Source organism: Halichoerus grypus, chromosome X, assembly GCF_964656455.1.
Source record: "Halichoerus grypus chromosome X, mHalGry1.hap1.1, whole genome shotgun sequence".
NCBI lineage: Eukaryota > Metazoa > Chordata > Mammalia > Carnivora > Phocidae > Halichoerus > Halichoerus grypus.
This window is the reverse complement of record NC_135727.1, coordinates 46,803,199-46,925,094: the sequence shown is the minus strand read 5'-3', so window position 1 is coordinate 46,925,094 and position 121,896 is coordinate 46,803,199. Positions and strand designations below refer to the sequence as shown.

Below are 121,896 nucleotides of genomic sequence, written 5' to 3'. Positions count from 1 at the left end.
TTCCTTACCATAGTTCTCGGCCTTTTTTCCTCCACACCTTTTGAAATGTCCCTTGTGGTCTGTATCTGTTGCCCTTTGACTGGAGATCAATTAATCTGAACAATACTCTTACTCTTCCATGGAATAATGCAAGTTACCAGACTTTTCTGCATCTGCCTCTTTTGAGTCCAGAAGATGAAGCTAGAAGAGAGTATGAAGAGTCTTAAAAGAAGCACTACCGGGTGGTCTTTGAAATAAAATCGTCCTAGGCCAAGATTTTTTATTAAGGTACTGATAGGAGTGAGAAGTGGGGTTTTTTTTAATTTAAAAAAAATTAAAATAAAAATTTTTAAAAAAGGACCAATTGCTTTGCATGTGAATGTTATCTTACATGGGGTTAACTGACTTATATTTTTTTAAAGATTTTATTTATTTATTTGAGAGAGAGAGAGAACAAGCAGTGGGGAGGGGCAGAGGGAAAGAGAGAGAGAGAGAGAGAGAGAGAAGCAGACTTCCCACTGAGCAGGAAGACTGATGTGGGGCTCAAGCCCAGGACCCTGGGATCATGACCTGAGCTGAAGGCAGGCTCTTAACCAACTGAACCACCCAGGTGTCCTCTGGCTTGTTACATTTTTAAATCTAAACTCCGTCTGGAGATTTGTTACCATAAATAAATACAAAGTTCTTGCTTGACTTCCTTGTATCTGTTATCCTTAATGTTCATTCATAGACTCATGGGCAGGGGCCTGAGGGATAGTCTTGGTCCAGTTTTCACAGTATGTTTAGTAAAACCCTAGAGGTCCTAAGACAGTGCCTCAGGTACCACAGGAGTGGGTGAAGTGGGGGTGGGGGTGACAACAGTGGGCCTCTTTCCAAAACAGCTTTGCTTTTCTATTTTATATATTAGGCTTCCAAGTAAGATTTCATTTCAGGGAGAGTCTGCTAATTCAATCCTTTTGTTTCATACTTGGAGTCTTAGGCATTCTACCCTGAATACTAAAATGAGAACTTTGAGGGTTATTAGGGCTGACAGTACCACCTTTCTATCAAGATTCTGAAGTTTCTGAGATTGACAAAGCAAAAAGCTCAAATTGTTGCTCTGGTATACTTAACCTCCTTGATGATGGGGACAATGTTCTACCTTTTCTTTCTCCCATTATCTTGTACCTAGTAGTACTGAACATACACTTGGTGCTCAAGCATACTGTATAAATCCAACAGACCCTCTCTCTCATTATGTACATTAGCTGAGCAAGCAGTTAACATTGTAAAAAAAAAAAAGTTACGTTTGTCTAAATGTGACTAGAGTATTTTAATACTATATGAAGGGAGAGTAAGAAGGAATGATAGTTAATAATAAAACAGTAATATATACGAAAAAGGAGGAATAAGGAAGAATGAATAAGAAGGCAAAGATTAAAGGACCCTTCCTTTATGACTTGAGGTTTTCCATGAACACACTAAATTTTGTAGGAAAAAAAACAAACAAACAAAGGGGATATACAGATACAAAGTACATGCTAGACACCTACCTTAAGAGCCTGATTTTTCTTGGACTTTAAAATGCCATTATTCTTACTACTGTACATGTACAGGTTCTCCAAACAGCAGCCGGACCCTCCTAAAACTTAAGTTATATCACATCACTCATCTGCTAAAAACCCTCACATGGCTCCCCATCTTGCTTGCTAAAAGCCAAGTCCTTGCAATGGCCTACAACTCCCTACATGATCAGTGCACTTACCTGCCTCCCAGCCCCAATCCGTCTCATGCTTATGTCTCTGACTTTATTTCTTACCATTCTCCTTACTCATTTTACTCCAGCCCTACTGACCTTTTGACTGTTTTACCTTAGCGTCACGGCATGCTGCTCTGACCTTGGGGCCTTTGGACCTGCTGTCATCTCTGCCTGCAATGTTCTTCCCAGATACCAACATGGCTTGGTCATTTAATTCTTTCAGGTCTCAGCAAACTGCCACGTTCCCAAGGAGGCATTCTCTAACCATCGCATCTCAACAACAGCCCCACAAACATTCCCTAATATCCCAGACTCTGCTTTTTCTCCATGGCACTCATTAAACGGACATATTTATGGGTTTGTTGCCTGTCTCCCCTCTCCTAGAACATAAGCTCCACATGGGCAGGGACTTTGTTTTTTGTGCACTCGTGAAGCCCTGGCACCAAAAACAGTGTCTGGCACAGAAAAATCACTTAAACTTTCGTAAATTTTTTCACCAGGATTTAAAAAAAAACATTCCTTGTGGTACCTATATGGTGGAAAGCTAAAAGGACTTGAGGCTTCTAGAAATGTGTATTTCCCCAACCTTCAGGGATCAGAACTAGAGGCTCCCAACGCATAGTTCCATGTTAGGTCTACACTCCAGTCTACTAGCATCTGAAGTTGGGAGGGGAATCCAGTCATTATAACCTCATCCACTCCACTCAGGGAGCTGTCAGCACTGAATCCCTTCCCTCCCCATCTCATCTCAAGGTTCTCCTTTCTCACAAAAAGGTCAGACAAGACATCCCTGGAATACCGTGCTGTTCCCTGCACAGATCAAGTACCCAGACAGGCTACACTTCAGTCTTGGAACCAGCCTACACCAAATCTCTCCAGGGTGCAGGTGATAACCAGAATAGAAAGCCTTCTGAATCAGAGTTGAATTTTGTAGAAGCCTTTATTTCAGTGATCAAAAGAATGCAATAAATGGAGTCTACACTGATTAACATTAGGCATGCACCTCTACCTGAAACTGCTGTTAGTTTTTGCCTGGCCTAAATCTTTATAACCTATTTAGGCACATCTTTGAATTTTTCGGACCCTGATATACAGGGTAAGTAAGCTTCTTCCTTATGGCAGTTTAGTAATGAGAATTATGCTCACTGACTAGATTCCTTTGTAACTAAAGGCCTCTAGACACTCAGGCTACCTGTGCTACCTCAAGACCATACCTTATACATTAAAGAAAATCACAGCATAAGGGAGGGAGAGAATCTAGAAAGCTGAGTGTATTGTATGAACATCCCATAGATTTTTTTCCAGCACTGATAGTCAAAACACTAGTTAAGGAGGCCTATAGTTAAGTACCAAATTACTCTTCTCCCACTGCTTCCCTTTCTGAGAGACACAAAGATGTATATCCAATCTCCCCAGAAATCTGAAATGAATCCACACAAATGACAGATTTGTGTGGTCCCACAATCAAATTATAGAAAGCAGTTCCACTATCAAAATTATAGGAAGCAGTTAATGGGACTTTGAGAAAGCACAGTCCCACATACAGTAATATGCATCTAGTAGAGTTTTCCATTCATCTGTCAATTGTTTTCACAAGATTAGCATTAAAAAACACAATCAAGTACACATATGACCCTCAAAACCCACCCCCCCCCCACACACACACACACAAAAATGGTCTTTGTTCATTCTCAGATGACAGGATGTCCCAAGAGTGACAAAGGTGGGAGCCAATTCCCCCATAGCCTTTTCTTCTTCAACTATCCCATCAACCGCTCTTCATTCTTGAACTACCTTCCTTTTCCAAAGAGGTAATGCTGAGATCAGTCAGAAAGGCTTTCTGAGAAAACTGGCTTGGATTTCTGGGTCTGTTCCAGTCGATTCAAGATGAATTGGCTTGTATCAATGAAGCGCTCAACACAGTTCACAAAACAGGCCTCAGCCCGACTGTCCAACTTTGGCCCAGGCTTGTCCATGCACTTCTCCTGCTCAGGACAAGATACAGAAACACAAAGAGAACTTGAGAAAAAATTCGGGGTGGGGGAGGGAGGGAAAGCTAACTTCTTGTTATTTATAGGAAAAACTTGACCTAAAAACAGTATCTGATATGTTACTATTTCACATTGGCATGTGGCAAGCAGTTACATTAAATTCTCACAACAACCTTACAAAACAGACACTATCATTAATCCTCATTTTACAAAGAGGGAAACCGTGGCAGAGATATTTTGCCCAAAGTTATTGGAACAGACAATGGTGGAGCTATTATAGAGCAAAAAAAAAGGGGGGGGGGGCACCTGGGTAGCTCAGTCATTAAGCATCTGCCTTCGGCTCAGGTCATGATCCCAGGGTCCTGGGATCGAGCCGAGCGGGGAGTCCGCTTCTCCCTCTCCCACTCCCCCTGCTTGTGTTCCCTCTCTAGCTCTCTCTCTCTGTCAAATAAATAAATAAAATCTTTTTAAAAAAAGGGGGGGGGAGCAAAATACAAGTGGAGTAACCTTTCACCGAATCTGGTTATAACTCCACAATGTTGCCACCATTAAATGCCTTTAGAGTAACTGCAGGGAAAAAAGGGTGAAAGAATAAATCGCGTGACACCCTAAAACCTACCAAAGAAAAAAAGGAATTTATTACCCAGGATTCTATAACCTTGTCTACTTAAGCCAGAAGTTCTTGAATACTCTCAAGATGAATGGAAAATTGTATTAATTTTCCTAAAGGGCCCACGGCTTACAGATTCTTAAAGGAGTCCTTAACCACACCCGCTTCTGGCCAAAGAATCATAGATTTTTTTTTTTTTAAAGAATCAAAGCACCAAGGAGTACAGAGGTAAGCATCTGTTAGGGTCAGAGTCCAGGATACCATAGGTTTATGTGAAAGGGACTACGGAACTGATGACTGTATATAGTTCAAGTAAGTGGTTCAAATGAATTTTGTTCGTTATTCTCTGCTGTGTACACAAGCCTCAGACTCGCCACTTCCAAGGAAAATTATCCTTAGCCTCTAAATCCTGAGGGGTTTTTTTTTCTTTCACAAGGCATGGCGGTTATGCTGTCCTTGGCAGCCAGAGAACACTTTGATCCCCAGCTGCAAATGCTTCCGCCCTTTTGCCAAAGTCCCCTCACAGAGCATACTCAATTCCTCAACCTTCAAACCTGAAAGAGCTTGGTATTACACAACAATCCAACACGAAAGCAAGTGTGGGGGGGGGGGGGGGAGGGAGATTACGCCACTTTTACAGTTAGTGGGCTAGAGCCACTCATTTCTCACGGGCAACAGCAACTGGGTAATCCAGGTAAACCCTGAGAAGTCCAGGAACAGGAGACTCACTCCCTGGGAATCGGGGCTCAAAAAAAAAAAAAAAAAATTCTCAGTATTGGTGGCTCTCAACAGTCTTGGTGACCAGCACTAGGCAGCTTCAACCTCAGGTGCCTAAAGTGCTGCTTGGGACAGGGGCAAAAGTCGGCTGTGATCCCCAGTCCTCGGCACCAACAAAGCCAAGGTCTGGGGTGAGAGTCCCCCGAGAAGCGGAGTCACCTTTTCTACCTTCCGGCTTGATCTGAGAAACCTGAAGAAACCAAGGGGATGCTAACCGGTCCTCCCGCTCCCCGAATCCCGGACGTCCTGGGGAGTCCCGCCGGGCAAGGGCAGGGGGGGAAGCAGGTACAGTGGCCAGGTCCCAGCCCCAGGCTCCTTACCCAACAAAGTTCCGTCATCTGGTGCACCAGTTGCTGGAAGCGTTGCTTCTGAGTCTCCACCTCGATGAAATGTTGCAGCTGTGGGTCCACCGAGCCCAAACCCGCCGCGGACGAAGACGAGGAGGAATCCATCCCAGCGCCGCCACGCGTGCCGAGACGAACTCCGCACCAACTCACCGACCTTCACGTGTCTCCGCCACGGAACCGGAACCACAACCTGCCGTCTCTGGGCCCGCCCTGTGAGCGCACTGCGCCGGCGTGCGGCCCCGGGCGCGACCCCGCCCCCCCACTCCGCATCCCCTCCCGTCCCGCCCCCCCCGCCGCTCCTCCCAGCCGCCGGTGCGCCCCGCTCCCGCCAGCGACCCCGCAGCAGCGCCCCACGTGAGCCCTGAGGCCTCGGGGCTTGCAGCCCAGTGCTGCGGCGCTGACGAGACGTTATTCCCAAAAGAAAGGGAAAAAAGTAAAAAAGGAAGTTACTTAACACCACGTGGCCGGTTTCCGGCCGGCCCAACAGCCCCGCCCCTGCCCACTTCCAAATTGGCCCGCGCTTTTCCCGCTGCGATGCTGGTGCTTTCTTGGCCCAGACTGCTTGGCCCGTCTCTTAGCCATCCGGTTTTCTTTGAGGGTGTTTTGCCTCCTGATGGAGGAGAAAGAGGCTCCGATAGAATTTGTCCCCAACTTTCAGATTCATTCCGGTAATATTACATGCCCGCTGTGTGCCAGGCACTGGTGCTTTGCTTGTGAGTTTGTCTCTGACTCAGAGCCAGAATTTTCCAAGAGCCAGAGGGGTTAAATTGCTGAGGATCTTGAGTTCTCAAAGTAGGAATATGCCAAACCAATGCCACACAACAGTTTTCTGGAACACTGAGATAGGGCGCTCCAGGGAGGTTGCATGATTAATCGAGATAGCAAGAAAACTTCATGCTTTCCAGTAATTTTATTTGATCAAAACACCCTCCCCTCCCATTTTTATGACACCATTTTATTCTTGCCAAATTCTGCCTCCCTCCCCCCAAGCTCTAATGCCTACCCAAAGAGCTGTTGGACCCCTTGTCAGGCTATTTACACCCCTCCCTCCCCCAAACTTTCCATCCCAAATTCAGTCTGTCTTAATACTCCTGGAAAATTGTCTCTCTGAGGACAATACCAGGCACAGTAATTCCTTGGTTTTTGCTCAGAAGGTACTATCTCAGAGAATCAAAGAAGAGAGTCATTCCTAGATGTAGAGAGGGGCCTTTGTGTACTCATTGAGAGCACAAGGCTCCAGGGCCTGTAAGCCTGGGAATTCCTCCGAAGAAGTGAAATTGGGGCTTGTGGAGAAGAGGAATGGAACCAAGAAGCTTATTGGTGAGCTCAGGATTCTTCATCCATGACATCTAGGATGTTGCTCAGAAGAATTTTGAAAGTGGGACGTTCCTCTGCTTTCTAAAACCAAAGAAAAAGCAGGATGTTACAGTGGGCTAGAATCCAGAATTAAAGGGAAATGCAATGAGTAAGCAGAAATGTTTATTAAGTATATACTATATGCCCTGTAGCATACCCTGTCAATTACACACACACACACACACACACACACACAAGAAAGAAAAAGGAAAAGAAATTAAAGTGCTCCATGAAGTCCTTGTTCACTTTTCATCTTTAGTAACCCAGGTTATTAATGTGATGAGGACAATTTGCAAATTAAACTGGCAAACACTGATTAAAAACTGAGGGCGAATTCATTACAGACTTGTATACCAGTACATCATTATTTTGGATCCTCAAATGAAAAATGGCTAACTAAACAAGTTTAAATGTCTGCCAGAATTGAAATCTTGTAAACTTTCAAACACTGTTTTATCATACCGTAGCCAAAGTTTTACAGAGGAATTAACATCTCAAGACCATGGGCTGCATCACTGAACAGGGATCCCGAGCACCTGGGACATTTTATTACCACTGTCTGGCCTCTAGACTAAGGCCCTTTGTGACAGCCATGATCCATAAACCCCTAGGGTTTTACTAAACATACTGTGAAAACTGGACCAAGACTATCCCTCAGGCCCCTGCCCATGAGTCTATGAATGAACATTAGGGTAACAGATACAAGGAAGTCAAGCAAGAACTTTGTATTTATTTATGGTAACAAATCTCCAGACGGAGTTTAGATTTAAAAATGTAACAAGCCAGAGGACACCTGGGTGGTTCAGTTGGTTAAGAGCCTGCCTTCAGCTCAGGTCATGATCCCAGGGTCCTGGGCTTGAGCCCCACATCAGTCTTCCTGCTCAGTGGGAAGTCTGCTTCTCTCTCTCTCTCTCTCTCTCTCTCTTTCCCTCTGCCCCTCCCCACTGCTTGTTCTCTCTCTCTCTCAAATAAATAAAATCTTTAAAATAAAATCATCAATTTCTTGTTCCTTTGAATCAGTGGTTCTTAAACCTAGCTGAGTATCAGAATTTCTTGGGAAGTTTAAAAGGACATTTCTGGGTTCTGCTTCAGACATACCTAATTGGAATCTCTGAGGATAAGGCCCAGTCATTTGCAGTTTTAAGAGTTCCCCAGGGATTCTGATATGCACCCAGTTTCAAGAGTATTACTTTAGGGCGCCTGGGTGGCTCAGTTCGTTAAGCGACTGCCTTCGGCTCAGGTCATGATCCTGGAGTCCCGGGATCGAGTCCCGCATCGGGCTCCCTGCTCGGCAGGGAGTCTGCTTCTCCCTCTGACTCTCCTCCCTCTCATGCTCTCTGTCTCTCATTCTCTCTCTCTCAAATAAATAAATAAAATCTTTAAAAAAAAAAAAAAGAGTATTACTTTAAACGGGCTGTGGAAAAAGGGCCTGTCTGAAATAGTTAAACTAGCGGAGTGAGGGTGTCCTAGTTGGGAGGGAGCACAGTCAGTCCCCCTTAATCCTGCGTGGCACAGGCGAGAGAAGGGAAATGGTTGTCCCTTTCTCCACACTTCCTCTGTGACCTCAGTTATTTGTTGAAGGGAAAGGAGCCATGCTCTGATCCAAGTCCCCACTTTTCAGCCCCCCAAGAGGGCTCCAGATTCACATATGTGCTTGTTGGACACCATCCTGCCCTGTTTCTAGCACTGCAGCATTCATTTCCTACTAGAGATTTCGGTTGCCAAATTAAGGTTGCCAAGGACCTACCGAAAAGTGGAGAAAGCACCTCTGAAAGAACCCAAGGTGAGAGCAATAAAACATTTTAGTAATAGTGGGACAGGCTCCCTGTTTTCAAAATACCACATCTACCCACATAACCCGTGATGCACCCCATTTAAAAAAAAAAAAAATGACCACGACCTATTTTAGTTCCCTTTCAGGAGGGTTTTTTTTTTTTTTTTTTTAATTCCAGTTAGGATCACAGCCAAAAAAGATTGGCAGTTAGTTAGTCTAATAGAAGAAAGGGCTAATGACTTCCAAAGGAATGAACATACATTTTAATGGCTTTTCTTTTGAAGTGTCCATACATTTGGCCGAATGCCTCTAGCTGCCTGCTTATGCTAGGCGACACGGCCCCACCGCATCCCCTCCCCCTGAAGCTGAGTTGGTAATGGGGTCTGCTGAGGATACTCTAGTGGGAACTAGATGAGCCTGGGAAAGCCTCCGGCCATGAAAGGACTGGGGTACAGGTGGGGTCCCAGGATGTGTGTGGCTATCTGTGTGCCCAGCTGCCACACGGCCGGGGAGAGTGCGGCCTGGGGGCCTGGCTGGCTAAATGGGAAAGGAGGCTCAAGGAAATAATTTGAGAGGTCCCCCCAAAACACTTACCTCATGCCAGCAGCTGTACATGATGGTATATACCCTCTCTGAAGCTAGATGAGGTCTATAGAGACGTAGGCCTTGGGCAATGTGCTCAGCAGTTTCACTGTTAGTAAATCTTTCATATGGCATCTTCCCCAGAGAGTAAATCTCCCACATCAAAACCCCTAGGAAATGAAAAAAATGCAGTAAGTCGATTTGCAGTCTCTTTGGGTAGTTGGGCTCCTTGTCTTCCTAGATCAACCTCAAATACTAGATTTCAGCTGATTCCCCACTCTGTGAATTTTACATTTTTGTCCAAACTTCTGCTCTCGTACTGACCATGCTGGAGGGTAGTCAGGGTTGGACTGGACAATTAGCTCCTCTGGAGTGAGACAGCCTCTTATTTGTCTTTGTAATTAGAGGGTCTGGCAGCATCCCTTGGTACATAATCAGTATTCAGAAGCTGTGGAATACTGAACAAATTGTTTGTTCCTCTCAATATATTGTAAGTTCCAAGAAGGCAGGGATCATGTCTAGGTTACTCTTTTTATCCTCAGGAACCCCTGTGGTGCCTGACAATAGCAAGCACTTCCTAAGGGTTAGGGGAAGGAAAACAACACATCATAATCTCTCTGTGCAGGTTGCAAAGTGTCAATTTCCCCATTGCATTCCTCTTCCTTTGAGCTGTATAATCTGTGTAATTCCCTCCACTTACCAAAAGCCCAGATGTCAGATTTGCTGCTGAACTTGCTATACATAAGGACTTCGGGTGGAGACCACCGGACTGGAAACTTGGAGCCTACTGAGCTTGTATATTCATCATCCAGGACATACCTGCCGAGGGGTCAGGACTTGTTACTGTTACGATTTTGGAGAGCTTGACATTTACTTACATTTTCTTGACACAGTTGCAGGTGCCGAGGAAATACATGCTTGCAGGCCCCCCGGTGTCTTTTACAAATGTTACTTTTAGCGTATTCCTGTTTTCGTATCTGATTTAGCTTTCCTCATTGACGATATGGTTACGGCAAAGATGACGTGAAATAACATCTATTAGGTACTCCCCTCCTCTTCTCTGTCCCCCTCTCTGTTTTATCCTTCCTTCTGTGCTGCCCTTGCCAGTGGGAATTAGACTGATTAGGAAAGAAGGAGGCATGGGGGGGGGGTGGGCAAAGACAACAGGATTAACAGATCAAGATAAGGTATTGGGGAATCTTAGCTTTAAAAAGACGGAGGGAGAAAGGCGAGGAGAGGGATATTACAATAAAACAAAAGGAGGAAGAATTCAGAGAAAGAAAAGGGATAGAAAGAGAGTGGAAAAGACTAGAATGAGGGGGAAAACAGAAAGGGAGAGGATTCAAACCAATAATGCTGCCTCATGTTTGTACTGTGCTATTTTTACTTTTAGAGGGAAAGATGAAAAAGGCACACCCACCTGGAGAGGCCGAAGTCAGATACTTTAACAACTCCTTGATCATTTACCAAACAGTTTCGAGCCGCCTGTAATACAACAGTTACCAGTGAGACTCTGTCCCCAGCACACAGGTTAAAGGCACCAAGCTTCTGCCCACCAGGGGAATGAAGCCAGGGAAGCCTCATCTCTTTCAACTCAAGAGACACTTTCCCACCCAGCAGGAGTCAGGTGATGCCACTGAGAAACTCGGATGCATTTCCACTACATCTAAAGCGACCTGATGTATAGACAGAAGTAAAGCATCGGAGGGCATGCAGGATGATTTCATTCACACCGACGATTCCCTGACACCCCGTCCTCTACTGAATTGCTGAGAGAATGAGGGAGAACCCAAGGCAAGTGTGTTTTGTTTTGTTGTGTTTGCTTTCCTGCCAGTGGGGCTAAGACAATTTGAGCCTTGGCCTGGCTGCCATAGACAGGGGCACAAAACTCCGAGGCCTCTAGAGGCCAGGCAGCCAAACTGATAGAGGGAAGTGGGGTGGGTAGATTACAGGAAAATGCAGAGCATGCCCTTTGGTCCGAAGGAGGTGAGCTGCTCCCCAGCTCCAGGGGACCGTTAGCATGGCCTGTGAGAATGAGCCTGATGTTTCAGGGTGGCCAAGATTGTCAAGAGAGGCTGGAAATTCAGTTTTTTCAGATGTGTTTTTCAGTGTTTGCTAGCTAATATATAACATTGAAAAAAACAACAACAACAACGAATGTTACCCACAGACCCCCAGGATATGACTCTGATGTAACCAAGTGATGACTCTGTGCCAGGAGCAGCCCCATTGGGAGGCGGGGTTGCCCTTCTGTCCTGAGTGGGGGACCCCACCATTTCCTTGTTGCCGTAGGGGGCTAGGCATGAGTCACGGCTCCAGCTTCCATCATGGCGCGACTTGTAGCGTTGAGGCTGGAGATCCTCGACTGGCTGACCACTGGGGCACGGGCTCACCTAACTCTCAATGTTTTCTGGATAAAACTGAAATGATGGTCCCGGCCACCCTCCTCATCCAGGTATGATCTATCTTTCTTCCGCTGTTGCTTCTACCCCCTCAGTCCTCGGTCCCAGGCCAATCCTTCTGAGGTCCTACCAGGTCCCGGTGAAGGAATTGCTTTGACTCCAGGTATTCCATGGCTTCGCAGACATCCTTGCACATCTCCAGCAGCTGCTGAGTCTGGAAGCGGTTGCGCATTTCCCTCAGGTAGTTCAGGAGGCAGCCATTGGCCATGTACTCGGTGATGATGAAGATGGGGCGCTGTTTGGTGCAGACGCCATACAACTGTACCAGCTTCTCATGGGAAAGATTCCTATGGGAGAAGCAACAAACCAGTCCTCCCTCTCTGGCTCTCCATACCAATGAGAAGGGGCTGGAGAGGAAAGGGGTTGGTCTGGAAGTAGAGCATCAGATAAGGGCCCATGATAACAAGTTGAGCTTCCTCCTTCCCACCCTGAACCCCAAAAGTGCCTAATATGTGAGGGCGGGCAGGGATACGGAGCCCAAACAGAACAGAAAATAAGCTCAGGGCCGACTTAACACTAAGGTTAGTCAGAATCCGTCTTCCCTTTGAAAGTCCCATTTTTCATGTTTATCCCCAAATGCTACTGAGGTAGTACACACCCAAGACCAACACTGTTATCCACCAATATCTAAGGCAGAGAAATGGTTACCTTAGCAGTTAGTACTCCCGCCAATCAAAGATTGACCTCAGGCCCTGGTCCCAAATCTCTCTCACTCTAAGTCACCTTAAGCCACAGTGGAAACTGTCCTGGTAATTCCTAGACTCCAGCAACTGGGTTGAGGGTTGAGTTTGGGCTGTAACTCACATCATGACTTTGGCTTCTTCAATGAACTCATCCTCGGACATGGAGCCTTCTTTGATCATCTTGATGGCCACGTCGTACTGGCCTCTCCATTTCCCATACTTCACTACCCCAAACTGTCCAGTCCCCAGCTCCTTCAAGAAGGTCAGGTCCTTTGGATCGATTTCCCATGATCCTATAACAACAAAGCCTTGATATGATTTTTTGGGGAATCGTGTATGTGTAATTCCTACAATAGATAAGAATCCCTATTGGGGGTAGAAATAGGCAAGCTGTAAAAGGGAAATGCTCAGGAGTACTAATCTATCTTTGCTCAGGTAAATCTCAGGGACGGGGTGGTTACTGGTTGGAGGAATTGGCATTTTAGGTGCCAGGCAGCCATAAAGAAAGGAGAAACTAGACAACCCCTTAAAATCCCTTCATGATTATGTTTTTTTTTAATCACACAATTAAAAAATAATCCCTTTATGAATCTGTGTGTTTGCAGCCCCAGTAGGAGCCACCAGAGGGAGAAAAAGTACTAAATAACTTGTTTGGCCCTGACTTAATCTTCCTCGAGGCGGTTGGTGCGGAACAGTGTGCTGCAAGGTCTAGTTGGGTCTGCCAAAGTGGTCCTTGTCACTGGCCCATCCACCCTACCCTAGAGAAATAAGCAGTTACCGTAACCCAGGCCCGCAGTGGAAGGTGCATTCTTGTTTTGTTGAGACACTGGATATTTGAGCCTAGATATGAGCCCTGAAACATACAGAGGAGAGGGTCATGCTGCTGGAGCAGCGTAGGAGGTGGGCTGCTGCACACAGCCTCACGTAAAGCCTGACACTTCTCACAGTCATCTTTCCGATACAGTTTGAATCCCAGGGGATCTCCACGAACCCCAATGTTTCCGGAAGCTTCTCCTCTCACAAAAGAATTTTCAGAAGGAAAAAAAAGACAGAAAATACTCATTGAAATACACTCCCCAACTAAATATATCCCCACCTCCCAACCCAGGCTTAGCTCACATCCAACTTCTGCTTTTGACACTGCAGAGTGTCATTGGGACCCCCTAAAATGACGGCCTTGAGACTGCCTTGCGTGGAGGTAGCAGATAGCAGCAAGTCTTCTGAGTGAAGCTTATCCCATGTCTTCATGCCCTCACCAATCTCCAGGTTTTCAAATGTCCACCCTACTTAGACGCTGTCTTCGGGTATTGTCCAACCTGTGTGTTCTTTGAGGGCAAGGACCTTGACTGATAATTTCACTGTGTTCTCCTCCAGTACCAAGAAAATTGCTGTGTTTACAGTAGGACCTCAACGAGTACTTGCTCATTTGTTAATTACCAGGATCTTCTATGTCTTTCCTGAGCACTGAGCATCAGTCACCCGATAAGAAGTCACTCCCTACCGGCTGTAAAGTGGGCCTTTGACCGCCTCTTTACTTGATCTCGCCCTGGCATCATTGGGGTTCTCTTTCACCAAATTTGCCCTGCCCTATGAGGCTTTTTCTTCCCCTCACCGCCTTGTCCCAAATTGCCTCTCCTGGTTCTTGTCACATCCTTTTTCTCTGGTGCCCCTGATACTCACCGGCAGAGTTATGCTGATGGTAGTTGATGAGCTCAGGGATGGTGCTAAAAAGGTGCTTCTCTGCCAGGTAATACTGGCTCTGAGGTGTGGAGCAGACAACGTAATGGCGGATCACCCCTTGAGGGTCCCTGAAGAAGTGGAGGCTGAGTCAGTGACTTGGGAACAAGGGTCAGCAGGACGCAAGAAGTAAAGTGAGATGAATTTTGAGTGTTAAGGGGCAGAGACAGTAGGAGGGGCCCACCATGAAAATACCTCTGTCCGTTGTCCCCAGGGCCTTGAAACAGTAACACTCACCCTGTTGATTTAGCAAACACAGACACAGTGTATTTTCCAGCTTTGCTGGAGTCTCTGACAATGAAACCTCCTTCTTTCCCCTGAAACGATGAAAAAGAAGCCAACTTTAAGGAGGAAGTGGCACTCACACCTGCATTCCACCTGCCCAAACTTGAGAGAAAAATTGAAGCCCTAATTTTACTGCCCTTCCATAAAATGGCAGTCTTGACACCTCCTTGCCTTGAGGTGACAGAGAGCAGCAAGCCCTCGCTTGTGCAAGGAGAATGCCGTTTGCCTGTGGTCACACCCTTACCTCTTGCTTTAGCAGTTGCTCAGCTTGACTCCGGGTCATGTGTTTGGAATACCACCTGTAAAGGGAGAATGCTTCAGTGGCTCTTAGGCCGTGGTGTTAGCAGCTTAGAGGTCAGAGCGCCTTCCACAGTTCATCTATGCCAGTGGTTCAGTCAGCTCACTCAACTCCTTATTGAGTACCTATCGTATGCATAGCACCCTGCATCCCTTTCCCAGAGCCTGGTTGGAAATGAAGAGGAGAGGACAAAAGGCAGGTGGCAGAGGGGTGCTGGGACAGGATCAGGGACAGGGCACCCAAGGACAATCCATTTCCACGATTAGGGAGAAAGGACAGTGACAGAAGTTTGACATTTTCACCCTTGTAAATGTTTCCTATCCAGTTGTCAAATCCTTTTCTTTGAGTGGCTCTTCTGGATTTGGGGGGGAGGGCATGGTGACCTCTCCAGCTCTCATAAGCAAAGGGTGTTTGGTGTGAGGATAAGACAGAGCTACTAACTTAGGGTGGTAGCATCATCTGACCCCATTGGCACTGACTTTAGTAAATATCTTGAAATAAATGTATTGAAAGTATAAACATGTATACCCTATCTTCGGTTCCTCTGGGAAGACTGTGTGCTAGGCACATAAGCATACTCACTCATACATTTCTATGGAGTCTTCTGCTTCGGTGACATAGTTACTAGGGATGTAGCCTTCCTGTCTGTAGAGGAGACAATTTGTTAGATCATCCAGCACTTCTCATCCTTGGGGGTGGAGACAGATTCATAGGCCTGCATCTCTGAGCTCAGAACCAATCTCAAATGGAGATCTATAAGCCACGCCCCTCCCTCAAAGAAGACCATGTCACTGATGCATGGCTAGGCCAGTGAAGCGTGTAGCTTCTGCGCATGTGGCACTGATTACATGTGCATGACAACATATGGGCCAGACCCTACTGGCTCAGAGATGTGGCCACGAGGAGAGCACTCTGGGAAATATTTGGCAGGACAGCATATTCCCTTTGGGGTGGGAAAAACAATTGCTGATTGGGATACTGAGTAGGGGAATTACGCTGCATGCTTCTGCACACGTGTGGAGAGGGTGGGCAGAAAGTTCCAGAAGAGCTGGAGTGGACTCACCCATTTTTATCCCGCGCTCTCCACCAGGGTAAGTTGCTCTCCTCCAGGATAAAATACTCGTCACCCTTTCGTAGCTGCAGATCATTTGCATTCATTGGCATGTAATCATAAAGGGCTACAACCTTTTTCAGCTCACTCGCAGAGACAGGTGCTGCTGTTGGCTCAGGGGGCAGTGGCTTTTTCAAGATCTGTGTTGTTGGGGAAAAAAGTAGGGGTGTTTGGCTAGATATCAAGCACCCTCCTCTTCTCCCCCAACTCTCTGGCTTACTAGAGACACCAGTCTAACCTAAATCAGGCATTAAAAAAAAAAAAAGGTTTATTCAGCATTCATTCAACGATTCTCAAGTATCTATGCTGGGCTCTCAGCCTGGAGTGCACATCCGAATCATCTAGAGAGCGGTTAACAATCCCAGGCAGTTTCCTATACCAGTTATGTCAAAATCTCTGGGGGTGGGGCCCAAGCATCAATATTTTTAAAGCTTCCTGGACAAAAACCATGAACAGCCACGATCAGGAAACCTTGGCACTAAACTAGTACATGGATCTACTAAGTGGCTCTGAATCTTGGTTTCCTTGTTTTAAAATGAGCATAATAACGCCTGCTTACTTACAAAATATGAGAAAGTGCTCTTTAGACTTCAAAAAGTAACCAAAAAAAATCAATTTTTAAAATACTATATTAGTGGTAGAATCAAGTATTGGATATATGGGTGTTTACTGTGAAATTCTTACAACTTTGTATTTGAAAATATTTTTCATTTTAAAAAACCCGGTCTTTGTTTCATTTTAAACAGGTGATTGGATTAAATTGTTGCCAAGAACTTCCTAATAGCCCTCTATCTTACCGCTGAAGAGTGGTAAGATTTGTCCTTTTTAGGACAAATCCCATTTCTCCACAAGAACACCAATGAACACTGCCAAGTCCCATGGGAGTTCTGAGACTGGTGTGTTTTCAGGGTGTGACTGGAAGGTTCTTTCTTTTTTTTTTTAATTTCTATTTTTTTTAAGATTGTATTTATTTGACAGAGAGAGACACAGCAAGAGAGGGAACACAAGCAGGGGGAGTGGGAGAGGGAGACGCAGGCTTCCCGCAGAGCAGGGAGCCCGATGCGGGGCTCGATCCCAGGACCCTGGGATCGTGACCTGAGCCGAAGGCAGACGCTTAACAACTGAGCCACCCAGGCGCCCCTCTTTTTTTTTTTTAATTTAAATTTTATTTTTTAAGTAATCTCTCTGCCCAACATGGGGCTTGAACTCACAACCCCAAGATCAAGAGTCACACGCTCTACTGACTGAGCCAGCCAAGCACCCGTGTAAGTTTCTATTTAAGTAGTATCTGCACCAATTTTCCTGTATACCTGGTCCTCCTCCGGCGTGGGAGGAAGGGGCTTTTTTGTCTTTCTGTGCGAACTCCCAGGTTTTAAGCCTGCAAAGTAAGAAACCAGTGTTGATATAGAATGCATCTTAGGAAAGGGCCCAGGGACAGGTTTGATCAGGGGCTTAGCTTTTGTATACAGTGCCTTTAGGAAAGTTAGGAAAAGTCTGAGTGCATACAGCCCTGTGCCAAGTCACATGGTTTGGAGAGCAGAGCGCCAGTGGGATGTCAGCCCCAACCTATCCCCTTCCCCAGGCCCCTTTGTGCATTGGCCAACCCTTTAAAGAGTGACCGATAGAATCAAAAGAGGGAGAAATTATACTGATCAGATCTCTTACTTCCATTCCTGTTCTCCAAAATTTGGCAGCCCATCGCGTTTTTGGCTGTCTGAGAGCAGCAGAGATACTGCCCATCGATCCAGAAGCAAGGGTGGTATTTCTGTACCAGATCACTGTTGTACCGGATGACTGTAGCAGGGAGAAAAGAGAGAAAGAGATCACATCTGACATTCTGAAGAATCCACCATTTGCATGTTTTCCTCTTTGACTAAGGTTAGTGGTGAGCTTCGAACAACTGCCCCTTCCTCTCCCACCCGAAGAAAGCAGGCGACAGAACCAGTTAGCTCACATCCCTGGCCCTGGGAAGTTCTTGTGCAGTTCTCTGCAGTGGGCTGTCATGATGACTATCTCCTGACTACCAAGATAAGCATATCTGAGGGCGCCTGGGTGGCTCAGTTGGTTAAGCGACTGCCTTCGGCTCAGGTCATGATCCTGGAGTCCCTGGATCGAGTCCCGCATCGGGCTCCCTGCTCGGCGGGGAGTCTGCTTCTCCCTCTGACCCTCCCCCCTCTCATGTGCTTGCTCTCTCTCATTCTCTCTCTCTCAAATAAATAAATAAAAAATCTTTAAAAAAAAAAAAAAAAAAGATAAGCATATCTGATGTCGCCAGAGCCCAAGAGAAAAAAAAAAAAAAAAAAAAAAAAATATATATATATATATATATATATATATAGAATAGTCTGTTTTCCCAGTAACCATTTCAATCTTCTTGTAAGGCAAAGTGTTGATTATGGTGTTCTTTCCCAGATACAGGAAACAATGTGCCCAAGCCAAACTCTCACTCCAGTTCTCAGCACACCAATGTCCCAGCTACCTGAGTGATCTTTTAGAGATATTTGCTTTCGTGAGAATGTCTGCGTCAGGCTTTCAGTGTTGAGAGAATAGTCAACAGAATGGCACTCAGGAGCAAATGAAGTGATTCTGCTTCTAGCATAAACATGGTTCCATTCTTCCTAGGGCCTCTGAGGTGGGTTGAGCTCATTGTGGGAGATGAACACAGCACCTCCATTTCCTTCACAGAGTCATGAGGCTCAAACGGTCTCCCAGAAGCCAGAGTACTTTGTAAAGAATAGAGTGGTTTGCAGATAGGAGGAATTGGTATCACTTGTTTTAATACTGTGGCATCTCAAGAATCTTAGCACGAACTCAATTAGACAAGTCATCCTGGGATCGTGTTGTCAGATAACAGAGAAGCAAAGACAACTGAAATAACTGACAACAGCTAGCATTGGGGCAAAAAGACCTCAACCAGTCTAAGAATATGCACATTTGAGGGGCACCTGGGTGGCTCAATCCGTTACGCATCAGCCTTTTGGCTCAGATCATGATCCCAGAGTCCTGAGGTCGGGCTCCTTGCTCAGTGGGGAGTCTGCTTCTCCCTCTCTCTCTGCCCCTCCCCCCGCTCATGCTCCCTCTCTCTCTCTCTCTCTCAAATAAATAAATAAAAAATCTTTAAAAAAAAGGAATGTACCTACACATTTCAGTGTTTACTGTTAAGAGGAAGCCCACATAACTTTTTTAAAAGATAAAAACAAGGCACAACTTTCCTCTATAGAGACCAACTCAAGTTCTTAAGAGCTTGCTAGTCACACTCCATTCACTTAAGACTTTGGGGGAAGCCTAGAAGCTTCTGGTGGCCAGGTGCATTTTACAGGCAAATGAACAAAAGTGCTGTTTTTTTTTTTTAAAGTGCTATTTTGATGCTTTTCTAAACATGGATTTGAAGACTTCTAACCACTAGTCCCCTGCCCACCCTAACCCCTTACTTTCTCAGCATTCCCCTTCACCATCATACCAAGCACAGGGTGGTAGGAGCTATTCAGATGGAGGTACAAGCTATAAGGGGCTGCACTGTCTGTAGAGAATTTTATTTTATTTTATTTTAAAGATTTTAAAGATTTTTATTTATTTATTTGAGAGAGAGAGTGAGAGAGAGCATGAGGGGGGGAGGGGCAGTGGGAGAGGGAGAAGCAGACTCTCTGCTGAGCATGGAGCCTGATGACAAGGGGCTCCACATGGGGCTTGATCCCAGATTCCAGGAACCTGAAGGCAGACACTTAACCGACTGAGCCGTCTATAGAGGCGCCCATCTATAGAGGATTTTAAAACAATAATAAAACCAACCAAAAGTCTGTCTTTTATTATTACCAGGCACTGGCAATTCTGAACAATGTTCCAGATACCAGCCAGGACTGATTGCTCTCCCTACCTCCACTTTCTGCCCCTCCTTCCCCTCACCATTATTCTTCACCCAGGGAATTTGAAGACCCTCCGGTGCAGGCCTAGACCCTGGTAGACCTGCCAAGAATTTTTAATCAACACCCGACTGCTCTGCTAAACTAAGCTATGCTAATATGCTAACGGGGGCACATAGTGCTTTCTGCCCTCTCTACCTCCAGCGGATCCTAAGGAGCTCACCCAATGTTCCCAAATACTGCCTGCCTCTTAAAAGACCCCGTGAAGATGACCCCCTTTCTTTTGTTGGCCAATTTGGTATTTCCAGAGCTGGTATTTCCAGCTACTTAGGAGAGAATCGCAGAAGTAGAGTGTCTGTTATGGACTAAATGTTTGTGTGTCCCCCCCGCCCCAAAATGCATATGATAAAGCCCTCAAGGTAATAGTATTAGGAGATGGAGACTTAGGGAGGTGATTAGGTCACAAGAGCAGAGCCCTCATGATGGGAGTAGTGCCTTTATAAGAAGAGACTTGAGAGAGATTCTCTCTGTCTCTCTTTGCCATATGAGAAAGGAGCCATTCTGCAAGCCAGGCAGATAGTTCTCACCAGAAACCAAATCCACTGGCACATTCATCTTGAACGCCCTGCTTCCAGAACTGTGATAAATCAATAGTTGTTGTTTAAGCCACCTGCTCTATGGTATTTTTTTTATTATTATTACAGCCCGAGCTGACCCACACAGTGTCCAAGGGAGAGGACCAGGAAAGACTACTGCACCAATGCATAGGGCCAGTCCTGTCTGGGAGGCACTAATGGTTGGTGCACACTCTCCAAGTCCTGGATGGCTGCTCTCTCATATTCATATTTATCAGGATAATATCTAAAACTCTGTTTCAGGCACGCATGAAGTATTCCTCCCTATATTGGTTGTTGGAGTTTTGCCAATGCCCCCTCTTTCTTTTGTTGTTGGTGAGCTCAGGCCTTTTGCTTATTTTTGACATTGCAATTAGGAGATGATCTACAGAGCTTGACCAAAGATTCTAAAGCGAATGCAGACACGTATCGGTGGTGCTATACCATTAAAGTGTGCACTGCCGTGTTCGGGGACATGGAAGAAGAGAGCCCACCGCAAAGGCCTCGGGGTGCAACCGTTGCATAGAAAGTGCCACTGAAAAAAGATGGCGGCTGGATATGGGGTACCTGAGGCCCTACTTTTATTTATTTTTATTTTTATTTTTTAAAAAATTTTAAAGATTTTATTTATTTAATTGGACAGAGACAGAGAGAGCACAAGCGGGGGGAGCGGCAGGCAGAGGGAGAGGGAGAAGCAGACTCCCCGCTGAGCAGGGAGCCCGATGCCGGACTTGATCCCAGGACCCTGGGATCATGACCTGAGCTGAAAGCAGCCGCTTCAGCGACTGAGCCACCCAGGTGTCCCGGGGCCTTACTTTTAAATTGAGGTATAACTTAGGGGCGCCTGGGTGGCTCGGTCGTTAAGCGTCTGCCTTCGGCTCAGGTCATGATCCCAGGGTCCTGGGATCGAGCCCCGCATCGGGCTCCCTGCTCCGCGGGAAGCCTGCTTCTCCGAACTCTCCCACTCCCCCTGCTTGTGTTCCCTCTCTCGCTGTGTCTCTCTCTGTCAAATAAATAAATAAAATCTTTAAAAAAAATAAATTGAGGTATCACTTACATATAATAAAGTGCGCGATCTGAGGCATACAACTAGCCACGTTTGTCGACAACCGTTTGACCACCACTCGGATCCAGCACCAGAGAAGACTCCCTCATGTACTTTCATAGCCAGTACCCCTGCAGAGGTAGCCAGGACCCTGATGAAGTCCCCTTCTCGTGCTAGTGATTTTTAGTTGGTGCATTTCATCCTACAGCGGGGTAACTTATCCCTAGAGTAGGATTCTGTGCCTGCTAGATTATTTCACAATTCGCATTGCCAGCACCTGGGGCTGTTCTGGGATTGTTAGGACTTGCCCCTAAATCTCCCAGCAACTGTGGGTATCTGTTGCAAGGTGCTTCCTTTCTGGGTCATGTGTGAGCCCAAGCAGGTTCAACAAGACATACACCCAGGTCTAGAACAACTGGAAATGAAATGCCTTCAGTAAAATGCCAGAAGAGAAGGCAGAATTGCACCTTAACCCACACTATCCATCCGCACTAATAACCCACTTGAAATGGTGGTGTTTTCTATTTGTTTTGGCTTTATTTTTACTGTTGTAATTTTACTTGCCCAGTGAACTTTAATACTAGTGCATAACCAGCCTTATAAGTTTGCCATTTGAGTCAGTAAACCAAGTTTACAAGCTGGATATTCTTATCCTCTGTCACTGCTCATACCTTGAATGTAGTGGGCACTCTAGAAGTATTTGCTAGGCTAATCTATGACTGGTTTTGAAATCAGTCGTTTAAGTGCAAAGGAGTTACTAACTTGCACATGTCACATTTTTTTTTTCCTTTTCTGGTTCTCCCTCAGTATGTCCCACCTTCCCCTATTTCCAAACTAAATCCTAGCTGTCCATCAACATGGAGCCCAACCACCCTTGGTGGTTGTTTACCCTTACAGAAAAATCTGTTAACACAACTATTGGTCCCTTTCTGTGTGCAAGGCACTGCATGAGGCACTGTGGAGAGAACCAAGGAAGTGCAAATATACATGCCCTCTGTGTGCTCGTTTTGTCCCCCTAGGGCTAAAGCAAGCCTCTTACCTCAAAACATGCCAAGAACTGGCTTTGTGGTACAAGATATCACTGATTTGCAATCTCAACATGGCCTTACTCTAGAATAGCTTGCAGCCAACTACAGGTGTAATTTCTGGACTTGAGACCAAAGCAGCATGACACTATGCAATAAGCTTAGGCTCTGGAGTCCTACAGACATAGGGATCTGGCAAAGATCCAGGCTTCACCTCTCAGCGTGCCCATGAGTGTGACCATGAGCGGGTTACTGAACCTCTTGGAACCTCAGTTCCCTCATCTGTAAATAGGGGAATGATACATACTTCATAAGCTTATCGTGAGGATTAAAAACTGGTACATTCGAAACACTTGGCACAGAGCCTGGAACATACCGAGTGCTCATTCAGTGTTAGCTATTACCATTGTTTTTACCCCAAGGTTGCTGTGAGAATTAAATGAGATAATAAACATAAGGTATCTAGCTCGTTGTCTGGCACATAGCAAGAATTCAATAAATGACCCCTTTCTTCCTCTCTCCTCTCCTCTTTCAGCTTGAAAGATTTGGTGATTTTTATTTTGGCCAATCAGACTTGCACTCAAGGGAGTGAATAAGGGTGGTACAGTGAGCCACCGAATATCAGAATCTAAATGTTAAGACAAAGGGCTGTCATGCAATAACCCAACCATGCTGTTATCAGTCTGCCATCCTTCCTGTTTCTCTAGGCAGCCTTTCCTGATGTCAACTCAACCAGTTAATCTCTCAGTCACTTGACATGTGGCTATATATACACACAAATAGGTCTGCATGCATCCTGTGCTGCAAGCCTTTAGAGTTCAAGTTTATCTGAGCACATTGTATGGTCTATGTCAGCTGCTGAAACTGTTCAAGTTTAAGTCCTCACAAAACAGGGAACATGAACTAGTTCCTTAGAAAATATTTACCCATAATGAAAAGATGTACAGTGCTTTCCTGTACAGTGTTTCAGAGTTTTCTACGTGCTTTCACATACATTACCTCATTGGATCGTTAGGACAGCCCTGGAGGTAGGTGTGGCAGGCATCATTATTATTTCTATTTCAGAAGAAAACGCTAAGCCTCAGAAGAATCTTGTTAGCCTACTTGCCAGAGGTCACCCAGCTTATTTGTGGTAGAAGAGGGCTTGGAAGAAGCTTCTCCACACTGACTTCAAGCACTCTCATGATCATCTAATTTTTGGAACTAGGTATTTTATACTTACGAGTTGAAATATTGCAATGACCATTGAATAACCCAACACACCACCCTTGTAATTGGTGTAAAGAGTGGGACTGTTTTATAGATAGGGAAATAGAGGTGCCTACAATTGCAGAATTGCACCAGAGAGATCGTGGTGGAACTGGGTTGAAACTCTTAGTCTAGCACGTTATCTCTTATTCATATAATGGAATATGAAACTCAATCGTATCACTAACATTAGAGAAAATGCAATCTATCATCCTTCCTCCTTGTCGTCCTCCTCCCCGCCCTCCTCTCGTTCCTTCCTTCCCTTCTACCTCTGCTCTTTCTTCTCACCTCCCTCCTTCCATCCATTCTTCTTTTCCCTCTCCTTTTCTCCCTTCCTCCCTCCATCTCTCTCTCTCCTTCCTTTCTTCTCTCTCTCTTTTTCTCCCTCCCCACTTTCTTCCCTTCTTTCTTTGGAAACTAGTTTATTTTCCAAATAATTCTCACCATTTTTGAGTTGGTGAATCCAACGCTTTCTCAGTTCTTCAGTTGGGGAGAAGACATAAAGAGGTCCTTCATCATACACAACCTGAAGCAATGGACACACAGACTTCAGCAGTTAGGATTCAGAAAAAAGGAGAAAGTCTTCGAAGGAACTAATCTTCAGCTACAACGTTGTATATTCATAGTGGAAAACAAAGAAAGGTAGGGTCTTCCGTTGGCGGTGGAGCTGGGGTCATGTGAACTATCTGAAAAATTCCTGAACAATTCACATCCAGGGTTGTAGGACTTGGAAGCACTTAGCTTTTTAGATAGTCCTAGATCCTCTTGACTTGTGTTTCAATTTGTGTGTAAACTTAGTTCATAATATTTCCCCCAGCCTTGGTGGAGACAGGATTTGTGTTTATTCAACAAAGAATATTTTATGATCTTATTAAACCTTGAGTTTGTGTAGAAGAGAAACTGAAGTAATGATTTGTATAACTTAAGTCTTGTTTAGTACATATGGATTATTCACTTGGATAATATGAAGCAAAATTTTAACTCATGGCTAATTTTTCTCCTACTGCCTAGTGGCCTCCCCTTGCCAAAATTAACCAAGTTTGGAACCACGAAAGAGTAAAGTATATATTTACTTCAAAAAAAGTAAAGTATATTTTAAGCATTGTCATCAGATCAAACAGGCAGTATTTTTTGAACACTTTACATGTACAAGGCATTGTGTTAGGTGTTCCGGAGGTGCGTGAGACATGTGGTTCCAATCCTCACAGACTTAACAGACATTACATAGTGGATTCTGAAATCAAATGTAAACTAATTTGAATTATCTGTTATTTAGCATTACCCACTAGCCCAGCCAAACAACATCATCTGGTTGAAAGACAATAGTAAAAACTATGTCTAAAACACTCCTCCTTCACAGGTTTTGTGAACTTTGATACAGTCAGGGACATGAGCAAGATCCTTGCACATTTTTCTTTTTGCTTGTTAGTTTTGCTGTGCTCATAAATCCATGACAGAAAGCCCCCTCCCCTGAGACTTTCCACTTCCTTTTCTGGCTTTCACTGTTTGCAGAGGCTGCTATATTCACAACATGTGACCTACAGAGTTTTCAGGACACAAGCAAACCACGTTGAAGACTGAATCTGAAGCTCTTGCTCTCCTTCATGGATTACAATACATCTTTGAAACAGATGTCTATGTGGCTCTTCAGTTATTTCAGACTAGAATAGAATTTAGGTTTATGTGTAAGTCTAATAAGCCTTCCCCATACCGAACTTCCTAATAACTACTCCTTCCCTCCCCTTTTCTGTCTTTTCAACCCACATGACCACCATTAGACAGATAGGCAGAACCAGAAGGAAGTGAAATGGTCACTCAACAGAGCATCTTTCTCAATGCAGTTACTATAGACAAGACACACCATAATAGAGTTACTGCCATTATGGATTCGCTTTGAGGTGTAGGGACTAAAAGGTACTATGTTAAATTGGGAAAATAGAAAAGCTAACACTCTTAGCCCATGTCAGTCTCATTTCTCACTTCAGCTTCCTTGTCCACCTCAAATTCTGTTCACTGGGACCAAGTATTCTTCACTGTGCCCTGCACCCCAACTCTAATTATTACATTACAGGGACTTTTGAGAGCTGATGAGAGAAAATACCTTACCTGGAAGGGGTAAGGGAACCTTTCAATGATTGAAATCTGCTCCATTTCACTGGACTCTTCACCCCTTCTCTGCAATGAAAGATGAAAGCATATGCCGCTGTAGAAAACAGTGTGGAGATTCCTCAAAAAGTTACAAATAGAGCTACCTTACAACCCAGCAATCTCACTACTGGGTATTTACCCCAAAGAATACAAAAACACTAATTTGAAGGGATATGTGCACCCCAATATTTACAGGAACATTACTTACAATAGCCGAGATATGGAAGCAGCCCAAGTGTCCATCAATTAATGAATGGATAAAGAAGATGCGGTATATGTATACAATGGAATGTTATTTAGCCATTAAAAAGAATGAAATCTTGCCATTTGCGATGACATGGATGGAGCTAGAAAGTATCATGCTAAGCGAAGTAAGTCAGACAGAGAAAGACAAATACCATGTGATTTCACTCACATATGGAATTTAAGAAACAAAACAAACAAGCAAAGGAAAAAAATGAGAGAGTCAAAGCAAGAATCAGATTTTTGAGTATAGAGAACAAGCTGATGGTTACCAGAGGGGAGGTGGGTTGGGGATTGGGTGATGGGAATTAAGGAGTGCACTTGGGATGAGTGCTAGGTGATGTATGGAAGTGTTGAATTACTATATTGTACACCTGAAACTAATATAACACTGCATGTTAACAAACTAGAATTAAAATAAAAACTTAAAAAAAGAAAGCCTAGTTATTGGTTGATGCATTGTTCTTTTTTTGGATTTCCTTAGGTACTGGGAGTCTTTTGCAGTCACTCCAGAACAATTTCCTGCATAGACAATGCTAATGATTACAGATTGCTTCCTTTAACCCAGTAGGGACACATATCCATAGGATCCAGCACATACATGTTCAAAAAAACCTCAGGCATTTCAAACCATCGAGGAAAGGGAGGTTACTCAATCAGTGGTGGTGGGACAAATATTTAACCACTAATTTGGGTGTGGGGGGGACAGTTAGGTGGCTATTTCACGCCATACATCAAAGTAAATTCTGGATGGATTCAAAAGCTTAAAAAAAATGGAACTATGAGTTGACAGAGAAAAAACACAAGTGACTGTATATATAATCTTATGGGAGACAAGACTTCCCACTAAACGCTAGAAGTTAGACTCATTAAGAAAAAGATGAACTAATTTGATGACATAGCTTTTAAGACCCAGAATGGTAAAAATGAGCAAGTAAAAAAACACCATAAACAAAGTTCAAAGATAAACAAAAAACTGGGGAAAATATTTTCAACATGTATTACAGTTAAGGATTGATACTCATAATATATCAAGATCTCTTAAAAAGTACTAGCAGTAAGGTAAACATTTCAATGGAAAAAATGGGCAAAAAAATGAACAGGCAATTCAAAAACAGAAAAATGTAAATGAACCGTAAGACATATAAACGTTCAACCTTATGAGTAACAAAAAATTGAAAAATAAGTCAGCAATGAAATACCACTTTTCTTGGCTGTCAAATTAACAAACATTTAAAGTATCTGGTATTGGAAAGAATGTAGAGAAATAGAGATACTCTCATACATAGCTTGTAGGAGTATATGAAATTTAAATTACACTGCTAGAAAATAAAATAGAATAAAAAGATAAACATAACAAAATTGTGCAGATTTAATAAAGAGAAGAACAACATTTTACTTCTAGGAAGTTATTATAAGGAAAAGAATAGCAAAAGTTCATAAAGGTGTATGCAAGGATGTTCTCAACATAGTTATAATATCAAGTTGGAAACAAATGTGTAGTAATAGGAGATTGGTTGAACAAATTGGAATATATTCATAATAGAGACTACCACACAGCCATTAAAATCATGTTATTAAAGAGTATCTATTGTCATGGGAAAAGTTTCCATATATTGTTAAATTGAAAAATTAGATTACAAAGCAAGATGTGTAGTATGATTCTATGTTTTATTTTTTATTTTTTTTTAAGATTTTATTTATTTATTTGACAGAGAGATAGAGAGCACAAGCAGGCAGAGTGGCAGGCAGAGGGAGAGGGAGAAGCAGACTCCCTGCCGAGCAGGGAGCCCGATGGCGGGGCTCTATCCCAGAACTCTGGGACCATGACCTGAGCCGAAGGCAGACGCTTAACCGACTGAGCCACCCAGGCGCCCCTGATTCTATGTTTTAAATATATAACATAGGGGCGCCTGGCACACTCAGTCGGAAGAGCACATGACTCTTGATCTCAGGGTCCTGAGTTTGAGTCCTACACTGGGTGTAGAGATACTTAAATAAATAACATTTTTAAGGATTTATTTCTTTATTTTAGAGAGAGAGGAAGAGAGAGTGCGAGTGGGGGGAGGGGTAGAGGGAGAGAATCTTCAAGCAGACTCCCCGCTGGGCACACAGGGCTGGATCCCAGGACCCATGAGATCATGGCCAGAGCCAAAACCAAGAGTTGGATACTTAACCAACTGAGCCACCTAGGTGCCCCTTAAATAAATAAACTTTACAAAAATAAATATATAATATACATATTAGTGTGAATATATGTGTTGCTAGTGGAGAAAAACATCTATAAGTCTGTGTACCAACATATAATAGTTATTTTAGCTGAATAATAGGATTATGCATGATTTTATCTTCTTTATTGTGCTTTTTTGTATTTTCTAGAGTTTCTATAATAAGTACCCACTACTTTTGTAATTAGGACAAAAATAATAAATGATATTTAAAAAAAAAACTCAACTCAGAAATCCATAGGTGTTATGCCTTGGAGAGGCCCTGGGAAATGAGCGGAGAGAATAAAGAGTGAGTTGTTAAAGAATCTCACTACTCAGAGCCCTAGGATTCTGGCTTTCAGACTAACTCAAGCCTATAGATCTGATCCTGGTGTCTGAGAGAGTAAAACCAATCATCTCTGATCAGTTTGAAAATTTCATATATTGGGGCTCCTGGCTGGCTAAGGCAGTGGAGCATGCGACTCTTGAGCTCAGGGTTGTGAGGTTGAGCTCCACGTTGGTTGTAGAGATTCCTTTAAAAAAAATAATAAAATCCTTAAAAAAAAAAAGAAAATTTGATATGTCATCGTAAAATTCGTGTTAAGACGTTTTCAAGGTTAGGTGAGTTGTTCTGCATCTGGGGGAAGAATGCTGAGACTCAGTATAACCAATAACAGAGTGAAGAATTTTGTAAGGGAGCTCTAACACATTGCACAGCATTACTGATTTACAGAGAGTTGAAGTGTTCCAAGTTTCTTAACCACCCCATCCCTGCTCTGACAATGGTCTCTACTTACTAGAATCTGTCTTTCAGGGGGAGGATTTTTTTCAGGAACCACTGTTTCAACACAGGTGATCTTCTCAACATCTATCGAACCCTTCTTACTGCCTCTTCTCTGAGAAAGAGAATGAGGAAGAAAATGGAGAAAGATTAGGAGTGATTAAGCAACCAGATGATTAGATTTTGTTATCTAATCATTCAACATAGTGAGGTGACACCCACACTTTATCCATCAGGACCTGTCATTTTGAAAAACAAACAAAACAAACAACTTCCAGATCTATTAATTTAAACTTTTTTGACTACCAGATAGAGGGCAAATATTATAGAAGAGTGGATGACTGTGTGTGCCTTTACCATAAAAAATAAAGAATAATTTTCAAGACTTGGATTTCCTTCTCAACAACATTTAATGAATGACCACCTACTGCAAGATTCCATGGTAAGGCTCCCCCCATGGTTTCTTAGCACCTTTGAATTTTTGCGCCAGCATGGTTGCGGTTAGTTCTAGACTAGGAAACATCTTCCTGAGTTTGCAATATACCTAGGTCCCTACCACCTCCCTCCTCCGACCAAAAAAGTATCTACCTCCTCAAGGAAGATCTAAGGCCAAGTCCTTGATAGTCAGGTTTCACAGCAGAGAAACTTACCCCACGTTCAAAGTCATACTCATAGTAGGAAAGTTTGTGCGCAGTCAAGAGAAAGAGGCGCTTCTTGAAGTTTAAAGGCGATGTCTTCTTTTTCTGTTGGGATCGCTTCAGAAAGATGCTCTCCAGTATCACTGTAGCCATGGCTTCTTCTTTCCGGAGCTCACTGGTGTGCTATTGATAATGAGAGTTCTTGAGGACCCAGCACATTAATCCTCATCCCTCCTGGTTTCCCCTCAGCCTAGCCACCTAGTTTCAAATGGAACAGAATCGTGCAAAGCTAACGAAGAGCCTTCTTCCTACCTTGACATCCTCCTTCCACAGCCTCCATCTTCTGCCAGTTTTCAGGTGTAATGGATGCGCATTGAATAGGGAGGACGGGTTCAGCGTGAGTTCACATACACTGGTTTTTTGTATAAGGCCATGGAATGCTCTGGATGTCAAATGACATGTACCTGTGTGCTTGGTAATGTCTGGAGGCCACTTTATACTAACCACCCTTTTATGATACGTGCAGAATCTGTGAACAGCAGAAGTCTCTGTGCAGCTGTTGACTCTGATATCCCCAGAAGGGATAATGCAGGTGTCAGAACTCCACTGAGGCAGATATTGGACTTTCAGTTCCCAGTTTCCTAGACAGTGAGTGCAATTTTCTCAAACATTGTCCCTCTGGGGTCTGCTAACCAAGGGGTCTAATAAGGATATGGAGGCTGCACCTGCAGTTATGGACGTATACTAACTGCCGCCCAACCGATTTGGCCCATCAACCATTGGCTGAGCTACAAAGGATAGATGCTTTGTTCTGAAATTGCAAAAGTAATTTTGGGGGAGGGAGTTGTTGTTGTTGTTGTTTTTGGTTTTTCCCCTCCTTTTTTTCTTACATTGGTTCTCTTAGACATTGTCGTACAAAAGTGATGCAACTGTCTTACTCATGGATACCGTCTCTGGTTATTTACGAAAAGTCACTTGTTTACCCTCTCCAAATTTACAGTACTCTCGAAAGATTCAGTTTAGGTGACTGAAGTACAGAAATGCAAAGAGAGTTACGAAAAATCACCGTTGGCTTTTTTTATTCACGCAAAAACACACTTCATATTAGTTATTCACTGAAAGTTGATGCACAATTGCATATTACTAATTCCAAACCTTCCTTAGAAAGATGAAGTGAAAATATAAATACTGTCACAAAATGGGGAGCTAAATAAGTACTGAAAAAAAATCACCAGCTCCCCTCAAATTTTGTTACAGGTGGCTTTTTCTTAAGGGGGCATTGATGACATTTTGTAAAACTAAACTCCTTATGCTTTTGGTGGCACCGTGGATGCAGAATAAATAAAGTCAGCATCATTTTTCTACCTGCCAAGCACAGATTATTGCTCACACCAGGGACGCAAGGGAGCAATTTTTATCACAGTCTGAGGCTATCCGCACCGTTATTTTGCTCTTTCCTGTGGTGTAGAAAATTCTATTATCATACCGGGGAGACATTAAAAATAGGTTAAAGGAACACCAGGGATGTTCAGAATGATCACTTTGCCACTTATTCACCATGTCAATGCTACTCTCTTCTGGTGGTGGATTCATTCAGTGGTTTATAAATGATCTTTTGAGAAAAATTAGGCCAAGGAGCAAACCTTTTCCCACACCTTGCCACACAGTTCCCTGGCTCCCTGGTTTAAATGGTCTCTCACGGGAATGACAAACTGATAAGACTTTACAACCAGAGTACTTTCTAATGCTCAAACCCCACTGAGATTTCTGTCAACACTGAAATTATTCCATTATTCCGATGTAGTGGCAACCAAGTAATAATACTATATTCTCAAGAACTGTCAACTCATCAAGATCCTTGTAATAATATCACATTTTTTCCACAGTGAATTCCAATTAAGTACCTCTTCACAATCAAAAAGACTCAAATTAGAGGATAAAATAAAACCCTAATGAAAGTGAGTAGCATGAGCAGTAAATTGGATCAGAAGCCTCCCAACAAACTACATCCAGTTTTGCTTCTGTTAGCTGAATAAAGCATACCCATCATTTTACCTTTAGTTTTGTTGCAAGCTCTTGATGGACAGACACATTGCCTGCTCGGACCCAGCATCCGCTTCAGTCTTGGCCTCTGCTCTTACTTCCTATAAGATAGGTCCTTCTGGACACTGCCTCTGCTTTTTTTCTCCTTTAGAACAAATCCAGTTTGTACAAGAGGAAGCCTTCCTCCCTTTCAAGTGTCTGTTGGGTTAGGGTTCAGTGCTGGTCTAAGTATGAGGAAGTAAGCAAGCCTCTCACTAGCCATCACCCCTCTGAGCAAGGGGTGAAATGGCCTCTATTGCTAGATCATTGAGTTGGAGGATTACCAGGATTTCCAAGGTCTGGTTGCCCCTTCTTTGACTGCTTTCCCCTTAATTCCTTGTGATCCAGTCCAGACACACACAGCCTGAAAATGTGGTAGTTCTTCCTTAATCATCACTGATCCATCCAGCAATAATGTGAAAGGAGGTGCATCTGTCTTTATGTCTTCCTGAAGGTTGGCGTGTGATGGACACTCTGCGTTAGAGGGCAGTTGCAACTTCTTTGTGAAAGGTTCTAAATTTTTTTCTAACCATATCAGCAGCTGACAGTCAATTTGACCACAAAAGATGCACTGTGAGGGCTGACCCTCCACTTCACTCAGAGAGTGGGGGTGGGGGTGGAAACCGGAAGTGACATGAATGTTACACACACACACACACACACACACACTGTTGCTCATATAAAGAAAGAGGGGGAAAAATAATAGAAAAACACAGAGGTCTTCATTTAAAATACAGAATTCCAGCATTATAATGTTCTCTTTATTAAACTACAAATGCAAGGATTTTCATGTGGCCACCTTTTGCAGCCTCCCAGCTCCCTGTGGAGCAGCAGAATTCATAAAGAGGATGCTTGTGAGTAAGAGTTCAGCCATCTTACAAACTGCACTATGCCAAGGAATTGATACGAAAAGCACCTGCAGGATCAGTAAACTAGACCACCTTTGACCCTATCACTGCTCAAGCTAAGAGAAACACTATTAGGGACAACATCAGAGCAAAATTCAGAAAACTGCACAGCCTGCCTATGATTGGGAAGAGTCCCGGAGATGCTAGTTAGAAATAACCAGTCAGTCATAGTTCAAATAGCTACTTAGCCAGACTATCCAAGAAACATCATTCTCTCTTTATTTCTCCTTTAAAGCATTACTTAATTGCCCAGAAAGAGTCTGTCTATTCCCTTTTCTGCCCAGGGGAATGGAAGGAAACTCTTGTTTCTCTCAGTGCAGTCTACCCATCAGCCATTTTATACTCATTATTTCATTTATTTCTCTCAACACACAGCTGAGGAAAGTGAGACTCATGGAAGTTGTGTGACTTGCCCAACCTCATCCATCTGTGACTCGATAGCCCTTGCTTTTTCTGTGATACCTACCTCGTTGCCTCCCAGATATATATATATACATATACCCATCATTTTACCTTTAGTTTTTTATACCCTCCCAGATATATATATTTGCCTTCAATGAATTTTGATGCTATCCACCTCAGCATCCTGTCATCCCCCATGGCTATCATCAAAGAGCAGTTGGGACAGACCCCTCTGCATCTTCTAGGAACGTTTGGCAAAAGAGGAAATGGTGGTAAGCTCAGGGGATAAGAGAGAGTACAGGTACAGGATCCTGGAGCATTTTCCTCTGCAATAATCCTCCAAGCAAAAAAGGATGATTTAGTTCTGTTAATTGTCAACTGTGCTTGTTCCCACATGTGGACTCTTCCTAGTCCTGCCAGATTTTTTTACATTTTCCTTGAAATCTTCCACAAGGAGATCCCAACTGGTGTTACTTGCTGTTTTCTTTTCAGGATTTTTTCATTGTTGATGGGATAAAAGCACAAGATTAGATGGAATACCCACCCACTCTTATCCCTAGGGTTGTTATTGTATACTGTGAATACAAAGTTTTGATCGAATGTACTTTCTTTTACATTACAAAATGTTGAAAATAGTACAGAGAATAACACTACACTCAGGAACTCACCAAGCTCTATAAAATCCTAGCATTGTGCCATAATTGCTTCTGGTGTTTTTCAGAAATAAAATACTACCCATAGAGTCAAAACCTCCTTGTATACTCCTCTATAATCAATCCCCTCCTTCCTCAGAGGTTAACAATATCTTGAATTTGGAGTTTATCATTCCTAGACATGTTTTTATATTATTCCTGGATATGTAAATATCCATAAAAGGTATTTAGTATTGGTTTGCATGTTTTACATTTTTATATAAGTGGTACATATTCTTCAGCAACTTGCTTTTCTTCTCAGTATAATTTTTTTAAAAAGATTTATTTATTTATTTTAGAGAGAGAGAACTCGCTCCAGCACGAGTGGGGGGAGGGGCAGAGGGAGAGAGAATCCCAAGCCGACTCCCTGCTGAGTGCTGAGCCCCACATGGGGCTTGATCTCACCACCCATGAGATCGTGACCTGAGCCGAAATCACAAGATGGACGCTTACCCGACTGAGCCACCCAGGTGCCCCTCCCAGTATAATGGCTTATGATTTATTTATCTTGGTAGCTCTAGTTCATACATTTTGATCTATTTCTATATGCATAAACTATTCTGTATGATGAATTCATCACACTTTATTTGTCCACTCTCCTAGTGATGGATATTTAGATTGCTTGTTTTCAATTATAAACAATGCTGCCATGCACATCCTTGTACACATGATCATAGATTTCCACTCTCAGAATGAATTCTCAGTTACTCAGACAAAGTGGCAAACCCAGGTCTGGCTTATCTGTTGGCCTATGTGCTTTGTGTTATCCCTTGTTCCCGTTTTAGTCCTGTCTTCCTGAAGTTTTACTATGGAATCTGGTAGAATTATCAACTGTCTGAAATTAGAGTATGATGGGCTAAATTTACATTCCCAAAAATCTCTTTTCAGTCCCAAGAAGCATCTCTCAGGTTCCGATTGAGATTTTCACTGAGAATTCCCTGGCCTTGGAACCAGAAGAGAAGTCTTCTTTGGAATATAACCATAGCAACATAGAAACCTAATTACTCTTGCTAAGTTCCCAAAAAGCTCTATTCAGGCACCAGTGAAACCTAATTATTTGATAAGCTTCATGGTCAGCGTGACAGGTGACCAAATTTATGGTGAAGCCCTCCAGCCAAAATCAGTTTTCTGGCTGCATGTTAACCAGGACAATTCTCATCTCCTGCAGTCCTCTCCAAGAGGTCTCGGGTCTCTGGTTCTTCTTCAGCCTTTCATCATGCTAACATTGGACATGAGAGCCAGGTAGCTAATCCGAAGTTTGCACTCAGCATCAGATTGGTGGTAATACACCTCTGCTCCGAGGGTGACTCCTGGGGTGTCCGTCTTTCACTCTGGACTTGAGTGGCCCTTTGGCCTTCTTTTTCAGTTTAGTTTTTGTTTTCCCTGGTTTAAATAGTTGCTGTATTTTCTCTTTTGATATTAAAATAACACATGTTCATTATAAAAAATGTTTCAAGTACAGGAATATTAAAAAGAAAACATCAATTACAAGCTCATCATCCAAGGGCGTTAATATTGGGGCATATTACCTTCCATTTTTTCCTGTGCATTTCTCTTAGGTTTGAGATCATATTGCACATAGTATTTACAGTTGACTTGTATTTCTTAACATTATCTATCCATCCATCCACCCAACACACCTTTTCCCCAAAATATCTAAAGGTCTTGTTTAATGGTATTCCTGATTATTTTTCCATGATATTAGGATCTCTATATAAGCATCATTTACCAAGTCAGAAAGTGTGTGCATTCTGCATTTTGAAATATATTGACAAAGTAGTCTCCAGAAGCACTTTACCAATTTCCACTCCAGATAGCAGTTTTTGAGAGCCTGCTTTTCCCATTCCTTTATTTTCTGCTCCATTTCTAGTCAGTTTTTTTACTCTGCTTTTATTGCCGACTAGTCTGTTTTTTTCATTGAGCCAGTGAATTTCAGAAGAGTTTCATTCTTCTAGGGATGAGCTAATTGACTATAGTTTATTTTTTTTAGGGAAGCAAGGCAGTGAGATGAGCTTCTCCTTGAGGTTCAGATAAGCAACTTTAACTCTCAGGGCATCTGGTGATGCTTCTCAGAGAGAGTAAGAAGGAAAGCCTGGGATTAAGGCTTTTGTGTTTCAAACACCCTCTATCAGTGCACATGAACCTCTATAGAAACTGAAAGTCACACGTGGCCCATTTGTTTCAGGGTCCTCAGAGAAGTTCTCTCTCCCCCTCCCCTGATGGCTTCATTTGCATAACCAAGCAGCTTTGGAGTGAATTAGGTCAATGTCTTGTCTCTAGCTTCTTGTTGAGCACTGACTCACTGAAAATTCTAGCTCTCCCTTATTGCCAGGAGTTAGCAATCAGATCTCAGTATAGCATCTTTGGGCAAAAAGCAGCAGGTGTCTGCTTTGGATGACTCTTTGGAGAACATCCAAACTGGTTTTCAAAAGGCATATCTTCCCCTTATACCTAAGTCACTTCCTGGTATGGGTCTAGTCCACTGAAAGGAAAGTCTCTGTAGGAAATTTGCTCAAATGGAAATAGTAAATCATAGTGATGATAACTTAAAATTGCACCAAGACCCTTGAAGTGGATGGAAAATTGCACTGGTTCTCACCATACAGGGTTTACAAAGGGCTCCAGACAAACACATCACTAGCCATAAGCAACAATTTGGACTTTAACATAAACAGCCTAAACAGTTTGACTATAAAGAGGGTCAGAACAGAGCAAACAGGGCTAGCCTTCAGGGATACTGTTTTGGTTGAATGCTTTAGGTTCCACGAGTATTTGCATTTTGTGGCTTATCAGGAGGATGACATTGTTTTATCAAATAACTGAGGCTCCCGAGAGGCTATAGCACCCTTGTTTCAGGTGCTTGGCATGCAAAACGAAGGAAGGAGCAGACCTAGCACACAGCTAACGGCACAGGGGACAGTCCCTCAGCCTTATAGACCCCTGCCTCTAGGCTTTGCGGCTGTCCTGCCTCTGGAAACACACAACATGCCAGAGAGATTTTGAGCGTGGAGAACTGGATGATCAGGACTGGGCCAGGACGGGGGATGCCTGGGTGGCTCAGTCGGTTAAGCGTCTGCCTTTGGCTCAGGTCATGATCTCAGGGTCCTGGGATCCAGGCCTGCATCGAGCCCCACATAGAGCCCCAAATCGAGCCCTGAGCCCCACATCGAGCCCCGCATAGGGCTCTCTGCTCAGCTGGGAGCCTGCTTCTCCCTCTCCTGCTCCCCCTGCTTGTGCTCGCTCTCTCTGTCAAATAAATAAATAAAATCTTAAAAAAAAAAAAAAGGAAACTGGACCAGGATTCCATTTGGAGGTCTAATAGCTCATCCAAGGATGTCTTGATTAGGGCCACCAATCCCTTTTATTCTAAATGCCACACCATTTGCTCTAGGCAGACCCACTCAGGCAGAATAAAAATAACAGCAAACATGGAGATATTAGCGCTTACTATTGCCAGGCTTTAACTGTTTTCTATATATTAACACAGTTACTACTCACAACATTCCTGTGGGGAAGGTACTAGAAAAGTAGAGGGGAAGGAAAAAGGGAAAAGAACAGGGGAAGGAAAGGGCAAGAATAATCCAATGCAATTCAACAATTGTTTATTAAGCTCTGACTCTGTTCCAGGGGATGCGGTAATGAACAAGATAAAGGGGGGGGGGTATAAGAAGAGGGAATACAGGTAGATATAGGAGGAAGAGGAAAAGGAGGAAGAGGATGGAGAGGAGGAGGGAACGGAGAGGAGGAGAGAAGAGAAAAGGAGACGAGAAATGATGAAGACAAAAGAAAGCCGTGCACATGGCAGGCAACGGTAATAGGAAAAACCTTCCCCATGACCTCAGGGGTTGGCCACACTGTCTGGGCTGAGGCTGAGGCTGTTTTCTTCTGGCCCAGTCTTTTACCCACATTACCACGAGGTTGGCGCACACACAATCTTTCCAATAAGCCAGCTCCGCTCCCGGCAACATCAGCCCGATGCAGCCCCAGGCAGGTAGCTTACACCTAGGGTTACTTAGCCTGGGCTTTTCCCCAGTTTACAAAGGCTGAGGGCCTCTGGTGGCATGTGAGCTTTTACTGTCTTCTCGATCTGCCCCTTAGATTTTCTTCTTCTAAGGGCCTCTGGACACAAGTCAACCTTTCGGGTCTTCAGGCAGTATTTGACCAAATGGCCTATTTGTATCTTACTACCATCAACGAGATTCCTTTGCTGCCAAGTTTTGCAGGGGTGCCCCCTTCCAACATTTGCTACCTGTTCAGATGGTCACCTCATGTCCCACTTTGCTCTTCTTGTCTCCCCCCCTCCACAACCCGACTCAGAAGGAACCCTTACAGCCCCTTCTGATCATTGAGAAGGACTGCCAGGGCCTTGCGCTGATGACACTCCCACCCTCTGTCGGTCTCCTTAGCCAGCAGACTACTATATGGCACGAGCCATGCTTTCTCTCCGGCCTTCGGTTGGGGGGGAGGTGTCCCATGAAAAGTATTTGTGGCAGCTGCCCAGCCCCCGCCATGCCCCAGACCCACCTCAGTCCTGACTTAATGCAGGTAGCTTCCCAGATGCATTGAGCTGCCAGGACTTTGAAGGTGTGACTCGATCTCAGAAGACACTGGCCCTGGAGACATATTCTTACAGTCCAGAGAGGAAGGACAGTCTGAGCAAACCCCACCCTTTCACAGCCACTCAGTTCCCTTTTTTTGTTTCCTGACTTAAACCAATGTCTTTTTTTTTTCTTCTTCTCAGCAGCATGGTATCTGGTTCCCTGCTGCTGCCCCTATCCCCCCCAACCCCCAGCTGTCCCCGCCCTTCATTTGCTTGGGACCTCTGACACTGCTATCTTGAATGTGCTCTGAAAGAGCCCTGCTCAACATTACTGGGGCCACTGAGACTCTGGATGGGGCTGGGTTGAGCAGACAGGTCATCATGCCGACCTCCCCGAGGTAAAGGGACCACGTACCATAAAGAACTGTGGGGATAATCAGCAGAGAGTGGAGACTTACAGGAAGGACGGGAATTGCAGACATGCAAAGACAAAACAAAGGGTCTAATGAGGAAGAGCGTCTTTAGAGCCTCCTGTCCTTGAAGGCAGAGGAGATTGGGAGGGGGGGTGGTCACACCATTTAAGCTCGATAACAAAAGATGGAGAGTGCTCACAAAAGGGACCCCAAAGTGCAGAGCCTGTGAGAGGTAGAGACAAGACTTCCCCCTGCTGAGTCATTTTCTAAGAAAGCATTTTTTTTTTCCTACAGATAAAAATGTCTGAATGTAAGCCCACACAAAGACTTGTGCCCTTCCCCATTTTCTGTGGATGTTGATTTTCTCCCTTTCAGATTCTGCCTGAGGGAGTAACTCTTCGTGTATACCTTTCTCTTTAATTCTGTAAATCCGTGAACCCGACTAAACGTGTCACTCGAAGCCCGAATGTGTCCTCAACTACTTCCTCGCCTATGTTCTAGCCCCAGTGGTCTCTCAGAGGCTTCTCCTAGGACATGCAGCCAATGGTGTCCGCAGACCAGGATTGCCGCAGAGCGCCGGCTGACTGGGCTGCATGCCCACCTTGACACATCAGGCACGGCCATATTTGCTCCCCCCCCCAGGTGCTGGATCGAAATGTAGGAGCAGAGCACGGATCTCACTAGAAGTCTGTCAGAGTTTTTAAGGCAACAAGATTTTGTTAAAAAGCATTTTGTAGGAATGGCAGAGCGGGTAATCCTCACATCCGCACAAGAGAGATGGGCGGTAAGTGTTGCACAATCTCCCTATTTCATTGACAACATATATCGTTTTACTAGTCACCTCTGAACAGCTGCTCTAGTCGCCTGTCTGAGAGTCGGTCACAGACATTCTCCCTGCCTCCCCTTTTCTTCAGTCAGGTACTACCTGTTGTCACATCGCCTGTCCCTTCTCAAGATCCATGGGGGGGTGGAGACTGGAAATTAACAGGCATACAGTGGGGGATCTGGACAAGGGAGAGTGGGACAGGGGACAGGGTAAAATAAACCTAGGCACTTTTTTTTTTTTTTTTTTTACCATCTGCCCATGAGCACTTCCCTAACACACTTGTCTAGATGATTGAAGGGCTGCACCCAAATAGTGCAAATAAATGGCCTGGTGTCACCTCAAAAGACTCCCAAGGTAATATAAGTTTCTGTTTTCGGTGGTATCCTGTTCAACATTTTTACTAATGAACTTTGAGGAAGATACAGAAAGTAGCCTAGCTAATCTGCGAATGGTGCAAGGCTGTTGTGTGAGCTAGATTGGATGACGGAACCAGAGCAATCGGTTTGCAAAAAGATCTTGATCACCTGGTGTGATAAGCCAACTTCACCCAAGGGTATTTTACCCGAGCTAAGGGTCACGTCCCATAATGGGGCACCGAGTTGAACCTCAAAATACTCCAGGTGAAAGTGGGATAGCCGGAGCATTTGTGAAAATGGTTCAGAGGTTTTTGCTGATAGTAATAAAGAGAAATGTCATATCAGTAACATAGCCGCCAGAAAATCCAAGGTGATATGAGGCTTGCTTGTAGAAGGCCACCTACTCTGCAAGGTCAGGCCTGATCTAGACTCCGTGTTCAGTTCCGAGTGCCTCACGTTAGGGAAAATCAATGAGCAGGGGCATGTCCAAAACAGAGACCAGGATTAGTGAAGGGAATCAAAACCAAAGGCACATCACACAAGGTGTCATAGAAAGAACTGAGATTGATTAGACTAAGAGGGGCCATGTTCACCGTCTTCATATTCCCATGCTACTAACATCAAAAACCTCTAATAACTCCTCAAAGGCCAGTAAGACTGCCTAAGAGCCCAAAGAGAAGAAGAAAATGCTGAGACTATGGGCTGGCTGTTTGGCAAAGAAACTTTAGGAAATGTAGTAGCAGGTAGGGGTACTGTTTTCATTATCTCCTTCCCGGAGACCACCCAACAAAAAGGAGATGATCAGAGAGTCAGCTCTGGACCCACGGGTATTCCCGGAGAGTTATGCCAGCAGGAGACCCCAGGCTCTCACAGTTCCATAGCCCCTAATCACTGGAACCCCTTCCTGAGTCCCTGCTCAGTTCTCTCTCTTCATCAGCCTCTACCCTGCAGCTGCCCCTGCTTGCCCTGTGTGATGTCACTGTTAGGTGCAAGGACTACCTGGGATGAAATTCCAGCTCCACGAAATAACCACCTGTGTTGTGCCACAGTTTCCTCACCCGTTAAATATTAATAATGGTACACACTGCTTTGGGTTGTTCGGATTACAAGAGGTAGTAGTATATGAGGTGTTTGGAAAATGCCTGGTATATATTAAGTGGTCTGTAATTGTTAGCTATTATAATTTCCAGGCCACAATAGGCATATTGTATAATGGTAAAGAAACCCAGGCTCTGGAGTCAGATCACCTGTGTTTGTATCCTGGCTCCACTAAATACCATGAACATTGGGCAAAATGTTGACTATCCTAAGGCCTCAATTTTCTCATCTGTAAAATGGGAATAATAGTACCGCCTACCCCCTAGAATTACTGTGAGAATTTTATGAGACAATCCATTTTATTTATTTTAAAGATTTTATTTATTTATTTGAGACAGAGAGCATGAGAGAGGGGAGGGTCAGAGGGAGAAGCAGACTCCCTGCTGAGCAGGGAGCCCAATGCGGGACTCGATCCCGGGACTCCAGGATCATGACCTGAGCTGCAGGCAGTCGCTTAACCAACTGAGCCACCCAGGTACCCTGAGACAATCCGTTTTAAATACTCAGTACCCGGCAGTCTTTCTCTGCTAGACTCTTGAAACCTAGCACATGACTTCTGCCAGGTATGTAGGGAAGGGAAGAGCTGCTGGATACTTTCTATCTCTTGGCCTGTTGATGGCTATTGTGCGAGCTGAACAGTTTCATTGTCACTTTTCAGAACCCAGGGCAGCCAACTTGCTCCTTCAATAAAAGGGGGCTGCTTGAATGCCGACCGTTGGTACTATTTTACAAAGTACTTTGTAATTATACACTTATGAGATTATTTGATCATCGTGTCCCTCCCCTAGAACAGTGCCCAACACAGAATGGGAATTCAATTAACATTTGTTGAATGGACCAGCCAGCCATGTGATAAACGAATGAGAGCACTGGCTCCCTCCAAGCCTTCAGTTAACCAGCAGTTCACGGTCGAAGAAGATACTCCCAGGGTCCTTGATGGGAAACAGTAACGGAACCTGGGTGTGTAGGGCCCCTCCCTTTGATCCTAGTCGTCCCTTCTCTCGGAGATAGAGACAGGGACGCCCGAGGGTCTAGAACGAGCACTGCTTCCCTCCTTTAACGCTGCTACCTAGCGGCGTCCGCCAGAAGTGATGAAGTGAGGAAAAGCTGCAAAGCTGGAGAACTCGAGCAAGCCGAAGCTAGGACCCGCCTCAGGCCGAGCCCTTCCTTAAGCTCCCGCCCGCGGCTCCGAAGCGAGTCCCCTCAGCCGCCAGAGGGCGGTGCTCACAGAGTCTTAGACTCTATGGTCATTCTCGCTGACTCCCATGAGCAAGAGCGACCAGAAGCCTCCTATATACTTTCATTTCCGGCCCGGCCTCTTTCTTTCCGTGCCGATAGCGCTCCCGCAAACATGGTAGGAGCCGGGGGAGCGGGCCCGGTAACATCCAGTTTAATCTTTTCGCCCACTTTGACCGAGGCCGTCCCAGGCTGGCTTTAGGCCCACGTGTGGACTCGTTGTACCAAAGAAACCCATTGTTGCCGGGGTCGACCCCGAAGGCACTGGGCTTCGGGGCCAGGAAATGAAGTGATGGGATCAAAGAGGTAGACTTAGCCGGGGGTGGAGGGGGCGTGCGCGCGCTCCACTTCGGGGCCCCGCGGAGGCCGCTGGACCTGAAGCACGTGCGGCTGTACCAGCTTCTGGTCGAGTGTTGTGTGCTAGCGAGCGGTCTGAGAGTCGAGCCCTCCTGGGAAGTCTTGGCTTCAGCTGGGTCGGTTAGGGCGTTGTGCAATGGGTATCTGATAACGCCGCGCGTTCTCAACTCTTTCCTAGGTGAACGTTCCTAAAACCCGCCGGACTTTCTGCAAGAAGTGTGGCAAGCACCAGCCCCACAAAGTGACACAGTACAAGAAGGGCAAAGATTCTCTTTATGCCCAGGGTAAGACGGTCTATACGTAATGCGGTTTTAACCATTCGGGAACTCCTATAATACATGAGCAGCCCCGTGCGCCCCCCCCGACCTGGGTATTGTTATTTCTGCTGGAAAACCCAAGATAAAACGTGTAAGAAGACTTTTCCGTGTGGCGGGTGTGATTTATTATACCTAACAAAGGACTTGGTTCTCCCAGGAAAGCGGCGTTATGACAGGAAGCAGAGTGGCTATGGTGGGCAGACTAAGCCGATTTTCCGGAAAAAGGTTAGTCGTAATTACTATTTGCCATGCTTCCCACTTACTGTGGTAAAGACCTTGCATTTTTCTCCAGCCCACACTTGCACAGTACAGGTGTGTGTTTTCAGTTTCAGTGAAGTTCTCTGCCGGTACCTGTCTACATCTAGTAGGCAGTGGAGCTCGGAGTGCAGCCCGGGTCGGACTCTAGTCTACAGTCCTGCACTGTCTCGGTGTTCCATTTTTTTTAGTCCTTCCGTTTTTGAAGAGGCAAACATCAAGTACAGGAATGTGCCCTGACTTCCTAAGGACTGAAGTTTGAGTACAGCAGTGAATCCTTTTCCTTTGCCCTGTTCCCCTGTCGTACGCTAGTGAATCCTTAGCCCTTGCTTGCAGTGAGAACTGCTCTCTTACTTTGCTTCTCAGTTCAGAAGCCTGCAGTCTGCTACCTATCTGGTGAAGTTTTAAAAGCTCTTTAACATCCTTATGTAGGCCTTCCGCTGCTCTCCTGAATTCTCTTGTCATTCAATCATCCAGGCCAAATGAGTTCCTGTTCTGCCCTAGGTGATTGGCTACACCTTAAAGTACACAGTGCCTGGAATAGCATTCCTAGGAACACAGCATTTCTTTTGTTTGGCGCTTTGCTCATTCAGCCTTGTTCCAGAAAGTACTAAGGAATAATGTTAGTGTTCGTTTAGGTGCCGGAAATGGTTTGATCTCAAGGTGGTAAAAGGAATGCCAGATCACCTTTTCACATTCAGCTAACTTGTTGAGAAGGTGGGAAGATTCTGCTTAGGCTTTGGCTTTTCTGAGAACTGTGAACGGGCAGAAGTAGAATTCTGATTATAGGAGTAGACTTAAAAAGTTTATTAGTGTACCTTGAATTAAATAAATACAGTTGAATGGACGTAAATTGTAGACATAATTTTAGGTAGTCTCCAGAGAATCGATAGATCTAAAGTAACAATTATTAACCCTAGTGAGAAAGTTATGTTTAGTTCACGGTGTCGTACACTTGGTTGACCCATTTTTGGTTGTGGGGAGTACCAACTATGAGCTGGTGAAAGGCCACAAGCTCAAGGTGGTGTGATGAATGCCTGTTTGATAAGAAGCTCTTTGGGATGTTTGATGGGAATGGAGAATTTGATGGCAATTAGATAACCTTCTACTATTGCTATTAAATTTCCTCTTAAATGCACTGGTTTTTACGTTTCTATTTTCTCCCTATAGCTAAAGACAAATTGCCACAACTCGGTCATTTGCACAGCTTCTCTTTAAGTAGTACTTAACCCAACAGTCCTATTTTGAAGAAAGATTTTCTGCAGTGATTTATGAAGGGGTTGACTTCATTTTTTTCCAGGCTAAAACTACAAAGAAGATTGTGCTGAGGCTTGAATGTGTTGAGCCCAATTGCAGATCTAAGAGAATGCTGGCTATTAAGAGATGCAAGCATTTTGAACTGGGAGGAGATAAGAAGAGAAAGGTATATAATTATGGGTGGAAGGTGTAATCTTTTGGGAGAGGTGAACATTTCTCCCCACTTAATGATGGTGGAATCAGGAATGGGGCAATCCTCTTAAAATAACTAGATCCATAGCTGAAGGTATGAGGTTTTTGGTGTTGGTTTTGGCATGAGTAGTAGAGGGATAATGAGGAGATGTGACTTAATTAAAAGGTGGTGATCCCTTTAGGGGGCTAGACCGTGTACTTGAGAGAATAGAGGTTCTTTGCAAAATAAAAAAACTCACTTTTTTTTTTTCTGTTCCATTACAGGGCCAAGTGATCCAGTTCTAAGCTTCATATTTTGTTAATATTATGAAGACAATAAAATCTTGAGGTTATGTTCACTTCATTTGGTTGCAGTTGGTCTTTTAAGAGGGAAATAAACTAGTGCCATCAGTAAAATTCCCCTTGTGGGGCAGTTTATGCTTGAGGATTCTTCTGGGTACTTTGCTCATTTTGGATTGAATTTGATCTGGTTGAACTCACATCAAACATGGTGATTTTCCAATTTGGCACTTCAGTTAACATGGGGGTTTCATGGGATTCCTTTCGCTGTTAAGCAAGGGTTATTAGTTATCATGGGACATAGAGTCCCATGAAAACTAACAATTATATCCACAGTGAATGTAAAGTTTACCAAGAGCGAAATACTTACTCTCCTATACCCTTGCTACTTCAGTCATTTAATGAGGAATTTAGGCCCAGTTTTCTATGCAGAGCATTCTATATGTATTCTGAGTTCTCAGACTTAACTCTAACATTGCTCAAACCTTTTGATATACCCCCTCAGACTTCAAAGTAGACATAAATTCTCATGTTGAAATAACTGCAGAGGATATAATGTCTAGTGAATTAAGCTGCCCGGCAGAATTTAACAGGGATATCTGTCGATTTTTAAAGATGTCTAATCGTTGCAAATTTTACATCCTTTTCTCTTTGTATACTATTGTATACTTGATTCTTACTGATGTTCAGCTTTTCATACTTGTACAGCAAAACTGGAGGCGAAGTATATAAGCAATACATTTTGGTAACGAAGTACATCTCTGTGAGATGGAGCAGTTTTCTTCCAAATTGCCTTGTTTCCGTGGGTGATTAAGTCTGGGTTTGCCAGTTTTAGCAACTGATGATTACTCCTCCAATTTTATTGAAAATAATCGATAATCACCTAACAGGCAAAGGAATTGTTACAACATGCACTTTGTATTTTGAGGGCCTTTGTCCCTTGCTAATTTTGTGCTGTTGTGCATTCAGGCTGGGTGAGCTGCTGCCGTTGGTCATGTGGGAGAAGGGTGATTGTGAAAGGGGAGAGGTGATCAGCGGGCTTGAAGCTTTGACTACAGATTGGTCCTCCGGCAAATCAATGGTAGGAAAAGGGAATTCTAATGTCTGGAAATTCCTTTGAAATGATCCATTCCCTGGGGCACCTGGGTGGCTCAGTCACTTAAGTGTCTTGACTCTAGATTATGGCTCAGGTCATGATCTCAGGGTTGTGAGATGGAACCCCGCATCAGGCTCTGCGCTGGGCGTGGAGCCTGCTTGGCATTCTCTCCTGTACCACCCCCTTAAAAAAAATGATCCATTCCCACATACCCCAGTCTGAAGATCACTGCCTCATCACATCCTAGAGAGGAGGCAACTTAAAGGGGAGAGGGTGTTCTGGCCAGAGATCATAATGTATCAACTCTTGCTGGTGAAAGTAAGCCATGTGCTTTTGTTGGATCTAGAATGCAAACAACCTTAGGATTTGGAAACCTGTGTGGTGGAGTGTGTCTTGACGAGATGGTTCCATAAAAATTCAGTAATGTGGTCTCTTGGGTTGCTTCTGTAGGTTATTCCTGCTGGGCTATTTTTTGCCGTTCAAGTAGCTTTGTTTTTCTCCTCCCTTTGGGCTAAGATTGTATTTAAGCAGTGCCATCCAAGCCCCTCAGTAGGTAGTAGTTGGAAGGGTTAAAAGTCTGGGCTGAAATCTTGGCTGCAGTTTGTAGTGGATAAGTACCTGCCTCTGCTGTTGGTGAGGATTCAAATGGCTCAATATACTTAACACATCTAGAACAGTGCCTGGCACATTTTTTCAGTTTGTTTCAAAAGCTTTTCCCCAAAATGTTGTCTAAAGACACCTTCAGCAGTTTTTACAAAACTCCACTGAGGAAAATTTTATTGACCGAAAGGACAGCTAAAGTGGGAATGGAAGAAAAGGGAGACACCAGTGGGGGAATCACTTGGCAACAAAATACACATTTTTTTTTTCCTCTTGAAGTAGGGGCTTAAACTCAGGACCCTGAGATAAAGACCTGAGCTGAGATCAAGAGTCAGAAGCTTAACAGATGAACCACAGGGGCCGCAACGAAGGCTTTTTAGTGTAGGCTAGGTCGCTGCCAGCCGAAGTAAAACGGTGCCTGTGGGATTTATCTTAGTTTTTAAATCTGAAGTCCACTGATAAAACCCAAGCTTTCTCTTCTCAGGCAGGAGCTGTGTGATCATGCAGTCAGGAATACAGGCCAACCCCTGACCCAGGGAAGCAATAGAGATGGTATGAAAACGAGGTCCACCAATCTCCTGCAGGTTTACCATAGCCACAGCCCAGGCTAAGTCCGACAGTGGGCGTTCCCACACCTCAATGTTGTCTTCCTGAAAAGTAAGCCAAGAAAATAGGTGTGATAGCTTGGTAACTAGCAAGAAGCTGCCTTGCTGGTACTGGCATTCAGTTATTGTCAGAACTACTGAGCGCTTCTAGGAAAAATTAAAATCCTACAGCATGCTTTGGAAATAAGGTAATGGTTAGCAAAAAAGGAGCCTCATTACTGATTATAATACGAAGATTAAAAGTAAATATTCTCAGCTCAGTTGGTTAAGCAACTGCCTTCGGCTCAGATGATCCTGGAGTCCCGGGATCGAGTCCCGCATGGGCTCGCTGCACAGCGGGGAGTCTGCTCTTCTCCCTCTGACCCTCCACCTTCTCATGTGCTCTCTTTCTCTCTCTCTCGCAAATAAATAAAATCTTTAAGAAAAAAAAGTAAATAGTCTCAAAAGACAAGTGCACATCCTTTTAACAGATTTAGGACCAGGACAATGGTGGTACTTGGGCATAAAGCCATTCCATCTTAAACACACAAACATTTGGATGAACTGTAAACTAGAAGGCAAAAGCGTATGTCTGGCCAATTCCTATTTTCTCCCATAGAACATTATTTACTGTACCTTTCTAAGCCGGTACCCCTGCTTGCCCAAGGGGTCCTGGTTGATGGCAATTACATCCTTATCCTGAAGGAGGGCTTTGGCTTGAGGGCTGATCTCTCGGAGGTCATTGGACATGAGTAACGGAGCGGCCATGATAGCCCACAGGGCCATCTGAGTTACCTGCTGGTCCCAGCTGAGGCCAAAGTTACCAATCACTAACTGGGACAAAGAAGAGCAAGAATTTAAATTAAAAAATGAAACATTTGGGGTGCCTGGGTGGCTAAGTTGTTAAGCGTCTGCCTTCGGCTCAGGTCATGATCCCAGGGTCCTGGGATCGAGCCCCGCAGCGGGCTCCCTACTCGCGGGAAGCCTGCTTCTCCCTCTCCCACTCCCCCTGCTTGTGTTCCCTCTCTCGCTGTGTCTCTCTCTGTCAGATAGATAGATAAATAAAATAAACAAACATTTTTCAAGTTGCCTAGATACAGAAGCCACTTTCTGTGGCACCTTGCTGTGAGTACTCTCATGTAAGGCCTTATTCTAGGAATTTTCCCTTCTGATTTGCCTTGAAAAATCAAATAGGAAAACAGGTCCACTGCAGGGGCTTGAACAAGGAGGGCTCAGGTTCTTACCATATCTGGGTCATTCCAACCCCCTGGTCCTGCGACATCTACAATTCTCTTCTGGTTAGAAGATGCCCAGGCCAAGATACTCTTTACACTTTGCCAAGAATCATAAACATCCTCAAAATTTCTCCAGTGATTGCAGTACTGTCGGATTTCTGTGTAATTGGGCTGTGAAAACAGACATAACTCTTCTGTTTACTTTCTACTGACATTCTTGCAAGATGAAAACAGTCAAGTTTAAAGGAGGTACCAGTAGCCTCTTTAGTGTACAGATTAAAGGTCTCTATGAGGAGAGCTAAATCCCTATTATAATGGAATTTCATTGTAAGAAGTCTGCTTCAGAAGTAGGCCTTATAACTTAAAATCTCTCCTTAAAATGGCTTTAACACTGTTTATGCTGGAAATTTGCCAAATGGTAACTAAGTATCGGGATTATGGAAGATTTTTATTTTTTTCACAACTTACTGTATTTTCACACTTCCCTAAAATGGACATGTATCACTAAAATGATCTCTGTAAGTAAAAATAAAAGCTGCAAAATTACATAGGATATACAAGCATAGGATAAGGCAATCTGCATCCTAGGCACATGATTTATTAATGGAACGAATACAAGTTTGTAGATGGGGAGGGAGAATATCAGAGGTTTACGATGTTGAGAAAGAAGGGAGAGTATTTTGCAGAGATTAGAGGGGAAGAACAGGGATTCATTGTATAAGTAATTATTCAACACTTACCATAAGCTAGGGATACAGTGATAAAGTCAGACAAGGTCCCTGCCCTCCTGGAGCTTACATTCTAGTGGGGAGACAGACAATAAGCCAATCAACAAATAATTCCATACAGTGCTAAGCTCTTAAGGAAATTTAGCAGATCAGTGTGATAAAGAATAAACGGATAGAGTGCTGTTTTAGAGTAGAGAAGAGCTGTCTGAATATGTGGCATTTGGTTTGGGACTTCAGTGTTAAGAAGGAGCCAACCATTTAAAAATCTCGAAGGAACAATGTACCAGGCAAAAACAAAACCCAAGTGTAAAGTCCCTGAGGCAGCAGCAGGCTTGCGTGTTTGAGGGACAGAAAGAAAACCCCGTGCAGTCATGGAAAGAGTGAGGGGAGGTTGGAGGCAGGCCAGGACCAGATCAATGGAGTGTGATTTTATTCCAAATGCAATGGGAAGCCAGTTAAGCAGGGGAGTGCTAGGATTTACATTTTAACAAGATCACTGTGGTGCTGCTTAGAAAATGGAGGGCAGGACCGTGGAAGCGGACCAGGCTGATGGTGCAGTCTGGGCAGAGATGATGGTGGCGGGGAAGACCAGGGTGGATGCAACCGAGATGGAAAGAAGTGGGCTGATTCAGGATGTGCTGTGTAGATAGTACTGATAGCATTGCTGGTGGATAGGCTGTGCACTGCGGAACAAAGGGAAGAATCAAAGATGACAATTTCCCAGATTAGACTCCAATTACAGCAGTGGAGAGGGTGAGAAGTGGTTGGATCCTGAGAGAGAGGGTAGGATGAGCCTGTTAAGTAAGGCTGGACTTTGAAGGAGACCCTTTGTCTCCTTTGTTCTCAAGTTCTGAAAATCTATCAGCAAGGCTCTGTTGGATTCTGTGCTCACTAGCTCACCTTACGAAAAGGCCACATATAAAGGGGCCACTCACAGGAATACACAATGCTTCTGCCAGTCCTGTTCAGGGCCAAGGACATACGCTTATAACCTGTATGAGAAAACAATGGGTGAAATAAGGGAAAGAAGGGAATTTCCAGCTGGCGCTGTGTATTTTAAAAAGAGGCTGCCTGGAAAGGCCGTGGTTATATCTTAAACCAGCAGCAGAGACAGGTGGCTGCTTTGTGATTAAATTGTGTTTAGTACCTCCCAGACTGCTGGGATTGTTCTCAGGAGGTAGTGTGGGATGGTGCATAGACTGAGGAAAGGCAGGAATGAAGATGCTCTTTTTTTTCTGGGACTGACATTCCAGATGCTTTCCCAAGTGCTGTTATGGAAAGTTACAATTACTATTTGTAATGAACTCGGAGCCCTCTTGAATGAAACGTGCACATTATTAGCCATGATTAGGCATGCATGGATTTTACATGCATGCATGAATGCATGGACAAACTGAAAGAAAAGAAGAGATAGGAGCTCTGGCACATTGAGAATATATTTCCAGTATCGTGACTGAGCATTTAAAATGTGAAGATGAGCTCTTTGGAATGCTCCAGTTACCCTGGCCTCCAAGTTCCTCCCTTTGCTCATGGCTAAATCGTACCTTTTTCCAAATGTTCCACGCTGTCACAGTAACAACCATCAAATTTTAGCAGATCTACTCCCCAGTCAGCAAAGGTCTTGGCATCAATGTCATAGTGTCCAAAACTCCCAGGGAAGCCTGCACAGGTTTTATTTCCAACATCTGCATAAATTCCTAGCTTCAGTCCTTTGCTATGGACCTGAAATGAGAGAAAAGGATCACAGTACAAGGGCAATCGTGAAGTACAGAGAACCACTCTAGGCTGGGGGCACAGATAAGTATATTTCACTAGGTATCAGGGGCTTCTTTTTTCACAAACCCCCAAAATTATCCAGGTGAGTTAGCTGGGAGACAAAGTCTCCAATGCTGCTGAGTTCAAACTATATATGTAAGCTATGATACGGAACTAAAGGGAAAGCTATCACTCTCATCTTCTGATGGGATCCTAAAAGTTGCCTTTCCATGGCGATGATACAATTATTTGGACAAAGACTCTCACCATGACCGTACCTTAGGCTCCTCTGTGCCCTTTTCTTAAGTAGGCCTCACGTTTCAGCAAGAATCCTGCTAAGTCATCTCCCTACCCTTGGTATCTGATCAAGTTCCTCATCCTCTGCCCTTCATGTCTAACTCCTTGGCCTGCCTGCCTTTAGCAAGAATCCTCTTGACCTTGATGTCTCCTCTTGGTAATTTTCCATCCACTGACACCCTCAAGCCTGCTCATTGACTATAAAACTCCACCTGTCTTTGTTGTATTTGAAATTGATCTTGGCTCCTTCCCCTATTGCAGTAGTACTGAATACATCTGTCTTCATTGCCTTTAACTAGTGTCCAGCTCTATTGCTCCTTAATTTCCAGAATATATTCCTTCTATCTTCTACTTTATACTACAATTGTAATAGCTGCTCAAAGCGTATGGAAATACATGCACACATGTCGAGAACCAAGTTCCCTTTTCCTCCTAGAGAATTCAGTGGTTTCAGCAAAAGGAGAACTTCTCCAAGATGGGCCTCAAGAGCTACCGCAAAACAAGGATCTGCTGATGGAATGAAAATTCCACGTGATAAGCCTTACAATTTGATATTCAGATAATAGCAGCTATTTTATTTTCTCAGTTTTTCTGAATAAGCTTCAGTACAAAAGTGCTTACAGTCTCCTGAATGAAAGAGAATCATCTATAAACTCACATAATCAGCAAGGCGTCGGATCCCACTAGGAAAGCGTTTAGGGTCTGCCTGAAGTCTGCCTTCTGAATCTCTTTTGGGAGCCATCCAACAGTCATCAATGCAGAGGTACTCATAACCTACATCCTTCCAGCCATCTGACTCCATGAGTTCTGCCATCTGCATGAAGAGCTTCTCACTGAAAGAGAAATTCCAAAAATTGTTGCAAATCATTAAACAAATGATAAGGCATCTTGGGGTTTTGCAAGTTCTTTCCACCCAGTTACTACCCAATTCAGTAGTAACCAGTGCAAGGTAAAATGGACTGGGCCCTTTTTTTTTTATTTCCCCCTGCCTGAATACTTCCACCCTAAGAACCTCAATTAGGAATGAGAAGTACATGAAATTGAAAAGGTAATTAGAAATAAGAAGAAAGTTCAGTAAAGTAAGAAACTACAAAGTTACTATAATCAACAGCTTCCTTAGATATCAACAATAACCTGTTTGGAAAAAAAAGATACCATTCACAAGAACAACCAAAAAAACAACAGAAAAACCTAAAATACTAGAGATAAATTTAAGACGTGCAGAATCCATATGAATAAAACTATGATGTTCCCAAATGATTTCAGTAAATGGAGAGACGTTATTTTGCTCTGGGATAAGAAAACTCAATGTTAAAACATATCTTTATACATTTTTAAATTAGGCTCCACGCCCAGTGTGGAGCCCAACATGGGGCTTGAACTCACGACCCTGAGATCAAGACCTGAGCTGAGATCAAGAGTAGGATGCTTAATCCTACTGAGCCACCCAGGCATCTCTTATACATTTAATAAAATCCTGAACAAACCCCAAAAGGACTTTTTAAGGAACTTGGCAACATGATTCAAAAGTTCACCTGAGAGAACACATGAACATTTTACAAAAGATAAATGAAGCTGGTATAGTACCAGTAGCATTAGAATATACAAATCAATGGAATTAGAAAGTTCTGAAAGAGATCCTTCCAGCCATCTGGTACCATGGAATCTAGTATATACATATTTTTTAAAGATTTTATTCATTTTTTGAGAGAGAGCATGTGTGTGCACACAAGTGGGGGGGGGCGAGGGGCAGACGGAGAGGGAGAAGCAGGCTCTCCACTGAGCAGGGAGCCTGATGTGGGCTCGATCCCAGGACCCCAGGATCATGACCTGAGCCGAAGGCAGACGCTTAACCGACTGAGCCACCCAGGTACCCCAGGAATTTAGTATATATTAAATGTGGCATTCCTTACAGGAAAATAAAGTTCAGGTGGACTAAAGATGTAAATATTTTTTAAAGATTTTATTTATTTATTCGAGAGATAGAATGAGAAAGAGAGAGTGTGAGAGGGGGTAGGGTCAGAGGGAGAGCAGAACAGGGAGCCCAATGCGGGACTCGATCCATGGACTGCAGGATCGTGACCTGAGCCGAAGGCAGTCACTTAACCAACTGAGCCACCCAGGCGCCCAAAGATTTAAATATTTTAAAAATCCATAAAAATGCTACTAGAGAATGTAGGTGACTATATTATCTTCAGGTAGATAAAGACTTTCTCAACATGATGCCAGAGCCAGAAATCATAAAATCCAACATAAGCTGGAACCACCATATTCATAATATATGACAGACCAAACACACATACACACACAACCCCAAAACCAAACCCAGAACATTTCAGCTAAAAAATAATTAAGTGGAAATAAAAACACCAGATTGGCAAAGTTTCAAAAGAATGACAAAAATGCAGTCTTGGCCAGGGTGTGGGGAAATAGACATTCTCATACACTGTTCTTGGGGATGTGCATTTGTAAAACTTTTCGGGAGGATAGTTTGATATGTAACAAAATAGTTTGATATGTAACATACCTTTGGATACAATAATTACATTTCTAAGGAAAGAATCTTACGATGTACAAGGATGGTTAACACAGCTTCACAGTAATAAAAATTGAAAAGCTTGAATAGCTATCAACAGGAGATTGCTTAAATAAATTATATACATATAATTTGCATTTGTGGAGCACTTATTCTGTGCCAGGGAAACTTTATTTTCATTATACTCTTCTTTACCATCTACATTTTTTGCAATGATCATGCATTAGTTTTATTATCAGATATAAAAATAAGCCAACAACTACTTAGGGAAAAAAAAAAAGGAAAAGACAAAAAGAAATATGTGATGGGAACTACATTCAGCATCCCAGCATTAAGCCTCCATAGCTTTGAACTGTGTCTGTGAGCATCTGTGATTTATCTCCATTTATTTTGTGCATCAAAGCCAAGAGAGGTTATTTTTGGGGTCTGGGAATGCTCAAAAATTTTTCCATATAAATTAATGGTAATTGCTTCTTCACTTTAAGCCATTCCCGCTTATGGAACACTCAACTTTTGGACAGCAGGGGAAACCTTTATAAAGTTCCTCCAGGTCAACCAGATTCTAGCCAGATGCCACACTCAAGGGCGAGGGGGTGGGGATATCTCAGAGACTCCCTGGTTCCTCTAAACTCCCTCCAGTTACAGCCAAGGAACCCCTGACCCCAAAAGCAGAAGAAAGAGCACGTGTCTTAGTTCTCTGTCTCTCCTACTCACCCCGGCTGTGGTCACTACCAGTGCCTGGCAGACAGAGGCAGGACAAGCAGTTCCCAAGAAGGGTCTGAACAGAACTGGATGGTGAATGGATCAAGTCCCTAGTTGGGTGATGCGGCACAGAGAGACGGAGAAGCAGGGGTTGCTGACCCGACTCCTACCGCAGGAGGGGTCACGCCAGACAAAGTTTAGGGCTAGTTCCCCACCAGGGTAGTTTGCTGGGGATAAAAAAGCAGCAGCAGTAGGGGAGCCCTCCCTCTGCGACCCTCCATCTCCCCCCAAAGAGAGACAGACAAACACACGGGAAAGCGAACGCAAGGGGGTACTCATTATCTCTCATACCTGATACAGGAATCCGGCTCTTCTTGGCAGTCAACATTGCACATGAAGCGCTCCCAGTGCAGCCAGCCCATCGTAGGGGTCATCGCCAAGCCATTGTCCAGGGCCCTGGCCCCAGGGAAGCTCCAGAGAACCAGGGCCAGGAAGCGAAGTGCCAGCAGGAAGCCCGGCAGCTGCACTTCGCCTTTCAGCTTCATCGCCACCTTAATGCAGTACAAATTTCCACCGGTGAAGTGGGTTTTTAAGTTTAACTTTAGAGGCGGACCAATCACCGGTGAGCTATTAAATAATGACGTTACTGTTTCTGAGGCAACTGGGACGGTTATCCCCGGAGGCGGACCAATGACCAGTCACGTCAAACGCACCGCAACCAATCACACTCTTCCTTTCTTGATATTGGCCCGCCCTGCTTCCATACCAGAAGGAACTGCGGCGCTTTAGCGATCCCGAGTCTAAGCCGGGAGCTGCTCACGTGACCGAGATCTCACATGACGTAGGCGATCACGTGATCAGTCGCTTACGTGAGCAGAAGTAGTTCTGGTCGTCGTCTACCGTCTCGCTATAGCCGTTTGAGGGAAGAAGGAGGAAAATTATCCGGTATCGTTAGAGGTTGGTGTGTGGGTGGGAACTGGGGACCCGAGGGTGGTGATGATGAAGACCAAAGCAGGATCCGCGGGCCGCCTCCGCCTTTTTCGTTCCCCGCTTTCCCCTCCCCCGCTCCCCCTCCCCCCCCCATCTCAGTGCCGGGAAGCCGCCTTTGCTGCGCCTGGTGGGGAAATGGTGGACGTTCGTGACTGTGTGTGTGTTTTTGTATATCTGTCTGTCTGGGCGGGTCTCAGGGGACCCTTAAGAGAAACTCTAAGGTGAAAATGCTTGAAAACCACGTCCCTGGATTAGGAAAAACAAATATTGAGCCCAGTGGCCGGAGTGCTGTTCCATTCAGGCACTTAGTCCCCACTGATTGTCTGTCTGTAGGGGGAGGCACCAAGTGAATTTTATCTGTAGAGTCACTTCTAGGCAAATGCTGCGTGCCTGACAGAGGCGCTCAATAAATGTTTTTACTGAATTGGATATTTAAATAACGTTTATTTTTGTACTTATAATAACAGTCTACATGTTCAGTTTTGAACATTCAAAAAATAACAGTATACTATAAATTTAAAAAAATACACGTAATTCATCACCGGGAGGTAGCTACTCAGCATTTTGGTGTATAAAAAGTATGTGTATAACACACATATAAATACACAATTTCTTAACCCACAAATGGAATCCTCGTTCCTACTTCAGCAACTTAGTCTTGGTGGCCTTCCCGGGAGATAGAGTAATGAAGCAGAATCTCCCTGCCACTACAGAGGGGATGTTAATTTCTAAAGTGCTGCAGTGACATGAAATGGGATTGGTCATCCAAGAGATAAGGCATGCAAAAAACCAGTCGGTAAATCTGTCACTCAAACCTGAAGATGGTTTATAGGGAGACTGTTATTTGCAGATGCAATGTGCCAGGCATATAATAGGCAATTAATAAATGTTGAATCCTCAGTGTAGTTTTATGGCAGTTATTAAACTTTGTACTTTCTTTCCAAGAGGCCCAGTGTTTCCAGACCATGTCAGACAAGCCATGCACATATACAGAATTAGAAAACTTTATAAAAGCAAACATTTAAATTTATTTTTTGCTGAAATAAAATTAATCTGCACAGAAAATTAAGAATGCACAAGAAATTGAAAAAATAACATTGAAAAAGCCAGAAACCTGCCACTTAGAGCAATCACTATTAACATTTGCCGCACTCCCCATGTATATATATTTTTCTAACATTTTGTTCCAATGACTGATTTTTAAAAATTAAAACTATAAAGAAGTATATTGGGTAAAGAGTGAAAATCTATCTCACCCTACCTTCCAGTTCCTGTTTTCTCAGAACACAAATTTGTATTATGTGCTTTCAGATCGTCGTCTATACATTTACATACATATATACCTGCATGCTTATATTTTAAAATAAGTAGGATCATACTATGCATATTTTATTTAATACATTTTGGAAATCTTCCTAGGTCAGGGCAGATCTTTTTTCTTAACAGCTGCATAGGATTCCATTTTAAGGATAAAGTATATTGTAATTCATTCAGCCATTCCCCTATTGATGAATAGTTAGGTTTCTAATTTTCAGCCATTACTAACAGTGCAATAACAGTGAACATTTGTGAGTATTTCTGTTGACCAGGTTCCTGGAAGGAATTATAGTAGGGTCAAAGGATATGTGAACATATGTTTTTTTTTTTACACAGTTGAGATTATAAAGCAGCCGTGATCTTGGTTCATAAGATTATAGCATATGTAGTTCCTCATGTTATTAAATATTTGTATAATTTTAAAAGTGTGTAATATTCTTTCTTAATAAAATACCTTTTGAAGAATATATAGCTCCATAAATCTTTGAATTTCAGGTCATCTCCTTAGGGCACATAATCTGAAATGGATTTACTGTATCAAAAACTGTGATACATGTTTCCAAATTGCTTTCCAGAAATATTGTATCTACTTTCACTCCTCTAGGAGTGTTCAAGAACCCTGAATATTAGCATTGGCTTATCCTCCCTGTTTAATTTTCACTGTCTTGGTGGGTGAAAAATGTTGATTAACTCTGGCTTTAACTTGGATTTCTGATGATTGATGAGGTTTTAACATTTCCCAGACAACTCTCCTGTATCCTCCCTCACATCTGTTTTCCCCCAGTATTTAATCTGTTATCAAGTCCCGCAGAATCCACCGCTTTGAATGCGTAGATCACATCTTTCCTTTCTTTTTTATTTTTTATTTTATATTTTTTAAGATTTTGTTTATTTGAGAGAGAGAGCGCGCGCACAAGCAGGGGGAGGGACAGAGGGAGAGGGAGAAGGAGACTCCCCACCAAGCAGAGAGCGAGGTTCCATCCCAGGACCCTGAGATCCTGACCTAAGCCAAAGGCAGCCACTTAACCCACTGAGCCACCCAGGCGCTCTCCTTTGTTTTTTTAAAAACTACTGTTGCCTTGGGGCGCCTGGGTGGCTCAGTTGGTTAAGCCTCTGCCTTCGGGTCATGGTTCCAGGGTCCTCGCTCAGCGGGAAGCCTGCTTCTCCTCCCTCTGCCTGCCGCTCCCCTTGCTTGTGCTCGCGCGCGTGCTCTCTCTGTCTCTCAAATAAGATCTTTAAAAAAACAAACAAAAAAACTGCTGTTGCCTTAGGTGAATCCCTTATGCCTGCCTCATAGTGACTGGGTTTCTAGCTGATCTTGCTGGTGTCATACCAACCCCCTCTGTTTGAGTTCCACACTGTTGCCAGGGTGATCTATTATTTGAAAGGGCTCTGATTACATCACTTCCCTCCCCTCACTCCCCTGCCCACTTCCCTCTCCTCACTCCTTCACCCACTCCCCTACCCTCACTCCCCTACCCCAGACCCTTAGAAGGCCCTTAGTGTTTGTCTATCTAGTAAGGTCTTTGGGATCTTATGTCTACCTTGCCAGCCTTATCTCTCGCCGAGCCTCGTCCTATTTTATGCTCCATCCGTAATTTTTAAAATTTACTTGTGGATCCTTGAACTGGTGAGTCTGTTTTATTTAACAATTCTGTGCCAACTGTTAGAATTGACCAACTAGTACCTGTTTTATACCACCTTTTCACCCTGGCCAGAATTTTGTCATAGCAGGGATATTGTTTATTTGCCCTTTTGTCTTAATTAGTAAAGATGTATAATGCCCCTGTAGGACCATAAACCCTTTCTGGGCTTATTGATCCTTGTATCCCAAAGCCAAGTCCTGCACTTGGCAACTGAAAAATATAAAAGGAATGTGTGAATTTTTTCCATTTATCTCTTAGGCCTTAATATTTCCCTGATTTTATTAATTGGCATGAGTTCTTTATATAATAAGGATATTAATGTATTGGTGTAAGTATCTTATCAAGTGTACTGTTTGTCTTTTAATTCTGTTTAATCTTACCTTTGATGTAATGAAGTTTTTCATTTTTATGTAATCAGGGATAGCCATCTTATATTCACATCTTCCAGTGATTTTGTTGCTGTTAATTTTTTATGCCTTTTATGTTCTGTAATGTTAATACATGTTCAGTGTAGAAAACTTAGAACATACAGAAATGTCCAAAGAAAATATTCCTTTAATCAAGAAGTTCCCATAATCCTACTGCCCAGAAATAACCACTGTTAATGGTATCCCACACGTAATAGGTATTGAGTAAGATATTCGTTGGGTGAACGGATTAAAAATTTGGTGTAGTCTTTTTATTTATATGGATGTTTTAGAAAAAAGCTATCCATGTGAGTTTTATATTACTAGTTTGCTTTTTTTCCTCTTACTGTATCATGAACTTTTTTCCATGACAGTAGTCTTCTAATTTTTTTCAGCTACACCGAGATTGCATCGAGCCAAGCTTGCCACCAAGAGCCCAACAGTCACCATGATGCTGAGCACAGAAGGCAGGGAGGGGTTCGTGGTGAAGGTCAGGGGCCTACCCTGGTCCTGCTCAGCTGATGAAGTGATGCGCTTCTTTTCCGATTGTAAAATCCAAAATGGCACATCAGGTATCCGTTTCATCTACACCAGAGAAGGCAGACCAAGTGGTGAAGCATTTGTTGAACTTGAATCCGAAGATGAAGTGAAATTGGCTTTGAAGAAGGACAGAGAAACCATGGGACACAGATACGTTGAAGTTTTCAAGTCCAACAGTGTTGAAATGGACTGGGTGTTGAAGCATACAGGTCCGAATAGTCCCGACACCGCCAATGATGGCTTCGTCCGGCTTCGAGGACTCCCATTTGGCTGTAGCAAGGAAGAGATTGTTCAGTTCTTTTCTGGGTTGGAAATTGTGCCAAATGGGATGACGCTGCCGGTGGACTTTCAGGGGCGGAGCACAGGGGAGGCGTTTGTGCAGTTTGCTTCCCAGGAGATAGCTGAGAAGGCCTTAAAGAAACACAAGGAAAGAATAGGGCACAGGTACATTGAGATCTTCAAGAGTAGCCGAGCTGAAGTCCGAACCCACTACGACCCCCCTCGAAAGCTCATGGCCATGCAGCGGCCAGGTCCCTATGATAGGCCGGGGGCTGGCAGAGGGTATAATAGCATTGGCAGAGGGGCAGGGTTTGAAAGGATGAGGCGTGGTGCCTACGGTGGAGGGTACGGAGGCTATGACGACTATGGTGGCTATAATGATGGGTATGGCTTTGGGTCGGATAGATTCGGAAGAGACCTCAATTACTGTTTTTCGGGAATGTCTGATCATAGATATGGAGATGGTGGGTCCAGTTTCCAGAGCACCACAGGGCACTGTGTACACATGAGGGGATTACCTTACAGAGCCACTGAGAATGATATTTACAATTTTTTCTCACCTCTTAACCCCATGAGAGTGCACATTGAAATCGGACCTGATGGCCGAGTTACTGGTGAGGCAGATGTTGAATTTGCTACCCATGAAGATGCCGTGGCAGCAATGGCAAAAGACAAAGCTAATATGCAACACAGATATGTGGAGCTCTTCTTGAATTCTACTGCAGGAACAAGTGGGGGTGCATATGATCACAGCTATGTAGAACTCTTTTTGAATTCTACAGCAGGGGCAAGTGGCGGTGCTTATGGCAGTCAAATGATGGGAGGGATGGGCTTATCCAACCAGTCTAGTTATGGGGGTCCTGCTAGTCAGCAGCTGAGTGGTGGCTACGGAGGTGGTTACGGTGGTCAGAGCAGTATGAGTGGATACGACCAAGTTCTGCAGGAAAACTCCAGTGACTATCAGTCAAACCTCGCTTAGGTGAAGGAACACTAAACACCTATTACAGAAATAAAAGCCCTGCATTTAATGGGGATTGTAGAATGAGAGTGATGTTTAGTATATCCAGTATGATTGGTAAATGGGAAATATCATTGATTCTGATCACTCTTGGTCAGCTTTCTCTTTCTTTCTTTTTCTTTTTCTTTCTTTCTTTCTTTTCTTTCTTTCTTTCCTTTTTTTTTAAGAAAACAAAAATTAAGTTTAACAGTTTTGCATTACAGGCTTGTGATTCATGCTTACTGTAAAGTGGAAGTCAAGGTTTTACAACTTCAAGCTCAGTAATTTCAAACACTGAAACATTCATCTAGGGTATAATAACAACATTCAGTATTGACCATAACTGTTAAAACAATTTTAAGCTTTCCTCAAGTTAGTTACGTTGTAGGAGTGTACCTAAGCAGTAAGCGTATTTAGGTTAAAGCAGTTTCACTTATGTTAAATGTTGCTCTTATACCACGATACATTGAAAACTTTGGATGCATGTTGAGAAACATGCTTTTCTGTAAAACTCAAATATAGGAGCTGTGTCTACGATTCAAAGTGAAAACATTTGGCATGTTTGTTAATTCTAGCTTTTTGGTTTAATATCCTGTAAGGCACGTGAGTGTACACTTTTACTTTTTTTTTTTTTTTTTTAAGATCTGGGACAATTTTGAGATGTAATATCAATACCTTAGGAGTTTGGTCATGTCGTTTGTATGAGATTCTGAGGCTTTGATTTAAATCTTTCCTTGTATTGTGATTTCCATTAGATGTATTGTACTAAGTGAAACTTGTTAAATAAATCTTCCTTTTAAAAACTGGAAAAATAATCTTGTACAGCGTGATTATTTTAATGTTCTGTCATATGAACCATTTCTTTTTTTGTTGTTATGTTCAATTAGCCAACATACAGTACCTTAGTTTTTGATATAGTGTTCAATGATTCATTAGTTGCCTATAACACCCAGTGCTCATCACAGCATGTGCCCTCCTTAATACCCATCACCCAGATACCACGTCCTCCCACCCCCCTCCCTTCTGTAACCCTCAGTTTGTTTCCCGGAGTCCAGAATCTCTCATGGTTTGTCTCCCTCTCTGATTTCCTCCCATTCATATGAACCATTTTTTTAAAAGATTTTATTTATTTATTTGCGAGAGAGAGCGCTTGCGTGAGCGCACAAGTGGGGGGAGCGGCAGGCAGAGGAAGAAGCAGACTCCCAGCTGAGCAGGGACACTGACGTAGGACTCAATCCCAGGACCTGGGATCATGACCAAGCCGAAGGCAGATGCTTAACAGACTGAGCCACCCAGGCATACAGAACCATTTCTTTGATACAAGTCCTCTGCCCTTGAAATTTAAATTGTTTTTTTTTTAATTTTCATAAGCACATTTAAAAAAATTTTTATAAGCACAAAAAGTATCTTTATACATACATTTTTGCATATATCAATTATTTCTAAACTATATGCCTAGGAGTGGAATTGCTGAGTCAAAGGTACACACATTTTTACGGCTTTTGATTTGCATTATCAGAAAGATTATGGTACTTTGTGTTTGCACCAGGAGTATATGCCCCCCCGCCCCCGCCAGCCTCCTCAGTGATGCATATTATTCTTGATCGTGGCTAATTTGTTAGTTGAAAAATGGTATCCTATTGTTACTTTAATTTCTGTTTAACTGATACTGAAGTGGAGTATTTTTCTGTTTCTAAACTCATCTCCATGTCCACAGGACTATTGAGCTACTCAGGAGACTAGACTTTTATCAAGACAGCATTCTCCAAAAGCCCAGAAGTAAAAGCAAATAAATCCCCTTCCTTTGATTTAATCATAAATGGAAGATCTAAGGGACCTTTATATGTTTTTAAAAAGAAGGAAGCCTATGTTATTATACAAATAATTCAGTCTCCTCTGTGCATTTATTAATAGAGTCTCAACACGCTTTAAGGTTTTTCAGGGTGGTTAAAGCTTGTTCTTCACCATTGGTTCTCAAACTTTAGCGTGCCCCAGTATTATCTGCAGGGCTCATAAAAACATTGATTACTGGGCCTCACTCCTAGAGTTTCTGAAATTCGGTAATTCTGGGTTTGTGTTTAAGAATGTGCTGCTGCAGGGTGCCTGGGTGGCTCAGTGGTTAAGCGTCTGCCTTCAGCTCAGGTCATGATCCCGTGGTCCTGGGATCGAGCCCCGCATCGGGCTCCCTGCTCAGTTGGGAGTCTGCTTCTCCCTCTCCCACTCCCCCTGCTTGTGTTCCCTCTCTCGCTGTGTCTCTCTCTGTCAAATAAATAAATGAAATCTTTTTAAAAAAAATCTGCTGAGGCTCTTGGTCTCAATGACCCCATTTTGTGACCCATCCCTCTCTAATGGCTAAAGGCCCAGAACGGCAGCTTTAAGAAGCAGCTTGCTCCGTGATTCCTGATCGCCTCCCCTACATTCCTGTAACAATTTAAACTTTCTGTTAAAGTACAGATTGCATATGATTGTTTACAATATCTTGCACCTCCCACAAGGACTTCAAACACCTGTGATGCCAGGGGTTCTCTTACATTTCTGCATATGTAGTTGCGGTTAACAATTACACCTCTCAATGACCTTCAGGCCTGGATGCCCTCGGGTCACCACCAGCTGCACCTGAACTTCAAGTCGGTTTTGTGGCTCTCCTGACCAGCTGGGAAATGGATTGTTATCTTTGGCTCTGCTTATAGCTTGGGGCTCAGAGAAATGCTCTGAGAGGGGAAGCAAATACCAAATTGGTATTACCTGATTCAATTTTATTCAAGGATACTTTTTATGGAGTATCATTTCTAGTAAATCATTCACACTGAGGGTACAGTGAGAGGTGATTTGAGATTCTTTAATGACTTCTAATTTCTGTCACAGCTGCCAGGGGAGCAAGAAATCCATTTTGGCTCATGCCATACCGAGCCAGTCATTACCTTGCCCTCCCAAGCTCCTTCAGGAAGCCTTTCTCAGGGAGTTCACAAGTAGGTGTTTTTCCTTTCACCGCGGCTCAGTTAATTTTCCAGAACATTCTCTAAGTATGAGCACAGATTCTCCACTTAGCCACTAGATGTCACCAAATGCCAGGAAAGGATTGGCTGAGCCCTGTGCTCAAAGGTGTTTGCAGCCTCTTGCTGGATAAGAAAACTCCCACGTATTTAGGGAAGCGGTCAAAAGAGAGAGACCTTGGAGGTCAGCAGTCAGCACTAGAGGTGTGGAAAGGGACAGAAGTACCTGTCAGGAGAGCAGCACAGATGCACACACACACACACACCTCTAACTCTTTCAAATCTAACACCCGAACACTACCCAGGAGAGTTTGCTGGGAGGTAAAGTGGGAAACCCACCCATAGCTCCCCAACCAGCAAGCCAGGGGATTCATTCTAGACTGCACCTGCGAGCTACCTGGCAGGCCCAGGCTGAAAGTTTGCAGCCACAACAATCATGGCCTAATCATGGCCTGAGGGCTGATGCCCGTGGTTTTCAGAGTGTGCTTCCTGGACCGGCAGCCTGACCTGGAGCTTGTTAGAAATGCAAAGTCTCAGGTCCCTCCTAGGCTGACTGAATCAGAAGCTCTGGGGGCAAGGCCCCATATCTGCATTTTAACACGCCCCGCAGGTGATGCTGATGCACAGAACCATTGGCTAGTGTAGGCATCCTGTTATTCACTCATTCGTTTCTTTCTGCATTCATTCATCCAACCCTAAAGGAGGTCCCTAAACCAGAGACAATCTTATCTGTAAGCATGGCCCCGCTTCTGTGTCCTCCCCTCCCAAACTGGTATGAAAACGCATTGCAAATTCACTTACAAATCAAGGTTCTTTCTCCTCGGGGAGAATTCCCAAGTTGTCAGCAAAAAGGAAGATTTCTCCATGATGGGCCTCGAGGGCTGTTGCAAGAACAGATTGCCGTGCGGATGAAATCAAATTCTGCTCACTGCCCCTGACGCTTAGCTGGGAGTGTCACAAGGGCCATTTCACAACCTGCTCTCACAGTGACCAAAATTCAGTCTTGTGAATGCAGAGCAGTCATGTCGGTGGGGTCACCAGGTTAGCTGGGTCCACGGCCCCATGCAGAGGGTTAGCTTGTGCTTGGCGCCTGTCTGTGGGAGGCCTCCCCCCGCCCCCGCTGGCAGTGATCTGCACGGCAGATGCCCAGAACACACTTCCCACCAGCTGTCAGTCACCAGCTGCTGAAAAGAGAATGTTAGCCTTCTGAAAAAAGAGATGGGTCCTGAGAGACAACATCTGAGAATCACTGTGATTTAGTCAGTAATTATTTTTGAACCATTTACCTATCCTGGACTATGAGGTGTTGAAACAGGTACTACCAGGAATCCTAGTCCCCGGGCTGTCATTGGCCCTACCTCCCTAATGACAGGACTTTGTTTCTGGGCTGACATCATTGCATCTGGCTCCATTCTCCCTCAGGATGAATTTCCTTTTGCTCAGACCTCCCTACCCCCACTATGACCTGGAATAGTCTTGTGGCAGGGCCTCCCCACCGGCTCTTCGGCTGTGCCTTGTCTCAAGGAGCAGACATAGTTGAATCCTTTCCTGGAGGCTCCTGAGCCTCTATTGCGAGTAGACTTTCACTGGGTCCATTTCATCACCAACAGCCACAAACAACCTCCTAGGTCCCCCCCCCAACAACTATATACAAATCATGAGTACCTTCCAAGGAGTCTCCTCAGCTCACACACAAGTGGACTTGTGCAAGTCTTTTCTGCAATCTTTCAAATCTGCCCAGTTCCAGTAGGTTCCTGAGTATGGACATAGGAGTCAGCCCCTGCAGATGAGATAGATCCATGCTGCAAAGCAGGTTTCTGACTTCTGCCGTGCTGAAAAGTTGGTAAATTCAGCAACTGAATGACTCCCTGGGTATCAGACTGTCGGCCTGCCCTGGGCCATGCCCCCCCCCCCCCGCCCCGTGTAATTTTGTCACCCCTGGGCACATCCCAACCACCCTGCTTGGTCCTGACTGCAGGGGGCCTGCCTAAAGTTTGTGCAACTCAGGGATGGGAGAAGGCATATGTTCTAAGAATACACAGGGTCTGGTTCAAACCTGACCATAAGGCAGGTTTACCTAAGGTACATGAAGGACAGAAGAGAGCCAAGTTAAGCTGAAATCCATATTGGGGCAAGTAGGGTTACTCGGGTACTAGTGGAGGCCCTGGGGAGCAGAACCATGGCTATTGCAATCCGTTAGACCAGAATCCATTTTAGAATGAAATACCTAGTGCTTAGCAATCAGACAGGTATAGGTCAGCATCCTGCTTCAATCTTTTATTTGCTCTGTGACTTTGGACACGAAACCCTATTTGAGTTGGTTTCCTCACCTGTGACGTGGAGGTAGTAATGATGTTGCTGTATGATATTGTTACAGTTTGTGATTTGCTACACGCAGCAAGCCGGAACAGTAGCTGTCACCTGTGAAGTCAATTCCGACGTTCATCCACCTGCAGTCGATCCATCTGCAAGGCTGCTGCCGTGTCTGTGAGAGCACTGGCACCCCCCAGACTTGCCAGGTGCCAGTTCGGATGCAGTTTCCTACATCCCGTAAACCTTTGGACTTGTACCTGGGTTTAGAGAGGTAAGGAAGGGACCAGGAAGGAAAGGCAGGCATGACTTTGCAGACAGAAAGAAGAGGATCAACACAGGGCAGGAGCAAGGCAGGGACACCTCCAGAGCCCACTGAGACCCACGATCCCTTACTGAATGGAGGAAGAGATGGCTTGGAGGCCAGTAGGACAGTGACCACAGTCCAGCTGCACCTGTCTCTGGCCGTGCACAGCTGCAAGACAGCATAGTGTCCAGCTTTCATTTTACCACAGCAAAGAACCTCTGCGGAGGTTCTAAGCCACCATATCCACAGAGAGCAGCACTGGAAGAATGTTCTGGAGATCACTCCACCTTCCCAAGATTTTAGTATCTGTGCCATTATCAATAAAGGCTGATCATGCCTTACATTGTGAGTGTGTGTTTATGATCAGGTTCTATTTCATCCAGCCCAAATCTGATTGTCAGCAAAAAGGGGCTTTCTTCAAGGTGGGCCTACTATGTCTCCCACCCTACAATGAGAGACCAGAGAGATCTCTACATTATGGGCATTTTCTGTCATATTCCTTTTTTTAACGTTTTTTAAGGATTTTATTTAGTTACTTGAGAGATAGAGAGAGAGCACAGAGGGAGAGTGAGAGGGAGAAACAGACTCCCCACTGAGCAGGGAACCCCACCACGGGGCTCGATCCCAGGACCCCAGGATCATGACCTGAGCTGAAGGCAGATGCTTAACCGACTGAGGCACCCAGGCTCTCCTTCTGTCATATTCCTGAAAGCCATTTCCCAAAAGGCCTCAGCACAGAGAAACCCCAATTCAATGCTCAGGATGGGAGGCAGGGTTGTGTTTGGACTCCTGCAGGGAGCCTGGCTCAAGGTTTACATGGGAGAAAGGTTGGGGACTCCTGAATATGCTGCCCTTTGTGAAGCAGAAGGCCTCCAGTGGTCATGGATCAGAGGTACCAAGACCCTGCTTCCTTGCAATCTCCTGCATGAGGATGTGTGTGCTCACCCAGAGACTGAGCCCAGGAGTCACCTCCATTCATTTATGACCACATACTGAGTGGCTGGTGTGTATCAGGCAGGGTGACAATGCTGATGTGAACAATGAGGTTTCTTTGCCTGACTGTATTAGTTTCCTGAGGCTGCTGTAACAAGTTGTCACCAACTTGGTGGCTTAGAACAGAAGCTTATTCATTCTCACATAATTCTGGAGGTCAGACATTCAACATCAGTTTCACTGAGCCAAGACCAAGATGTTGGCAGAGCTATACCCAATCCAGAGGCTCTAGGGAGGAATCTATTCTTTGCTTCTTCTCAGCTTCTGGTGGCTGTCAGCATTGTTTGGTTTGTGGCCAGGTTGCTCTCATTTCTGTTTCTGTGGTCACGTTGTGTCTTCTTCTCCTCCTCCCCCTCCTCCCCCTCCTCCTCTTTCTTCTTCTTCTTCTTCTTCTTCTTCTTCTTCTTCTTCTTCTTCTTCTTCTTCTTCTTCTTCTTCTTCTTCTTCTTCCTCCTCTTCTTCTTCTCTTCTTCTTTCTTCTTCTTCTTCTTCTCTTCTTCTTCTTCTTTCTTCTTCTTCTTCTTCTTCTTCTTCTTCTTCTTCTTCTTCTTCTTCTTCTTCTTCTTCTTCTTCCTTCTCCTTCTCCTCCTCCTCCTTTTTTTGCAAAAATGTAACTTTATTTCTCTATAACTAAACTCAATATATCTCACAACTACCACCCCACCATCCCAAACCTTTTTAATGAGAACTGAAAGCTAAATTTGCCAATTCAGGATAACCCAGTTACTTCTGGGTTAGAACTTAGTTTCTTTAGGATAAGCATGCTGATAAATTCAAGATTCTTTCTGCCCTCTTCATAGTCCTGCCTTTTTCCCAGGGAGTAATCTCAACTGGAAGTAGAAGAGCATCAGGACATAACCTGTATTTTTCCCCCTTCTGTTTGGTCTTTGTTTTGTTTTGTTTTCTTTCTCCTCTTCTTCTGTGTGCAAATATCCCTCTGCCTTCCTGCCTCTTATAAATTCATTTGTAATGGCATTTAGGGTTTATCCAGATAATACAGGATAATCTCCCCATGTCAAAATCCTTAATTTAATTACATATGCAAATTCTCATTTGCCACATAAGGTAACATTTACAAGTTCTGGGGATTGGGATGTGGACATATCTTTGGGAGCCATTATTAGACTACTTCACTGACCAATGTCTCTTGACTGGATACCTAGAGGTCATTGAGAGGACACTCTCCCAGATGATCTGCTTCTTTCCTTTCCCACATCAAGGGAGCTGTCCACACATAGGGAGGACTCATTAGAGAAAGCAACCCATCCATGTTCCCAGTATTCTACCTCTATAAAGGCTTCCCAGACTTCCCCTCACCCCTGTCATTCTCTTCTGAGCAACTGTGCCCCGGCAAAGACACTCTTCTTGACCAAACTTTGGTCAAACTCCTCTGAGCCCACTTCTGAACTAGGCTATGACCTTGGCTTCCTGCCCTTGGCCTATCTTTAGCAAGAATCCCCCTCACCTTGATGTCTCCTCTTCATAATTTTCCATCCACTGACCCCTTCACTCTACTCACTGGCTATAAATCTCTAGCTGTCTTTGCTGTATTTGGAGTTGAGTTCAATCTCTCCCCCCTACTGCAATAGTGTTGAATGAAGTCTTCCTTATTGTTTTAACAAATGTTGGAATAATTTCTCTTTAATAGTTCATAGTTGCCCAGATTGGCTTTCCTGAAGCTGGATGGAATCTTATCATCTAGACGCTCTCAGAGGCATCCTACTGCCTATCAACAGAAGGACATACTGCTTGCCCTGGCTGCCACCTCCCTCCATCCCTCATCCCCTAAGGTCTTGGAATGACATTGCTGTCAGAAAGTTGTGAGTAAAATGTAAGTGTTACATATGTACACAGCTTTATTTGAGATTAAATTTAGGAGTTAGGATTCTGGAAAATAGGACATGATGTATAGTAACCACAATAAATAAGATCTTGAATAAGTGGAAGGAAACAAAATAGAACATTTGTATGTCATTATCACTTGAAATAATACCATTATTCTTGACATTCTTATACAGAAATATCCCCATTCTTGCCCCAGACACCAGTTTTTTAGCCAGACTGGATTTTCTGACATTATTTATAGAGTCCTGAGCCAGCATTCAATGATCCCCACCCCATGGATTCAGAGTACATTTCTAGTCTTCTCTCCCAAGCCCTCTGTGCTCTTGGCAAACTGCACCATTTTCTGTTCCTTGAAGAGGTTCCTGCATTTTCCATACCCCTTTAATATGCTGGCATTCAATTTTCACAGGGCTTGGCCCTCACACATGATGTCATAATGACATGATGTCATTACATGATCAGATCAACCCCACAAAGAGCATTGTTATTCTCATTTAATTAATTAATTAATGTAGAGGGCAGAGGGGCAGAGAGAGAGGGAGAGAGAGGATCTTTTTTCTATTTATTTATGTGTGAGAGAAAGAGAGAGAGAGAGCACAAGCAGGGGAAGCAGCAGGCAGAGGGAGAAGCGGCTCCCTGCTGAGCAGCGAGCCGGAGGCGGGACTATGTCCCAGGACCCTGGGATCATGACCTGAGCTGAAGGCAGATGCTTAACCGACTGAGCCACCTAGGCATTCCAGAGAGAGAGAATCTTAAGCAGGCTTCCATGCCCAGCGCGGAGCCCAATGAGGGGCTCGATCTCACAACCCTGAGATCATGACCTGAGCTGAAATCAAAAGTTGGACACTTAACTGAGCTACCCAGGTGCCCCATTATCCTCATTTTAGAAAAGAAATCAAGTCTCAAAGAGGGAGAAAGCCAGCCTTTTCTTTGGTAAAGAAGCAGGTTTCTGGAGATGAAAGAAGAGTGGAGGAAATGAAGTTATTCTGGGTTCAAAAACAAAATGAATATAAATCTTTAGTATATACTCAAGTTACATAAATAATGTTTGTTATTATGAAGTCCCATTAGCAGCAGTTGCAGGAATTTTCTCTCTCCTTCTAGCTCTATTTTTAGATCCCCTGCCTTTATTCTTATCTGTTTTGTGGAGGAAGAGTTGAGGAGGGAGAAGAGGAGAGGCAGACCTGGGGAGGAGGGGTCTATACTTGGGCTGGAGCTACCAAGTAGAGGGTAGTTAAAGTAAGCCACCTTTCCCCATGCAGAGTTCCTTGCCTGGCGCACAATGGGTGCTCAATACAGGTTTATTTCCAGTTGACAGTGGCTTTATTGTTTGTGGATCATGATGACATGCTTGCATTTTGCTCTAGAAGCTCTTATTGCAGAGTATATCAAGGACAAATTGTTTACCCGCTGTTATAGCACTGTCTTCAAATTTATAGAAGGGTATGTGAGTTGGATAGGAAAATTTGCTACATCTGATGCTGGCTTTTCCATTTGTTTCCAATTTAGTATTTTTCAATTATTTCCGTTTACTTTTCGTTGGTTAGAAAAAAGAATTTTATTCTCTGCAGAATATACTGCAAATGTTTTACCTCCTCTTTGAAACCACTTTTTGCTCTTAAATTTACAAAACTACACATGGCATGGTTGTTTTTTTTTTTTAAGATTTTATTTATTTACTTGAGAGAGAGAGAGAGTGAGCATGAGCGGGGGAGGGTCAGAGGGAGCGTGAGAAGCAGACTCCCCACTGAGCAGGGAGCCTGATGCAGGGCTCGATCCCAGGACCCCGGGATCACGACCTGAGCTGAAGGCAGATGCTTAACTGACTGAGCCACCCAGGTTCCCCTGGATTGTTTGTTTTATTCTGAATTAATTTGTTTTCAGAAAGGAGGTAGCAGGGAGGGAGGAAACTTATATTTAATGAGCAATTACTACATGCTAGACAGTTTATATAGGTTTTCTCTTTTAATTTTTACCACCGCTCTGAAAATGAAATACTATTATTTTCACCGTTAACTGATTAAGAAACGGATATTTAGAAAAGTTAAGAGTTCTTACAGGATCACTCAACAAGTAAGTGGAACAAATAGGACTCAAACCCAGGCTTTGTTTAACTCCCAAGCCTGTAGTGTTTAGAGTGCTTTCTTTCAGATGGTGAGTTTTCAAGCTTCAGGATCAGGTTGATTTAAATCAGCTAAGTTGTAGAGTTGGTTTTTTTGATTTAATGACCAAATGAATGTAAATCTTTTCATGTTACATAAATAGTATTTGTTATTATGAAGTGCCAGTAGCATTAACACCCTAAACCCCATGACTCTAAGGGCCTAACTGCTTGGTTTCAGAAAATTCAATGTTCTGTAGACCAGTGGTTCTTTTTTTTTTCTAAGATTTTATTTATTTATTTGACAGAGAGAGACACAGCGAGAGAGGGAACACAAGCAGGGGGAGTGGGAAGGGGAGAAGCAGGCTTCCCGCGGAGCAGGGAGCCCAATGCGGGGCTCGATCCCAGGACCCTGGGATCACTACCTGAGCCGAAGGCAGCCGCTTAATGACTAAGCCACCCAGGCACCCCTAGACCAGTGGTTCTTAAACTTAAATGTGTATATGTATCACCTGGGGGATCTGTTTAAAATGCAAATTTTGATCCATTAGATCTAGAATAGAGCCTAAGATTCTCCAGTTCTAAGAAACTCTCAGGTGATGCTGATGTTGCTTGATCTCAGATCACACTTTGAGTAGCAACACTAATGAGTAGTCCTCCATAAATATTCTTGGAATCCCCAGGGGTGCTTCCAATTGTCCAGGAATTTGTAGTCACAGATCAAGGATGGCTAGCTGAGTTAGAACTCTTAAGCTTCTGGCCACAGCTATTTTAGAGTAGTTCTGTGCACCAGAGCTCTGCTTATGATACCATTTCTGTCTCTTGTATATGAGTGGATTTGGAAATATGCTATGCCAAGTATTACCGGATCCATATGCTATTGCAAGCCCTTGATGTTAACTCTAAGAGGTGGCTGGTGAACAATGGCAGCCAAGAGCAATGTGAATCAGAGAAGCAGTCTTTCCTGTTGCTTGATAGGTTGGAGAAGGAAGGAACCCGGGACCGTGAATAGCATGGTCTATTCTGTAGGGCAGACCTATAGCCGTGGTGTAGATGAAATACCTGCATCAAGTCACAACTTGATGGCACAGGTGATAGAAAGTATCCAACTCACTTCCCTTGCTCTGAGTTCATGTTTCAGGCAAATATGTGATCACTGCAGATGGCAGCCAGCAACTGTCTTCTCTGCTAATGGTTCTCCCAGGGTTTGCAAATGTTTAACAAGCATGCATTCTGAAAGTCATTCATTCAGATGACCAGTCTTGTCCACGAGTAGTAATGCTAATTAGTACTTTCTGTGAGCCACATAGATAAGATTCTAGAGATATAGTATCTCTACACTCAAGAAAATTTCAGACTGGAGGGGGAGATAGACAAATAACCTACAGTAAATAGTGAAGGGTGTTAGGCTATTATCAGAGCCCATAGCACAGCCATCTAACACAAATTTGGGACATGTGGGGAGGAGGCAGGGCAGTAGTGTGCTGGTAAATGACGATCCGTTCTCTGAAAAAATAAAAGTCTTGATTTGTAGTGTTTGCTGATTTTCATGTTGTAAGTGCTTTCATCATGGCCAATTTCAAGCTGTCAATTTGATGTCACTGAACACAGAGTTGGGAAGGGATATGCATAACAGGCTCATGAAAATCAGAGCAAGCTAACTCTAGTACATCACTGGAGTAAAGAAGGCTTCCCAAAGGAAATTATGTCTAAGAAAAGATGTGAAAAGAAAGCAGAAGTTAGTCCATCAAATGTGGAGGACAGACAACAGGATTCCAGGAAGAAGGAAGAGCACATACGAATGACTCAATGTGGTAGGAAACATGGTTGCTTTGGCAGAAAGCAATGATAGTCTGAATTAAAGAATGGGAGTGGACACAATAGCCAAACTGTGGAAAGAGCCGAGATGACCTTCAACAGACGAATGGATAAAGAAGATGTGGTCCATATATACAATGGAATATTACTCAGCCATCAGAAAGGATGAATACCCACCATTTGCATCGACATGGATGGAACTGGAGGGGATTCTGCTAAGTGAAATAAGTCCATCAGAGAAAGACAGTTATCATATGGTTTCACTCATATGTGAAACATAAGGAATAGCACAGAGGACCGTAGGGGAAGGGAGGGAAAACTGAATGGGAAGAAATCAGAGAGGGAGACAAACCATGAGAGACTCTGGACTCCAGGAACCAAACTGAGGGTTACAGAAGGGAGGGGGGTTGGGGGATGGGGTAACAGGGTGATGGGCATTAAGGAGGGCATGTGTTGTGATGTGCACTGGGTGTTGTACACAACTAATGAATCGTTGACCACTACCTCAAAAACTAATGATGTACTATATATTGGCTAATTGAACATAATAATAATAAAAAAATGAAGATAGCATGAAAATGTCAAAAAAAAAAAAAAAAAGAATGGGAGTGGACAGTGTTAGATTTCCCAGTACACAGTTTAAGCACATACCATATAGCATGAGCAAGTGGGGATTTAGAGCCAAGGAGTAGGTAGGATGGAGGTCAGTGGATGACAAATTAAGGGGAAACATCAGGGTTAAGGGGAATTTTGGCTAAACTGATCTGACAGGATTCTTTGCTAAAGACAGTTCAGCGTGATTAGATATCACCTGGGGGATGGTAGAAAATGAGAAACCTAATCAGATACCAAGGGCAGAGGATTCTGGAGAAACTTAGCAGGGTTCTTGCTAAAAGTGGATTTTACAAGTAAGTGCAAAGATGGGCCTAGAAAGTTCAGGAACCTAACTACAGTTTGGTCAAGCAAAGAATCTTTGTTAGTTACTCCTCTTGTTCAAGGAAAGAAGAAACATTTTTCTTTACCTTAAACAATATAAGTTCATTTCTCGTTTGATTGCCTTTTGTTCATTAAGGACCAGCTGAATCCCATCTATAGGGACTTGGTAGTAGGAGGTATTTGCTGGATGGTGCTAGCAGTCAAGCATTTAATGAGAAAAATTTCTATGAAAATAAAAGAAAAACAAAGATCAATAATTTGAAACCCAGTTTCTGAGACCAGAAGGCAGCTAGTTGAAAAGATTTCTAGATGGGCTCAAAGTATTTTTAAATGGTGGAGTAAGGACAGCAGTGGTAATCCAGTGGATTTCCTGGTTTGCAGTTTGAATGTTCATGGTCATGGCATTGTGTTTCAGTGAACTTTCTGAGTAGCCCACACAGTGACAGGCACCAAGGTTGCTCATACCTGATCTGTGATGGTGATTTCCATGGAGGTCTTACCAAGTCATCCAGCTTCAGCTTGCAGGGCTTTGGGAAAAGGACAGTTTTGGTTCTCAGTGATTCCACTCAGAGGGAGAAAAATTGGAAATGTTAATTTGGAGAGTTGTAGCCAGACATTGGATGAAACTAGAAAGAATTCAGGACCAAATCCAGTTTACACGTAGATAAAAAACAAACAAACAACAACAAACCTTAAAGACAATGAACAGGGCTAGAATTTAATACCTACAAGAGTAGGCTATAGTTTTCTATTAAACATAATTTTTTTCTCAACACCCCAGTTTCTATCAAAGATCATCACAATAAGAATTTGCAAAAGAAGTCTAGTCTCATTAAACTTGATCTGATTATTTATATAAGTGCAAGAATAGCGATTGACCATGTAACTCTTTTTAAGGTCTCTTTGCTGGAACTTTTCAAAAGTATCTCAGATTGGACTTTTAAGAGCTTCTCGAGGCAAAGAAGCCAAGCCAAAGAATAGCCATCAGACTTTGCATGCAATATCTATGGATTCAGGTGAATTCCTCCTTTTTTTTGAGGTCCCCCAAATATTCTGAGGTTCCTGGGCCTGCCAGGAATTGACCTTCTTTATTCACATTGTAAGACTGGGAACACTTACAGTTACCAGGTGGCTTTTTCAGGGGCTTTATTGGCTCCATACGGTTCCAGGTGGCTTTTCCAAGGGGCTTAATTTCTCCATAAAGTCAACCTTAGTTTCTTAAAGCTGTCTGATCATATTATATGCATATTCTCAAATATGACATTCCAGCCATATATATAATTTATATAAATTTTAATATAAATTATATATATATATCCAATGTTTCCAATTTTGTCCTGTTTCAAAGGACAACAGATTCTTATTGAACTTATGCAACTAAATATATTGCCATAAAAATAAGAATACTCACTAAGAGTTTCCAAATTCTGGAGGGATCAAGAAGAGAGAAAAAGTAATTGTTTCATCTTGTTCACAAAAGTATACTTTACCAAATTGCTGTAAGTTATAGATAGTTTAAGAGAAAAGAGAAAAAGGTTTCCTTAGATCTGAAAAACTAAGAACCAGCAATGTTTCAAACAGAGTCACAGAAGATTATAATCATCCTCATCTGTTCATTCAGTCTCATGTAATTAATTCAATTCTGGTTCTGCTTACTCTTGAGTTAACAATTTTATGAATCTATCAGCTTCTTCAATAGTTCTAGAAATTCTTACCCAGTCCAGTGGCATCGTCCCAAGGTTATTCAAGTGATGCCATCACCGAGCGATCTTGCCGTAGCTGACTGAGAAGAATGTTTTCTGAGAAGAATCCAATGCTTTCAGGGGCGCCTGGGTGGCTCAGTCGTTAAGCGTCTGCCTTCGGCTCAGGTCATGATCCCAGGGTCCTGGGATCGAACCCCGCATCGGGCTCCCCGCTCCGCGGGGGGCCTGCCTCTCCCTCTCCCACTCCCCCTGCTGTGTTCCTGCTCTCACTGTCTCTGTCAAATAAATAAAATCTTAAAAAAAAAAAAAAAAAAGAATCAAATGCTTTCAGAGAAGAATAACTGTGAATCATAAATGACTTAAAATGGCCATGGTTACAGATCTGATGAGAGTTCCTTTGATAAGGAAATTCAGTTATTTCTGTGAAATACATTTTAACATAAATAACTGAACAAAGAAGGTATTGATAAATTTCTGTGAACTTCAATTTCTGGATCATCTATATTCGTAATATATATCGATTCACATATAAGCTAAAAAGGTTTATCATCACTTATTTGACAATGCTTCCCATGTAATTTAACATACCAAAAAATCTAATTGGTTTAATACCTTTCTTTTACAAGGTGAGAGACAAATTCTTTTGAAAATTTCCAGGGACCTTCTGGGAAATTTCAAAATTAGTTTGAGCTAAAAAGTACTCCATCTAGAATTTTATTTGGGAAAGTTGTCAAAAATGTCAAAAGGTTTGGACACATGGCTAAATAGGATCACTGTGAAACAATACTTAGCTATCCATTTAACCAAAGTGACAATTAAAAGATTTCAAAGACAAATACAGAAAGTTACATAGCTGTTAAAAATCTTAGCTCTTAATATGAGAAATTGTTTTCTTAAGTAATCAGATTGATAAAGACAACATGAAGCACAGGAAATTATTTTGAAAAGACACAAAATCTTGGTTTCCCAGGCAGATTAGTTAAAAGGTAAAGAAAACCCTTTATATGATTTCTTTTTAAGGAGAAGACCAATAATCTAAGAAAATTTTGTCATTTTTAATAGAAAACCAAATTCTAGCTTTGCATCAGTGTTCTTTGGATATTGACTCAGTTTTTTTTTTTTTTTAAAGATTTTATTTATTTATTTGACAGAGAGAGACACAGCGAGAGCAGGAACACAAGCAGGGGGAGTGGGAGAGGGAGAAGCAGGCTTCCCGCCGAGCAGGGAGCCCGATGTGGGACTCGATCCCAGGACCCTGGGATCATGACCTGAGCCGAAGGCAGACGCTTAACGAGTGAGCCACCCAGGCGCCCCTTGACTCAGTTTTTAAAAACGTATAAATTTACTCAATCTTAGCAACTTAACCACACATAAAATTCCTTTTCCTCAAACTTCCTACAACTTATTTTTTAAATATCCATTCAGTTTTTATCCTACTCTTTCCTCTTTCTCGTTCTGGAACATTCAGTCATTCTAATTTAGGACAAAATTACCTTTTTCCTTGTAAAAACACATCTTACTTTCCTTGTACACAGAGTCTTTTCTCTTTTTAATTTATTAAAAAAAACTTATTTATTTAGTTTAGGGGGGAGGGGCAAAAGAGAGAGGGAGAGAGAGAATCCTAAGCAGAGCCCCCGTTGAGTGCAGAACCCAAAGTGGGGCTCAATCCCACAACCCCGAGATCACAACCTGAGCCAAAATCAAGATTCTAATGCTCAACTGGCTGAGCCACCCAGGCACCCCAAGTTTTTTCTTTACTCTTATTATTCCTAGTAGTTTCACGTACATATATTGATTAAAATTTGTAAGCATTAGTAACACTCCCCTTTTCTCTGTAAGAAAAAACTAGAAAGTAAGCAATTGTAAACTGTCTACCACAAAGTATCATTCTGTGGCAAATTTGAGAATACATCATTTCATTATATCCAGAGGCATATATCTTTTTCATAGTACAATTTCTCATGCTTATTAGCAGACCCAAATATATTTAGCTTCTTTAAACCATATAAAAACAAGATGTCAAAAGGGCGCCTGGGTGGCTCAGTCGATCTTGGTTTCAGTTCAGGTCATGATCTCATAGGTCCTGGGATTTAGTCCTGTGTCTGCCTGCACTCGGCGGTGAGTCTGCCTGAAGATTCTTTTCCTCTGCCCCTCCCCGCTCAAATAAATAAATAAATCTTAAAAAAAACCAAGATGCCAAAAGTAAATAAATTTAATCTTATGTTCAGCAATTAATGTTTTAATATTTCATTTTATTTGGAAATGACCTAGATATTTAATGAATATCCATCATTTAAGTTAACTTAGCATAGCTTTAAGCTTTCAAGTTATCAAAAAGGTTTTTGAAACTATTTTTAAGTAGATATAAAGCATAATTATTGTTGAAAGGTTCATTTATAAACTCTTAATCCGCTTACATCTATTTATTTTTTGTTCTTAACAATTATGCTTGAACTGGTCATGAAACTTTCATGAGACATCAAACAAAGTTAGCCATCATCTTCAGTTATTTTTCTTGTTGACAAATCAGACAAGTGTCAAAAATATTATAGAAGCAAAGATCCTAAAAAGTTAAGCAGATGGTTCTTCCATTCTTCCCCCCCTTTTTTTTACTGACACGCTTGACATGTATCAAGTGATTGATTTTTATTTTATATTTTGTTCTTAGCTTGGATTTGTAGTTTTATAATTTTAAACATCTAGTGGAAATAATATAAACTTGTTTGATTAGTAAACCTAGGTAGAAACAATTTTTATGTCTGCATCATATTTAATGCTGACAAATCTGAAGACATGCTTGTTTTGATTTTACCAATAATTTTATTTTTTTAAGGATTTTATTTATTTATTTGACAGAGACACAGCGAGAGAGGGAACACAAGCAGGGGGAGTGGGAGAGGGAGAAGCAGGCTTCCCGCTGAGCAGGGAGCCTGATGCGGGGCTGGGTGGATGCGGGGCTGGATCCCAGGACACTGGGATGATGACCTGAGCCCAAGGCAGACGCTTAATGATTGAGCCACCCAGGCGCCCCTGATTTTACCAATAATTTTAAAACTAGCTTTATTTACCAAAGATTATCCTAGGTCATGTGAACTCTAAAAATACATTTGGATTCGTTTCTATATTTCTGAGGGTTTGGGGAATACTTAATTTATTTAAGTGCTCATTTATCACTAAGCCAATTTGAATAGAAGTCCTTTAAGTGATTTTATAAATTATTTTGGTAATACCATCCAGAGGTAAAAAAAAATAACAGTTATGCATAGCATACATGCATACACACATAAATATATAGACAGACACAGAGGTCTTATATATTTTACTCTAAAATTTTAGCCATTAGTCAGTAAAACATAGTAATACAAACTCATTTGTTTATATAAAATAGTTACCTCTCATCTCCACTTTAAATTTTTATTTGAATAGTGTTTCTGGAAAGTTAAGGTCACCTGTTTACTAATATTTTGAAGCAGACAATTATGATTTTGTTTTGCCCTTATATGTAATTTTATGGAGCCTGGTGACCAAATTTTAGGTAAGTGACTGAGGAGACATCTAGCAGCTGTCTGGATATGTCTCTACAGCCATCTGAGGGATAAAACATCTAGTTCTGTTTCCAAATAGCCTTTTTTTTTTTCCTCATTCAGCCTCAGGTGGTTGCTTTTGGGAGTCCTTGAATTCCTTGGGGGACCTCAATAGAGGGTAAGGGGCCCACAGTTCAAGTGACTGTGGGGAGCTAAGGGGCTGAAGTGGGAAGGTAAAAGTCTGTCAGAGTGGACAGAGGGATGGAGGAGGTAAGATTTTGAAGGGGGACATAGCAAAGGATTCAAGGGAACTAGAAGGAAGATCAAAAGAGAAAGAAAATTATCATACAGTTTCACTCATATGTGGAACATAAGGAATAGCACGGAGGACCACAGGGCAGGGTAGGGAAAACTGAATAGGAAGAAATCAGAGAGGGAGACAAACCATGAGAGACTCTGGACTCCGTGGAAACAGACTGAGGGTTGTGGAAGGGGAAGTGGGGGGATGGGGTAGCAGGGCGATGGGTATTGAGGAGGGCACGTGTGGTGATGAGCACTGGGTGTTATACGCAACTAATGAATCATTGAACACTACATCAAAAACTTATGATGTCCTATATGGTGGCTAACAGAACATAAAAAAAATAATAAAAAAAAGTGAAATGAGGAAGGAGGAGCAGAGGTGATGATAAGGTAAAGGCTTTAGAGGAGCCAATTTGGGGGAGATCTGAAGTTTCCCAAAGAAGCCTTTGAAGTTTCAAATGATCCTTAGTAAAAGTAAGAAAAGGAGGGGATAGGGTTGGTGGAGCATATTGTCAGCAGGGCTTTAAAAATTTTTTTTTAAGTTCAATTTAGTTAACATATATTGTATTATTAGTTTCAGAGGTAGAATTTAGTGATTCATCAGTTGCATATAATACCCAGTGCTCATTACATCAAGTGCCCTCCTTAATACCCATCACCCCATTACTCCATCTTCCCAGTCCCGCCCCCCCCCAGTAACCCTCAGTTTGTTTCCTATAGTTAAGAGTCTCTTATGGTTTGCCTCCCTCTGTTTTCATCTTATTTTATTTTTCCTTTCCTTCCCCTATGTTCATCTGTTTTGTTTCTTAAATTCCACATGAATGAAGTCGTATGGTATTTGTCTTTCTCTGACTGACTTATTTCACTTAGCATAATACCCTCTAGTTCCAACCACATGGTTGCAAAAGGCACGATTTCATTCTTTTTGATGGGTGAGTAATATTCCTCTCTCTCTCCCTCTCTCTCTCTCTCTCTCTCTATATATATATATATATATATGACCACACACACACACACACACACATATATATATAAAAATATATATATATACACACCACTTCTTTATCCACTCATCTGTCGATGGACATCTGCGTTCTTTCCATATTTTGGCTATTGTGGTCATTACTGCTATAAACATTGGGGTGCACATGCCCCTTTGGATCACTATGTTTGTATCCTTTGGATAAATACCTAGTAGTGCAATTGCTGGGTCATAGGGTAGTTCTATTTTTAACTTTTTGAGGAACCTCCATACTGTTTTCCAGAGTGGCTGCACCAGCTTGCATTCCCACCAACAGTGCAAGAGGGTTCCCCTTTCTCCGCATCCTTGCCAACATCTGTTGTTTCCCGACTTGTTAATTTTAGCCATTCTGTGAGGTGAGGTGGTATCATTGTGGTTTTGATTTGTATTTCTGTGATGCCGAATGATGTGGAGCATTTTTTCATGTGTCTGTTGGCCATTTGTATGTCTTCTTTGGAGAAAAGTCTGTTCATGTCTTCTGCCCATTTCCTGACTGGATTTTTTGTTTTTTGGGTGTTGAGTTTGGTAAGTTGTTTATAGATCTTGGATACTAGCCCTTTATCTGTAGTGTCATTTGCAAATATCTTCTCCCATTCTGTAGGTTGCCTTTTAGTTTTGTTGACTGTTTCCTTTGCTGTGCAGAAGCTTTTTATCTTGATGAAATCCCAATAGTTCACTTTTTCTTGTTTCCCTTGCCTTTGGAGACGTGTCTAGCAAGAAGTTGCTGCAGCCGAGGTCGAAGAGGTTGCTGCCTGTGTTCTCTTCTAAGATTTTGATGGATTCCTGTCTCACATTGGGGTCTTTCATCCATTTTGAGTTTATCTTTGTGTATGGTGTTAGAGAATGGTCCAGTTTCATTCTTCGGCATGTGGCTGTCCAATTTTCCCAACACCATTTATTGAAGAGACTGTCCTTTTTCCATTGGATAGTCTTTCCTGCTTCATTGAACATTAGTTGACCATAGAGTTGAGGGTCTATTTCTGGGTTCTCTATTCAAAACTGCCGTTTTTATGTTGCCTCTCCATGCAGGCTGCTCTTTCTTCAGAGATCCAGCTATCAGTGGCCCTCCTGGCTCACCCAGCACTGAGTCAGCTGACTTTTAAAGCTCCAGGCTCCTAGTCCCACTGGTTTTACAAACTCACAGAATTCAGCCCCTCTGGTTTTTATTTTTTTAAAAGATTTTATTTATTTATTTATTTGAGAGAGTGCGAGACAGAGAGAGAGAGCGAGCGAGAGTGAGCAAGGTGAGGAGCAGAGGGAGAAGCAGGCTCCCTGCTGAGCAGGGAGCCCGACACACGGGGCTCGATCCCGGCACTCTGGAATCACGACCTGAGCCAAAGGCAGCCCCTCTGGTTTTTAAAGCCAAAATTATGGGGATTAGTGTTCCCCCTGTGAGCCCCCTGGTGGGAGGGCCTGTTTCTCTGTCCTCTCTGTGCACACTGCTTCCTCCCTCCTGCAGGCAGCCTCTCTCTGCCTTTCTGACCTTCCCAACCTTTCAGATGGAGCTTCTTCTCTATATTTATTTGTGGAGTTTGTTCTGTCAGTCTTCGGGTCTCTCTCTGGTTTGTTGACTTGGATGTGGATGATATCTAGTTATAAGCGTGGGATGGGGTAGGCTCAGGGTCCTCCTACTCAGCCATCTTCCCAAGCTCTTGCAGTTATTATTTTTAATGGTACTGAAATTGGCCATTGTGACTCTTTTCAAATTGGTTGCTGAATGCTTTTGACATGATCCCAGTTATCCTTGATAGTTTTCTTGATTTTTGATAGAATTAATACAACAACATGAATAAGTAATTTGAAAAATTTGTGACATGTGAACTGCAGGACTGAGACTCTACGCTACCATTTAGCTATGCTTCATATAACAGGATGTAAAAGCTACCCTTGCTTCCAGTCTATGGAATGCAGTCAAAGCCTCCTTTAATTCAATATCCCACTCATTTCTGGCTTTACAGAAGCAGCCAGCACATGATTTCACTTCCTAAACAAAGCATTTACACTGATCTAAATGTATATTTTAGTATAATAGTATAAGGTTGAATTTAATCCTTTTAGTTTTAATTTATATTCCTTTTATTATGAGTAAGGTTGAATATTTTTTCACATATTTAAGTAAGAGTCATTTATATATATATTTTTGAGAACAGTCTTGATAGTTGAAAAAAATTGTATTCAATGTGTTTTGTCTAGCATAGTCTTTTTAAAAAATGCCCAAGTTCCATCTTTGGTCAGTAGAAGCCTTTTCACGTTATCTCCTGTGTCCTTTTTTTTTTTTTTTTTTTAAGATTTTTATTTATTTATTTGTCAGAGAGAGAGAGAGAGAGCACAAGCAGGGGGAGCAGCAGAGGGAGAGGGAGAAGCAGGCTCCTCACTGAGCAAGGAGCCCGATGTGGGACTCGATCCCAGGACCCTGGGATCATGACCTGAGCCGAAGGCAGACGCTTAACGACTGAGCCACCCAGGCGTCCCTCTCCTGTGTCCTTTTGATATGACCTCAGTATTTTAATTTTACCCCCCCAGTAATCTTTGATAGTTTCTTTGCTGAATGATATGACAAGATATCCTAGCCTTATCTTGTACATTAAATACCCCAGAATTGGCATCAGCCATTTCTCCGAGCTGCTTATGGAATAATAATTCCATCTATTAAGCCTCATATCCACATGCATATTCATAGCACACATTGACATTATAGCGTATATGGTATTTCATTGTTTACTGTCTGTTTCTTCTTCTGTATTCTAAGAATCTAGAATATAAGCTGCATGGAGGACAAAGACTTTGTTTTGTTCACTAATGTATCTCAAACACCTGGAACAAAGCTTAATGCACAGAGCTGCTCAGAATCTGCTTCTTTGCATTTTACCCGAGATCATGATTGCAGCCCTTTGCCTGAGGAGATGGGTGATCACCCAGAGACTGAGCCCAGGAGTCACTACTATTTCTTTATTAATCCATTCATTGCAATGTACTGAGTGGCTGGTATATTACAGACGGTGTTCTAGGCAGGATGGTAATGTTTGCCTTAGCCCTGAGGCTCGGATTGACTGTTGCCACTTTGCCTGACCAATGTCCTGACTGGACTTTGATAAACCTCTAGCCACATTGATCAGTCAGGAATAATTCCCCTCCAATGTCAAACTTGTGCTAAACTAGTAAAGCCCAGTAAGCACCTGGAATAAAAGGCAATGGTGGAAATATTTTTTCCCTCAGAACTCACATCCATCAATGAAGACATGGCACCAAAGCTTTATACATTATGCAAATGTGTGCATAATTTACTTCTCGCTTACATTTTCAGGTGCTGTCTATGAGAGCTATGCTCCATGTAGCTTATGTCAAAGTCATGTTTTTTATGTGAGAGAGAAATTAAGGTAGGCCAGGACTAGGATTTGTTGAAATGTTATTCTGTGCCAGACATTATAAGGTAGTTTTCTCACTATATTTTCTATTAAAGTCACCGAGAAGAAAAAGTAAGGACAACAAAACACATTTTTAAAAGAATTTATTTTTAGGCAGTCTTAGGACATTAAAAAAAAAAGGAAATGGCATCAGGATTTTTTTTCTTTTCCCAGCTCCAGGAGGTAATTCATCTTACAACACAGGAGTATCAACAGATACCATTTGCAAAAGATTTCCCATTTATTCCTCATACCACTGTGGTGAAGTGGTAGGATTTTGCACATTCACTGAGAGGACTGAGGCTCACAGAGGTGATAACATATAAAACCATCAGTTATTTCTGGATTAGAGCAGAGGATTTTAAACTTTGCTCTTTATCACCTGTAGGATGTGTAAAGACTAATTGTTGGACTGCATCTGGGTGAGGCCCAGGGATATGAACTTCTAACACGTTCCCAAGTAATGCTGAAGTTGGTGGTCCAAGGACCAGTTTGAGAACCACTGATGTGCCTAATAGAGAAAGAAATAAACAAAAGTGTCATTTAGCTGTTGCAGAATACCTAGAGAATCACAGTAACCTGAGAGGGCTGGTGGATGTACATGGCTTGGCGTCAAAGGGGACACATTGTACAGTGTACCCAGGCCCATTATCTGGGCTATACACCCAGGCAGTGAGTGATACTATGTCACTCCCCTAAAGTATGAGGGGACTGGTCACTGGTCTATAAAATAGTTCATGTGGCATTGTGATTTCATCCTGTCTCTCACCCTGGAAGGCCCTGTGTGTGAAGGACTGAGCACCAGGCTCTCAAGATCTCCCTTGATCTTAACAGCTATACGAGCTACTTGTTATTAAACCACTAATTCAGATCAGGTTATAGGAAATTAGGAGAGGTTAAGTCAATCTGTAAATGCCTGCTTAGTAGTGAAACCTCGAATTACGCTAAAGCTTTCCTCTTTTGTCTTGAAGCTGTCAGGGCTTTGACAAACTATTATTTTTATTATTTTTATTATTTTTAAAGATTTTATTTATTTATTTGTCAGAGAGAGAGAGAGCATGCACAAGCAAGGGGAGCAGCAGGAAGAGGGAGCAGCAGGAAGAGGGAGAAACAGGCTCCCCGCTGAGCAGGGAGCCTGATGCGGGACTTGATCCCAGGATTCTGGGATCATGACCTGAGCGGAAGACAGACGCTTAACTGACTGAGCCACCCAGGCATCCCTAAACTTTTTTTTTTTTTTAAAGATCTTATTTATTTGAGAGAAAGAGAGGGAGAGAGTGAGCATGAGCGGGGAGAGAGGCAGGCTCTCCGCTGAGCAGAGAGCCCAATGCGGGGCTTGATCCCTGGACTCTGGGATCATGACCTGACCTGAAGGCAGACGCTTAACCGACTGAGCCACCCAGGTGCCCCTCAAGCCTCCAGAGCTTTGAATGCTCTAATCTCCTTGGGCAACTGATGCTGGTCAGGTTATTGCCTTTTTTTTTAGAATAATGAGTTGTATTACTTTTAAATTATAATATTACTGGAAAATTTAAAATGCTGTATGGCAAATAAATCAGCAAAGCTTGTCTGAAATGGTTAGAGTAAATATTTGCAAATTATCTGGGGCTAATTGTCATGATACATGAAGCATTCCTAGTAATCCATATAGAGAGATGGGGAAATGATATTGTGGTTGGAAGTCCTTAAAATGGCCCCAATGAGCCATGCGTCCTGGTATTCATGCATGTGAGTAATGCACAATTCCCTATTACTGAGTGTGGACTGAGTTAGCAGAGATAAGTAGTTAAAGCTGGAATTACTCTAAAGCTTTGCCCTTTGTGTCCCAAAGCCTCCAGGGATGAGTGCTCTAATCTCCCTGGGGGCTGGCATTCGATGCTTGGCAGGATATTGCTCAGTTTCTGTTAAATGGACTGTATTATGTACTTATGTATGTATTTATAAAATACACATTACATAAATTTACCATTTGAATCTTTTTTTTTTAAAGATTTTATTCATTTATTCGTGAGAAACAGAAAGAGAGAGGCAGAAGCAGAGGGAGAAGCAGGCTCCCCGAGAAGCAGGGAGCCCGATGCGGAACTCGATTCCAGGACCCCAGGATCATGACCTGAGCTGAAGGCAGATGCTTAACCGACTGAGCCACCCAGGCACCCTGAATCTTTTTTTTTTTTTTTTTTTTTTGTGTACAGTTCAGTGGTATTAAATAACATCAATTTTGTTGTATAACCATCACCACCATCCATCTCCAGAACTCATTTCATCTTGCTTCATATCACTTATATAGTAATTTCCTATGCTGCCATCCTCCCAGCCCCTGGCAACCACCATTCGACTTTCTTTCTCTTTGAATTTCACTATTAGAGGTATCTCATAAGTGGAATCATACAGTATTTGTCCTTGTGTGTCTGGCTTCTTTCACTTGGCATAATGTTTTCAAGGTTCGTCCATATTGTAGCATGTATCAGAATTTCATTTCTTTTTAAGGCTGAATAGTATTTCATTTATGAATATGCCATATTTTGTTTATACATTTATCCATCGATGGGCATTAGGATTGTTTTCATCTTTTGGCTATTGTTGTTAAAGAAAAACAGAGCTGGGGCGCCTGGGAGGCTCAGCCGGTTAAGCGTCTGCCTTGGGCTCAGGTCATGATCCCCGGGGCCTGAGATTGAGTCCTGCATCGGGCTCCCTGCTCAACAGAGAGCCTGCTTCTCCCTCTCCCTCTGCCTGCCATTCCCCCTGCTTGTGCTCTTTCTCTGTCAAATAAATAAATAAATAAAATCTTAAAAAAAAGAAAAAGAAAAACAGCTGTATAGTAGTTAAAGTGGTAACAACAGATTTTATTCAGGAACTATTGTGATGGGGAAAGAGACTTCAGTGTAGAACTGGGCTCAATTCTGAACACAGCTATAAATCTTCCTTGGAGATTTATAGCCAAGGAGCAGGGTGGAGATCAAGGTGGGGAAACCTTGGGGGTATGGGAGGGATTCTGGTTAAACTGACCTGACCAGGATCCTTGCTGAAGGCAGGCTGGGTGATCAGACATCCAAGGTGGGGATTCTTGTGGAATTGACTTAGCAGGATTTTTGCTAAAATTAGGCTAGGCAAAGACGAACATGGAAGTCCAAAGGTTGAGAAGAAGGTTCAGAGGTGCATGACTAAAATTTGGTCAAAGAGAGAGTCTTGTCAGTGTGAATAATATTGCTATGAACACCGGTGCACAAATATCTGAGTCCCTGCTTTCCACACCCTCACCAACACTTGTTATTTTCTGCCTTTTTTTTTAAAGTCTCTCTTTTTTTAAGAAGATTTTATTTATTTATTTGAGAGAGAGAGAGTACGAGCGGAGGGTGGGGCAGGGAGCCCAACTAAGGGCTCAATCCCAGGACCCCGGGATCATGACCTGAGCTGAAGGCAGATGCTTAACCTACTGAGCCACCCAGGTGCCCCTGCTTTTTAAAAAAACTATCCAACCTAATGGATATGATTATTTATTTATTTATTTATTTATTTATTTATTGTTGTTTTTAAAAAAATAGGAAGGCAAAGTTTTATTTTATTTTTTAAAAGATTTTATTTATTTACTTGAAAGAGTGAGAGAGAGAGCGAGAGAGAGCACGAGTGGGGTGAGGGGCAGAGGGAGAAGCAGGCTCCCCACTGAGCAGGGAGCCTGATGCAGGGCTCGATCCCAGGACCCTGGGATCATGACTTGAGCAGAAGGCAGATGCTTAACCGACTGAGCCACCCAGGCGCCCCTTATTATTTATTTTTAACATAAATGTTATTTTGTAATACTTTTAGATTTACAAAACTGTCTAGTTTTAATTAATAATATTCAAAATTTAAAACACTGTGAATGGCAGGAAAAAATGTAAAAGTTATGTGAAAAGCAGAGATAATATTTGCAAAGTCTATGGAGTTCATATTTGTGATATGTTAGGCAGATGGGTAGGTCCACGATGTCAACAGAAAATTCACGTAAAGGGCAGTATTTGTGCACAGTAAACACTAGCTAATGAAATGTTAGTGAAAATCAGAGATTTTCATATTAATGAAATAGGTAAATTGCAGAATACATGTAACAAGATTACAATTTTGAAGAACATGTGTACTTTAGTATATTTTATGCAGTTTTATTTATATGTAACTACATCAATCAACTACATACAGAGAAACACACGTGGAGAACATTCACCTGCCTATTTTCAGTGAATATCTCTGGGTCAGGGAGTGAAGGTAGGTAAATGGGATGTACCAGATAATTTAATTTACACATGTATGTTTTTATCATGTTTAAAATTTTATAATCAGGAAAATTTATTAAGATAAAATTGTAAAGAGCACAAATATGTAACCCAAGTGACAAAATTTATGTACATATACATTGTGTTTCGGAAATGTGTTCACAATATATGGTTTGTTGGGAAAGGAGTAAAATAACTGATTTGACAGTGTATTGTGAATGTGTATTGTGTATTGTGTATTTCTGTGTACTTCTTCCCTCCAGATAATAATACACTCATATATGCAGCTTTCCCTTCAGCTCAGGCAGGAGACAGATGTCTAGTTTTACGGCTTGGAGGCCACAGAATGTCCTATAGTCACAGAGAGTTGTTACCGCTGGATGGTAAATTCTAAGAAAACCTGGCTGAGGCCAAATGCAAGTCCCTCCCTTATTTTCTCCTCCCCTTGCAAAGCCTCCTGTCCTGTTTTTCAGTGCTGCAACTTGGATTCTTTTTTTTTTTTAAGATTTTATTTATTTATTTGACAGAGAGAGACACAGCGAGAGAGGGAACACAGGGGGAGTGGGAGAGGGAGAAGCAGGCTTCCCACGGAGCAGGGAGCCCGATGTGGGGCTTGATTCCAGGATCCCTGGGATCATGACCTGAGCAGAAGGCAGACACTTAAGGGCTGAGCCACCCAGATGCCCCTGCAACTTGGATTCTGACCACCAGGTGGCATCTGTCCCCATTTTTTTCTCTTTTTAAAAGAAAAGGCATTAATTTTTTCTTTTATTATTGGAATATAGTTGCCATACAATGTTATATTAGTTTCAGGCATGCAGCATAGTGATTCCACAATTCTATACATTATGCGTGCTTGCCATGATAAATGTGGTTACTATCTGTCACCATACAGTGTTATCACAATATTATTGACTATATTCCCTAAGCTGCACTTTTCATCCCCATGACTTATTTATTTTATAACTAGAAGTTTGTACCCTTAATCCTCTTCACCTATTTCACCCATCCCTCCAAGGTGTAGTGTGTACACACACACACACACACACACACACACACACAGGAATATTACTCAGCCATAAAAAGGCATTTTAAAGAAGCAAAATGTTATTTTTATTTTTTATTTATTTTTAAAAAGATTTTATTAATTTATTTGTCAGAGAGAAAGAGAGAGAGAGAGAGTGCATAAGCAGAGGGAGAAGCAGGCTCTCCTCTGAGCAGGGAGCCCGATGCAGGACTCGATCCCAGGAGCCTGAGCTGAAAGCAGATGCTTAACCGACTGAGCAACCCAGGCATCCCCAAAATGTTATTTTTAAAGTCTCTTATTAAATAGTATATATAGGACGGCACAAATTATGCTTGAAAATGTTTTTTTCATATACAAAGACTAAAAGACTATCAATTCGGGTTCATATATACTTTATTCATTGATTTCTCTCTCTCCTTCCCTCTCTTCCTTCCCCCCCTTCTCTCTTTCTCTCTTCATCAAGGTCTGCTAACCTGTCCATATTGTAGAGAGGGCCCTTTGGGGAGAAAGCAGGTGGCTTAAGCCCCAAGTACCAACCCCCTGTAATGGCTTCCCAAATCTTCCACCTGCCTCTTTCCGGGCCACTTTACACACAGATTCCCCAAACAGTTTCTTTGCAGCTGGCTTTGATATTACCACACAAACACCCTCAGAGGCAATCTGCTACCTACCAAGAGAACTGCAAACTCCTTTCCCCAGCTGTAATTCCCCACCTGGTGGATACAGACTACATATACAGCCGTGTCTATCAAGTGGTTTGTGCTCTGAGCAACCTGAACCAAGGGGTGCTCCCTCAAGGGATTCCTGTGTTTCCTGTGTGCCTCTTTAACTGGGTGGGGAGCAACTTGCCCAGAGCTTTGCCTTTGCACGTACATGGTGGCATTACAGACTCAGATCAGCGTTTTGAGGGAGGATCGTTTTCCACATATTAAAGATGTAGAAACTTGAGTCCCAGAGAAGGTGAGAACCGGCCTTGTCTTTGGGAAAGATACCAGGGTTACAGAACTAAGACATCCAGTGATAGCTTAGTAGTGACAAAGAACTGTATTATTTTGCTCTGGAACAAAGAGGAATAAGTATGGTGCTCACCACTATTAAGTGCCTGCTATGTGTAATAGTTTTATTTTTCCTAGAATTTAAGTGATACATGTTCTTTGTAACATTTGGAAAGTACAATAAAAAAGAATTGGAATAAACACCCACAATCCTACAACAGGAACAGCCCAACCCTTTCTGGGATTTGCTGACATCTAGTGGTAGACTCAAGAATATAAAATTGTACTTATGAATGAAGATAGGTCAAGATAGGATGAAAACACTTCAGGTTACATCCAGCCTGGGTTCTTATCCTGGCTTCGATATGCATAACTTCCCAATTTTATCACATTGCTCCCCTTTCTGGATGATGAACTTCTAGGGATCAGGATTTGGCTGTGTTACAGCTGTTTCGAAAGGTGCACATATATCATGAAATGATGCATATATATGAATACCAGTTCATCAACTTTTCTTGATAAGAGGAGGAAAGGGAGATAAAAACCCTTTCCTTGTGGTAAAGAGCCAAAGTATAGAACCAAAATCACTTGGTTTCCAAGGCAGTGATGTATTGAGGAAAGCACAGACTTTTTGAATCACAGATGGGAGTGAGGAATACAGCCAAGGGATCTAAAATTTACTTAGGAGAGCTCTATACCAGACAAAAGGAAAATGGAATTCTAAAAAAAAAAAAAAATCAAGCAATCCAAAAGAGGGCAAGAGAAAAGAGAAAATAATGTAGTGTAGGCAGAACAAATAGAAAATAAATAGTAAGATGGTAGATTTATGCCCAACTATGCCAGTAATTACATCATGGGTAAACAGCCTAAACATTCCAATTAAAAGACAAAACTTGTCTAACTGGATTAAAAAAAAATAACTACATGGTGCTTAAAAAAGATCTACCTTCAATATAAAGCCACTACCCATTTCTTTTTTTTTTTTTAAGATTATTTATTTATTTATTTGACAGAGAGAGAGACAGCGAGAGAAGGAACACAAGCAGGGGGAGCGGCAGGCAGAGGGAGAAGCAGGCCCTCTGCTGAGCAAGGAGCCCAATGCGGGACTCCATCCCAGGACCCTGGGATCAGGACCTGAGCCAAAGGCAGACGCTTAATGACTGAGCCATCCAGGCGCCCCGCCACTATCCATTTCTCTACCTCTATACAAATACTGAGAATTATAATATTATTATAATAATTATAACCATGAGAGACTCTGGACTCTGGGAAACAAACTGAGGGTTGTGGAAAGGGAGGGGAGTGGGGGGATGGGGTAACCGGGTGATGGGCATTAAGGAGGGCATGTGATGCCACGAACGTTGGGTGTTATATACAACTAATGAATCGTTGACCACTACATCAAAAACTAATGATGTACTATATGTTGGCTAATTGAACTTAATAAAAAAATAAAATTAATTCAGGCAATAAATAAATAAATAAATGGAATCATCGACTATGTGCTATTTTGTGTCTGCCTTCTTTCGTTCAATATTACATTTGTGAGATTCATCCATGTGGTTGCATGCAGTTGCAGTTTGTTCATATTATTGTTGTATAATATTTCATTGTTAAAGTATAATGGGAGATTTTTAGCAGATCCCTCTCAGTATTGGTAAAATTATAATAAAGACAAAAATCAGCAAGAATATATATTTGAATAGCACAATTAATAATCTTAGCATAATCAACAAATGTAGAATCCTGCACTCTAAAATTGCACAATACACTTTCTTTTTCGGTACAAATGGAACATCTACGAAATTTGACTATATGAAGGGCATAAAACAAGTCTTGACAAAGGGTGAAGACTGAAATAACACAGAATATGTTCTCTGACCATTGTGAATTTAAGGTGGAAACTAATAAAAAATAAATTGGGAATTGCTATGTGTTTTGAAATTAAGAAGTACATTTTTAAATAACCTATATGTCAAAGAAGAAATAAAAATGGAGATTAGAAAATATTTTGAACTAAGCCTTAATGAAATGATAACATATTAGAGTTTGTGGGGTGCAAAATCCCAGCAGGGCTTTTCTTGGATTAGAAGTTGACAAGCTGATTTTATTTTATTTTATTTTATTTTTTTTTAAAGATTTTATTTATTTATTTGAGACAGAGAGAATGAGAGAGAGAGAGAGAGCACATGAGAGGGGGAAGGGTCAGAGGGAGAAGCAGGCTCCCTGCCGAGCAGGGAGCCCGATGCGGGACTCGATCCCGGGACTCCAGGATCATGACCTGAGCCGAAGGCAGTCGCTTAACCAACTGAGCCACCCAGGCGCCCGACAAGCTGATTTTAAAATTTATATGGAGGGGCGCCTGGGTGGCTCAGTTGGTTAAGCATCTGCCTTCGGCTCAGGTCATGAACTTGGGGTCCTGGATGGACTTCCCCCCAGCCCCTGTGGGGCTCCCTGCTCAGTGGAGAATCTGCTTTTCCCTCTCTCTCTGCCCATCCCCCCACCCGCTCCTGTGCTTTCTCTTTCTAATAAATAAATACAATCTTTACAAGAATTTCTATGGAAAACAAAGGACCTCGAATAGTCAAAACTACTTTGCAAAAGAACAAAAGTGGGGGGCTCACACTACCTGATGTTGAGACTATATAAACTATAGTCATCAAAAGAGTATGCTTTTGGTGAAAGGATAGACAGCGAAACAGAATAGAGTCCCAAAACATACCCACACAAATGGCCAATTGATTTTCAGCGAAGTTGCCAAGGTAATTTGGTGGAAAAAGAATAGTTATTTCAACAAAGAATGCTGGCACAATTGGGCACCCACGTGGAAAAAAATAAATCTCACTCCTTACACAAAAATCAACCCAAAATGTATCATCTACCTAAATGTAAGGGCTAAAACTATAAAATGTCTAGAAAATATAATAGAAAATCTTTGTAATCTGTGTCAAGCAAATTTTTTTATCTTTAAAATACTTTTTATTAAAGTAAAATAAATGCAGAGAAGTGTGAAACTCTTAAGCACACAGCTCAATTAAGTTTCTCAATTTGCAAATACTCATATAATAAGTAGATCAAGACACAGAAGAATAGCAGGATCCCAGAAGCTCTCCTGTGCCCTTCTTAATCTCATCCTGTGTCTCCTTCCCAAAGACAATCACTGCCTAACACCAAAGATAAATTTTCCTCTCCTTATAAAGGAAGACTTTATATACAAATTTTATGTGAATGGAATTATATGATGTGTATTCTTTTGGGTCTAGCTTTGACATACTCCTGAAGTATGAGATTCACCCATGTTATTGCATATAGATGTAATTTGTTTTCATTGCTGTAGTCTCTTGAATGAACAGACTATAGTTTATTTATCCATTCTACTGTTGATGGACAGTTGGGTAGCTCCAAGGCTGAGGTTTTCATGGATAATTCTTGTACATGTCTTTTAGTACACAGACATATCCCTTGTTGAATTATAGGGTATGTGTTCAAATTCAGCAGATACTGCCAAAATGTTTCCAATGTGGTCGTACTGATATTTTCTTCAATTTAACCAGTAACAGTTCTGGCTGCTCCACATGCTTACCTACACTTCGTATTCCGTGTCTTTTTCTTTGAAATCATGATATTATCATCTCATTTTGTGGTTTTCTAAAATTATGGAAGTATAATTGACATACAATGTTATAGTAGTTAGAGGTGTACAATATATTGATTCGGCCATTCTATATATTACTCAATGCTCACCACGGTAAGTGTAGTCACCATACAATATTATTACAATATTATTGACTATATTTCATATGCTGTACTTTTCATTCCCATGACTTATTTATTTTACAGCTGGAAATTTGTACCTCTTAATTCCCCTCATCTATTTCACCCATTCCTCACCTCCCCCACTTTCCCTCTGGCAACCACCAGTTATTCTCTGTATTTAAGAGTTTGTTTTGCTTGTTTGCTTGCTTTGCTTTTTAGATTCCACATATTAGTGAAATCATATGGTATTTGTGTTTCTCTGTCTGATTTATTTCACTTAGCATAATCCCCTCTAGGTCCATCCATGTCGCAAATGGCAAGATTTCATGTTTTTTTTTTAATGGCTGAGTAATATTCCACTATACATACCACATTTTCTTTATCCATTCATCTATGGATGGGCACCTGGGTTGCTTCCATATCTTGGCTATTGTAAATAATGCTGCAACAAACAAAAGGGTGCATATATCTTTTCAAATTAGTGTTTTCATTTTCTTTGGGTAAATAGCCAGTAGTGGAATTACTGGATCATATGGTATTTTTATTTTTAATTTTTTGAGGAACCTCCATACGGTTTTCCACAGTGATTGCACCAATTTACATTCCAGCCAACAATGCACAGGATAACCTTTTTTCTACATCCTTGCCAACAAGGATGTCTTTGTTATTTTTTTAAAGATTTTATTTGTTTATTTGAGAGAAAGAGCATGAGAGAGAGAGAGAGAGAGAGAGAGCACAAGCAGGGGGAGGGGCAGAGGGAGAGGCAGACTCCCCGCTGAGCAGGGAGCCCAATGAGGGACTCCATCCCAGGACCCCGGGATCACCTGAGCCAAAGGCAGACGCTTAACTGGCTGAGCCACCCAGGGGCCCCATCTTTGTTATTTTTTATCTTTGATTCCAACTATTCTGACTGGTGTGAGGTGACATCTCATTGTGGGTTTGATTTGCCTTTCTGTGGCGATTAGTAATGTTAAATATCTTTCCATGTGTCTGTTGGGCATCTGGATGTCTTCTTTGGAAAATATCTATTCAGGTTGTCTGTTCATTTTTAAATTGCATTTTTTTTTTTGGTGTTGAGTTGTGTAAGTTCTTTTTTTTAAAAAGTAGGCTCCACGTCCAACGTGGGGCTTGAACTCATGACTCTGAGATTGAGAGTTTCATGCTCTACAACTGAGCCAGCCAGACACCCTGAGTTGTATAAGTTCTGTATATATTTTTGGATATTAACTCTGGATATATCATTTGCAAAATATCTTTTCCCTTTCACTAGGTTACCTTTTTGTTTTGATGATGGTTTCCTTTGTTGTGCAAAAACTTTTTATTTTGGTGTAGTCCCAATAGTTTAATTTTGCTTTTGTTTCCTTTGCCTCAAGAGACATATCCATAAATATGTTGCTAAGGGTGATGTCCAAGAGATTACTACTTATATTTTCTTTTAGGAATTTTATGGTTTTAGATCTTACAGTTAGGTCTTTATTCCATTCTGAGGTGGGTTTTTTTGGTTTATGGTATAAGAAAGTGGTCCAGTCTCATTCTTTGACATGTAGCTCTCCAGTTTTCCCAACACCATTTACTGAAACAAAAACTTTTGATAGGACACAAAAAGTACAAACCATAGCCAATAAATAGGTAAATTGGATTTATCAAAATTAAAACTACTGCTGTTTATAAGATGCTGTTAAGAAAACGAAAAGCCAAACATCAGGTTGGGAAAAAAATATTTGCAAATCAGCATAGCAAATATAATTCTGAACTTGTATCCAGAATATATATATATATATATATATATATATATATATATATATATCTCTCACAGTTCAATAATAAGATAACAAACAACTCAACTGAAAAATCTGGGCAAAAGATTAGAATAACCACATCTATTAAAGTGGCTTTTAAAAAAATGACAAGACCAAGTGCAGGTGAGGATTGAAGTAACAGGAACTTTCATATAATTCTGGTGGGAGTGTAAAATAGTGCAGCCATTTTGGAAAATAGTTTTTTAGAGAGTTAAACATATCCTTACCATATGACCCAACAATCCCACTCTTAAGTATTTACCCAAGAAGTAAAAACATAACTTCACACAAAGACTTGTATGAAAATATTTATAGCAGTTTCATTGGTAAATGGCTCAACCTGGAAACAACCCAAATGTCCATAAACTGGCAAATGGATAAACAAATCGTGCTACCTACATACAGTGGAATACTGTTCAGCAAGAGAATGGATGGGGTTATTAATACAAGTAAGAACATGGACAAGCTCAAAAGCACTATGTTAAATGGAACTCAGACACTAAAATTCTGATTCCATTTATATGGCATTCTGAAAAAAGCAAAACTAGAGGTACAGAAATCAGATAAGTGGTTTCCAGAGGCTGAGGTTGGGGATAGAAGACTGATTATAAGGGGTACAAAGGAACTTTTTTGGGATGATGAAAATATTCCATATCTTGATTGTGGTGGTAGTTACATGAATGCATACATTTGTCAAAACTCACAAAAATTTACCTATAAAAAAGTGAATTTTACTGTGTGTAAATTTTACTGCAATAAACCTGACTGAAACAAACAAGCAAACAAACAAACCTGTGAAATTAAGAAAGGTTAGAAATAAACCATCAAAGCATCTACTTCAAGAAGCTAGGGGAAAAACCCAATCAAACAAACTGGGTTAAGCTGGTGATGACATAATTCCTCTTTTGTAAAGTTACACTTTCCCCCTCATGACAACCATCTGATGATTTGAACATCTATAGATGATCCTTGCCTGAATCAATTATTTCATTGGGGATCACACAGTGACAATTTTTGAATTCTATCATTCTTCTCTGCTTATTAGCTAACATTCTAATCTATAAGGAAGTGTTTTCCCTCATTGACAGGGCAATTTTGTTACTTGAAATATGGTTCCTGCTAGAGAGGTAGGTAAATGCCCAGTTCTTTTCCTTTAATGAAACGGATTGCTCCCAAGGCTTCTTTGCCTTGGTTCTGCTCAGTCTTAGTTCTGTTCAGTCTAATAGTTTTAAAAAATATAAGAAATTTTGATCCAGTTCAAACTGTTGCTTTGAGTGTCATTTAAAGAAGAATTAGCTTGATTGCATAGTGCTAAATTTATAAGTTAATTTGAAGAAAAACATAGTACAGAAAAGTATGTATAAGATGACTTTTGTGTTTAACCTACATATTTTCATATAGATCCAAATATATATGGGAATTAAATATATGGTAAATGTTGTACTTCAGATCAATGGAAGATGACAAATACCATATGATTTCATTTATACGTGGAATCTAAATTAACAAAACAAATCAATAAACAAGCAAAGGCAAAGCAAAAACAGACCCATAAATACAGAGAACAAACTGATGTGTTGCCAGGTGGGAGGGGTGGGGGGATGGGCAAAGTGGGTGAAGGGTGTAGAATATACAGGCTTCCAGTTATGGAATGAATAAGTCACAGGGATGAAAGGTACAGCATAGGGAATATAGTCCCTGATATTCTAACAGTGCTGTGTGGCAACAGATGGTAGCTACATGTGTGTTGAGCATAGCATAATACACAGACTTGTTGAATCACCATGTTTTACATCTGAAACTAATGTAACACCGTGTGTAGACTATACTTCAATAAAAATATCAGTGGGAGAAAGGATAAACTCTTCAATACATACTTTTGGGAAGCTGGATATCTATTTGGAAAAAAATGACATCAGAGACTATTGTCACTTATTAAATTCTACATTGATTTTTAAAATTTAAAACAGTATCATAACAATATATGAGAGTATTTTTCATAAGCTTCAATGGGGGAAGAAAAAAATCCATAAATGAAAGCTGCATTTGATTACATCAAAAGTGAGAAATTTCCGTATGTGGAAACACAAGATAATATCAAAACAAGCTACAGACTGGAAGAAAATATTTACAACGTACAAAACAGAGAAACAGGTGATAAATCCTTTACTGGAAATCCAACTGGATGATGTCATAGAAGCAGGGGGATATTTTAAATTGCATGTTTAGGGAAATCCTAGAAGAGGACGTGACATGATATGATGAATAAAATTTGACATTAATACAAAAAATTTTAACCCAACCCAAAACGAAAAACAACTTTTCTAAATGGCTCTTGGGTTCAAGAGGAAACAAAAATCAACACTTCTTATTATGTAGAGAAGAATGAAAATGCGAACACCATTTGTAATACCTGCGGGATGTGGTTAGAGGAATATCAAGAGGGTAATTTATAGACTCAAATGCATATTTGAATACAAGAAAGATTTTAGATAAATGAATTAAGTGCTCAACTCAAGAATATGGAAAAGGGACAATAGACTGAATCCAAAGGAAATAGAAGGAAGGAAAAACAATAAAAATTGAAAACAAGAAACAAAACAAAAAGCACAGTGCAATTGATTGATAAAACCTGACTTTGTTCTTAGAGAAACAAATTTGGCAAATCTGATTAAGAAAAGAAAAGAAACATTAGGAACCGTAGTTGCAAATATAGAAGACATTTGGAAAAAAATATAAGAAAATGTCATAATTTTTTACCACTAAATTTAAAATTCAGACAAAATGGATATTTTAAGAAAACATAAGTTATATGGGGCGCCTGGGTGGCTCAGTCATTAAGTGTCTGCCTTTGGCTCATGATCCCAGGGTCCTGGGGTGGAGCCCTGCATAGGCTCCCTGCTCAGCAGGAAGCCTGCTTCTCCCTCTCCCACTCCCCCTGCTTGTGTTCCCTCTCTCACTGTATCTCTGTCAAATAAATAAATAAAATCTTTAAAAAAAAAGAAAATATAAGTTATCAACCCTGATTCCAGAAGTAGAAAATTTGAATAGATCAATAACCAATGAAGATGTCAAAAAATAATTAAAGACCTACTACTTTAAAAACAAACAAAAAGGAAAAAAATACAATTATCATCCTCAGACTGTTTTCTAGCGAAGTTCTTCCAACATTCAAGGAGTAGAAAATTTTCTGGTTATATAAACTATTTCCAGAACATAGACAACTTTCCAATTCATTTTACAAGGCTAGTATAATCTTAGCAGCAAAAACTGGAAAAGGATGATGCACAAAAAAGGAAACTATAAACTAATCTCATCAACAAGCATGTACAAAAAATAGGAAATCAAATATTAGCAAATTGAAATCCAGCATTGTATTAAAAAATAGTCGCTACCATGTGAGATTTATCCCAAGAATTCAAGTGCAATTTATTATTCAAACAGTTTTATTATAATCCACTGTAGTAAAATAATTTTAAAATCATGTAAAATAATACTAATTGGTAAAGTGATATTAAATATGATTATTCCAATAGGTACCATAAGATCATTTGTTGAAATTAAGCATCCATTCCTGATAACAACTCTTAGCGTTCTAGGAATAGGAGAGGTTTCCTTAATTTGGTGAAGGGTTTGTGCCAGAGATGTACAGAAACATTATACTTAATAGTAAAAGACGAAGTATTCCCATTATAGTCAGGAGATAGACTCTGACTGTATGGATGTCTGTTATCACGTTTACTATACAACGTTATTCTGAAGTTCTTGTTCTGTGCATAAACTAAAAAGAAGAAATGAGCAATATAAAATATTAGAAAGGAAAAATACTAAATTGTCATTTACAGACAATATCGTTGTCTCTTTAAAAAATCAGAGAGAATCAACTGATAAACTTTTAGAACTAATAATAGAGATTCATTAGGGTGGCCAGATACAAGAGCAACATACAAAAATTGTAGCCTCATCTTGCATTTGTGTTGAACAACTAGACTATTAGATTAGAAGATGCTTCTGTGTTAGAAGAAAGACACTGATTGACAGAATCTCTCCCAATACTTGAAAAAATGCAATACAAAAGGAGTAAAAACCCAGCAGGGGCAGAGTGGGAGTCATCATCAGCAACCAAACAAAGAAAGGAGCACATCCTAATTACACAGACTTCAAAAAGTCACAGGCAAGTAAAGAAACAGAAGATTGCAGAGCTGAGCACAGTGATGCTGTGCAGCCAGGTCCTTAACCTTGCCCTTGCCCCACAGGAGCCATCTAAGATAAGGCATGTGAAAAGCAAAGAATTGAAGGGAGAAAGAACATACCCCAAAGTACAGAAGGAAATGTCCAACAAGTACTTTAAGCTATGGAACAACTTAATAAGAATATAGACTTAATAAAACCCAAAAGCTCAAAGATGAGATGATAAGACAGCAGAATTAGATAAAAAGGAAGATTGCAAACTAAGGAAACAATTAGGCCCCAAAAAAATTATCATAGAAGTAATAAATTATAAACAGCTGAACCGGAAAAACGTGGCTAAAAGTTTAATTACAGACAGAAGAAGAGCTTGAGATAATTACATTGACTAGAGATGAGAAAGACAAAAAAAAAAAAAAATTAAAGGAAATAAGGAGATATATGTACACAGATATTAAGAATATACTCTTTCTAATTTTTTTAATTTTAATTTTTTTAGACTTATTTATTTTATTTGAGAGAGAGAGAAAAAGAGAGAGAGTGAATGTGAGCGGGAGGAGGGGCAGAGGGAGAGGGAGAGAATCTCAAGTAGACTCTGTGCTGAGTGCAAAGCCTGAGGCAGGCAGGGCTCCATCCCAGGCTGCTGAGATCATGACCCCAGTCGAAAATCAAGAGTCGGACGCTTAACCAAATCAGACACCCAGACGCCCCAAGAATATATTCTTTTTTTTATTGTTGTTAAAGATTTTTTTTTAAATTTATTTATTTCACAGAGGGAGAGAGAGCAGAAGCAGGGCGAGCGGCAGGCAGAGGGAGAGGGAGAAGCAAGCTCCCTGCTGAGCAAGGAGCCAGATGCGGGACTCGATTACAGGGCCCTGGGATCATGACCTCAGCTGAAGGCAGACGCTTAACCAACTGAGCCACCCAGGCGCCCCCCCCCAAGAATATATTCTTAAAGAATGAAATGCTCCGATCTAAAGAACATATATTGTTCTTTGAAAGTTTGATGGTTATTTCATGGTGTTGGAATGTGAGTGATGGTTTACCTTTCTTTTTTGTACTTTACTGCATTGAATCACTTAGTTATAATTAGCATGCATGATTTTTATAAAAACTGAAACTGTTTTCCAAAAAAACAAAAAAGAGTATCAAGTGCAAAAAGCCGCCATTCACAATGTTAACCAAAACTATAAAATGTATGGGAATACAGCAAATAAGAAATATGTAAAATCTATGTGAAGAAAGCTATACAATTTTACTGAAAGGCACAAAAGATATAAATAAATTTAAAAAATACCGGGGCGCCTGGGTGGCTCAGTCGGTTAAGTGTCTGACTCTTGATTTTGGCTCAGGTCATGATCTCAGGGTCTTGAGATTCAGCCCTGTGTTGGGCTCCACGCTGGGTGTGGAGCCTGCTTGAGATTCTCTTTCTCCTGCTCCCTCTGCATACCATCCCCCCTGCTCACACACACTCTCTCTCTAAAAAAATAAAAAAAATTAGAAAAATAATAAAAATAAATAATAAAATACCACATGACTCTGGATGAAAATAATAATTTATTACTATGATTTTAATTATTCCCCAAGTTAATGTATAAATTCAATGCTATTGTAATAGAAGCCCAATAGGATTTTTTAAAAATGGAACTTGGAACTTTACTTGAAATGCCCAAGCATATCCAAAAACAGTTTGAAAAAGAAGAGCAGTGAAAGATAGGTCCTCTCAGACACCTAAACTTGCTACAAAGCCATACCAATTCAAAGTGTGCTATTGAGGCAGTTATATGTGTGTGTGTGTGTGTGTGTGTGTGTGTGTGTATACACATATATATATACACACATGTACATATACACACACACACATATATATGTATCAGCAGAACAGAAAAGTCAATTCACGAAACATGTCTGAGTATAAATGAGAATTTAGCATAAGTCATTTTTTTATTTTTTAAAGATTTATTTATTTATTTGAGAGAGAGAGAGAGCAAGTGGGGGGAGGGGCAGAGGGAGAGACTCCTCAAGCTGACTGCCCCCCCCCCCACCCTGCTGAGCAGAGTGTGGAGCCAGAAGCAGGGCTCGTGCCTAGGACCCTGAATTATGACCTGAACCAAAATCAAGAGTTGGGCGCTCAACAAAATGAGCCATTTAGGTACCCCTAGTGTAAGTCATTTTAAATTATTGGAGGAGTAATGGACTGTTACATGAATTGTACTGGAATTTGGCCATATATTTGATATATTTATAGACACATGTATATTATATATATATATGTATGTATCTGTGTGTGCATATAGTCAAATATACATGGCTTACATAACCCAGAAGCTGTACAGGAAAAAGTTGATATATTTGACTACATCAAAATATAAAAGTTCTGGTATCAAAAAATACCATAAAATTAAGATGTCAGTGACAGGTTGGGAGAATATATGTGCAACTTACATAACAGAAAAATAACCACTGTAGAGATATGCGCAAGGAACTACAAATAGTGAGAAAAATACTGTTGAATGAAAAAAATACTCAAAGGATATTAACAACTAATTCTCAGTGAAGAAATGCAAATGACCAATAAGCATATACAATGATGCTAAAGCTTATAGATATTTAGGAAAATGTGAATTAAAAGGACAACAACCTCATACCTTTCTTTTTGCTTCTTTTTTTTTTTTTTAAAGATTTTATTTATTTATTTGAGCCAGAGAGAATGAGAGAGAGAGAGCACATGAGGGGGGGGAGGGTCAGAGGGAGAAGCAGGCTCCCTGCCGAGCAGGGAGCCCGATGCGGGACTCGATCCAGGGACTCCAGGATCATGACCTGAGCCGAAGGCAGTCGCTTAACCAACTGAGCCACCCAGGCGCCCTCTTTTTGCTTCTTATATTGACACTAATTACTAATTTACAGTGTGCATGAAAGCATGGGGATGGAGTGCTGTCATGTGCTTGACAGGAGTGTAAATTACCCGGTGTCTTTGTAGGGCAGTTTGGTGGTATATCTGTTAAATATATAACATCTCATATCCTTCCTTGGGCAGTATTGAATGTATAAAATCTCATGTCCTTAAATGTAAATAAATTTTACTTATATCAGAATATCCTAAAGAAATCCTTCCATCTGTGGGTACCAGATTTTTCACTGTAGCCTTGATTTTATTAGACCCAGACCCAGAATAATTTTATGTTCATCAGTGGGGTGTTGGGAAATGAAATTAGATAAACAGTAGTGTAACCAAGCTATGGAATAGTATGTAGCAGTTAAAAATAACAAAACATATTTAATTGTACTGGTATGTGGGTGCCCCTGGGTGGTTAAGCGACCGACTCTTGGTTTTGGCTCAGGTCCTGATCTCAGGGTTGTGAGATCAAGCCCCGTGTTGGGCTCTGCACTCAGGGTATAGTCTGCTTAACACTCTCGCTTCCTCTCTGTCTGCCCCTCCCCCTCAGGCATGCTCGTGCACGCTCTCTCTGTCTCTCTCTCTCAAATAAAAAAAAATCTTTAAAAAATAAATGTACTGACTCTCTGAGATGCAATTTAAATTTAAATGAGAGCTCTCTGAGATGTAAATTTAAATGAAAAAAATGAGTTGCAAAACAGTATGTTAAATATAATCCCATTTATATATTTAGTAAGATATGCATGTATATGTAATGTATAGAAAATAATTTAACACAGCAAATTTATAACAATGAGGAGGTAACTGTGCTTTGGATGAAGATAGTGGAGTTAAAGTGGTACAAGTGTTTTTCCTGGGTTTGACTCTTATACTAGAATGTATTTTTGTGAAATTTGCCTGTAATTACAGAAAATAAACAGCAAATAATGAAATACTTTAAGTATATTTCCATCAGGATACATAGAACTAAATCTTTCTTTTTATCAACCATGTTGTATATTTGACATAATGTATTTAACCTTTCCCTTTATGTTTCTTCAGTTTTTTTTTTAACCTTTACAGGTACTGCAATAGAAATCCAATAGATATCCTTTGTGAAATATGCACATATCTTTGAGAAATTGCGTAGGTATATACACTGGTTAAATTCCTAGTGATAGCATTACTGGGTCAAGAATTTGTGTAATATTATATTTATGATTTAATAGATTTTTGCCAACCCAAAAAAGGTTGCATCAGAGTATCTGCTTCTAACAGAGTGTGGGACTGCCCATTTCCCCACAAACCAATCAACAATATTATCAAAATTATCTATATATATTTTTTATTTTTATTTTTTTAAAGATTTTATTTATTTATTTGACAGAGAGAGACACAGCGAGAGAGGGAACACAAGCAGGGGGAGTGGGAGAGGGAGAAGCAGGCTTCCCGCAGAGCAGGGAGCCCGATGCGGGGCTCAATCCCAGGACCCTGGGATTATGACCTGAGCCGAAGGCAGACGCTTAACCAACTGAGCCACCCAGGCGCCCCTATATATATATATATTTTAAAGATTTAATTATTTATTTGAGAGAGAGAGAGAGCGCGCGCGTGGGTTGGGGCAGAAGGAGAGAGAGAGGGAGAGAATCTCAAGCAAACATTCTGACATCATGACCTGAGCCTAAACTAAGCGTCAGATACTCAACCAGCTGAGCCACCCAGGCATCCCTCACATTTCTGTATTCTGACAAACTCCTAGCTGAAACAAGATAAGACATAGTTGTTTGGATTTGCCTTTCTTTGAAGTTGAGCACCTTTTCATATGTCTATCAGTCATTTGTATTTCACTTCTGTGAACAAATCCATTCAGGTCTTTGGCACATTTTTCTATTGAGTTATCATTTTACTAGTGATTTGTAAGTTTTTAGATTATTACAAATTAGTCACTTGTCATCCTATGCTTATGGGTTTTGTATTTTACTTTCCTAAAGTTTTAAATGTTTATGTAATCGATTTCTGAATCTTTCCCTTCGATGGAGAATATAAGTTGGTCACGGGAGATTGAGTTCTGAAAAGTCATTACATTAGTAAGGTTCTTTGGCACTCTGGGCGCCCTGGCTCCCTTCCTAGAGGGGCCTCCCCCACACAGGGGCCCCTCACAGGGGGAGCTTCCTGCTGGAGTGTCAGATTTCAGCATTCAAAGAAAGAGGCTGCCTGAAAGGTCTATATTTAGAGTATGACTCCCTAGCAGGGACAGCTGAATATCTGGGAACTAATTTCTGCATACTTTGTCCCTGAGTTCTGGGATTATTCTGAGGGGCTTCTACGGGTGGTGCAGTGAACTTGTAACAGAAGGCAGGGAGTGAAAAGGCCTCTTTCAGCTGGTGGTGACTGCTTGGCATCCTGTAAACTATGCTCTTCGTGAGGGAAAAATGACACCGATTTCAGGGGTGTTGCAGTGATTCACAGTCACCCACAGACCCTCACCACTGTCTCCACTGGAAGATGCTGAGCACTAGGGGCTACTGGGGTGACAGACATATAGTACATGAACAACAGATCCCGGAGATAATCTCACCAGTGTCACGATTAAATGAAAATTCCACCCGCTAAGCCTCATTTCCATCAGTGGGAGAGCAGTTGGTCCTGTCCAGCATGTGATGAGACCGATTTGATCACACGCTTATGTAAAATCCAAATAAAGTCCCTTGAATGGAAAGCAGGTTAATCTGGGAAGTCACCAGTTTTCAGGCACTGGGTTCATCAGGAGTTGGGTCTTCATTCAATCATCCAGGAGTCATCTGTGAGGAAGTTCTCAGACACCTGACACAAGATCATAATAAGTTCAGCCAGAACTTGAAAAGGTTGTAAATCGCTTGTGGGAAATTGCCAATTTTAGAAACCTGAATGTCTTTCCGCAGATTAATTTACAGATCACATTGAAAACGGCCTGGTTTTGTTTAGGAAAATTTTGTACATACAATGTCAATAATTACTAGTATGTGTTGAAAACTGAAATCGTTAATAGCAATTAATGTGGCACAAAATAATGTGAACAAATGAGTCTTTTGCTATTTTTACGACCTAATTTTTAAATGTCGGGTGAAAATGGCTTGCCTGCATTTCCCAATGACAAAAACAATGAATGCGATGTTAAAGGGGGGGGGGGGAAGAACATTAAAAAAAGAAAGTTAAGCATCTACTCGCACTCTCTGCTTCCTTTCCGGACACCCCTTCCCTAGCCCATTTTGGTGCAGCAACGCACCTGATGGGGAGTGTTAGTCTTAGAGCCTAAGAGAGAAAGAGAGGATTCCTCTAAGAAGAGAAAAGGCCAGAGCCAAGGCCTGCGGGAGGGTGATACGCAGACCCTCCCCAGTAACCAGAGAAGGGCAAACCCCAACCGCAAAGAAGTGAGGCCACTCGCTAGTCGGCCCTCAGATTGGAGAGGACAGAGCTGAGTGACCAGCCGGTGCGCTCGGGGGCTTGGGTCACAGACCGGTGGAGGGGGAGTTGGGGCGGGCGGAGGTGGGGGGCAGGGTCCCGTAGAACTCCCCGCAGGCCGGAGGGTGGGGTGGGAGGGGAGAGAGAGCGTTGGTGACGCGGGGCCCTCACGTGACCTGGAGCTGCAGAGCGACGCAGCCTTCGGTGCAGTCGTCACTCCCGTCTGGGTACCGGCTCCCCGCGGTCCTGCGCCTGGCGGGCTGGCATCGGGCCCGAGGAAAGCGGAGCAGGTGAGGGCTCCGGGCCCGCGCGCGGAGGCCAGGTAGGCAGCTGTCGGCCTACCCCGGAGGCCGGTAGCCGGTTCGGGGCTGGGGGACAAAGCAGGCTTAAGTTCCAGGAGCCTTCGCTGTGATTCTCCCGAGTCCCCTCCCCCTGCCTCCGTCCGTGCTGGGGAACCTTGGGCTCTGACAGCGGATGGTTGGGGGTGGAGGGGAGTGGCTCTAGAGGGAAATGCAGAGATTGAGATGTCCCATCCTCTCTGACCCTAATCGCCGACCGCACACGTCCGCCCAGCTTCCTGCTCATTTCATGGGAAGGGACATGCCACCGTGGCGTTTACAGAGAAAATGGTGGGCCTTGGTGACTGGACGGTGGAGTTGGTAGGGGTGGCGTCTGGGAATGCGGGGAGGGACGTTTGATAACCGGGATCCTGAATCCCGAAAGGTGAGTACTGGGATCTGTGTCCTGGGTGTTGGCCCAAGCACTCAGTGCCTTTACTCTCTCCTGTCTGATGGACAGTAGTTCCGTGTGGCACTTTTGTGGCGAGGCAAGGGAAGAAGGAGAGAAGAAAACTGCACAGGATCTGTGGAGGTTAGTGTGAGCACGGCCCGGCCTCTGAATAGTTGAAGTTCTGTGGGAATTCTCTAGGACAGGAACTTAGGCGCTGCTGTCCGGTTGGGATGTGGGGTGGGGCTACCTAGGGGACTTTCCCTAAACTGCGTTTACTTACTAAGCTTAGGGTTTTTAACTTAAATTGTATGTTGAAGACCAGTAAAGACAGCGAACTTTTCCACGGATGCTTTCATTTGCACTTCAGATAATATTAAGAAAATACAAATCGTTGTATCAAAGAACATTACTTGTTTTTTGAGATAGCCTTTGCCAGGAGGGATAGTGATTTTGCAGAAGAAAAAGCCTGCCCTCACTCCTTGTCTCTTCTGCTGGAGACTCCTAGAGATGGGTTTAAGGGGAAGTAGATGGCAGTAGGCTATGTTTGATTCTAGAGTAGGGGATGGGGGCCTCCATCTCTCTCTCCGTTTTCCAGTTTTCCAGATTCCCCCGCCTGTCTGAGCACCTTGGTGAAGGAAATGATGGACTTTTGGGAGAAACCTTAGAATCCTACAGGTGGTTTTAAAATAATTTGCCCCTGTCTCTCCCCTTTTATTGCTCCTGCCTCCCTTTTACACGCTGCCCATTTCAGTGCCGGGGAAGCCCCAGGTTCTGCTAGCCAGAGAATGTGTCTCTAGATCTAGTAAGGCAGGTACTGGGACCCCTGTTTTAGATGGTGGGATGTCACAAGCCCTCAACAGTTACCCTCCCCTTTTTCTCTGTTTTTTCCTAGGTCTTCCCATAGGCCTACAGTAGGGCTGGAAGCCAGGGAAAGGGGGAGACTGGCCCGGAACCATGAAGGTTGGTGTGAAGGTGGGCAGCGCCTGGGGATAAAAAGAGGGTGAGCACAGAAGGTGGCTGAGACTTGAGAGGGTCTCAGGGGAGGGTACTTCTGCCTCTCCTACACTCTGCCCGATTTCCACAGTGTTGCTACATCCCCTGCTGAGGCAGGTACTGGGATCCAGGATCAGGGCGCTTGTCTGTTCTGTGAGGACTTGGTGTCTATTACCTCCTGTTTGTTTGCTTGTCCATAGATCGGCCTGCAGGTCTGCTGTAGGGCTTGAGATTACTGGAAGCAAAGAAACAAGGAGGAAATTGCCCCTGATCAGTATAGCCTGGTAAGAGGATGGGAACTGCCTGGGTAGACCTCTAGGGTGGGTTGGTGGAGATCAACGTGCATCCTGTGTGGTCAGTGTCCAGTCTGGGGTGTCCTCAACCTCTCCCTTTCCCAGCCACCTTTCCCACCATCCCTGTCACGCACTTTATTTTGGTACAGAGAGTGGGGTGAACCGAGGGAGATAGAAAGGTAGTTTGATAATATGCCTGTCACATCAAGAACAAAATCTCCAGTCCCATCTGTCCCTCCGTGTGTCTGTCTGTCTGTCTCTAGGTCCACAGATCTCATGAGTTAATAGATCTACTTTAGGGTATATCACCAATCAAGAGAAGGAAAGAGGAGGGAACTGCCTTGATCATTACAGGTTGGTATGAGGGTGGGGACCTTTGGGAGTGATGAAAAGAGTAGGTCCAGTAAAAATCAAGGTCTGAGGGCTTCTCAGTCTCTCCCATTCATAGTCAGTCCCCCCCCCACCATCTTTTCCATTATTCATTTGGTGTAAGGAAATGTGTATGGATGTACCTTAGGGGAAAGTTGTTGGGCACTGGGGAAAATGGGAGGGGAGAAAATAAAAGGGATGGAGAGAGAGTTGGCTCATCATCCTCTTCTCCCACCACGCACATCATTTCTACACTTTCCTGTCCTTCGTGTATCTATCTGTATGAGGCACAAAATTAGAAGAGAAATTTTAGTCCATTTCCTTCCTCCACTTCTAGGTCCACCTCCAGTGGCAGCTGTAGTGGCCTTTAAGTGGCTGAAGACCAGCGCCTTCACAGGCCTACACCCAGACCTACTACCCTCTTTCCCCATCCTGATTGAGCCCCCTGTACCTTGTTCGTGCCTTCAGTAGGGGTGATTACATGGGTCGCGTTCAGGAAGTGGGCTGGGTGACTGCAGGACTGGTGGTTTGGGCTGGTACCTGCTACTACCTTTACAGATTAACCAAGGGAAGAGCGCAGAGTGTGAGGACACTTGCCAAAAATGGGTCCAGAGTCAAGATGGAGACTGTGCTTGGGGTACAGAACCAGACCTTGGCCACGGGTGAAGCCATGGCTGGGACAGAGACTGAGACTAGACCCCAGGCCACGTCTGGAGCAGAAGCTGAAGCAGGAGGTAGGGCTGGGGCTGAAGTAGAGATTACCACCACTGCTAAAGCCCGACCCAAAGCCAACTCTCAGGCCATGACAATGGCTGAGGCAGAGGCAGTGATACAATCTGAGGCCAAAACAGTGGCCAGAACAGTGGGCACGACAGAGGCGGTGACTCTGACTGAGGCCCAGGTCAAAGCCGGGGAAGTGGCTATGAAAGAGGCTGTGACCCAAACTGACTCTGAGGCTGGGAGAGTAGTCAAGAAAGAGGCTGTGACCCAGACCAAGGTTAAAATTTGGGCACTGGCTGCCAGGGCAGAGACCAAGAAAGAAGTAATGACCCAGACCAAAGTGGAGGCTCGTATACTGGCTGAAAAAGAGATGAAAAGAATAATGGTGACACAGAGTGAGGCCTTAGGAGTGATCAGGGAAGTGGCCAAGATCAGTGCCATGAGTAAGACTGGAATTGTGGCTGAGACCAAGGCAAGAGCCCTGGAAGAGATTGTGAGCGTGGCCAAGACTCAGTCTGAGGCCAGGTCTGGTAACACAGTTGATGCTAAGGGAAATCCTGATACCACGTCCAGGGCAGAAGTTGGAGTGGACATGAGGTCTTGTGCACCATCTCAGGCTGTGACCAAGATCCAGGTCGCCACCATGCCTGGTGCTGGGGTTGAGGTCAAGGGGAATCACAAAACCATGTCTCGGGCAGAGTCTAGGGCAGACGTGAGGGCTCCTGCCCAGCCTCAGATTATAGCCAAGACCCAGGCTGAGGCTATGCTTGGGGCAAAGGTTGATGCTGGGGGTATTACAAATGCCATGTGTAAGGCAGGGGCAGGGGCAGACATGAGAGTTTCTACACAACCTCAGACTGTGGCCAAGAAACAGGCCGAGACAATGTTTGGTGCCGGGGTTGATGACAGGGGAAATGCTGATGTCACATCTAAGGCAGTGGCTGGAGCTGACATGAAGGTTGCTGCTCAACTTCAAGCTGCAGCCGGTGCTCAGGCTGAGGCTATGCCTGAGGTCAGGGTTAAAGGAAGAGGTAACTCCAGTGCGATGTCTAAAACAGGGGCCAGGGCAAACTTGAGGGCCAATTCCCAGGCTGAGGCCTTGCCTGATGCCAGGGTTAAGACCAGAGACAATCCCAATGCCAAGTCTAAGATGGGGGCTGGGACAGATATGGAGCTCTATACGCAGCCTCAGCCTGTGGCCAATGTCCAGGTTGATGCCTTGCCTGATGGCAGGATTAAGGCTAAAGGCAATGCCAACACCATATCTAAAGAAGGGGCTGGGACAGACACAAAGGCACAGTCTCAGGCTTCCACCAAGAGCCAGGTTGAGACCTTACCTGGTACTAGAGGTAAGACTAGGGGAAAAGGCAAAAGTAAGCATAAAGCAGGAGTTGGGATAGAAATGAAAACCTGCGCGCAGCCTCAGGTTGGGGCCAAGACCCAAGCTGATGCTTTTCCTGATTCCAGGGTTGATGGCAGGGGTGATCCTAATGCCATTTCTAGGTCAGGGGCTAAGGCAGAACTGAGGGCCTGTGGTCAGCCCCAGACTGAGGCCAGTTCCCAGGGTGAGGGCTTGCCTGGTACTAAGAATAAGGTCAGAGGCAATCCCAGTGCTGTGTCTAAGGTAGGGACTGGGCCAGATACACTGGGCTCTGCCCAGCTCCAGGCTGTGGCCAATTCCCAGGGTGAAGCCTTGTCTGGTAATAAGAGCAAGGTCAGGGGCAATCCCAATGTTGTGTCTAAGGCAGGGACTGGGCCAGATACTATGTGTTCTGCCCAGGGTGAAACAGATACAACAGGCTCTGCCCAGCCCCAGGCTGTGGCCAGTTCCCAGGGTGAAGCCTTGCCTGGTACTAAGAACAGGGTCAGGGGCAATTCCAATGCTGTGTCTAAGACAGGGGCTGGGCCAGGTACAATAGGCTCTGCTCAGCCTGAGGCTGTGTCTAATTCCCAAGGTGAAACCTTGCCTGGTACTAAGAATAAGGTCAGAGGCAAGTCCAGTGCTTTGTCTAAGGCAGGGGCTGGGCCGGATACAGTGGGCTCTGCCCAGCTCCAGACTGCAGCCAATGCCCAGGATGAAGCCTTGTCTGGTACCAAGAATAAAGTCAGGACCAATCCCAGTGCCGTGCCTAAGGCAGACGCCAGAGCAGATTCCGTGGGCTCTGCCCAGCCTCAAACAGATACAACAGGTGCTGCCCAGCCCCTGGCTGTGGCCAGTTCCCGGAGTGAGGCCTTGCCCAGTATCAAGAATAAGGGTAAGGGCAATCCCAGTGCTTTGTCTAAAGCAGGGACTGGGCCAGATATAGTAGGTTCTGCCCAGCCTCAGGTTGTGCCCAATTCCCAGGGTGAAGTCTTGTCTGGTACTAAGAACAAGGTCAGGGGCAATCCCAGTGCCATGTCTAAGGCAGAGGCCAGGGCAGATGCAATGGGCTCTGCCCAGCCTCAAACAGACACAACAGGCTCTGCCCAGCCCCTGGCTGTGGCCAGTTCCCAAGGTGAAACCTTGCCTGGTATCAAGAATAAGGTTAGGGGCAAGTCCAGTGCTATGTCTAAGACAGGGGCTGGGCTAGATACAGTGGGCTCTGCCCAGCCCCAGGCTGTGGCCAATTCCCAGGGTGAAGTCTTGTCTGGTACTAAGAACAAGGTCAGGGGCAATCCCAGTGCTGTGTCTGAGGCAGAGGCCAGGGCAGATGCAATGGGCTCTGCCCAGCCTCAAACAGACACAACAAGCTCTGCCCAGCCCCTGGCTGTGGCCAGTTCCCAGGGTGAAGCCTTGCCTGGTATCAAGAATAAGGTTGGGGGCAAGTCCAATGCTGTGTCTAAGATAGGGGCCGGGCCAGATACAGTGAACTCTGCCCAGCCTCAGGTTGTGGCCAGTTCCCGAGGGGAAGTCTTGCCTGGGACTAAGAACAAGGTCAGGGGAAATTCCAATGCTGTGTCTAAGACAGGAGCTGGGCCAGATACAGTGGGCTCTGCCCAGCTCCAGGCTGTGGCTAATTCCCAGGGTGAGGCCTTGCCTGGTGTCAAGAAAAAGGTCAAGGGCAACCCCAGTGCTTTGTCTAAAGCAGGGACTGGGCCAGATACAGTGGGCTCTGCCCAGCTCCAGGCTATGGCCAATTCCCAGTGTGAAGCCTTGCCTGGTGTGAAAAATAAGGTCAGCAGCAATCCCAATGCTGCGTCTAAGGTAGAGGCCAGAGCAGATACAACAGGCTTTGCCCAGCCTCGGGCTGAGTCTAATTCCCAGGGTGAAGCCTTGCCTGGTGCCAGGAGTAAGGTCCGGTGTAATCTTAGTGCTGTGTCTAAAGCAGACACTGGGCCAGACACCGTGCGCTCTGCCCAGCCACAAACTGTGACCCATTCCCAGGGTGAAGCCTTGCCTAGTGTCAAGAATAAGGTCAGGGGCAATCCCAATGCTGTGTGTAAGATAGAGGCCAGGGCAGATGCAGTGTGCTCTGCCCAGCCTCGAGCAGATAAAACAGGCTCTGCCCAGCTCCAAGCTGTGACCAATTCCCAGGGTAAAGCCTTGTCTGGTACTAAGAGTAAGGTCAGAGGCAATTCCAATGCTGTATCTGAGGCAGAGGCCAGGGCAGATATAACAGGCTCTGCCTGGCCTCAGGCTGTGGCCACTTCCCAGGGTGAAGTTTTGCCTGGTACTAAGAATGTCAGGGGCAATCCCAATGCTGTGTCAAAGGCAGAGGTTGGGGCAGATACAATGGGCTCTGCCCAGCCTCAAACAGATACAACAGGCTCTGCCCAACCCCTGGCTGTGGCCAATTCCCAGGGTGAAGTCTCAGCTGGTACTAAGAATAAGGTCCGGGGCAATCTCAGTGCTGTGTCTAAAGCAGGGATTGGGCCAGATACAGTGGGTTCTGTCCAGCCCCAGGCTGTGGTCAATTCCCAGGGTGAAGCCTTGCCTAGTGTCAAGAATAAGGTCAGAGGCAATCCCAATGCTGTGTCTAAGGTAGAGGCCAGAGCAGATACAACAAGTTTTGCCCAGCCTCAGGCTGTGTCTTATTCCCAAGGTGAAACCCTGTCTGGTGCCAGGAGTAAGGTCCAGGGCAATCCCAGTACTGTATCTAAGGCAGGCACTGGGCCAGATATAATGTGTTCAGCTCAGCCTCAAACAGATATAACAGGCGCTGCCCAACCCCAAGCCATGTCTAATTCCCAAGGTGAAACCTTGCTTGGTGCCAGAAATAAGGTCAGGGACAATCTCGATGTGGTATTTAAGGAAGGGGCTGGGCAAGATACAATAGGCTCTCTTTCACCAAAGGCCGTGGCCATTTCTCAGGGCGAGGCCCTCCTTGGTGCCAGAAGTAAGGTCAGGGGAAATACCAATGCTGAGTCTAAGGTAGAGGCTGGGGCACATATGATGGGCTCTGGCCAGCCTCAGTCTGCAGCCCATTCCCAGAGTAAGATCTTGCCTGGGACAAAGGACAAGGCTATACCCAAGTCTGAGGCAGATGAGGGCTATGCAAAGCCCAAGGCTGAGGCCACACCCACTGTTGAGAGTGGGGGTGGGACAGGCACTCAGGCCTGCAGAAAGACTCGGTCTAGGGTCCACGACTACTACTGGAATGGGATTGGTATTGAGGATTGGATTGCTTCTGAGCGATGGATCAAATTTAGGTTTCAGGCCAGGGATGGATACTGGGAGAATAGCATGTCCTGGGCTGATGATGAGAATGAAGCCAGTATTGAGTCCTGGAGTGGGGCTAGTGATAAGTCTGATATTAGGTCCTGGGCTGGGGCTAAGGGTGAGAATGAAGTTGGTTTTCCATCCTGGGCTACAGCTGGGGACCAGGCCTGTGGGGGGCTCTGGGTTGAGAGTCAGGCCAGTGGGGGTTCTTTGTTAGAGGCCAGGGACATGGCCATTGGAGCATCCTGGATTGGGGCTGAGAACCAGGCCAGTGGGGTGTCTTGGGCTAGCACCGGGAACCAGGCTATTGGGGAGCCCTGGGCTGGAGGTCAGGCCAGTGGGGTGTCCTGGGCTGGGGAAGATGCCATTGAAGGGTCCTGGATGGGAGCTGAGGAACAGGACAGTGGAAAGTCCCAGGATGGCGCTGGGATTCAGGCTAATGGAGGGTCCTGGGCTGAAGCTAGAGTTGGGAATGTGGCTAGTATTGGGCACTGGCCTGGGGATATGGACCAGGCTAGTGGAGGGTACTGGGTTGGGACTGGTGACCTGTCTGGTGGATCCAAGCCTAGATTTGAGGATCAGGCCAGTGAAGATATGTCCTGGGCTGACACAGCCAACCAAGCCAGTGGAGGGTCCAGGCTGAGGCCTGTGGACCAGTCTGGTGGTGAGTCCTGGGCTAGGGCTGGGGAACAGGCCAACAAAGGTCCTAGGCCAGGGTTTGTGGACCAGTCCAGTGTTGGGTCCTGGGCTAGCACTGGGAATCAGGCCAGTGGAGGATTCTTGGTTGGGACTATGGACCGGGCCAGCGGGGGGTCCTGGGCTGGGACTGGTGATCAGTCTGGTGGTGAGTCCAAGCCTAGATTTGAGGATCTGGCAAATGTAGAAGTGTCTTTGGCTAGGGTTGGTGGCCAGGCTGGTGGAGGGCCTAGGTTGGGGCCTGAGGACCAGTCCAGTGGAAGGTCCTGGGCTGACTCTGGGGACCAAGCCAGTGGAGGGTTCTTGGTTGGGGCTGTGGACCAGGCCAATGGAGGGACCTGGGCTGTACCTGGGGATCAGGCTGGTGGTGAGACAAAGCCTAGATCTGAAGAGCAGGCAAGTGGAAGAGGGTCTTGGGCTGACAATGGGGGCCAGGCTGGTGGAGGGTCTAGGCTGGGTCCCAGGGACCAGTCCATTGGAGATTCCTGGGCTGGCACTGGGGACCAGGCCAGTGAAGAATGTAGGCCCGGGCCTGAGGATCAGTCCAATGGATGGTTCTGTGCTTACAGTGGGAGTCAGGCTAATGCAAGTGGGTCCTGGGGTGGGGCTGGTGGCCAGGCTATTGGAGGATCTAGACTAGGGCCCACGATCCCATCCAGTGGTGGGTCCTGGGCTGATACTGGAAGTCAGGTCAGTGGAAGGTCTTGGGCTGGGACTGGAGATCAGGCTAGTAGCTGTCCCAAACCTGGATTTGAGGATCAAGCCAATGGAGGAGGGTTCTGTTCTGGTGCTGAGGACCAGGCTGTTGGAGGGTCTAATCCAGGGCCTGCAAACCAGTCCAGTGGTGGGTCCTGGACTGGCACTGGGAGTCAGGCCAGTGGAAGGTCCTGGGCTGGGCCTGGGGATCAGGCTGATAGTGGTTCCAAACCTGGATTTGAGGACCCAGCAGGTAGAGAAGGCTCCCAGCCTGGCACTGGGGATCAGGCTAGTGGAAAATCTTGGGCTGGGTCTAGGCCTGGTAATGAAGCCAGTAGAGGGTCTAGGCTGGGGCCCAAGGACCAGGCAAGTGGAGGGCCCTGGGCTACGGCTGGTGACCAGGCCAGTGGAAGACCCCAGATCAGTGCTGAGATGGAGGCCAGTGAAAGATCCTGGTTTGGGACTGGGGGTGAGACTAGTACTGGGTCCTGCTTCAGGAGAGGGGAAGAGGCTGGTATTGTATCCAAACCTGGAGGTAAAAACGAGGCCAGTATTGAATCCAGATCAAGGGCTAAAGAAGAAGCCATCATTAGTTCCAGATTTGGGGCTGAGGATAAGGCCAATATTGGGTCCTGGATCAGATCTGAAGAGGCAGCCTGTATGGATTCCTGTATGGGGGCTGAGGCTGGGGCTGCGGCAGAGGTCAGGAAGGAGTCTTGGCTCTGGGATGGAGATGCAGCCACTACAGGGTCTAGGCTTGGGGCTGAGGAAGAGGCTTGCATGGGGTCATGGACTTGGGCTGAGGATGTGGATGAGGATGAGCTAAGTAGAGCATCCAGCCCTGATATTGAGGAGATCAGTTTAAGGTCCTTGTTTTGGGCTGACAGTGAGAAGAGTCATGAGTTCAGATCCGAGAGGGAGAGAAATGTCAATTTTGAGTGTGGAGCTGGAGATAAGGCCAGCGCCAAGGATAACTTTGAGGCACCAACTACTGGTGGAGTTGATGAAAAGTCTTGGTTCTGGGATGGTAATGAAAACAGAAGTGAGGACAAATCTGCACCTAAGACTAAAGCCAAAAAGTCAGCTGAGTCAAGAGGCACATATCCATCCATGGTCCCTGGGGCAGGAATGGGGTCATGGGCAGGAGCCATGATCTGGACGGAAATGAAATTTCCATACCAAAATAAGTCCTGCTTCCCACCTGAAGATGAGCTAAGAAAGCAGATCAGGGATGAGGAGAAAACTCAGCCCTGGACCTGTCGCTGTAAACGCAAAGCTAATATGGATCCACGAGAGCTTGAAAAACTCATTTGCATGATTGAGATGACTGAAGATCCTTCTATTCATGAAATAGCCAATAATGCTCTTTATAACAGTCCCGAATATCCCTTTTCCCATGAAGTCATTCGAAATGCAGGTAGGATCTCAATTATTGAAAGTTTGCTCAATAATCCCTATCCCAGTGTAAGGCAGAAGGCTTTAAATGCACTGAATAACATCTCAGTGGCTGCTGAAAATCACAGGAAGGTGAAAACATACTTAAACCAAGTATGTGAAGACACAGTCACCTATCCCTTGAATTCAAATGTACAGCTGGCTGGACTAAGACTGATAAAGCACTTGACTATTATTAGTGAATATCAGCATATGGTTACAAATTATATTTCAGAATTTCTTCGTTTGTTAACTGTGGGAAGTGGAGAAACGAAAGACCATATTTTGGGAATGCTTTTGAATTTCTCTAAAAATCCATCTATGACCAAAGACTTACTCATTGCCAATGCACCAACGTCGCTGATTAATATCTTTAGCACGAAAGAGACGAAAGAGAATATTCTTAATGCTCTTTCACTATTTGAAAATATAAATTATCATTTTAAAAGAAGGGCAAAGGTATTTACGCAGGACAAGTTCAGTAAAAATTCTCTTTATTTCATATTCCAACGGCCTAAAGCATGTGCCAAGAAACTCCGAGTCTTAGCAGCAGAGTACAGTGACCCTGAGGTGAAAGAAAGAGTTGAGCTATTATTAAGTAAGCTCTGATTAGTTGTATGTTCCCAAACAAATCTGAGTAATATTTTGGTTTTGTAGTCTGGAAGTAATGCATATTGTAAATTGCATTACAACTTTGAAACTGATGTTACTTGTGATGGTCTGTAGCTGGATCACTTTATGAACACCAAATGTACTGAAAATACATGTGTCAATTATTACCTTGTCTGGATTGAGATATTTTTAGTATGCTTCATGAGCAGAAACGACCTGATTCTTCCTAAGTAAGGTAATTTTTGGTCCTTTGTGTGGACTTATGTTTATACATTTGAGACTTTATTTTTATGTTATCAATAAAGTTGTGTGTTTTAAGCAGAAAAAAAGAGACACATCCTTGTCCTTGAGTTTATGATCTATTTGGAAAGGCAAGATGTATGGAAACAAAAATACGCTAACAAAGCCACAAGCCTCTGATCATGGCCAAACCCTTCCCATCAGTGCAGAAACTTCTGCAGGCAGCAGTGCTCAGGCAAAGCCGTACAGAGGAGGGGGACACTTAGGTAAGCTGGGCTTGAAGGATAGGATAAAAATGGGGCGGGAGAGCATTGGAGGAGGGAGGAGTGGTGGGAAGAAAGGCATGGAGGTGGGAATCCTGCTTCGGAGAGGAGGCTGGCCTGCCTGGAGTTCCAAGTGTGGGAGGGGAATGATGGGAAATGTAATCCATCAGTCTGGGTGAGCCCTTTCATGCAGGATCCCTGATTGCTAAACAGAGGTGTCTGAATGTTACTCCATCCACCCCTGGGAGACCCCAAAGCCTTCTGTGACCAGAGGAATGAAAATGAAAGGAAAAGGATGTAGCTGATGTGTGTGCAGGATGTGTCAGAGTTGGGGTGGGGACAGGAGTGGTCACTGGAGATTGGAACACCAGTTAGGAAGTCACTGTCATGGTCCAGGCACGAGATGATAAAAGTGTGAGACTTCACTACCGGCCACGAGAATGGCAAAGGGAAGAAGGAAGTGAGAGACTGTTTGAACAAAGAAGTGATAGAACATATCTTGAGGGCATACAGAGAGGTACAATTTTATTTTAGGGTCCTGGTGGCATTTAATTCGAAAACGTTCTCTTTCTGGGCCAACTCTGGGCTCTATGTAAGTAAATACATTAGGTTATTATTTTGAAATAATAAGAAAGTATAATAGAAGAAAGAACAACGTTTAGTGCTTCTATCAGATTTCTTTTAGAAGGTTGATCGAGGCAGGGCTTTATGGAACCATTGAGAGTGGTGTTGGCATCAATACTGTAGAAGACCCACCTCTCTCCCACCCTAGAGTGTGGTGAGGGTATGGTGGAAGGGGCGCTTTCAAACTGGGCTGGTAGGAGCATACATTGGTACAAGGTCCATTTGGATACATGTTTCAGAAGCCTTAAAGATGTGCGTGCTCTTTGAGCCAGTAATTCTACTTGTAGAAATTTATCTATAGAAAATGATCAGATAGTTGGCTTGTACAAAGCTGTGCATCTTCATACTGTTTTGAAGAGTGGAAACATGTGAATGACCCAAGGGTCTCAAAATAGGTACTTGGCTGAAAAATTAGGGTGTGTCTACACAATGAAACCTCTTGCAGCAATTGAAAATGGTGATGGGCATCTACACTTATTTACTTGGAAAAAATTCAGCATACAATCTTAAATGGGGAAAATAGGCTATAAGAGCACATGCTATATTTTTTATAAAGAAAAAGTATATATTTCAATTATCTCATGTATAAGCTTTGGCGTATACTCTGAGGTTAATAGAGTCCTATGGGTGTTAGGTTAATGGGTAATTTTACCTGTTTTTTACTCATCTGTATTTTCTGATTTTTATATAATACACAACAAGAGTTTTTGCATAATTTACCAAGAGGAAATGGATGGGCTTGGGCTAAGCAGACCGGTCAGTAGCATTTCAGGGAACCAGAGCAAAAGTATAAATAGAGGCTCACATATTGATGTCTAGATATTGGAAGGTATAAATTAAAATTTTAATAAATAAATATTTAAATAAAGCTGTAAATGTATGTGTAAATGTTTGAAAATTTAAATCTTATTCACCGTTTTAAAAGTAAAACTGTTGTCAATTCTATTATTCAATGGCCACTAAATTTCTAGTGGAAAAAAATGATGTCATACTTGTGGTAGATTCTGCAATCTGCTGCCCTAATCCTCCTTCAGGAATAAAGAGGTTATTATTTACTTGCTAGGAGTGCTGCCAACAGACAGCCCTCAGCTGTCATCCCTTTTCAGGAACTGCTTTAACTGGAAAGTCACCTCCCCCAAGGTCATACCCTCTTCCTGGGGGTACTTCCATCTGATGGCTGATTGACATGGCCCTTCTTGCCCCAAAAGGGACAACTTAACTTCTCCCTCTGTCCAATCCTGCTTCCTTCTCTTCCCTTCCACAGATTTTGATCTCAAGAGCATTCCCTAATAAAAGCCCTCATGCTGAACTCTGAGTCTGCTCTCCAGGAAGCCAACCTACAACAGTTGGTATGAGGAGTAGTTCAGGAAAGCATACACTGTGATGAAATTTTGGAGATGAATCACCTGCTGCCCAGCTGGCAATGAGGACCCCATCACTGATGGTAGGTGGAGTAGATAAGCACCTGGGACAGGTGACAGAAGAAGTGTTAGAGCTTTCACTGATGGCAAACTGGGATGGCACTGCTGGAAGGGAAAGCATTAGCTGGTTCTATGTAGCAGAATTTTGAGAAATAGGTGGGAAATATTAAATATAAGGAAGGCCAGAAAATTGGGTAGCTATTTCTATGCTTGGTTGACTCCTAGAAAAAAAAATAATGAGAAGCCAACTTAAATTATTCAACAACTAAGTGCTGTATGTGAAAGCCAAAGGGTTTCATTCGTAGCATATAAAGAGGCCCTCCTCTTTTCCAGGTAGAGGGTAGAGAAATCTGAGGACCAGGCCCAGGACTTACTGAAAGCAAGCTTCAAAGGAAGTTAAAATCCCAACCAAGACAAGTCTGCTATGCCAAGATCAGAGCCCTGGTTAGGAAGGCGTGGAAACCTGGCACATGGGATGGGGGCTTCTGGATTGACATCCCTAAAAATCTTGTATCTTCAGATTTTCCTGGACACCTTGAGCATTCAGAAAGGTCCCACTCCTTCCTATTAAGGGCTAGTGCTTCACCTTGCTTGATTTGCAGAGCCCTTTCTCCTGTAAGATAATATGCATTTCCCTCAGAATCTGCCCCACTTCCCATCTTGGCCACTGGGTCTATATATAAAGTTAAGTGACAGCATAGCTTCACTGGGGATATGCTGGGCCTAAGTAGGAAGGAAAGGGACTACCCCAAGAAGAAGCTATAGGACCTAGCCAGCATGTACTAGCAGGTGCTGAGGGGGGAGCACGGGACTGAATTCTGAGGGCCTTGATCAGGGGAGCTGGAATATAAAATTAAATAAGGGAAAATTAATTGTTTTGAGAGTTCTCTCCCAAAATACAGTATTTAACCCCTCCCCCCGGGAAAGACCCCAGGAGATCAAGTGAACTCAATACTAGAATGGCTTCTCAGAGTGCGGGGGTGGGGGGTGGGGGGAAGAATTAAGTGAAGTATAAATGCCAAAGTTGTCATAGCAGATTGGGGAGAAAGGATTAAAGGCTCAGGGAAGTGGGAATGATAGAATAAATATATTATGTATGTCCAGAAAACCCTCTGGAGGACTAGGTTCTGCAGGAGGACCCAAAAGGCACACTGTTCGCTCAAGCTATAAGGAATGCACTGGTGAGAGGAATGGCAGCATTGCTAAGAAGTTCCGTGGTGGCTTGCCTCTGCAGGCCAGGGCTCAGAGTAGGAGAGGATGTTAGAGGATGAGGATCACTGATAGGAACGGTGATGTCCTGAAACAATAGAGGCAGGATGACTGCACATAACCGTCAGAAGTCGGGTGGATGCGAATATCATAATGCACTGCAGGGTCAGAGTGAGAGGCGGGGGGCCTGATCTGCAGAGAGCTGTGGGGATGGTTAATAGAACACAATGCTCCTAGTGAATAGATGGTTAAGAGGTAGTTAGTAGATTATATATAACAATATATAATATATGGTCAATATAACACAGTGCCCTGGGGAAAATAAGCAGCCAACAATCTGTACTCAACGTGAACAACCAAAAGAAATCAAAGAAATATATCACAGTGCCCTGGGGAAAATCAGCAGCCAACAATCTGTACTCAATGTGAACAACCAAAAGAAATCAAAGATGGTCAGGAGTCTGAAGGACAGTGCCTCCATAAAAAGTCACAATTCCTTGCTCAGCTTCTGATCCTAAGTCAGTTTTTGAACCAGGGCGCACTGTTTGAAGGAGAGGCTGAAGGAGAGGCTGGGGTGCCCAGGAAGAAGAACCCTATAACATATGTGTAGTAACGATTTTTCTAGTCCTTCTATTTATGCATGTAACTGTATGCAGGGGAAAGAGGAATACCCAAACATTTTGAGGCCCAATGGACACTGGTTATGAGTTGATATACCCAGAGACCTAAAATGTCATCATGTCCCCCTTCTTAGAATAAGGGCAGATGGGAGCCTGGTATTAAATGGACTCCTGGCCTGTGTTGGGTTCAGAGTGGCTCCACTGGGTCCACAAGCCTACCTGATGGCTATATTCTTGGTCTCTGAATGTATAATTGGAATAGATGTTTTGGTACTTGGTACAAACCCCATATTG

General features: G+C 43.1%; 6 protein-coding genes across 20 annotated transcripts; 3 read left to right on the top strand and 3 right to left on the bottom strand.

Annotated features, from left to right (window-relative positions):
• Positions 1–2,638: 2,638 nt before the first annotated feature.
• On the bottom strand, positions 2,639–5,651 carry TIMM8A (translocase of inner mitochondrial membrane 8A). The gene is made up of 2 exons (XM_036067143.2): positions 5,416–5,651; positions 2,639–3,702 (listed from the first exon to the last, which is right to left on the bottom strand). The coding sequence occupies exons 1-2, from the start codon at positions 5,545–5,547 to the stop codon at positions 3,541–3,543; spliced, it is 294 nt and encodes a 97-aa protein (XP_035923036.1). The 5' UTR covers positions 5,548–5,651; the 3' UTR covers positions 2,639–3,540.
• A 682-nt stretch (positions 5,652–6,333) lies between these two features.
• BTK (Bruton tyrosine kinase) lies at positions 6,334–38,285 on the bottom strand. Of its 2 annotated transcripts, none has more exons than XM_036067141.2 (19): positions 38,148–38,285; positions 29,552–29,722; positions 28,918–29,016; positions 25,629–25,697; positions 23,967–24,048; positions 17,396–17,524; positions 17,041–17,108; positions 15,683–15,870; positions 15,202–15,264; positions 14,566–14,620; positions 14,274–14,353; positions 13,980–14,107; positions 13,078–13,152; positions 12,421–12,592; positions 11,687–11,903; positions 10,575–10,639; positions 9,855–9,973; positions 9,167–9,324; positions 6,334–6,840 (listed from the first exon to the last, which is right to left on the bottom strand). In XM_036067141.2, exons 2-19 carry the CDS (start codon positions 29,690–29,692, stop codon positions 6,769–6,771), a joined length of 1,980 nt encoding a protein of 659 aa, XP_035923034.1. In that variant the 5' UTR covers positions 29,693–29,722; positions 38,148–38,285; the 3' UTR covers positions 6,334–6,768. The 2 variants fall into 2 exon arrangements, with proteins under 2 accessions (XP_035923034.1, XP_035923035.1); XM_036067142.2 differs by lacking the exon at positions 38,148–38,285 and adding an exon at positions 31,595–32,095.
• Positions 38,286–42,068: 3,783 nt separating this feature from the next.
• Positions 42,069–44,808, top strand: RPL36A (ribosomal protein L36a). The gene is made up of 5 exons (XM_036067140.2): positions 42,069–42,210; positions 42,628–42,733; positions 42,924–42,991; positions 44,322–44,444; positions 44,735–44,808. Exons 1-5 carry the CDS (start codon positions 42,100–42,102, stop codon positions 44,753–44,755), a joined length of 429 nt encoding a protein of 142 aa, XP_035923033.1. The 5' UTR covers positions 42,069–42,099; the 3' UTR covers positions 44,756–44,808.
• A 1,782-nt stretch (positions 44,809–46,590) lies between these two features.
• On the bottom strand, positions 46,591–54,925 carry GLA (galactosidase alpha). Its single transcript, XM_036067139.2, has 7 exons — positions 54,634–54,925; positions 51,703–51,877; positions 50,537–50,714; positions 49,893–49,984; positions 48,274–48,435; positions 47,666–47,863; positions 46,591–47,095 (listed from the first exon to the last, which is right to left on the bottom strand). The coding sequence occupies exons 1-7, from the start codon at positions 54,825–54,827 to the stop codon at positions 46,832–46,834; spliced, it is 1,263 nt and encodes a 420-aa protein (XP_035923032.1). The 5' UTR covers positions 54,828–54,925; the 3' UTR covers positions 46,591–46,831.
• Positions 54,926–55,106: 181 nt separating this feature from the next.
• HNRNPH2 (heterogeneous nuclear ribonucleoprotein H2) lies at positions 55,107–61,273 on the top strand. 2 transcript variants are annotated; one of them, XM_036067137.2, is made up of 2 exons: positions 55,107–55,239; positions 59,038–61,273. In XM_036067137.2, the coding sequence occupies exon 2, from the start codon at positions 59,091–59,093 to the stop codon at positions 60,438–60,440; it is 1,350 nt and encodes a 449-aa protein (XP_035923030.1). In that variant the 5' UTR covers positions 55,107–55,239; positions 59,038–59,090; the 3' UTR covers positions 60,441–61,273. The 2 variants fall into 2 exon arrangements, with proteins under 2 accessions (XP_035923030.1, XP_035923031.1); XM_036067138.2 differs by having other exon boundaries at positions 55,117–55,227.
• Positions 61,274–106,197: 44,924 nt separating this feature from the next.
• On the top strand, positions 106,198–117,556 carry ARMCX4 (armadillo repeat containing X-linked 4). Of its 13 annotated transcripts, none has more exons than XM_078064682.1 (7): positions 106,198–106,334; positions 106,843–106,914; positions 107,369–107,448; positions 107,666–107,733; positions 107,967–108,050; positions 108,323–108,413; positions 108,766–117,556. In XM_078064682.1, the coding sequence occupies exon 7, from the start codon at positions 108,910–108,912 to the stop codon at positions 117,220–117,222; it is 8,313 nt and encodes a 2,770-aa protein (XP_077920808.1). In that variant the 5' UTR covers positions 106,198–106,334; positions 106,843–106,914; positions 107,369–107,448; positions 107,666–107,733; positions 107,967–108,050; positions 108,323–108,413; positions 108,766–108,909; the 3' UTR covers positions 117,223–117,556. The 13 variants fall into 13 exon arrangements, with proteins under 13 accessions (XP_077920808.1, XP_077920800.1, XP_077920801.1 ...); XM_078064674.1 differs by having other exon boundaries at positions 106,198–106,366; XM_078064675.1 differs by having other exon boundaries at positions 106,198–106,366; positions 107,666–107,745.
• Positions 117,557–121,896: the final 4,340 nt, after the last annotated feature.

Coding starts and splice junctions, on each gene's coding strand:
- TIMM8A (XM_036067143.2), bottom strand. CDS start 5,547: ATGGATTCCTCCTCGTCTTCGTCCGCGGCGGGTTTGGGCTCGGTGGAC. Junction 3,703..5,415: donor AGATGACGGAACTTTGTTGG/GTAAGGAGCCTG, acceptor TGTCCTGAGCAG/GAGAAGTGCATGGACAAGCC.
- BTK (XM_036067141.2), bottom strand. CDS start 29,692: ATGGCTACAGTGATACTGGAGAGCATCTTTCTGAAGCGATCCCAACAG. Junction 15,871..17,040: donor CCACGCCGGAGGAGGACCAG/GTATACAGGAAA, acceptor CCAACAACACAG/ATCTTGAAAAAGCCACTGCC. Junction 9,325..9,854: donor ATCTGACATCTGGGCTTTTG/GTAAGTGGAGGG, acceptor TTCATTTCCTAG/GGGTTTTGATGTGGGAGATT.
- RPL36A (XM_036067140.2), top strand. CDS start 42,100: ATGGTCATTCTCGCTGACTCCCATGAGCAAGAGCGACCAGAAGCCTCC. Junction 42,211..42,627: donor ATAGCGCTCCCGCAAACATG/GTAGGAGCCGGG, acceptor ACTCTTTCCTAG/GTGAACGTTCCTAAAACCCG. Junction 44,445..44,734: donor GAGGAGATAAGAAGAGAAAG/GTATATAATTAT, acceptor GTTCCATTACAG/GGCCAAGTGATCCAGTTCTA.
- GLA (XM_036067139.2), bottom strand. CDS start 54,827: ATGAAGCTGAAAGGCGAAGTGCAGCTGCCGGGCTTCCTGCTGGCACTT. Junction 51,878..54,633: donor GAGCCGGATTCCTGTATCAG/GTATGAGAGATA, acceptor TTTCTCTTTCAG/TGAGAAGCTCTTCATGCAGA. Junction 49,985..50,536: donor CGTGGAACATTTGGAAAAAG/GTACGATTTAGC, acceptor TTTCTCATACAG/GTTATAAGCGTATGTCCTTG.
- HNRNPH2 (XM_036067137.2), top strand. CDS start 59,091: ATGATGCTGAGCACAGAAGGCAGGGAGGGGTTCGTGGTGAAGGTCAGG.
- ARMCX4 (XM_078064686.1), top strand. CDS start 108,910: ATGGGTCGCGTTCAGGAAGTGGGCTGGGTGACTGCAGGACTGGTGGTT.